This window comes from Bos indicus x Bos taurus, chromosome 1 (assembly GCF_003369695.1).
Source record: "Bos indicus x Bos taurus breed Angus x Brahman F1 hybrid chromosome 1, Bos_hybrid_MaternalHap_v2.0, whole genome shotgun sequence".
Taxonomy (NCBI): Eukaryota; Metazoa; Chordata; class Mammalia; order Artiodactyla; family Bovidae; genus Bos; species Bos indicus x Bos taurus.
In genome coordinates this window covers 62,394,659-62,538,837 of record NC_040076.1, presented here as the reverse complement: position 1 = coordinate 62,538,837, position 144,179 = coordinate 62,394,659, and positions in this window count along the sequence as shown.

Genomic DNA, 144,179 nt, shown 5'->3' with positions numbered 1-144,179 from the left:
TCTGCTTTATTGACTACGGCAAAGCCTTTGACTGTGTGGATCACAATAAACTGGAAAATTCTGAAAGAGATGTCAATAGCAGACCACCTGATCTGCCTCTTGAGAAATCTGTATGCAGGTCAAGGAGCAACAGTTAGAACTGGACATGGAACAGCAGACTGGTTCTGAATCAGGAAAGGAGTAAGTCCATGCTGTATATTATCATCCTGATTATTTAGCTTACATGCAGAGTACATCATGAGAAATGCTGGGCTGGATGAAGCACAAGCTGGAATTAAGTTTGCCTAGAGAAATATCAATAACCTCAGATATGCAGATGACAGCACACTTATGGCAAAAAGTGAAAAACTAAACAGCCTCTTGATGAAAGTGAAAGAGGGAAATGAAAAAGTTGGCCTAAAGCTCAACATTCAGAAAAAAAGATCATGGCATCCAGTCTCTTTACTTCATGGGAAATAGATGGGGAAACAGTGGAAATAGTGACAGACTTTAATTTTGGGGGCTCCGAAATCACTGTAGATGCTGACTGTAGCCATGAAATTAAGACGCTTACTCCTTGGAAGGAAAGTCATGACCAACCTACACAGCATATTAATAAGCAGACATATTACTTTGCCAACAAAGGTCCATCTAGTCAAAGCAATGGTTTTTCCAGTAGTCATGTATGGATGTGAGAGTTGGACTGTAAGGAAAGCTAAGCGCCAAAGAATTGATACTTTTGAACTGTGGTGTTGGAGAAGACTCTTGAGAGTCCCTTGGACTGCAAGGAAATCCAACCAGTCCATCCTAAAGGAAATCATTCCTGAATACTCATCGGAAGGACTGATGTTGAAGCTGAAATTCCAATACTTTGGCCACCTGATGCGAAGAACTGGCTCATTGGAAAGGACCCTGATACTGGGAAAGATTGAGGGTGGGAGGAAAAGGGGACAGCAGAGGATGAGATGGTTGGATGGCATCACCGACTCAATGGGCATGAGTTTGAGTAAACTCTGGGAGTTGGTGATGAACAGGGAGGCCTGGCATGCTGCAGTCCATGGGCTCGCAAAGAGTCGGACACTACTGAGCAACTAAACTGAACTAAACTGTGAACTAAGGTTGATCTTCCTGAAAGGAAACCCATCCTACCATTCTTCTCTGATATATTTTAATGGATTCCAGTTGCCTTAGTATTACACCTGAGTTTCTTAAGATGACTTGAAAAGTTCTTCATTTGGGGTCTAACTTTCTGGTGGGCTAATTATTTTCACTATTTCTTCACACCTTTTTCTTCCCATCGTTACTGAATAACTTGCATTTTCTTAACAAACACAATGAGTTCTACTGTACTTGGAGGCTGCCAGGCATGCTGTTCGATCTGCTGTGTGGTTCCATCCCTACTATGGTTTTTGGCCTTTCCTGTATTTAGTTCAAGATATGTCTCCAATATTAGAACATTAAGGAAAAGCTTGCCATATCTGACTGAAAAGCTCTTCCCTAGTCTTGGTGCTTACCCCACCATAGCATGAATGCCTCTTTTCCATCTCTCCCATTAGACAGAAATAGTTTTTAGGGAGGTGTCATGTAATCCAATCAGTTTTGCTCCCCATTGCCTGCAAAGTGTCTGATGTATAAATTTGTTCATATTGGTTGAGTGAAAGGCACAGTGAATTGGGGGTAATTTTATTAGAAGATTGAAGAGATAAATAACAGTATTCAATAGAATGGGGACATAGAGATTGTTCAAGAGAACTTTCACATCTGATTAATTTGGTGATATTTAAAGTGACTAAAGAAGACAATTTAGATCCTATAAATGAACTTTATTTAACTGCTCATGAAGGAGATTGTTTCCATTTGGTGAACTGCAAAATGGAATGGAAGGTGGAAAACTTTCATAGGATAAAAAATAAGACGGAGAAAAGCAGAAAATATCTGATTGGCTTGGACAACATAGTCAGCCTTGTTCAGGGTGAGAAAGAACAAAGAATTAAGTATAGAGCCCAGAGATAGCTTGACTTTTAGAATTGGATGACCGGACATACTGAGTTTCTACTTAAAAAAACTGCATTTACAGTGACATGAAAGAAAGTTTTGGTTTGTTGATATGTCACCCCAGGCAGGGGCAGCTCCATCTTGGGCCTAGAAATTTATTTCTACATGGAGAGGACCTGTATTTGACGAAATAAAAAACTCAGAACTTTTTAAAAAGATGAGTTACCCACAACAGTTTATCATGCCTCTGTTTTATGACACCTGAATCTTCTTATGAAGTTAAAACTTTATCTTCGACTTTTTATATGTTGTGATGCTTCCATAAGTGTGTGTATGTATGATTTTTCTCAAAGTAAGTGAAACTTGCATCTTTTGTTTTCTTTAATCTCCCAAAGGTCCTGACAAAGTACCATTTACACAACTGGCATTTTACAGATTTATGCTTACGGAAGTATTTTTTGAATGAAATACTCTTGGAAGATAGGTTTTGCAAAACTGTTAAAATTAAAAACCAAATGATGTCAAATCTATAACTCATTATTTTTACAGATTGGTCATAATATTTCCTTTACATATAAAAAACTGACATTATAAAGGATGAGGCTATACCCTGTATTTTCTTTATTCTGTCAGTAGAATTAAATGTTCTTCAGCAAAATCCCATACCTTTAGAATAGAATGTATCCTGTTGTGGCTATCATTACCAGTGAATTTAAATAGCCTTATCCATTTGAATATTTAATATCAGGCAGATACAGTTAACTCTTTAGATGTTTAATTTTCAATCCAAGACTGTATAGTATTTGTTTAATGTGGAGATACGATTTAAGTATCATAGAAGCTATGACAAGATTTTCTTGGAAATCCACACACAATTTAATAGAACAGTGATTTGCAAAATGTAATTCTTGAACCAGAAGCATGGGTGTTGCATAGTAACTCCTTAGAGATACAAATTCTCAGCTTCTCTAGAAAGTCAAGTCAGGTCTCTTTCCACCAAGTTGGAAAGTCTAGGATGGGCCCAGGCAATCTGTATTTGAAAAAGCCATCCAGGTAATTCTTATGTAAAATAAATTTTGAAATTTATTGGAATAAACTTTTCAGAGCACCAAGTAGTAAGATCAGAGGTGGCTATGGCACTTGAGGACCTCAGGATCTTCTAACCTTGAACTTTCCCTGGGAACTGCCAGTATATTTCCATGCTGCCTCTCCAGTGCCAAACTTTGATTTAGTCTACATTTTCCTGACAGTAGAAGACATCAAGAACTGTTTATCATGTATGGCAAAAGGTCAAAAAATACCTGACCTTGTTGATTTATCAAGTGTTAGAATAACTAAGAATAGAAAACTTGTACAGTAAGTTTTTCAAGTTAAAGATGACTGAAAATACATTGAATCTTCTTGCATGATATATGACTACATGAAAGTCGCTCATTTGTGTCTGACTCTTTGTGACCCCATGGACTGTATAATCCATGGAATTCTCCAGGCCAGAATACTGGGGTGGGTAGCCTTTCCCTTCTCCAGGGGATCTGCCCAACCCAGGGATCGAACCCAGGTCTTGCACATTGCAGGCGGATTCTTTATCAGCTGAGGTACAAGGGAAACCCATGTGACTGCATATGCAATGATAAAACCACTGGATAGTTGGCAAATTTACGTGTTTAGGCACAATATCAATGAGATAGTGAGATGAATTCTTCAGTACCTTTGAGGCAATCGATATCTGTCTCTTTTTAAATGCAAATATCAATTCAATTGTGTTCTTTTCCATTCTGTCTTCCTGATAGTGTTGTTTTTGTTTTATTGTTTTCCTGTCCTCATGTCTCTTCTGATAGTTTCCTATATAGTAAGGGGAGAAGGAAATGGCAACCCACTCCAGTATTCCTGCCTAGATATTCCTTTGAACAGAGGAGCCTGGTGGGCTGCTGGTCATAGGGTCCCACAGAGTCGGACATGACTGAAGCAACTTAGCAGCAGCAGCAACAAGGGGAGTTTAGCAGATTATTAAAGGCTATTTTAGGAAATCATATCAATGTGATATGTCCACTTATATCTTTAGAATGCTCAACAAGTTGATTGCTCATACTTTGCCTGACTTCAGTATTAGTTCTGCAGTCTTGTAACATTGCTTGCTGTTACTAATGTTCGTGTAACATTACTTGCTGACTACCCTATTTGTGTTGGTCAGTGACAAAAGTTATTTAAGAAACATCACATTAGTTGTGGATAGTTTTGTTTTGGTGGATAATTTCCTTTTTATTTAAACATCTCTGGAGGGGAATATGGCTTTTTTGAATAAAATCAAATGGAAAGTAATTTCAACTCTTCAGATCAAAGAGCTGAAGCAAAAGAAAAAATTTTATACATATGCATATTCTTATACATATCACATGTGACAGAGAGAAATGAAAAGTTATGGCTTCATTTTCTTATATCTCTAGGAAGCTATAAAAGTGCATATGTGACTCAGGTCATCTCATAAAGAAAAAATAATATGCAACATATAAAATACAGAGATGTTTAATAGGATTATAAAATCTGGACTGTCTACTTATTTTCTAGTAGCAAATTTATTCATTATTGTCACTATTAATAATAGTAATATCATTATGAATCTGTGAATATATTAAAAACCCCATTATTTGCATTATCCACAAAAGATAATTTTCCCTCTGGGATTTAATTGTGGCTTTTGAAGGAGAGAATTGAAATCATTATGAAGTTCTGCCAGATTGATACCTTTCTGCTCCTGGGTCGTCTACCCATTAATATTTATGTAAGGGTTTTACTTTCTAAGTGAGAGGAGTGGCTTAAATATAAGGCTGTGTGATGTGTTGAAAATGTGAAAAGGTGATATGCAGCTCAGTGTTCTCACACTTGGATCTGTAGCCAGTTTGGGAGGAGGACCCAGGTCTCCTTTGAATAAGAAAATATGACACCTCCATTTTTGTTTTTGCCCACCAGTGCAGTGGAGGGCTAAGGAAGGCTGTCTTTTCATGCGTCTCAGGAGGTCTCTGGTTTACTAACTGGAGAGAGAGCTGAGGCTCAGAATAATAGTGTCAGAACAGCCAGTTTAACCTCGCTCCATCATTTGTGACAATGTTTACTTACTGGTGTAGGGCATATCTTGCTTTTGTTTTGGGCTAGTGTGGCATTCTCTTCTGTTCGGTTTTTCTCAGCTGAGCACAAGCTGTTGTGGATAAAACAAGACAATCCCTCCTGAAGTGAGCCACATAAAACTTTTGGTTTCTGTGGCTGGTGCACACATCCATAGACATTGTAAAAATTTCAGAATATAAAGAAGTCACTTTTTAGCAGTTGTGAACCACTTATTAACAGATGTGGGTGAATTAAGGAGGCACAGACATTCGTTTCTCCAGAGAACACATATTTCCAATCATGATGTTTGTGTGTCTGAGTGTATATTAATAGAGAATTTCCCATTTTGTAATTTAAGAGATCTCATGTACTAATCGGATGAAAAATCCACCAGGACTAGATAAGAACAAGAGATGGTAAGGAAGAGAATTCATGATAGAGCTGTCTTTTGTATGAGTCATAAACTTAGGTCCTGATGTAGCAGCTTGGGTACTTTTCTGAGTCAGTTCTGAACCACTGCCCCATTCCAGTAATAACGTGGGGATCAAATAAAACATCCTCCAAGGAGGCATTTAGTGGTGAGCTAAGGCTGAGAGCCTTCAAGGACATTTATCTCCATAGTAGCAACGTTTGACTCTTTGTGGTTTCCACAAATCTCTGTAAAAGGCATTGATCGCCACTGTCAGTATGATTAGAGGAAGCACTGATACATAGCATGTTTATGATTAAAAATACAAAAAAAACAATTCATGCACTTAACACGTCATGACAAAGATTTCACTTTCTTAGGAAAAGATAAATTTTACTTTTTAAAGAGGTGCTTTCTATTTTTGATATTTTTCTTTCATTGCTTTGGCAGTTATCTGAGAATCATCCCAGTCTGAGGGCCAGGCAAGTGGCCCTTGGTCTGTGATCTTAACCAGTTCACTTGACTTCTCTGGCCCTCATCATCCGTGTCTTTAAAATAAGATCATTGTTTCTTTAATATGTTCTCCACCTCCAAAATTTGTGCAGTTCTATTATATAGCCATTATTCCACATAGCTCTTCCAATATGCATTAGTGTTCCTGGAATGATTATCAGATATTTTGCCCACACCCAACATTTGTTGACTACCTAGTATGTAATTGAAAATGTTAATCATGCATGAGGAAAGAAATGTAGAAAACAACATTGTATAGCATGTCATCTTTGACCTCTGGGAATTTTGCAAGGGAAAAATGTTAAATTCCATAAGGAAGTTACAAAGTGTATTATCATATACAACAGGGATTCTCAGCATCCTACTTTTGACATTTGAGACAGAGGGATGGTTCTCTGTTGTGAGAGATTTTCTGTGCATTGTAGATGTTTGGCATCATCCATAGTACAGTTAGGCACCAGTAGCTTTCCTCCAATTTCAATAGTGAAAAATGTCTCTAAAGATTTCAGAATGTTCCTGAGGATCAAAGTTGTCCTGGTTGGTAATCTTTGCACCGCTACTGCTGCTAAGTCGCTTCAGTCGTGTCCAACTCTGTGCGACCCCATAGACGGCAGCCCACTAGGCTCCCCTGTCCCTGGCATTCTCCAGGCAAGAACACTGGAATGGGTTGCCATTTCCTTCTCCAATGCATGAAAGTGAAAAGTGAAAGTGAAGTCATTCAGTCGTGTCCGACCCTCAGCGACCCCATGGACTGCAGCTTTCCAGGCTCCTCTGTCCATAGGATTTTCCAGGCAAGAGTACTGGAGTGGGGTGCCATTGCTTTCTCCGAATCGCTGCACTAGAGGAAAACAATAACATCTGTGGAATTTTCAGAGAAGGCTCATTAGAGAGGATTTATTTGACCCGGGTCTTAAAATATGAGGGCTAATTAAGGCTATAAATACATGTTGTATTCATATTGATACTCTTGCTGTTGCAGAACATGCAATGTTTTGAGGTGATGATGAGAGGGAGTTATAAATAAGGATAGTGGTTGAGCATCATCTTTGGAGTAGGATAAAACTGGATTCAAGCCCTGAATCCAAAACTTTACTAGTCATGTGGCCTTGGTCAGGTAATCTAATAGTTTCTATCTGTGATAATGATAAATGTAATATATAAAGTCTGATAATGATAAATGTAATATAGAAAGTTTTTGAAATTATATATATGTGTGTGTGTGGTATACACACACACACACATGCAAAATGTCACAGTAGATTAATTGTATATGCTAATGTGACATGACATCCTATGGGACATATATATGTCCTTAGCACTGTGTTTGTCATAAAAAGCAAGTGGTAGGATTATCATGGTGAGTCATACATCAACTACAGGGTGTTGACACCCTAAACTCAGCCCATAAGTTGTGAGTTTTGTTGCAAGTTTCTTGTTACTCATGGGGCTTCATTGGTAGCTCAATAGTAGACAATCGGCCTGCCAATGCAGGAGGCACGGCTTTGATCCCTGGGTCAGGAAGATCCTCTGGAGAAGGAAACGGCAACCCATTTCAACACATGAATAGAGGAGCCTCATGAGCTACAATCCATAGGGTCGCAGAAGAATTGGGCATGACTTGGTGTTCAGTCCTGGGTGTTCTTTGGAAGGAATGACGCTAAAGCTGAAACTCCAGTACTTTGGCCACCTCATGCGAAGAGTTGACTCATTGGAAAAGACTCTGATGCTGGGAGGGATTGGAGGCAGGAGGAAAAGGGGATGACAGAGGATGAGATGGCTGGATGGCATCACCAACTAAATGGACGTGAGTTTGAGTGAACTCAGGGAGTTGGTGATGGACAGGGAGGCCTGGCGTGCTGTGATTCATGGGGTCACAAAGAGTTGGACATGACTGAGCGACTGAACTGGTGACTAAACAACAACAAATCATGTTATTCATAGTGAAATACTAACATGTGAGTGGTTTAATTTTATATTCATGAGATTGAACAATATTTTTAATATTTCAACTCTAACTCACTGATACACTTTCTTAAGTATTAGAGAAAAAGTGGAGTTAAAGCCAACATGTGATAATTGAGTTTAATGCTGCATGTGTTGATGGAGGGGTATCAGGAGCAAATGTTAATATGCATCAGGACTGGGAACTCCTGCTTAGGCAATTGCTCAGGCTGGGATTAATAAATTTCCCTTGCCTAGCTGACCAAGTCTAAGTTTTCTATTACATAATGATCTTGAGACATGGAAGTCAGCCCTCATCAGTGAGGTCCTCATAATGCTGGAGAGAGATAATGCTTGGAATATTCAAGTGTTTGGCTCTGGGCTTGTGCTTGGGCAACAGTCTGAGGAAGGGAGTAGGACATGAAATTGAAATCTTGGATTGTTGTTGTTTTTGTTCAGTAGCTCAGTCATGTCTGATTCTTTGCAACCCCATGGACTGCAACATGCTAAACTTCCCTATTCTTCACCATCTCCCTGAGTTTGCTCAAACTCATGTCCATTGAGTTGGTAATGCCATCCAACCATCTTGTCCTCTGTTGTTCCCTTCTCCTCCTGCCTTCATCTTTCCCAGCATCAGGGTCTTTTTCAATGAGTTGGTTCTTTGCATCACATGGCAAAAGTATTGGAACATCAGCATCAACCCTTCCAATGAATATTCAGGGTTGATTTCATTTAGGTTTGACTGGTTTGATCTCCTTGCAGTCCAAAGGACTCTCAGGAGTCTTCTCCAATACCACATTTCAAAAGCATCACTCTTCGGCACTCAGCCTTCTTTATGGTCCAAGTCTCATATCCATACTGGAAAAACCATAGCTTTGACTATATGGACCTTTGTTGACAAAGTGATGTCTCTGCTTTTTACTATGCTGTCTAGGTTTATTGTAGTTTTTCTTCCAAGTGGCAAGTGTCTTTTAATTTTGTGGCTGCAGTCACTATCCATAGTGATTTTGGAGCCCCAGAAAATAAAATCTGTCACTGTTTCCATTGTTTGCCCATCTATTTGCCATGAAGTGATGGGACCAGATGCCATGATCTTAGTTTTTTGAATGCTGAGTTTTAGACTACCCTTTTCACTCTCCTTTTTCACCTTCATCAACAGGTTCTTTAGTTCCTCTGTACTTTCTGTCATAAGGAAGGGTGGTGTCATCTGCATATCTGATGTTATTGATATTTCTTAATATTTTTCACTATAGTTACCTGTTCAAGTTATTTTGTTAACATTGCCTTGACTCAGTTAATTATAGTTATTAAAAACAAATTTCCAGTTTTGAAACTTCTGCAATTTCAGTGTATTCAGTCTTGGAATAAATGGTCATAGTAGAGCTAAAGGAAGGCATATTCATATAATGCTTAAAACTAACAGCAGTCAGTTCCCCAAGGTGAGCATCTCTTCCAAACACTGCATGTTTTATTTTGATGGAGGAAGATTTTACTGTATGATCTGTTAAGCTTGAGCCTTTTTCAACGACCACTCCTTTATAAGACTGCTGCTTCAAGTAGAATGTTGCACTGGTACCAAACCCTGAAAAACACACATGTGACTATTACTAATAAGTGGCAACTCCAGCCATGGCTACTTAACCATCCCTGGGAGAGGCTTGCCTGAGGAGAAAGGTGATTAATGTCACAATAAGAGATTAATTGCATATGTTCTGTGTGACATGACATCCCATGGGACTTAAGAATATATTTGTGGCTTTATAAAGCATATTGTAAATACCAGGCTCAGCTTTGGCTGTGACCCTGCCAAACACAGGGCTGATGTCATTTGTCATATTCAGACATTGCCTTTTAAAAACATTCTTGTTCACGCGCAACCAAGGTGTGATGTGTTTGATGGCTCTGAGGAAGTTTTTGTTTTTATAATAGGTGATAGAGAAACAGAAAGACAGCTGAAGGGGGATGAGGGAGTGGGCCATGGGAGGGAGGAAAAACATGTCACTCACGGGAGTGGGGGAATGGTGGTCTTGCTGTTTGACTAATGAAAGTTACTAGACAGATGTTCTTGTATCTTCCATGGCTCTCATCAGTTGACCTATGCTTAATGGAAAATCTGTGAAAGAAGAGAATCCTTTTGAGAGAAGACAACCTCAGAACCTGCCAGTGAGGGGTTAGGCATTGCCAGTGTTTAACTAATGTATTTTGAAATTTTCATTGGCAGTGAAAATAGTGAATTGTAGGGACTGGGAATTTATTATATATATAAAGAAGAGTAACTGTACCATTTCACTGTTGTCCAGTTATTAACTTATTAGTTTCACAATCTTCTATCATTTGACTTCAGATTGGACTTAAGAGTCAGTATTTGGATCAAATATGTATCTTATGTCTATTTTCTGAGTGATCTGTTTTTTTCTAATCATCAACACTCCTTGCTGTGCAGCCTAAATGATTGGTTTGTCTTACTGAATTTCCAGCTCTGGTTAGAGCTTTGAATACCTCAGACTGAATAGAATCAGAAAATATTCTTACTTATAGCAGACAGATGTTCAAAACATAAAACCTCACCCAAAAGGGGATTGGGTATACTTCCATCCTTCTGGCCACTGCAGTGACAAACAGTGGCTGTAGTCCATTAAATAATTAATGTTATTTTGAGTAATACTCCTTCTACCTGAGTCCCTGGAGCTTAGTTTCATTAATGCCTTTGCCTATTTCTCTTTCTGTGCTTTAACACAATGTGCAGCTTCTCAATGGGCTTCCCAGGTGGCGCTAGTGGTAAACCTGTCAATGCAGAAGACATAAGAGACACGGGTTCAATCCCTGGGAAGATCCCCTGGCGAGGGAATGGCAACCACTCCAGTATTCTTGCCTAAAGAGTCGGACACAACTGAGTGATGTAGCATGCCCGTACACACACAGCTTCTCCTGGCCTAGGATATCCCTAGGATATCTAGGATAAATCCCTAGGATAATAGGGAAGGTGTGATGAGATAATGAAAGTACTTCAAGGGGAATTGAAGTTTACTCTCCCATTGCTTGAGTTATTGTGATTATGTGTATTCTGAGCTGAAGCAGAGTGTGAGGTTCCTATGTATAGGGCTGAATTATGTTATCATTATGAGAGGCTGACCCCTCAGCTCTAGAAGGTGATAATTGATAAGGATGGGACTTGCAGCATTCTCTCTGCCTCTCTCTCCTCTGCTCTGTTTAACTTGCCTTTGTCCCAACTCCTGTATTTCTTCCTGTACTTCATTTCTAGCCTCAGTTTCTTCTTTGCTATGTTTTGTTTTCAAATTTATTTTCAAGTTTTGAAGGTGAGAATTGTGCTATCAATAGGAAGGACAAATATGCTTCGACATGTCAGTCTTGCTATGAGTGAAACTGTTTACTTCTCTGTGATTGTCTTTATCTTCATTAAAAATTAGTCCTTCTTTCCGTTAATTTACTCATTTATTTATTCTCAACAATTCTTTATTGCACATTTACTGAGTATTAGATATCGAACTAAGATGAGAAAGAACAGCCCTTAGGCACTTACAAATAATTGCAAGGAAATGTGATTAGTATTATGAAGGGAATATTCGCCAAGTGCTAAGAAAATCCAGTAGAAGGAATTGCTAACAAGTGGATAGGGGAAATTTTAGAGAAAGTGCCACAGAGCAGTGATGTTTGAGATAAGATCTGATGGAATAGTAGGTGGGTAGACCCATTATAGTCAGTGACATGTTCAGGAGCATAGTAACATACAGGAGCCTTTTGGTATGGCATTGAATGAGGAAAACCATTTAATTTGATCTGACTTGAACGGAAGATCAACATGGAGTGACTAGAGATAGGGTTAGATAGCCATGTCAGCTGGGACTGTCTATTAATTTTCCTTTTGAAGATTAACATTGGTAGAAATATGTCATTTGGATTCAAAAGAGAAAGAAATTCAAGGAATGGAGATCTATAAAGAGGAATTAGCAATAATTCCAGCATAAATAGAAGATTACTTCTAGTCAAGGCTATGATTTTTCCAGTAGTCATGTGTGGATTTGAGAGTTGGACTGTGAAGAAAGCTGAGCACTGAAGAATTGATGCTTTTAAATTGTGGTGTTGGAGAAGACTCTTGAGAGTCCCTTGGACTGCAAGGAGATCAAACCAGACCATTCTAAAGGAGATCAGCCTTGGGTTTTCTTTGGAAGGAATGATGCTAAAGCTGAAACTCCAGTACTTTGACCACCTCATGCAAAGAGTTGACTCATTGGAAAAGACTCTGATGGTGGGAGGGATTGGGGGCAGGAGAAAAAGAGGACAACAGAGGATGAGATGGCTGGATGGCATCACTGACTCGATGGACGTGAGTCTGGGTAAACTCCGAGAGTTGGTGATAGACAGGGAGGCCTGGCGTGCTGTGGTTCATGGGCTCACAAAGAGTCGGACATGACTAACTGAGCGACTGAACTGACTGAGTGACTGAAATAGAAAATTAAAATCTGTGGAAGAAATATATGTAGACAGTAATATAAAGGCAGGTGAACTTTAGTCTTGTTTTGGAAGGTTAGAAAATTTTATTTTGGATGTTTATATGTTGAGCTAAGATGTAAAGAGTTGTAAGTTTCACATAGATTAAGAAAGGGACATGAAAATTTCTTAAAAAAGGTAGGACAGAGGTGAAATCTAGTTATTCTTATACGTACATTAGGAGAAGGGGGAGAGTACAATTTGATTAGTGTTGCTGAAATATAACATGCTGCTGCTGCTTCTGCTAAGTTGCTTCAGTTGTGTTGAGATGTAGGAAAAACGATGCTAAAATATAGAACCAGATTGTGATGGATCTTAACATTCCATGATCAGAAGCTTGAGCTTTGCCTTGCAGGTGGTGAGAAACTCTGAAAGATTTCAGTTAAGGAGTTGACAGGTAGATCTGCTTTTTAAAGAGCTTACTGTTTGATTTGTGTAGAGGATGGATTTGAGGTAGGCAAAATTTAGAAACAAAGACTTGAACGCGGGCTTTTGAAAAGTCTTAGGCAAGAAAGTGTAAACCAGTGTGGAATAACTTGGATAGAGTTTAGATATAGTCACCAACTCAAATCAAGGGTTTGAATATGTTTTTAAATAAGTGTTAGTGTGTTGGTTTGGTGTTAGTGTGTTGGTTTGGATTTTTTCAGAAGTGGACCATAAGATGAGAATGGAAGCAAAAATAGTGAAGTTTGGAGAGGGAGAAGATGCCAGCAGGGAAATGGGGAGGTAAAACAGGGAAGGAAATTTGGCCAATAAAGGGCACGTTTTCAAGCAAATTACCACTATGAGTAACTGGTACAGAATCCTACTGAGGGACTTTGGAAAGCAGCATAGAACATATGCTTTAACATTATCCTACCCCAGGGAGACTCTGGACCCAGATGATCATGTAGAAGGCTCCTGAATTCCCCTCCTCCCATGGAGACTCTGACTATACAGCTGCAAATGGAGCATTTCCCTCCCTCTAAGAGAAATATAGATATTAATTGTGTTACCCCAATATATCAGGCAATGGAGAAACTGTCTGCATCAAGATAGGTAGCAAAAGTTGAGATTCATTTTCACCACAAACCCCACCTTTGGCATTGCAGCATTCATCAGGAGGAAGCCACCAGCTACTCCATGAGTAGTGAAGGGTTTGGGCCGCATGTCTAGCACTCCAGCTTTTAAGGCTACCATCTGAGGAATGAGCCCCCAAAGAATCTAGTTTTGAAAGTCAGTAAGCCTTGCATTCACAAATCTAACAGTATTATAGCAAACAAAACAGGTTTTAAATGTTACAGAGGCACTCTTCATGCCTATACATCCAGACTCAGTCCAGGGGGAGTAGATAAAAACACTGTATCCCAGCTTTTTCCTGGAAAGAGTCTGACTGCCTAACTTCCTGCTGCTGCCAGAGGGTCCAGCTTCTAATCAGCTTGCATCTAGATGCTGATTGTAGTTCTCCCAGTATCCTGAAAGAGTTGGTAGGAACTTTGCCCTTTTTCTCTCTCCGGCTCACTCCAACAGTAAGACCAAGTTGCCAGCTTCCCCTCGGAAGGAGCTTGTTATCATATATGGCATCCTAACTCTTATGGCTACCACCCAGGGCATATGCTCCCATATCACCTAGCTTTGGGGGCTGATGGGGATTGGCACACAATCCCCAGGACCACACTAAACAGAGTGGTTGTTCTGTTTGGGCACATAAGCTCTCTCAAGTGGCTATTCCCTTTGACTTAGCACAGAGGAAGTAAGCAAAAATATCCAGCTCATGGTTTCTCCCTATTAGGGGCTAGATTGCATATCTAAAATCCTGATTTTTCCAGCTGCTGCCTTAAGGTTGGGCTTCATATTAGTAAGTATTGGGAAACTGAAGGGGCAGGCAATTAACAATCCTCATAAAGACTGGACAGGTGTATGGGCATTTTCCATTCTTTGGGACACTGATGGGTCTTGGCACATCCCCAACAACTGGAAACCATTAGTAACAAAGACAGTGGATTAGACAATCAAAGGTTTAAAAGGCAACCAGGACTTGGGCCAGGCTGATTGACATGGTTCATCTCCTACATGTAATCAGTGGGAGAGGATTGGGAGAGGTGACTGTTTTATCTAATGCATAGAAAACAATACATGAAATCAATGAAAATGAAGAAACAGGATAATATGCTCTAATGGAAGAGCAAGGTAAATATTCAGAAACCAATATTAATTAATAAGAAATAAGTTACTTGCCTACTGAGGAGTTCAAAACAATGGTCATAAGTTCATGGAGATCAGATCAATGAAAAAATAAAGTGAGAATTTCAACAGAGTAATAAAAACTATTTTTAAAGTATCAAGCAGAAATTATAGAGCTAAAGAATAATATCTGAACTGAAGATTTCAGTAGAAGGATTCAATAGCACACTAGATCATGTGGAATAAAGGGTTAGTGAACTTGAAGATAGGGCAGTAGAACTCATCTTAATCAGAGGAGGGAGAAGAAAAAAAAAGAGTAAAGATAATTTAAGCAACTAATGGGGCATAATTAGATGGACCAATATACACATAGAGGGCTTAGAGGAGGAGGAGAGAGAGAGAGACAGAAAGCATAATCAAGAATAATGGCTGAAAACTTTCCTAACTTGGCTCTCAGATCTAGGAAGCCCACAATGTACCAAAAAAAGATCAATCAAAAGACACCCATACCTAGACAGTTAAATTGTTAAAAGTTAAAGAGTCCATCTTAAAGCAACTAGAGAAAAGCAATTTGTTACATACAAAGGAGCCTTTATTAGACTATCAGTAGATTTTCAGCAGACACCTTGCCAGGTCAGAAGGAAGTAGGATGGATATAGTTCAAGTGCTGAAAGGAAAAAAAAAAAAGCTGCCAGGCAAGAATGTTCTACCCAGCAAAGTTGTCCATCAGAATTGAAGGAGAGATTTGCAGTAGCATATCAGGCTAGCATGCACTGAAAGTTAAGACCCTAAGAAGTAAAAACAGGGTAATGTATACCTTGGCAAACAAGGTAAAAACTGGAATCACTCTTGGATTTTGTCTTGGGTCAATGGATAGATGGTAATTCCATTAAATTAGAGAATATGAGAAGAAAAATGGGTTTAGGAAGAAAAAATGTTTTGGACATAAGTTTTGAACATACTGTCTTTGAGGTCTCTAGAGAATATTGGGTGATCATGGATTTCAGTCTCAAGGAAAAGGTTTGGAATGAGAGATTTAGGTTTAGAAGTCATCAGCATCCTGGAAATGTTGAAATCACGTGGACAGATGAAATCATTGATGGAGATTTTGCAGAGTGACAACACTGGGCCAAGAAGGGAACTCTAGAGATCATCAACAGCATTCTTCATAATATAATCAGTCTGATAGAAAAAGAGAGAGAATGGACAATGGCACATGGAGAACAATGATAATGTAGAGTCAGACACCAAGAGACCAGAGAATTTCAATAAGTAATTTATCAGTTTTAACTGCAACAAAAAATGAGAGATTTAATTATGTACATATAATTGGCAATCATTTGGTCTTTCATTATTCCAGTAAGAATCATTTTCAGTAGAATGGTAGGTGTATGATTATAGTGGGTTTAGGAGCAAGCCTGTGTCTCTTCTATGAATGAAATGGAGATTAGATGAAAACTAGAGGGAGGTTTAATTTCAAGCATGTCTATGGCAGATTCATAGGCCAAAGAGGGAAGGAATCAGTTAAGAGTAACAAACCGAATGTGATGGGAAGAGAAAGACTGTGTAGTGGGGTAAGGTCCCAGAGACAGTGCTTAGTGGTTTAGGTGAAGGGAATGCTTACTCAGAAATAAGGACACCTCATTCTAGAACACTGCAAGAAAGAAGATAGGGATGAGTATGGGTGGATTTAAGCAGGTCGAAGAGGGCAAGTGGAAATGTACAGAAGAATGTATCTTACAGTCTTAGTGCTCTTGTTGACTCAGGAGACCATTTGCTCTTCTGAGACTGCATAGGGATCTATAGCAAAATGATTAAAATTTAGAAGAGTTGTTGTGGAAATGGGGGAGGGAACTATCTGAGTTCAGATAAAAGTGTTGTTGAGATCCCACTGATTTTGGAGATTGAGGAGTTATAGTGATGTGAGTACTTATTTTACCTAGTAGTGCTCAGCCACCTGAATGTAGACACAGAAAATATTGGATTGCAGAGTTGATCTCTGTTTGAGGTTTTATAGAGCAGGTAAGGTCCACAAGATCTTATACAAGGGGTATAAAGAATGCTTAATTTTCCTTGCACTTATGCTGCATGTCCAATATGAACTAGAGATTGGAGCACTCTTCACATTATAATCAATCCAGAACCCAGGCTGATGGAGGATGCATATCATGATTTTAATAATCTCCATAGTCACTATAGCAGGATGAAAGAATTTTGACAAGCCCTATATGCAAAAGTAGGAAGTCAAGAAACACCTGGAGTAACAGGCAACTTTGGCCTTGGAATACGGAATGAAGCAGGGCAAAGACTAATAGAGTTTTGCCAAGAAAACACACTGGTCATAGCAAACACCCTCTTCCAACAGCACAAGAGAGGACTCTACACACGGACATCACCAGATGGTCAACACCGAAATCCAATTGATTATATTCTTTGCAGCCAAAGATGGAGAAGCTCTATACAGTCAACAAAAACAAGACCAGGAGCTGACTGTGGCTCAGATCATAAACTCCTTATTGCCAAATTCAGGCTTAAATTGAATAAAGTAGGGAAAACCACTAGACCATTCAGGTATGACCTAAATCAAATCCCTTATGATTATACAGTGGAAGTGAGAAATAGGTTTAAGGGACTAGATCTGATAGATAGAGTGCCTGATGAACTATGGATGAAGATTCATGACATTGTACAGGAGACAGGGATCAAGACCATCCCCGTGGAAAAGAAATGCAAAAAAGCAAAATTGCTGTCTGGGGAGGCCTTACAAATAGCTGTGAAAAGAAGAGAAGTGAAAAGCAAAGGAGAAAAAGAAAGATATAAACATCTGAATGCAGAGTTCCAAAGAATAGCAAGAAGAGATAAGAAAGCCTTCCTCAGTGATCAATGCAAAGAAATAGAGGAAAACAACAGAATAGGAAAGACTAGAGATATCTTCAAGAAAATTAGAGATACCAAGGGAACATTTCATGCAAAGATGGGCTCGATAAAGGACAGAAATGGTATGGACCTAAGAGAACCAGTAGATATTAAGAAGAGGTGGCAGGAATACACAGAAGAACTGTACAAAAAAGATCTTCACGACCCAGATAATCACGATGGTGTGATCACTGACCTAGAGCCAGACATCCTGGAATGTGAAGTCAAGTGGGCCTTAGGAAGCATCACTATGAACAAAGCTAGTGGAGGTGATGGAATTCCAGTTGAGCTATTTATATCAACCTAAAAGATGATGTTGTGAAAGTGGTACACTCAATATGCCAGCAAATTTGGAAAACTCAGCAGTGGCCACAGGACTAGAAAAGGTCAGTTTTCACTCAAATCCCAAAGAAAGGCAATGCCAAAGAGTGCTCAAACTACCGCACAGTTGCACTCATCTCACATGTTAGTAAAGTAATGCTCAAAATTCTCCAAGCCAGGCTTCAGCAGTATGTGAACCATGAACTTCCTGATGTTCAAGCTGGTTTTAGAAAAGGCAGAGGAACCAGAGATCAAATTGCCAACATCCGCTGGATCATGGAAAAAGCAAGAGAGTTCCAGAAAAACATCTCTTTCTGTTTTATTGACTATGCCAAAGCCTTTGACTGTGTGGATCACAATAAACTGTGGAAAATTCTGAAAGAGATGGGAATACCAGACCACCTGACCTGCCTCTTGAGAAACCTGTATGCAGGTCAGGAAGCAACAGTTAGAATTGGACATGGAACAACAGACTGGTTCCAAATAGGAAAAGGAGTACGTCAAGGCTGCATATTGTCACCCTGCTTATTTAACTTATATGCAGAGTACATCATGAGAAGCGCTGGGCTGGAAGAAGCACAAGCTGGAATCATGATTGCTGGGAGAAATATCCATAACCTCACATATGCAGATGATACCACCCTTATGGTAGAAAGTGAAGAGGAACTAAAAAGCCTCTTGATGAAAGTGAAAGAGGAGAGTGGAAAAGTTGGCTAAAGCTCAACATTCAGAAAACGAAGATCATGGCATCTGGTCCCATCACTTCATGGGAAATAGATGGGGAAGCAGTGGAAACAGTGTCAGACTTTATTTTTTGGGGCTCCAAAATCACTGCAGATGGTGATTGCAGCCATGAAATTAAAAGACACTTACTCCTTGGAAAGAAAGTTATGACCAACCTAGATAGCATATTGAAAAGCAGAGACATTACTTTGCCAACAAAGGTCCATCTAGTCAAAGCAATGGTTTTTCTAGTGGTCATGTATGGATGTGAGAGTTGGACTGTGAAGAAAGCTGAGTGCCAAAGAATTGATGCTTTTGAAGTGTGGTGTTGGAGAAGACTCTTGAGAGTCCCTTGGACTGCAAGGAGATCCAACCAGTCCATTCTGAAGGAGATCTGCCCTGGGATTTCTTTGGAAGGAATGATGCTAAAGCTGAAACTCCAGTACTTTGGCCACCTGATGTGAAGAGTTGACTCATTGGAAAAGACTCTGATGCTGCAAGGGATTGGGGGCAGGAGAAGGGGGTACAACAGAGGATGAGATGCCTGGATGGCATCACTGACTCCATGGTCGTGAGTCTGAGTGAACTCCGGGAGTTGGTGATGGACAGGGAGGCCTGGCGTGCTGCGATTCATGGGGTCGCAAAGAGTTGGACACGACTGAGTGACTGAACTGAACTGAACTGATACTGCTTATTGGGCTTCCCAGTGATGCTAGTAGTAAATAACCTACCTGCCAATGCAGGAGACATAAAGAGACTTGAGTTTGATCCTTGGGCTGGGCAGGTGCCTGATGAGGGCATGGCAACTCACTCCAGTATTCTTGCCTGGAGAATCCCATGGACAGAGGAGCCTGACAAGATAGTCTGTAGGGTCATAAGGACTCAGACATAACTGAAAGGACTTAGCATGCAAGTGCATACTGTTTCTAGCCAGAAGTGACACACTTTAAACCTGTTCACATTCTATTGAACAAGTCAAATTACTTGATCATTCCTAAATTTAAGTGGTCAGGAAAACAATACTGTCCCATGCTTAAAAGGAGAGATAGAATATTTGTGTACAGTTCCAGTGACTGCTTTTACTTGGGCTTCTATGATAATGTACTTTTCCATTCAGGTTCTCTTACTGTCTTTCTGCTTCCTCTAGTTCTAGCCTGCTTTACCTACTAGATGTCTTCATATTCCAAGTTTGGTTCTCAGCCACTTGTTCTTTAGTTGTTTCCCTAAGTACCTGTCCTTTCTTCTCTTTTCTTCAGGTAATTTCCAGATTCCAGATACATATCTTGACATCACTACTTTCTGTAGTCCCAACTCTTAATGTGTCCCAAATATTCCCACTGTTTCTGTTGCTTTCACCTCAGTTGGAGAGAATTCAAAACAATAGTCATGAATTAATGTCCACTTGCATTTCTTTACTTCTGTTTTTTTCCCTGGTAGATTCTGTCTCAAAAACTCAGGAAAAGCTTCTACTAAGAACTGAGAAAGAAGAATTACAAATCCTCAAATATTTTCTCCTAGATATAATGAAAAATAATATCTATATAGGGGAACTAAAAGGCAGGGGACAACAGAATGAATATTTGCAAATTTGTGACTATGAGGAAGTGGGAAAGAAAAGAAAAGTAGCCCAAAGTTGAATAAAAATATAAAGGGGGATAGTGGTAGAACTGTGGATCACAGAGCTTTAAGTGAGGTGGGATGGAGAAAATGGGAAAGGAAAAATGTGAAGGACGTTGGATTTATGAGTCACGCACTATGAACAGAGCAAGTTCCTGTCTTTAGGGGAGTAATGATGGATAATTGGTGCAGAAGTGATACTGCTTATATGTTAATTCTCCTTAAAACTGTCAGGAGGAGCCCTTCTGGTTGTTGGGGATCATTTCAAAAGCCCCAAGGCCACTGTAGGAAGGAGAATGAGAAAGAAGCTTTATACAGTAGGAGTGAGGATTCTGGGTGGAGAATAACTTGGGGGAGGGTGCTGTAAATAGAGTCTCGTTAGCACAGTCAGGCTTGGTGCCTGATTAATTATGGAGCACTTGATAAATAACGCCCTGAAGTGATGGAAATTAGGAGAAAAAGTACAGATAATTGGATGGAATTGAAGAACTGGCAGTATTGAGAGCATCATTAACATATTTTTGCTGTCCCTGTTGTTCTTGGAGTCTGCCCTTGTCACAGTTGACTCTGGGCCTCGGCAGCTGCACATTTTGGTGGAAGAGAGGAAGCAGAGACAGGGAAGGATGGTAGAAAGTAGAAGCTGTTGTCCTTTATAGAAACCCACAGGTCCACTGGGGTTTGCAGCCAGTCTTGTCCTCTGGAGCAGCAGGTGCTTTTCTCTCTTTCCATCATGCAGAATTAACTTTTTCCTTGTTTCTTGTAGAAGTCAGGAAAGCAGTTCTCAGCATGGGTCATTTTTTATTACTTTTGGAAAACCAATGCACATCACAGATCTCCTCTGAAGATAACCCTGTTGGTGGTCATTTGCCTTCTACCGTGAATCAGACAAGTCAAGTTCTGTTGTAGACAATGGAATAAAACATCATCCACACATGAGGTCTGAATAGGTATCACTTTGCTTGGCACTGTGCACAGGGCTTTGAAGCAGATTTTTTTTTTTTTTTTTTTTTAGTTGTCAAACTTTTCTGTTCTCCCTATAGATACCTGGGCTTATTAGGAATCTCTGTGGTTTTTTTTATGAATTTACTGGAAATACAATTAAAAGAAAAATTGCAATCCAGGTATACTCTGGTTGAAAGTGAAAGTTGCTCAGTCGTGTCCAGCTCTTTGCAACCCCATGGCCTATATGGTCCATGGAATTCTCTATGACAGAATACTGGAATGCATAACCTTTCCCTTCTCCAGGGTATCTTCCCAACCCAGGGATCGAACCTAGGTCTCCCACATCACAGGCGAATTTTTTTTACCAGCTGAGCCACAAGGGAAGTCCTGGGGCAAATTTGATGAAACAAATTGAGAAATGGTAGTCATTTCTCACCTCTCCCTGAAGGAGGAAAGTGGATCTCTATCCAGGGAACATGTTGCACTTGTGCATGAAGATGGAGCTGCCTTCTGAGACCCACATATGTTCCAGGTCACTGGGATGTTGCCTGACATGCTCATTTCTTTCTATGGCCTGCAGCAGGGTGGTCTGGAGGTGGGAGGTTGCATAGAAAATGCTGGGGTCTTAGGAGGAGCAGCTGCCTTTGGCTGGCTTTTAGTGCTGACAATAAAATAGCTTGGAAAGTGTCACGTGAGACAGAACTATTCTATAGAAAATACTGCCCCTTGGGATACTGCCAAGCTTTATCTATCCCAAGTGTTTTTCTACTCAGTTAAATTTTTTCTCGCCTCTCTCTTTCATTTTTGCTAAAGAAATAGAAGAACCAGTCCAGATAGAATAAAAATTGACCTGAATGCTCATTAGAACACATGCTTACTCAGTCTCTCTTAAGATTTATTTTATTTACACAGAGAGTGCAATAAAACTTTCCTTCTACGATAGCCTCAGGATATGAATAAACCTAGTGGCTGGACTCTGGAGAGTGTTCCTAGGCAAATGGATAGAGGGAGGCCCATGAGCAGCCGTTAGTAGCAGTGTTCTCTATAGAGGTCATTTCCTAAACGTCTTAAGCTTCATCTGCTTTGCTTCAGCTCAAGAACTTTTGTTTTCCCATCTTAGTAGAAAGTCTATTCAAAGGTTACTTTTTAAAAAGCATGTTCATATTTCCCTTGGTGTTAGAAAATGTTGTCTCATGAAGTTTTCCCAGGTGAATCATACACTTCTTCTTTAGTATAACTAGACCAGTTCTAGAATTGCTTGTGTATTAAAACTTGTCGATCAAATCATGTCAAACATCTACAAGGAACTGGGCAACATGTCTATCCTAAATCTAATGTGACTAGATCTTGACAAGATGAGTGTGTAAAACCTCACAAGTACCCAATAACCTAGAAGACTGTAGACTAGCCATATAATTAATCTGGAACATCCAGGAAGAGGTCTTATAATTCATCCTAAATTTTTTAACTACTAAGGCAACTTCCCTGTTAGGTTTTTTTATCTGAATCTGAAATTAAGGTTTATACAACAGCAATGGCTACTCCTATTTTTATTGGGAGTTGTTCTTGTTTTGGTTTTTGTTGTTGCTGTTCTTGTATCTGTTCATTTCTGGCATTTCATGGTTTATGTTCAGGCACAGCTCAACAAGAGTCTATGAAAATAAACTTCTAGCTTAGCCCAAATTTTTCTTTGTTGAACATCATGCTTACTCCACTAATCTGTTGTAGAGTCCCCATGGAAATTCCTGGGATGATGTAAACTCACCTTTCAACCTCCTTGGACCACTGGTGAGGGGGCTGCATGAAAAGTATACTTTAAGTAAAAGAGTTCTTATTTTTTCTTATTTTTCATGGATTCACTTTTCAGAAATTAGATATGACACTGAAATTAATAACTTGGAATTGCAATAAATTACATGCTGAAGAGAATGAGAATGAGAATGAGAAGTTCTTATTTTAGTGTTCCCCAAATTTTGTCAAGAATTGTAATGAAAAACATCATTACAATCTGGACAGTGACTGTTTGAGACTACACTTTCCCCTTAGTAGCCTTTTCTTTGTTGAAATTGTTACTTATTTAAAGAACGTGTTCTCTTAGGAACATAGCTATCTATCATGATTTATCTAATCATGATTGTTTAGTATTAAGCCTATATCTCAGCGTGCCCCTCTTACATCTTGATCTTAACTCATAGATTGACATACTTACTTATAACTTGATGTGAGGGAGACCACAATGAGACACTGCCATAAATGAAATGGAACAGATAGATACTGAAGGGAGTCAAATGATTTCTTATCATTTTCTACTTATTGCCCCTCACAGTATCATTTTCATTTGTAAATAATATCCTATTGTGTATGTTAGCTCCAACTGTGGTTACTTGTATATTTTAAAAATCCTCTTTGACTTTAAATAACTAATTTAATAAAATTTCCTTTTAAATTCTTGTGTTTAAATCTCTCCTATTCCAGGGGAGAAAGCAGTTTAGTAGCATAGGAAATTTAATGAGCATACTTTGTAGTTTAAGAATGTAAATGAAATTGTTGCTAGAATTGACATCTCTGAGCCACAACTCATGGCTCTGTTTTATTAAAGTAAACATCCAGAAGAGAAGGGGAACAGACAATTAGATATACAGATATTTTGTCAACATGCTGTGAAGTGTCCAGATGTTTTAGAAACATCTGGTGTTTGACAATTTTGTTTATTCCCATGACTGTTTAGTGTTGTATAGCCACCGAGATGTCCCCTTAATTTGAAGACCCTAATAATCTCTTAGAGCAGTGTATTTCATATTGCAAAGCAGAACCTATGTTTTATGGCATGGCCCACTACAGTCACACCTACATCCACACCCCCTATAAATGTATAAGTGAAGGAACCACTTCACAGTGATGCCTAGCCTTACTACACATGATGCCTTTTTATGTTTTCTACTCCATTCCATTATATTGAAAAATGAGTAGCTCTGCAACTAATTCCATTGCCTGTGGAATTAATTGGTTGTAATTCTTATTTCAGTAACTTGTTAGAGTGCACCTCCAAACTGGGGTGCCCCCCTTATCGGATAGTGAGGGCATAGTTCAGTTCAGTTGCTCAGTCATGTCCAACTCATTGTGACTCCATGGATTGCAGCATGCCAGGTTTGCCTGTCCATCACCAACTCCCGGAGCTTGCTCAAACTCATGTCCATCAAATCAGTGATGCCATCCAACCATTTCATCCTGTGTCATTCTCTTCTCCTCCTGCTTTCAATCTTTTCCAGCATCAGTTTTTTCCAGTGAGTCAGTTCTTCACATCAACACCTGTCCTTCCAATGAAAATTCAGGACTGATTTCCTTTAGGATTGACTGGTTTGATCTCCTTGCAGTCCAAGGGACTCTCAAGAGTCTTCTCCAGTACCACAGTTCAAGAGCATCAGTTCTTCAGCACTCAGCTTTCTTTATGGTCCAACTCTCACATCCATACAGGACTACTGGAAAAACCATAGCTTTGACTAGACAGACCTTTGGTGGCAAAGTAATATGTCTCCTTTATAATATGCTGATTGGCCATAGCTTTTCTTCCAAGGATCAAATGTCCTTTAATTTCATGGTTGCAGTCATCATCTGCAGTGATTTTGGAGCCCAAGAACATAAAGTCTGTCCCTGTTTCCATAGTTTCCCCACTTGTTTGCTGTGAAATGATGGGACCGATGCCATGATCCTAGTTTTTTGAATACTGAATTTTAAGCCAACTTTTTAACTCTCCTCTTTCACTTTCATCAAAAGGCTCTTTAGTTCTTCTTCACTATCTGAGGTTATTGATATTTCTCCCTGCAGTCTTGATTCCAGCTTGTGTTTCATCCAACCCAACATTTCACATGATGTACTCTGCATGTAAGTTAAATAAGCAAGGTGACAATATACAGGTGTGAGCATAAGGTAATCGAATATATCATTGCAATAACATTCAGAAAACTAGTGCAGTTCAAGCTTTAATCTTTACAAGTACACTCCATGTGTTCACAGTGGACTTCTTGAGTAAGATAAGTATCTTTTTAACCCCTGTAGGGGTCCCACCAAGGAAAGAAAGGAAGATTGTAATTAGGAGACAGGGTCTCCCATGTTGGATTGCTTTCCAACAGTTTTAATTGCCAGTCTTAGTGAAGATTCCCTGGAGAAAAAAAATTATCTGTCAGTAGCAGCAGGCAAGATGCCAGTTCACTCAGAAGCTGTGAACACCATGGAGCCAACATTTCCCAGTGCCATCCTTTATTTAATTAAGGTGGAGGGGCCTCAGTGTACCATGTTTGACTCTGCGGGTGGGGAATGGCTTGCCATGCCATTGTCAGAAGGCTCTTTAATCTTGTCTTTTTTACACACTTAGCACTTACAAATCACCTGTTTGTGCTTATCACATCACCTGATTCATGTCTTGGAGGCCTAAAGGTGAAAATTTCATAGGACATCTTGTTTACTTAGCAGCCTCCTGTCCAAAAGTATTTAGACTTCTCATTCAGCTTTTGACCATTCCTTTCAACATATTATTTCTCTAGACCTAAAGCAAAGAGATTTAGAAACACTGAAATCTTTAATCAGTTATCCTTTTCCATCCCAGGGAAGCAACCATCTTTCCTACCTTTAATGGTATCTGTGGAAGGATAAATCTTAGGTTTTCATAATATATACTGATTTTTTTTAGGGAAATATTACAATGCTCTTAAATCATTTCTGCTTAAATTTGGATATATTTTCTCATGTTCTCTCTTTATAATAATGTAAAACAACTGCTCATCACCATTCTTATAAAAAAAAATTAAAACTCCACATATATTTATATTCAATTGGAGGATGAATAATCCCAATCTCACATTTTTCCTCAAATATTTCCAGTAAATGTTATCCTCATATCTCTGTTTTCCTAACTTATATTTTGTCTTTTAGTGTGTAGGACAAATCTGGCCCATATGCTAGTCTGGCTATGGCAGGACTGTGAGTGTCAGGTTTCTTAAACCTTAGCCCTCCAGTCATGCATCACAGCTTTTTCTACATCAAATGTTTATATTCAGTAGATGTCAGGTATATAATTCTTTAATGAGTATGTTTGACTGCATTGCTATTTGGCTAATAATTTTGACTTCTGTATTTGCATGTTTTGTCTTTCCATTATTTCTTTAGTTTATTTTCATTTATAAACAGTGTTGTTGCTATTCAGTTGCTAAGTCACATCTGACTTTTTGTGACCCCATGGACTGCAGCACGCCATGCTTCCCTGTCCTTCACTATCTACCAGAGTCTGCTCAAACTCTTGTCCATCGAGTCTGTAATGCCATCCAATCATCTCGTCCTCTGTCACCCTCTTCTCCTCCTGCACTCAATCTTTCCCAGCATCAGGGTCTTTTCTAATGAGTGTGCGCTTCACATCAGGTAGTCAAAATTTTGGAACTTCAGCTTCAGCATCAGTTCTTCCAATGAATATTCAGGGTTTATTTTGTTTAGGATTGACTGGTTTGATCTCCTTGCTCTCCAAGGGCCTCTCAAAAGTCTTCTCCAGCACCACCATTCAAAAACATCAACTAATTGTTCAGCACTCAGCCTTCTTTATGGTCCAACTTTCACTTCCATACCTGACTAACTGAAGAAAACCATAGCTTTGACTATATGGACCTTTGTCAGCAAAGTGATGTCTCTGCTTTTTAATAAGCTGTCTAGGTTGTCATGGACTTCCCTGGTGGCTCAGTATTAAAGAATCCGCTGGCAGTGCAGGAGACATGTGTTCAATTCCTGGGTCAGAAAGAGCCCTTGGAGAAGGAAATGACAGCCCACTCCAGTATTCTTGCCTGGGAAATCCCATGGACAGAGGAGCCTGGTGAGCTACAGTCCATGGGATTGCAAAAGAGTCAAACATGACTGTAGCTTTCCTTCCAAGAGCAAGTGTCTTTTAATTTCATGGCTGCAGTCACTATCTGCAGTGATTCTGGATCCCAGGAAAATAAAATCTGTCACTGTTTCCACTTTTTCCCCTTCTATTTGCCATGAAGTGATAGAGCAGATCCCATAATGTTAGTTTTTTGAGTGTTGAGTTTTAAGCTAGTTTTTTCACTCTCCTTTTCCCCCTCATCAAGAGGCTCTTTAGTTTCTCTTTGTTTTGCCATTAGAGTCATATCTACTGAATATTTGAGATTGTTGAATGGAATGCAAAAGTAGGAAGTCAGTAGATACCCGTAGTAACAGACAAGTTTGGCCTTGGAGTACAAAATGAAGCAGCATGGAGGCTAACAGTGTTTTGTCAAGAGGACACACTGGTCATTAGCAAACACCCTCTTCCAACAACACAAGGAAGGACTCTACACATGGATATCACCAGATGGTCAATACTAAAATCAGGTTGACTGTATTCTTTGTAGCTGAATATAGAAAATCTCTATAGAGTCAATAAAAAACAAGACCTGGAGTTGATTGTGGCTCAGATCATGAGCTCCTTATTGCAAAATTCAGGCTTAAATTAAAGAAAATAGGGAAAACCACTAGGCCATTCAGGTATGACCTAAATGGTGTTACTCATTTTTATTCCTAGAACTTGCTATTTATGCCTGGCTACTTCTCCAATTTCTCAAAGTAACTTTGAGTTCCAGTCTATGTTTTGTTTTTTTTTTTTTAATTTAATTTCTACTAAGTTTCATGTAATCTAAAGAATTAATAATCAACTTTCTAATCCCTTTACCCAGAGAACCAGTGAAATTGTCTTATTTCCACATAGATGACTGATTCATCCTGAACATTAATTATTAAGTGTAGTCAAGACAATAGTATCAACTGATGAATCCTTGATATATTCCTAATGTCATGTGTGTCTTTATAATACAGAAACTGATGGTTCTTTGATCCTGATATTAATATTTCTCAGAGTATAGAATTCCCACGACAGCTGCATATCTACCAAACTTCACTGAAATATGTTAAGAATTACACAAAAAAAGGGCCATATGGAAAATGCATAGACTGCCAGTTTGTTTTCAGATGGTCTACTGTAGTCAAAATTGAATTTAAGTTGTTTCTTGTTCCTTTTATAGAGTATCACATTTGGTCAGATTTAATTTATTTAAATGTTATAGTGAAATGATCTCACACACTCCAGGTATTAACTGTACATAGTAACTGAACTCTTGGATAGAAATGCTGGTTGGGAGGAATAATTGATTATGTTCCATGATTTTTTTGGGAGTCCAGGTGATGGAGACATCTGCTAATGAAAGAAGAAAATATTCTCCAGGTTTGAGAATGTTATTTCAGACATACACCTGCTTTCAATATGAAACGTATAAGATCCAAATGAAAAGATGACTAGGAAATCAAATATAATGTTCGGCTGTAGAGGACTAATGGAGATCATTAATGTGCCTGTGCTTGGGTTCACAGTGAGGAGAGAGGTATTGTGAGAAAACATTGCTTCCTGAATTCAAAATATTGGAGGAATAGTGACCTCAGTAATGACACAGTGTCAATAATTTCCACATGTATGATGGAGAATTTCACTACTTATATGTCAACCATTTCTCCATGTTTCTCGATAATAGTTTTGGCTATTTATAGTTTTATTGATGTATATGGAGGAGGAAATGGCAACCCACTCCAGTGTTCTTGCCTGGAGAATCCCAGGGACGGGGGAGCCTGGTGGGCTGCCGTCTATGGGGTCGCACAGAGTCGGACACGACTGAAGTGACTTAGCATAGCATAGCATAGCATTATGTTTCAACATACAGCCTGCACATAGGTATTTTTTTTTCCTTCTCTAAGAGTGAAGGCAATGGCACCCTACTCCAGTACTCTTGCCTGGAAAATCTCATGGAGGGAGGAGCCTGGTGGACTGCAGTCCATGGGGTCGCTAAGAGTTGGACATGATTGAGCAACTTCACTTTCATGCATTGGAGAAGGAAACGGCAACCCACTCCAGTGTTCTTGCCTGGAGAATTGCAGAGATGGGGGAGCCTGGCGGGCTGCCGTCTATGGGGTCGCACAGAGTTGGAAATGACTGAAGCGACCTAGCAGCAGCAGCAGCAGCAAGGGTGATCTACTTTCAAATATATTATTAGCAGAAATGCATAGATTCAATGACAAGAGTGAGATAATGTAGTGAAGTTAAAGGCGCTCAGTCGTGTCTGACTCTTTGTGACCCCATGGACTATACAATCTGTGAAATTTTCCAGACTAGAATACCGGAGTGTGTAGCCTTTCCCTTCTCCAGGGGATCTTCCCAACCCAGGGATCGAACCCAGGTCTCCTGCATGTCAGGAAGATTCTTTACCAGCTTAGCCACAAGGGAAGCCCGAGATAATGTAGGGATTCATCTAAATGAAAACAGATGGAGCCATATTTAGAGTTTTGTTCATTCTGTTCATCCAATTTGTCCTATCACTCACTAGATATATGTTGACTTCATACTCTTTATAGCTGGGAAAGGAGAAGAATAAAAAAGTAGTGTGAATTACAGAGCCTGCTTTCCAGAAGTTCATAGATTATATAAGAGTACAAGTGATAATCTTTTAAAACAGTGCATAATGATAAGAGGTGGTATGAACTTAAAGCTAAAATTAGAATTAAAGAGAGCCATATGGACTCTTGTGGGCTTGAAGAGATTAGATTACGAAGAAATACTCAACATTACCCACCTCAAAATGTCAGCTTACCCTAAACCAGACTTTGGGACAGTTCTCACTCCAGGGAGGAGAAATTTATGAAGCTTCACTTTATTCACCTAGGTGATTCAGAATCACGTTACTCTGGCTGCCAGTTCTGCTTTGTCCTGTGCCCCAGTTCTAGGGCTTGGGCCCCTATGTTGTACATGGCACAAAGCCATGGTCATATATCCTACTGCCAACTATTTAATCTTACACTCCTATGCTTTTTTGCCTTTAATATTCAAATGAATGATGTATAATAGAACCGCCAAGCCAAAAAATGAACTGTAATATATATTGCATCAGAATGTTTTTGCATACTCTTCCTACAACACTTGGGATGTTATAGATCTACGAGAATAACTCAGGGTGTATTAGCTGATGGGTATGTTGCAGAGTCCAGGGCCTTCGTTTGTGGGTATTGTTGACTTCTAAAATGTTCAATCATAGATATAATTCAGTCAGCTAAGGCAGAATCATACCAATGGACTGATAGAATAATGAGGGTTATTAGACTAGAGGGTATGATGAGGATGAAATGTGCATTCCGTGGGAAGGGGAAAGAAGGAAGGATGGAACCGGACCTGGTAGGGAAAGACTATGATGTATTTTTCATTGTGTCTTCAGTTCTTAGCAAAGTATCTGGAACCTAAATGATATAAAAGAAAATCTACTGTGTGACTGAGGGAGAGAGAATATCAGATTTGAGATTCTGGTTTCAAATGATGATAAAAGATAAGGAATGATGCCACTGGTAGATTCCAGAGTTGAAGAAATATGATGCCAGAGCGTCTCTTGGACATTGAGGAACTGTGAGCCAGTGTATTGTCCGGAGGCAAACGATTACCAACAAGAGAAGAAAGGGAATCTCAAAGATGGTGAAAATAGAAAGTGGATTTGAAGCCCATTTGAGAGTACAGAATAAGGAGATCCCTCATCTCAGCCTTGAATAGGGGGTAGAGGTGGTGAGACCAGGAGAAGAACAAATGGCAATCTTAGAAAAGATGGTCACATGGTAATTTTGGTTAAGCCATACATATTAAGAATAAGAAATGGTCTTAATGAAAAATGTAAAAGAAGTTGTTCGACCAGAACGGAGATTCTCAACTGGCACATGTGAACAGCTTTGGAAGAGGAAAAGATGAGCATAATGAGCTGATGTGAACAGAATTAAGAATACAGGGATAAAATGTGAAAATAAGCATAGAAATTAAAGTAAATAGTGCAAAAGGGACTGAAAACATGAATTTTAAAGTCTTAAACATATTTATTTTTCTACAATTTTGGGATATCCAAGTGGAAATATCCTGTGAGAAGATGAACATGTTTGACTGAAGCTATTTATGTCTTTTGTTTTAATTGGTTTCATTTCAGAATTTAATATTTTGCAAAAGGGAAAACCACTAGGCCATTCAGGTATGACCTATATCAAATCTCTTATGATTGTACACTGGAGGTGATGAATAGGCTTAAGGCATTAGATCTGGTAGACAGAGTGCCTGAAGAACTATGGACAGAGGTTGGTAACATTATACAAGGAGGCAGTGACCAAAGCCATCAGAAAGAAAAAGAAATACAAGAAGGCACAGTGGTTATCTGAAGAGGCTTTGCAAAGCTGAGGAGAAAAGAGAAGCAAAAAGCAAGGGAGAAAGGTAAAAATATATCCAAGTGAATATAGAATTCCAGAGAAGAGCAAGGAAAGGTAAGAGGTAAGAAGACCTTCTTCAATGAACAATGCAAAGAAATAGAGGAAAATGATAGAATGGGAAGGACTAGAGATCTCTTCAAGAAAATTAAAGATACCAAGGGAACATTTCATGCAAGGATGGAAATGGTAAAGGACAGAAAAGGTAAGGACCTAAGCAGAAGCAGAAGAGATTAAGAGGTGGCAAGAATACACAGAACTATAGAAGAAAAAGTCTTAATGACTCAGATAACTACAATGGTGTGGTTACTCAGCTAGAGCCAGACATGCTGGAGTGTGAAGTCAGGTGGTCCTTAGGAAGCATTCCTATGAACAAAGTTAGTTGAGGTGATGAAATTTCAGCTGAGCTATTTAAAATCCTAAAACATGATGCTGTGAAAGTGCTGTACTCAATATGCCAGCAAATTTGGATAACTCAGCAGTGGCCACAGGACTGGAAAAGGTCAGTTTTCATTCCAATCCCAAAGAAAGGCAATGCCAAAGAATGTTCAAACTACCTTACAGTTGAGCTCATTTAACATTCTAGTAAGGTTATGCTCAAAATACTTAAAGCTAGGCTTCAGCAGTACATGAACTGAGAAGTTCCAGATGTACAAGCTGGATTTAGGAAGAGCAGAAGAACCAGAAATCAAATTGCTGACACTTGTTGGATCATGCAGAAAGCAAGAGAATTCTAGAAAAACATGTGCTTCATTGAATATGCTGAAGCCTTTGACTGTGTGGATCACAACAAACTGTGGGAAATTCTTAAAGAGATGAGAATACCAGACTACCTCACGTGTCTCCTGAAAAATCTGTATGTGGGTCAAGAAGTAACAGAACCAGACATGGAACAACAGACTGATTCAAAATTGGACAAGGAGTAAGTACATCAAGGCTGTATATTGTCACCCTGCTTATTTAACATCTATGCAGTGTACATCATGTAAAATATTGGGCTGGATGAATCACAAGCTGGAATCAAGTTTTCTGGGAAAAATATTAACAATCTCAGGTATGCAGATGATACCACTCTAATGTCAGAAAGGGAATAGGAACTAAAGAGCCTCTTGATGAGGGGAAAGAGGAGAGTAATAGAGCTGGCTCGAAACTCAACTTTAAAAAAACTAAGATCATGGCATCCAGTCCCATCACTTCCTGGCAAAATGGGGAAATTTTTCATGGGGAAAATGTGGTAACAGTGACAGACTATTTTCTTGGGCTCCAAAATCACTGTGGACAGTGACTTTAGCCACAAAATTAAAAGACACTTGCTCCTTGGAAGAAAAGTTATGACAAACCTAGACAGCTTATTGAAAAACAGAGACATCATTTTGCCCACAAATGTCCATATAGTCAAAGTTATGGTTTTTTCAGTAGTCATGTATGGATGTAAGAGTTTGACTGTAATGAAGGCTGAGCACCAAAGATTTGATGCTTTAAAATTGTGGTTTTGGAGAAGACTCTTGAGAGTTCCTTGGACAAAAAGAAGATCAAATCGGTCAATCCTAAAGGAAATCAACCCTGAATTTTCTTTACAAGGATTGATGCTAAAGCTCAATTATTTGGCCACCTGATGCAAAGAGTTGACTCACTGGAAAACACCCTGATGCTGGGAAAGATTGAGGGCAAAAGGAGAAGGAGGTAGCAGAGGAACTTAGCATCATGCCTCATTGGAAATGAATTTGAGCCAAGTCCAGCCGATAGTGGAGGACAGAGGACCCCTGAAAGCTGAAGTCCATGGGTTTTCAAAGAGTTGGACACAACTTAGCAGCTGAAATACAACAACAACAAAAGTAAATGGGCACTGTTACAAAGCATGGATAATCAGTGCTGGCAAACAATTTAAGATTGCTTAAGGTCATAAAGTTAGCATGTAGTGAGCCCTTAACTATCTATCAGGCACATTTTGGAGAGCTTTCAAGACTCAATTCATATAATCTCCAAAAAGGCCCTGTAGGGTACAGTATTGTCCCAAAGACATGGGGTATTACCCCCCAAAAAGGTAAATAAATTATCAATAGAAAACATAAAATTATAAACATAAAAAGGTAAGTGAATAAATAAGAATTCAATATTTGAGCTGGGATGGGATTCCAACTAAATTCTTCAAGCAGAACCCTCATTTACTTCCCACTATCAACATGGTTTTTAACATTAAGTCTCTTTGGCAACCATCAACCTTTCTCCATTATTGTGCTACCTTCCTCTTGGCAGAGACTTTTCATTTTTCTGCATTTAGCAAAAACAGGTAGAATGGGTTAAACAATTGAGGGACTAAACATTGACAGAATATTATGAGCCAACGTGCAAGCATTACAAAGAGATGAAGGATGACACATCATAATTCAATGGGGCAATAAAATGTGATGGATTTCCTAACCACCCAATCTTTCACTGGAAGCCTTGTCTTATTCTTTCTGAAACAGCGTGGTTATTCTGGCCTGCAAGATACTGAATGACCCTAGTGTCAGAAGTTACTGTAATACACTGTTGATTACTCACAGGTGAGATGAGCTAGGTTACAGATAATCCCTAAACTTTTCCTAAAATTGCCTGAGTTGATTGTCAATGCTATCCCAGATTCACTGAATATCTACAAAATCCCCTTGAATATAGGTCCAGGACATGAGAAGTATATCCTGTGAGGATGGGAGATGTGCACTACATAAATTCTAAGATAGTTGAGAGCTGTTGGGAACAGTGATTAGATAGATCATTTCTTCTAGCGCCATGCCTAACAGACTCTCCATAAGTGTTTATTGAATTGAATTAAATTTAATTAACATAGAGCCAATAAAATAGTTTATGTGATGTGTTTAAAATTACAGACTATTTCTAGCATAAATTTAAAATGCTGATTTAGATCTATAGTTATTGACCTGGAATGATGTTCATAATGTAATGAGCTGTTGGGTAAAAGAAGAAAGGTTCCAATATATAATGTAGGCTAGGTTAGTAGAACTTTACATATGGATAGCTCTTTTTAAATGATGTCTTGAGGCCATATAGTATAATTGTTGAGTATGTGGTCTTTTGAAAAACAATATTTATTATACATGATTTACAGTGATGTATTAGTTTCAGTTTTATAGCAAAATGAATCAGTTATACATATATTCACTTTTTTTAGATTTGTTTCCCATATAGGTCATTACAGAGTATTAATTAGCATTCTCTGTGCTATACAGTAGGCTCTTATTACTAGAAAACAAACTTACGGTTACCAGTGGGGGAAAGGGGCATACATTGGGAGATTGTGATTGAGTGTGTGGTCTTTGGAGTCAGACTGCCAAAATTGTAATTCTGGATTTCCCTCATATAAGTTGTGCAAATTTGATTAAATTACATAGTTTTTCTGTTCTTCAGTTTTCTGATTTATAAAATGAGGAAACCATGAATGTTAAAAGAGAGGTCATAGGTATAAATTTTTAAATATAATACCTGGTTTATAGTAAGTATGCAAATAATGTAACTATTACCCATATTATGACAGAAATATGGAATAAGCTTTACTAAAATGTTAACAAGTTTTTTGTCCTTTTTTATATTATTAAGTAGGAATGGTTTTTAAGTTATTTTACAATTTTAAGGAGTAAAATAACATAGACTCTGTATTGGAAAAGAACACATATGGTATTTATCCCAATTTTCCAATACATATCTTAGTTAATACGTAACTAGACTATTTGATCTCTGAAGGCTGCATCTATCTTCCAGTCTTTTTGAGTGCCCCAAAGAGTGGCTGCTGCTGCTAAGTCACTTCAGTCGTGTCCGACTCTGTGCGACCCCTGAGACGGCAGCCCACCAGGCTCCCCTGTCCCTGGGATTCTCCAGGCAAGAACACGGGAGTGGGTTGCCATTTCCTTCTCCAATGCATGAAAGTGAAAAGTGAAAGTGAAGTCGCTCAGTCGTGTCCAACTCTTCGCGACCCCACAGACTGCAGCCTACCAGGCTCCTCCATCCCTGGGTTTTTCCAGGCGAGAGTACTGGAGTGGGGTGCCATTGTGGGGCACTGCATAAATACTGCTTTCATGAGGTGTGTGTGTTAGTCGCTCAGCTCTGTCTGACTCTTTGAGACCCCATGTATTGTAGTCCCCCAGGCTCCTTTGTCCATGGGATTTTCCAGGTAAGAATACTGGAGTGGATTGCCATTTTCTTCTCCATGGGATCTTCCTGACTCAGAAATCGAACCTGGGTCTCCCATATTCCAGGCAGATTCTTTGCCACCTGAGCCACCAGGGAAGCCCTTAATGTGGTATGCTTAGAGAAATCAAGAGTGTCATTTCTCTTCCTGAGTATAGCCGCTCTATCATGGGATATGTATACTTGAATTCTTAATACATTTCTTATTCTCCCTTTGCACCTGAGAGATCAGCTTCAGTAACATGGCCTCCTGGGGGCCGAAGGAGAAACACCATTCTTTGTTATCCTCCTGGATCTTTTTCATAAGAGCTTATACACAGAAGAATTTAATTTCCCAGCATCATTAGCCCTAGCAACTGTCTCAAACAGCATCCTGAGTCCTTACAAGCAAGTTAGGAAGATTCCAACACCAAGAGTACAGCATGTAGGGTGTCCACGAGGGAATATCTGATGAAGTCAGATACTTGGAAACCTCACACCAGTTGCCTGTGCACCCTACATCATGCAGTAGTTCCCAGAATCATCCAGGGACCCAGGGGGTGAGAGGAAAGGAAAAGAAAAGAAATCTGTACTTGAGAATGTATTCTAGGTTATTTTTTACACCTGGGGTTTTAACCTGGGATTAATAGTCTATTGAACCACAACTCCCCATTTTTGCCTGGATTCCAATTACCTGTGGCCTTGGGCATACCCAATGCTCTTTTAGGTGTGAAGTTTTAAGCAAAAAGGTACTCTGTCCTTTGGTAAAACTAGTGGAAGCACTGAAAAGGGGGCACTAAAATATGTGTGGAAAGAATAGCATTAAATTAGAGGCTGCATACCATACAACTGTCAAAGGAGCCACATACAGGACTTAGAATGTTGTTGTTGTTCACTCTCCCAGTCCTTGTGCCCCATGAACTGCAGCACGCCAGGCTTCTCTGTCGCTCACCATCTCCTAAAGTTTGCCCAAGTTTATGTCCGTTGCATCGGTGATGCCATCCAACCATCTCATCCACTGACACCCTCTTCTCCTTAGCATATACATACAGTGTAAAAGATGTTACACACCTCTTCCATCCTGGCAGGCATTAAAGAAATTGGTTTGCTTTTGCTTCCTCATAGGTTTTATTCACTTGGCCCTTGTGAAGTAAACCCTGATTTTAATCAGCACACATTATACAAAGCCACTCACATAGAGTAAGAGGTTAAGAGCAAACCATCTCACCTCAGGCAACTACTTTGTTCATGAAGACCATACGCATTAACCTTTCCTGACCCTTCTTTCCTTTTGGTGACCTCCAGATTTCTTGGCTCTTCTTGTCTACTTGGACATAAGGCAAGCCTAAGCTCCTTCCTTGCATTAACCTCTCTCAGCTTGCCTGTTAAAAAAGGCACTACTGTACTGCTCTGCTGGGAAAGTAAGTTAAAAAAAAAAAAGAAAAAAAGCAATGTTGAGGAATGTATCAAAAGCCCAAGGTGATGGTATTAAAATACATTGCTGACATTCTGGAAATCTCTTCTTGTCAGAGAGATGAGAGATGTTTTTTGGACTCTGGGACATATTCCTTTGCAATGTTTGAGATTCTCAAAAGAAGACATACACTTTATTGTGGCTTTCTTGACATAGCCAACACAACATTATGACCCAATTATTAACACATATCTGCTTGTAGCATTAATCCTTGTGTAACTGAGTTGGCCTAAATGTTTCTTCAAGTTTTTCCATGTTATGGAAAAACCCAACAAATGCTTAGGCCAACCCAATATAATCAAAGGCTGCCATTAGTGATCAATAACTGCTGAGATCCACCCAGCTGCTTGCTGGATTCATACCTCAGTTTCCTCACCTATAAAATGAGGATTATAATTGCTCTTGGCTCTTAGTGAGAAGTAGATGAGTGAATCCTCCAGCAGGTTCATCTACTTCTATTATTTTCCTTCCTCTGCCACCCAGCTTTTTGTGTTCCTCAGTCATTTCCTTCCCTCCCACTCCTAATAAACATATTTTCTAGCTTTCATTTTTTATAAAGCCTTAGGTTTCATCCCCATCAGCACTTTACCAGTTGTTCAGAACTTAGTTGACCCCTTTTCCTTATTTCATATTATTCACTAATTATAAAAATATCTAAATCAGGAAAAAATATTTTCATTTAAGGGATAAATAGATCTCTTGTTCTCATCAGTAGGTTTAGCATTCTTTGAACACTATTTTTCTCTTTAGAAAAATATGTGCAGAGTGCCATCTCCAGTTCCTTTATAAAAAACATGCATTTTAATGACAATTGTAAAAATTTTACCTTTAATATGAGTAACTATAAAAAGTATTAACATAAAAATGTGTTTTCACAAATGATCCTATAAGCGTTTCCTCTGTTGTTGATTAATTTGAAATCGTGAGTCTTCCCTGGTGTCTCAGATGCTAAATAGTCTGCCTGCAATGCAGGAGACCCAGGTTTGATCCCTGGGTTGGGACGATCCCCTGGAGAAGGGAATGGCAACCCACTCCAGTATTCTTGCCTGGAGAAGTCCATGGACAAAGGAGCCTAGTGGGCTACATTCTATGAGGTCACAGAAAGTAGTACAGGATTGAATGAATATTACTTCATTATTAAAATTTTATCATGGACAGTTTTAGTAGTAAGTTTGATTGAGACCTCTGTTGACAGAGATATCCTTAAAACATGACTGAACTCCTAGGGGTCAATGATTTAATATTGCTCTAGCTGGCAGTAATGTGTTTCTTGGTAGAACATGAATGATCAAGCATGAATATGTGGAACAATTTTAAAGTGTAATTGTCTGTAAAGACTCAAGGCTACCCAGTTATTTTATACTCACTATTTTCTCTTCTTAGCAATTCTCTACAGCATAAGAAAACTGAACTAAAATACTGTGTGTATTTTATTCTTACCAGGCTACCTCCATGGTGTGAACCTAGGGGAATGAGCATGTAGGGCTATCTTTTGCGGTCATAGTAAATTAGCTGAAAATAGGTATTTACTCTACTTATTCTTATGTAGATTGATCTGAATGAAACATTTTTGTTGAATTAAGATGATGTCTATACTTGGTAAGTAAATGTTCCATTATATTTTATTCTTTTATATCTATTGGATTACTAAGTGTCTCTTTTGAAATGAAATGAACTGGTTAACATTCATTTATTTATTCAGGTGATAATTGAGTGCCCAATGTATGACAAGACCTCTCCTATACCTTGAAGCTACAAAGATGAAAATGACATAGTCTACATTTTAATATAGTGAAAGGCAGACATATAAGCTAACAAATGTTTAAAACATTTTTAAGTACACTGATGTATACAGAACACAGTTTTAAGGAAGAAGTTGTCAATTAAATATACAGCAGTATTGTTTAAAGGAGTGATTCTTCAATTTAGTTGTCAAAGTCATGATTACCTGAACAACGAGAGGAAAGGAGAAGCAAGTCATTTTAGAAGGAGGAAAAAAAAATCTTCTAAAAGCATGAAATAGTATGGAACTTGAAATTAGGTTTTGTAGGACATGGGAAGAGATAAGGTTACAAGCAAGTGGTCTTACACCACATGGAGCACCATTTAAGGGCCTGATTTTGGAGAGTATTATCTAGTGGTTGTATTTAAAGATGAAGAGTGAATTAGAGACGTTATAGAAATAATTGCTGTCTCAATGTAACCTAGGAGAAACTGTAGAAGACAGGAGTGATCAGAGTTATTGATAGAGGGGTAGATTCAAGAGATTTATAGCAGAGGTTACAAAAAACCTGGAACTTAGTTGGAGATGAGGAATAATGGGTAGGAGGAGGATGAATTGGTGGCATCATAGGCTGTGTGGTTTGGATAATGTAATGGACACTGTTGTCAATAATTGAAAAAAGGAATACATAAGTGGGGAATGATGAGTTCTCTTTGTTGCATAACAAATTATCTTCAGTTTTAGCATCTTAAAATAACAAGTTTATATTGTCTCACCTTTTCTTTGAGTCAGGAATTTGGAAGCAGCTTAGATGAGTGGTTATAACTCAGGATCTTTCATGATTGCTTCACAATGTTGGATAAGAATTGCAGTCATCTGAAGGCCTGACTGAAGTTAGAGCATCTGTTTCTAAGATGATTCACCCTCGTGGCTTTTGGCAGGTGGCTGGCGTGATTCTCCATAGGGCTCTTTAAGTGTCCTCACAACATGGCAGTTGGTTCTTCTCAGAGCACATGATCCAAGGGACATCACGGAAGAAGACATGTCTTTCATGATTCAGCCTATAAGCCACATATGCCATTTTGGCACAGTCCTAGTGGTTACACAGGTCAGCACAATTTGATCTGGGAGAGAATGTCGAGACAGTGTGAATAGTAGGAGGACGACACAGGCATGGGTCATAGGACTGCCTTGGAGGCTGGCTACCAGAAGCCATATTGAGTTTAAGTGTTAGGAAGTAGTAAGCTCCGTAAGTAGTAAGCAATCAGGTAGTGGGTCAGAAATGCAGGAGAGAGTTCAGTCTAATAAAAATAATGTTTAGAGGTATGACAGGGACAAAAACATAACATTCTGCAGTGTCTACATTCAAACGTTTGTCATGGGCAATCATTGTATTAAGTTTTAGATGGAGGGGTCAGGGAGTGAGGAGCATAGCCAGAGAAGAATTGCCCTGAAATTAAAAGTGGTTGAGTTTCACATGGTGGAAATAAAGATTAGATAGCAAGAATACATCACATTTGGTAATTATGACATTGTTCATGACCTTTACCAGTGAATTAGAGAACTAGAAAACTAATGAGGGAATATGAAAAGAAAGTGAAGTGGAATCAGTAAGTAGCAATTATATTTTCAAAGTCTTGGCTGAGAAAGGAGGAGAAGAGGGAGCTATGGCAGAAAGATGAACTGCAAAGAGATCATATATGTGATGAGAACAAGCTGAGGATGTAGGGAGAGGAAGACTGAACATTTAGGAAATACAAAAGGTAACTGAAAGAGCAGGATCCCAGAAGAGAGAGACTTTCACAGCAAGAATCCAGGTAGAAGGCTTACTTCAAATTTGCATTAAAGTTTCCTTTTCTGAGGAGGTCAATGTGTCTGCAGAAATATGAAACAGTTGTGATTGTTCATGGTGGAGATAGAAATTTTCTCTGGTAAGTATGAGTTCTTATCCGTGTGAGGTTGAGAGCAGAAATGGAGTGGAGGACCTAAGAAAATCAGTAGTTTCAATTAATCTTGTGGAGAGGGAAAATGGGTGACCACACCAGGATGGCAAAGCCCTCCCAGGTCTCCACTGAGTTTGAAGATCATAAATATATGATGGCACCAATGGGTACCTTTGAACTTTAAAATATGGAGTTTATACAACTAGGTAAAAGAGAAGCCATGCTGTTTTGTGATTAAAATAAACTGTGGAACTGATTGTCTTAATTTAAATTCAGTTCTGCTACTTAAAGTTTTGCATGTGTGTGTATGCTCCATCGTGTCAGATTCTTTGTGATCCTTATGGACTGTAGCCCTGCCAGGCTCCTCTGTCCATGAAATTCTCCGGGCAAGAGTACTGTATTGGGTTGTCATTTCCTTCTCTGAAGATCTTCCCAACCCAGGGATCAAACCTGGGTCTCCTGGTCTCCTTGCATTGACAGGCAGATTCTTTTTTTTTTTTTTTTTTTTTTGTGGATTTTCTTTTTTTAAAATTTTATTTTATTTTTTAAACTTTACATAATTGTATTAGACCACTGAGCCACCTGGGAAGCCCTAGAGCTTACCTCTGTAAGACTGTGTTGTTTACCTTATAAAATTTTTGTGAGGATCAAGTAAATTAATATTTGTAAAGCATTAAGAAAATCAAACAGTACCTAGTCAACACTCAATACAAAGTAATTATTTTTATGAATGTTATTGTATCTTGCCTCTCTTAAAAATTTGCTTCCAAATATTTGTTTCTCTTATTTTAATAAAAGTACAGTTTGGCTTCAAGCATTTTTAGATACAAGTGTGAATTGTCTTGGAAGATGAGTAACCTGATTGTATAGATCAAGATGTTTCATGTTAAGTACTGAAACGCAGTGACTAGTCACTAAATCAGCAGCCAAACCCACCACGTGATACAAGATAGTATAGATAACCAATAAACAAACACCTTCTATGCTTCTTAACTTGCCCCTGCTTTTTGCAATGATTTGTCCAGATAAAGGGTCCAGACTCCAAATCATTATGGCTATTAATCTATACCTTATTTTTCCCCAAATCTGTTAAAATTCTCTTTACTTTTTTTAAAATTGGAGTATAATTACTTTACAGTGTTGTGTTAGTTTCTGCTGTACAACAAAATGAATCAGCAACATGTATACATATATCCCCTTCCTCTTGAGTCTCCCTCCCACGACCCCCCATGCTACCCCTCTAGGTCTTCACAGAGCACCTAGCTGAGTTTCCTGTGCTATATATCAGCTTCCCAGCTGTTTGCACATATTTTTTTTTTAATATTTTCTTTATGGAGATCCTTCTATTAATACCAGGGGCTTTTTCATCCTTAAATTAAGTGTTAATATGTACATCACTGTAATGCTCAGAAAAAAATTCTTTTGCAGTTGTCTTTCAATCCACCAGAAAGTTCAGGAAAAGCCGGATGACACGTAGAATTGAATTGCAAGTCTTTAGCGTCTCATGCCAATGTTTTTCTTCATGATTGTGGTCAAAATAAAATTTGTTTACCTTTTTTATTCTGATGGAAAAGAGATTTTTCTGAATTGATGTACTTTCAGTTCTGCTGCTGTGAAATGCAGCAGTTGGTATAAATGCAGTTTAGAACATTCTAGAAAGATTAGTACATTTCCAGAATGGAGCATGGCATGATTGGTGTAGGAGATAGTGCAGCCCAATATTTCCAAGAACATGATGTCTTCTGTGTGAAATGGACTACAACCCTGTACTTCATTTTGGACTTATCTGGACATTAGATTTTGCCTTGGTGATGAATTTTCTTATCAACTTCTTAGGCAAAGAAAATGAGAAAATTAACAACAGATTTCAGGGAGTGATTTTTGAAGTTCTACTAAACTTCAACTTTGGATTGCAACTTTTGCAAAATAAATCAGAAGTGTTGAAAAGAATTACTAGCATGTGAATTCAGCTTTTATATGGGAAACTACTGGATTGTGTAGTTAATTTTACATGTGTATCAGTGGAAACTGTAGAGGACTTTAGAGATCAGCTAAACCTTAAAAATGAAATCGTAACTCCAGAGTGGAAAAATGCTTACAAAAGATCACAGGTAATTGTTTCCGTAATCTAGGTTTATTATCATGGAATACACATTTGTGTCAAATGATATGCAGTCATTGAAATATTTTGTTGTTCAGTCACTAAGTCATGTTTGACTCTCTGAGGCCCATTAGGCTGCAGCATGCCAGACTTCCCTGTCCTTCACTATCTCCCTCAGTTTGCTCAAACTTAGGTCCATTGAGTTGATGATACTTTCCAACCATCTCATCCTCTGTTGTTCCCTTCACCTCCTGTCCTCAATCTTTCCCAGCATCAGGGTCTTTTCCAGTGACTCAGCTCTTTGCATCAGGTGACCAATTCAGTCCTTCCAATGAATATTCAGGGTTGATTTCCTTTCGGACTGACTGGTTTTATCTCCTTGCTGTCCAAGGGACTTTCAAGAGTCTTCTCCAGCACCACAGTTTGAAATCATCAATTCTTCAGCACTCAACCTTCTTTATGGTCCAGTTCTCACATCCTTACCTGACTACTGGGAAAACTATAGCTTTGACTGTATGGACCTTTGTGGACAAAATGTCTTTGCATTTTAATACACTGTCTAGATGTGTCATAGCTTTTCTCCAAAGGAGCAAATGTCTTTTAATTTCATAGTTTCAGTCACGGTCCAAAGCAATAGTATTTTAGTCAGTCATTAAAAAACAAACAAACAAACAAAAAAACGTGAGATGTGACCGCTCAGCTTGTCAGAGTGATCCTCAGGCTGGGTAAGCCTATTGGTGCACATTTGTATTTTGGAGTGAGCACTGTGGATTTATCTGCTTGCCCACAGTGTGCTATACTTGGTACAGCACTGCGCTTCTGATGGCTTACATTGATCTCTTGATTCTGTGGTTAATTACGATATACTTTGCAGCACATCCCCAAAGTTACAAGGCTCAGAGGATTAGTCTGTAGTTTTCTGCAGCATTAGCAGGACCACCTGTCTTGAAGACATAATCTGTTTTTTCTAGTGTGTGAATTTTCTTATATTTTAGGAGATTTGATGTACAGCCATAGCAGTCAGAGATGGAGAGAGGCAGCTACGATAAGGCAGAATCATAAAAGGAAAAAGAGTTCTAATTCCAGATCAACTTGAGCAAAATATTTCTGTCTGAACCTGTGTCTTCATCTTCATTTATTAAAAGAAGACAATATCTCTTGTTGCCAACATCATAGTATTGTGTTACACATGAACTTTGGAATAGGCATGAATCGAAATGAATCAAAATATTACTTTAAAAGACTTACAGGAAGAGAATGAGGTACAAGTTGAGAAGGAAAAGAAAGAAGTGAGATGTTAGCAATTAAAGTCAAAGACTTGGGAGGGAGATGAGGCATGGGAGTGAGAGAGAAGCTTTGGTTTTCCAGAAAAATAAAAGAAGACTGCATGAAGGGGAATAGAAATAAATAGAGTCGTGAAAGGATGAAGTGAAACACGGGGGCAGTGTTGAACTTCAACAAGTCCAATCCATAAATTTCAGCTGTTTCTGTACAAAGTAACTACTAATGTCTGTACTTGATAATGCAGGTTCACAAAGATGATGTTGATCACTTGACAAAATGAGTACCCTCTCAGTGTTCCAAAAGCTCTTGTTGACTTGAATACAATGGACTCACAGACGTTATCTCAGTGGGCTGAACAGATCTCTTGACCATAACTGTCTTGCATCAATAGAAGCTCAAATAATCATTTTATTACCATAAACCTACAAATACTCTGGCAAAGTGTGCTCATCATTACAACATTGTTCTACTACTGTATTTATATGTCCCTGGAAAGGGGCATCTCATCTCTGGGGTCACCAGTAGCTGAACTGTTGCATACAGATTAAAGATAGAGGGCACTATAGTTTGAATAATTGACCGAAGAATTATTGGTTATTCAAGAGATGGTCTCTGCAAGGAAAGAGAAATATGTTTTTTCAGTACGTAGGCATAACAGAAAGGAAAGAATTATTGATTTGCTTTACTACCCTCATTTGAGAGAATAGATTTCAGAGAGGTAAGGGAAATTCACATGTAACTAGCTGTGTAGGTGAAACCCACAGCTAGAAGGGTGGATATGTAGAAGGGTGGATTTTCTATCCTCTTTGACTAGTATATATAACATTTGCGACTTTTGGAGCTAAAGCTCTTATCAGGGAAAGTGGGGGTAAAGCTGGGGTATAGGTTCAGATAACTGTTGAGTACCTTTTGCCACAGTTTCCTAAAATTTCGCAATGGTTGAATGTCAGGCTATTTATTTTTTAAATGGATATGGTCCATATTTGGGAAGCATGTTTTTCTTTTTTTGTCTTTAGCCCTCAAGTTAATGACTAAATCAATTGACTTTATTTTTATTTATTTTTTTTTCAATTTTAATTTAAAAAAATTATACATGTGTTCCCCATCCTGAACCCTCCTCCCTCCTCCCTCCCCATACCATCCCTCTGGGTCGTCCCAGTGCACCAGCCCCAAGCATCCAGCATCGTGCATTGAACCTGGACTGGCATCTCATTTCATACACGACATTTCACGTGTTTCAATGCCATTCTCCCAAATCTTCCCACCCTCTCCCTCTCCCACAGAGTCCATAAGCCTGTTCTATACATCAGTGTCTCTTTTGCTGTCTCGTATACAGGGTTATCGTTACCATCTTTCTAAATTCCATATATATGCGTTAGTATACTGTATTGGTGTTTGTCCTTCTGGCTTACTTCACTCTGTATAATAGGCTCCAGTTTCATCCACCTCATTAGAACTGATTCAAATGTATTCTTTTTAATGGCTGAGTAATACTCCATTGTGTATATGTACCACAGCTTTCTTATCCATTCATCTGCTGATGGACATCTAGGTTGTTTCCATGTCCTGGCTATTATAAACAGTGCTGCGATGAACATTGAGGTACAGTGTGGAGATTCCTTAAAAAACTGGAAATAGAACTGCCTTGTGATCCAGCAATCCCACTGCTGGGCATACACACTGAGGAAACCAGAAGGGAAAGAGACACATGTACATCAATTGACTTTATAAATAATAATTTCTTTAGTATGATTTCACACCCATGGTAGATACTGAAGGAATGTATATTTATGGTAACATTATGATTTACTTATGGGTATAACATGTTTTACTGCTGGGATTACCATATTTGCTGATACAATGGAAGTTAACTCTTCAGGGTCATATGTGGACAATCCCAAATGTCTGTCAACAAAATGGCTATTGGGTGGTTTACCCCACTGTTAAGGATTCATTTATTCCTTACCTCAAGTTATTTTTCAGAACATTAAGTCTTTGTTGCCTAAATTCCAGCAGAATACCATTTAGGGATAGCATTCTAAATAGAGAGATCAGTTAGTTCAGTCGCTCAGGCATGTCTGACTCTTTGCGACCCCATGGACTACAGCACGCCAAGCCCCCCTGTCTATCACCAACTCCTGGAGTTTACTCAAACTCATGTCCAGTGAGTCAGTGATGCCATCCAACCATCTCATCCTCCTGCCTTTAATCTTTCCCAGCATCAGGGTCTTTTCAAATGAGTCAGTTCTTCGCATCAGGTGGCCAAAGTATTGGAGTTTCAGCTTCAACATCAGTCCTTCCAATGAATATTCAGGACTGATGTCCTTTAGGATTGACTGGTTCAATCTCCTTGCAGTCCAAGGGACTCTCAAGAGTCTTCTCCAACACCATAGTTCAAAAGAGATAGAGGAAACTAATTTATATTACTGCATATATATTCTGAAGTGCAGTAGGTACTTAGAATTCCAGAATTTAACAGCTCCAGTTTTAAAGATTTGTGAATAACCCTAAGGCCTATTTCAAGGAATCATTTATAGATTTACCAAGGATAGGATTTGAAGCACATGCTAGGAGCCAGGTTCATGGAAGCAAATCACCAGCCCATCACCCAGGACCATGCTCCCACATGAATTCATGGTTCCCCATTACTCTGGACTCTGGACTTCTCACTAAGAGTCCGAAAAGGTCAATATACACTTTATGGAGAAAATAACATAATATTCCAGAGTTTGGAAATTAGAGAAAGTCTCAGAGGTAACTAATGAGAATAGCAGGGGTGAATTTTCTTTTTTTAAGGCACACTGATTTCATTATCCTATGTCAACTTCTCTATAACTTTGAGGGCTTTCTGCATAGGATTTAAGCTAGAGTATCAAATGAATATCTAATGATAACTTTTTTAGTATGGACAAGCTGTGATTTGTATCCATGTCTGACCTCCAAACCCAGATGTCTTATTACACTGTGTGACTCAGTTTTGCCACACCGTGTTCTGCATATCACATTCAGGAGTTTGGTTCTCTCCCAAGCTCAAGTTCTAAAACCCTGCTTACCCTTCTACATCCAGAGATCCGGAGGTCTTAGTGAAAGAGTACTTAGCTACTCTAAGAATCAACTCTTCTTTCTCCCTGAAAACATGGTGCCCCTTGGGATGAGACTTCTTAGTGAAACCTGGTAAAAGGTAAAGAAAATCTGGGTGTCTGGGATGTTAATATTTTATTTCTCAAAGATTAGACAGCTTTCTTTAAAAAAAAATATTATTTGCACCCCTCTTAGTTGCGGCACATGAGAGCATGTGGGATTTTTAGTTGCACCATGTGAGACTTCGTTCACTTGACAGAGATCGAACCCAGGTTCCTTGCATGGAGAATGAGGAGTTTTTGTCATTGAACTATCAGGGAAATCCTGATTAGACAGTTTTCTAAACCTAAGACTCTGGCTCTTGGAGAGTCCAAGTGGGCTCTCTGGTTTATTCTGAATGTTGCTTTTGTGGAAGCCCCAGGTCACTATTAAAAACACACTTCCTGGAGAACAGCTGGGTATCTCCCAAATCCCACAGGCTTCTCTACACTTAGGCTGAGAAAGAAGCTGCTAATGGAGTTTAAAAGGTTACCTTCATTAACTAAAAATAAATTTCAAGTGAATGGCCTTCCTTCAAAGCAGGAGCATTCAGAATAGGCATATGTTAAAATGAAAGACAGATAATGAGTCCTTATGATGTTTTCCTAGTGTGTTTTCCCCTTTTCTGTTCACAAATGTCTGCCACCTCTGAATCCTCTCTAGAATCTGATTAGACTTCAGAGCCTTCATAATGTCTGAAGGTGAGCTCAGAGCAATTTCCTGCAACTTTTCTGCCACGGTAAATCATTTATTGGGACGAATGTTTTACAAAGCCTGGCAAGAGAGAACTCATGAAAAATAAATATGGTAAAATACACGATGCTGTCCTGCAGCAATCTTCAAGGCTTCATCGCATTTAAAGTCTGCATGGCGTTGAAGCAGTTAGAACATTTTCCCTCGTTTGGTATCACTGTGGCCAGTTGAACTCAATTAATATGTGGTGCCACTGAAGCGAAAAGCCTGCAACTTGTTTCTTTACATATCATTCACTGTTTTGTGGCCACAGATTTCTTGGTCTGATTTAGGGGCAGAAAGTTGGTCATCACAATAGGGAGTAAGCCTGGCCAGGTGGGTAGATCCATTTTCACTCCTTTCTTCTGAAAATAAAACAAGCAAGGAAGGAAAGCAAGTGAAGAACCTTACCTTGGAGGTCATTAAGCATTATTTTTAAGAAATATAGGTAGAATAAAATGCACATTATGCAAATTCAAATTTAAAAGTTCTTTAAAAATCATTTATTTTTTTCCAGTAGGCAAAGTTACATGAATATAGTCTTTTCAATGAAACTTTTTTTGCAACTAAGTATTCCAACTTTTTCCCCTGTACTGATAAAGTGGCACAATAACTATTACAGATAAAGACAAACAAAAAACAACAATACTAGGAACCAGGACAACTTTGGTCCCCAATTGTATCAACTCTACCTGTATTTTCTCTTGGCTTTGTTAGAAACTCTTTGTTAGATACATTCTGGTATCAGAAGGTGAAATGAAGGGTGAAGGAAATAATAATAATACAGCCTCTAGTATGTTTCAGATACATCCCATTACCTTGTGTAGTTTAGTCTGTATAACCAGATGTCAGAATTGGTAGTATTATTTCCATTTTACTTATAAAGAAACTGAGACTAAATAATGTACTTGAGATCTTTTAATTAGCAAAGAGTGAAACAAGTTTCAAATCACCTGTGTCTGATTTCTGAAAACTAATTGAGATGAAATCTTAGAGGCATTCCAAGTCTAGACAACTGAAAGTAAAAAAAATGGAAAAGTGTCTCAAGTCCAGAGAAGCAAGTTCTTCATGTTGGGAGACAAACAGGGGGGCAGAAACAATGGAAGTAAGATTCAAAATGGAGAAGACCTCTGGTCCTCGGCTATTATACCCAAAGAAGCTAAATTAGAGGAAGAACCTAAATCTTTCTTATGGATGACATGCTTTCAACACCATCTTGATGTGCATGATTAAATCTCTCCAGTGCTCTCCTTTGGGAATTTGTGCAGATTCTCAGATGATGCTTTGTGTCAAGAGGAGGAATTCAGAATGTTTATGATTATCCTTTCATTTGCAGAAGCATTTAGTAGATTGAATTAATAACTCTTTTCTATACCTCTACTTGCCAAAGAATGCTCAAACTACTGCACGCTAGTAAAGTAATGCTTAAAATTCTCCAAACCAGGCTTCAGCAACACGTGAACCGTGAACTTCCAGATATTCAAGCTGGTTTTAGAAAAGGCAGAGGAACCAGAGATCAAATTACCAACATCCGCTGGATCATCAAAAAAGCAAGAGAGTTCCAGAAAAATATCTATTACTGCTTTATTGACTATGCCAAAGCCTTTGACTGTGTGGATCACAATAAACTGTGGAAAATTCTGAAAGAGATGGGAATACCAGACCACCTGACCTGCCTCTTGAGAAACCTATATGCAGGTCAGGAAGCAACAGTTAGAACTGGACATGGAACAACAGACTGGTCCCAAATAGAAAAAGGAGTATGTCAAGGCTGTATATTGTCACCCTGCTTATTTAATTTCTATGCAGAGTACATCATGAGAAATGCCGGGCTGGAGGAAGCACAAGTTGGAATCAAGATTGCTGGGAGAAATATCAGTAACCTCAGATATGCAAATGACACCACCCTTATGGCAGAGCCTCTTGATGAAACTGAAAGAGGAGGGTGAAAACGTTGGCTTAAAGCTCAACATTCAGAAAACTAAGATTATGGCATCCGGTCCCATCACTTCATGGCAAATAGATGGGGAAACAGTGGAAACAGTGTCAGACTTTATTTTTTTTGGCCTCCAAAATCACTGCAGATGGTGATTGCAGCCATGAAATTTAAAAATGCTTACTCCTTGGAAGGAAAGTTATGACCAACCTAGACAGCATATTCAAAAGCAGAGACATTACTTTGCCAACAAAGGTCCATCTAGTCAAGGCTATGGTTTTTCTAGTGGTCATGTATGGGTGTGAGAGTTGGACTGTGAAGAAAGCTGAGCACCGAAGAATTGATGCTTTTGAACTGTGGTGTTGGAGAAGACTTTTGAGAGTCCCTTGGGCTGCAAGGAGATCCAACCAGTCCATCCTAAAGGAGATCAGTCCTGGGTGTGCATTGGAAGGACTGATGTTGAAGCTGAAACTCCAGTACTTTGTCCACCTCATGTGAAGAGTTGACTCATTAGAAAAGACCCTGATGCTGGGAAAGATTGAGGGCAGAAGGAGAAGGGGACGATAGAGGATGAGATGGTTGGATGGCATCACTGACTCAATGGACATGGTTTTAAGTGGACTTTGGGAGTTGGTGATGGACAGGGAGGCTTGGCATGCTGCGATTCATGGGGTCACAAAGAGTCGGACATGACTGAGCAACTGAACTGATATCTCTTCTCCCTCACTCCACCTAGTCCATCTACTGCACTGCTGTATGTTAATCCAAGGGGATCTTCATATCCAGTAAATCACTATTTGATTCAAGAATATCTGTGATTCATCTGGGTTTTCAAGGCTTTCTAAGATATATCCATGCTTTAGCTCTCCAGTTACATTTCTGACTTCTCCCCAGCATGTATGTATACTCTTTGGCCCAGCCACATTCTCATCACTTACATCTGGCACAACATCTGCTTAAGAGTTTCTGTTGTTTTTAAATTTGTTTCCAACTGTGCATATTTGAGTGAAGTTATTTAAAAATATATATTAATATTTAGAAAATGTAGGGAATTAGGAAGAATAGTAATGATCCCCATTCAAAAAGATAACTACAAGCCTTTTTCTGTATTTTTATTAATTATGCATGTATATTCTTAAAAATATGGGCCATATTATATAAACTTGTCTTTTCATTGATGTGGCAGAAATTTTTCCATATCATTATTTTTTAAAAACTTTACTGTTTGAAGAGTGTTGCATCAAATGTAATTTGTAAAAATATCAACTTGTTATTTGATAGTTTTATCACAGTTGAATTTACCTATGTTAACAATACAGTAATAAATATATTTTTGTATAAATATTACTCTGTATCTTTGATTATATTCTTAAGACAAAATGGTTCTTTGGTTTGAAAATACTGTCTCTATTAGTATGAACATTTTCAGGACCATTACTATAATGTTATTGACAAGTTTCTTTCCAACAATTTGATTTCAATTTATATTTACATCAATAACAATGTTACTGAAACTAATCCTAAAACTAGATATCAGTTTTTGAATGCTTGTCAATTTGATAAACTTATCTCATTATTATTTTAATTTTCATTTATTTGATATTGAGTAGAGTTACACTTGGAGAAGGCAATGGCAACCCACTGCAGTACTCTTGCCTGGAAAATCCCATGGACGGAGGAGCCTGGTAGGCTGCAGTCCATAGGGTCGCTAAGAGTCGGACACGACTGAGAGACTTGACTTTGACTTTTCACTTTCAAGCATTGGAGAAGGAAATGGCAACCCACTCCAGTGTTCTTGCCTGGAGAATCCTAGGGACAGAGGAGCCTAGCGGGCTGCCGTCTATGGGGTCGCACAGAGTCAGACACGACTGAAGCGACTTAGCAGCAGCAGCAGAGTTACACTTTAAAAGCATTTATCAGTTATATTAATATTTCTTCACTGATTTAATTTTATGCCTCTGACTATTCTTTTTTAAAAGAATATACATATTAATATATATTTTAAAATAGTAAAGATAAAATAAAATTTACCAAATTTTTATTTTTCCAAAGTAGTCAAAAATCTTTTTTTAACTCAAAAAAGCTGTTAAACCTAAAATCACAGTTTTAATCAGGCAGAACTCTCTTTTAAAGGGAGAAAGGAGAAGGTGGTTCTTCCTGTGCTATATGTAAGGAAACGCTTGCCTAGTTTTCTATTTGTCAAAGAGCTTAGATCTCTAAGCCAGGAAGTAGGAAATAAGGTAGTAATAAAGTCATTTTTCCTTCTTCTTTTCCTTTCCAGTGGGAAGATAGATTTGATGCAGAACATGGGTAGACTTCGGTCTCTTTGTCTTAATATTATTCCAGATTCTGGGGGAAAAGGTTTTCTTCTAATTTTAGATGGCCCTAAGAATGTGAGTCTTTTATTTTTCACTGGAAGTTAGTCAAGTACTAGTTTCTTATTTAAGTCATTCCTGACAGAAGAGAGATTGTTTGTTCTTCATTTTAATATTCAGGTACACCCAACTCAACAATAGCTGTTTCTGTGTGTGTTTAATTTGTTTCCCCCCTGCCCCCGACAAGTAATAAAATTATAAGTTCCTTAATGGTTTATAGCTTAAGAGACTCTTGGATTTTGGTCGGTCACATGTTTTTGTCTGAGGAAATACCAATTCAGCTAGTCCTTGGCTATTGGAATTGGAGAGGATTATGTTTCAACCTTTCAGAGGCTCTGTTTTCTCAAGTGTAATCCTTCATTATAGGATGACATCATGGTATTCAACTCCAAACTTTAGTTTCCTTCAAATCAGTCTTTTGTAGGAAAGACTACTATACTTGAACTCTCATGTCTCTCTCTTGTGGTTTGCAAAGTTTCTGCAGAAAAATCAGTTGATAACCTTACGGGGATCCCCTTGTATATGATTTCTTTGTTTCTCTCTAGCTGCCTTTAGAATTCTCTTTATTTTTCAGTTTTTCCATTTTAGTTATGATATATCTTGGTGTGGGTCTGTTTGAATTCATCTTGTTTGGAACCCTCTGTGCTTCCTGTACCTGGATATTTCTTTTCTTCAGGATTGCTCAGTTTTCAGCTATAATTTCTTGAAATACATTTTCAACCCTCTTCTCTTTCTCTCTTTTTTTTCTGGGACCCCTATAATGAGAATGTTGATATACTTCATGTTATTTCAGAGATCTCTTAGATAGTTCTCATATTTTTAATTTGCTTTTCTTTTTGCTGCTCTGTGTGATTACCATTTCCATTCTTCTGTTTTGCAGAGCACTTACATGTTTTTCTGTAGCATTTAGTCTGCTATTCATTCCTTCAAGTATGTTCTTTTATCTCAGCTATTGAATTCTTCTTTTATGAATGGGAATTTTAAATATTTTTAGTTCCTTATTAAAATCATCACTATGTAGTCTGTTCTTTTCCCTAATTCAGTTAACATTTTTATAACCAATGCATTGAATTCTTTATCTGGTAAATGGTTTATTTTTGTTTCATTAGTTTTTCAGGAGTTTTCTCTTGCTCTTTCAACTGGGAACAGTTCCTCTGCCTTTTCATTTTGCTTAACTTTCTCTGCCTCTGTGAATTTAAGTCTGTTGTTGTCTGGCAGGCTTGTTCTTATATGGGAGTGTCCCTGTACAGTCTGTATGTGCCTAATCTTTCTGGTGGGAGATCTGGGTTTGAAATGGATGCAAGTCATGTCTTTCCTTCTTTCCTTGGGGTACGCTGGTAGGTATCACCTGGTAGGTGGTGGAACTGAAGATAGAGGGGCTAGAGTTGGAGCTGGGTGTGAGGCTGAACTTTCCCTCTGCTCTAATGGGGGTGGGGTCTGGTAAAGCCCTGGTGGTCAGGTTTGAGCTGGTTCTGTTCTGCTTGCTTCCCACTCTTTCAGAACTGGGACTCTTGCCCCAGAAGGAGGGATGCTGAAGAACGTGGTGTTTGTGTGGGTTCTTGTCTAAGGTCCTCTGAAGACAGAAGTTTGAGCTGTCTCTGATGTGCTGCTGCCTTTGCAGGCGCTCAGAGTTGTTTCCTTCTCTCTACTCAGATGCAGTCTTGAGTATGAGTCTCCTTTGTCCCTCAGAATCAATCAGTGCACCTGGCCTCTGTTGTCTCTGCCCCATTGTGAAGCCATACCACAAGACTGGGAGGCCCACATGGACTCACGTCATGTGTTGAGAAGTGAACTATATGGAGCAGCCCTCATTAGATAGCCGGGATGCTCTGGATGTGCTGCTTGATTAAGTGTCAACAGTGGCTGCCTCCACCAACACAGGTTCCACACAGGGACTGGCTCATTTCTGTGTCCACTTTCAGGTCTTCTATCTGGTTGTGGCCACCCCAGATCCAGTGCTTCACTCTGATGTGGAGCGAGGTGGGGGGAGTGCAGAGCATTTAGGCTCAGGCTGGGGTCCATGGTGAGGTGGTTGTGGACACCTGGCTAGCTAGCATGTGCACTTCTCATGAGTAGAATCTAGCTTTCCCACTTCCTCTTGTTATTCCTACCAGCCCTCCAGCCAGCCCAGAGGGCTTCTCTCCCTTGCATAGGACCCCAGAACTGGAACACCCATTCTGTGACTCTCCCCACTCACTCCCTAGTGTGGGTCTCTACCTGTGAAATCTCCCTATTCCTCTGAGTCCCTTCCCAGTGGCCCAGGTCCCAAACCAACTGCTTTCTTCCCTTCCTAACCTGATGAAATGTGCATCTTTCTTACAGTCTTGGTTGTACTAGAGTCGTTCTGTCATTTTCCAGGTAGTTTTTGGTGAGAATTATTCCACGTGTAGATGTATCTTTAATGTGTTCTTGGGGCTAAGTTCAGCTTCTTCCTACTCTGCCATTTTGATCTGTCTCCTATAATTTAATTTCTCCACAGTAACTGAGATCTCTTGTGTGTGTATACAGCTAGGGCATATTGCTTGTGTGAGATTTTTGCTCTACCCCTGCACTCTCATCTTGGTTGCTTTTAATCTTTGGAATCATAGCTTGCTGTACAGATGTATAACTCTAGTAGGCCATTTAGTGATCATTCACACAATGAATTAGCTGCTCTATACTGTATCACTTTCATATTAGATATAAAGCTTACTCACTCCCAAAATGGTTTCTTATGTTGTGTCAATGTTTTCATAGCTTTATAATTAGAAATTCTGAAGAGATGGTATCTTTCCAGTCAATTACCATAGGATTTGCACAAAATTTTCTGATGCCCCTGGCAGGTTCTCAGAGTTGGTTTGTTCAAGTAAATTAATTTACAACTGATACTTGTGAGGTTTCGCAAACACTAAGTTCCTTTTACTTTGCTGTACTTTAAATACTGAAAGAGTGTTGAGAGCATTGACTTGGGTATAGAAGTTGAAAACTTGATTGATGATACCAACTAATTATCCTCCCTTGCTCTATTCCTATTAATGAGATGTTTACAGCAAATTTCTAAGCGTTTGTCTCAGAAAGGAAAACAAAAATCTATTAATGAGGGTTTTAATCAAATGTTTTCCTTATCAATTGTTAGTAAATCATAGCAACTAAAAGCACAGGCTTGCTCATCAGATTTTGAAACGTCAATATGCACAATGGTGCCTGAAGGACTCTGAGAATCACTTTTGGCCATAACTTTCCGTTAAACTAATTAGCTGCATTGTTTTACATGGTAGAATCATTAAAAAAAAATCCTACATCTTGGCTTCCATTTGTCGCATTCTGTATGAACAATGTGCCCTGATACATATTATCCCAAATAAGAGGTTCCTATAAATTATTGTGACTACTTAGTAGGCTATACTATTATTAACCTTTAATAATGATGCCTTAGAAAAGCAAATATTCTCATATAAATATATTTCTTTCTCTACTGATGTTCAGTTCAGTTCAGTTCAGTCACTCAGTCGTGTCCAACTCTTAACGACCCCATGAATCACAGCACGCCAGGCCTCCCTGTCCATCACCAACTCCCGGAGTTCACTCAGACTCATATCCATCGAGTCAGTGATGCCATCCAGCCATCTCATCCTCTGTCGTCCCCTTCTCCTCCTGCCCCCTATCCCTCCCAGCATCAGTCTTTTCCAGTGAGTCAACTCTTTGCATGAGGTGGCCAAAGTACTGGAGTTTCAGCTTCAGCATCATTCCTTCCAAAGAAATCCCAGGGCTGATCTCCTTCAGAATGGACTGGTTGGATCTCCTTGCAGTCCAAGGGACTCTCAAGAGTCTTCTCCAACACCACAGTTCAAAAGCATCAATTTTCAGTGCTCAGCTTTCTTCACAATCCAACTCTCACATCCATACATGACCATAGGAAAAACCATAGCCTTGACTAGATGGACCTTTGTTGGCAAAGTAATGTCTCTGCTTTTCAATATGCTATCTAGGTTGGTCATAACTTTCCTTCCAAGGAGTAAGCATCTTTTAATTTCATGGCTGCAGTCATCATCTGTAGTGATTTTGGAGCCCCAAATAAAGTCTGACACTGTTTCCACTGTTTCCCCATCTATTTCCCACGAGGTGATGGGACCAGATGCCATGATCTTCGTTTTCTGAATGTTGAACTTTAAGCCAACTTTTTCACTCTCCACTTTCACTTTCATCAAGAGGCTTTTTAGTTCTTCTTCACTTTCTGCCGTAAGGGTGGTGTCATCTGCATATCTGAGGTTATTGATATTTCTCCTGGCAATCTTGATTCCAGCTTGTGCTTCTTCCAGCCCAGCATTTCTCATGATGTACTCTGCATATAAGTTAAATAAGCAGGGTGACAATATACAGCCTTGACGTACTCCTTTTCCCTTTTGGAACCAGTCTGTTGTTTCATGTCCAATTCTAACTGTTGCTTCCTGACCTGCATACAGATTTCCCAAGAGGCAGGTTGGGTGTTCTGGTATTCCCATCTCTTTCAGAATTTTCCACAGTTTATTGTGATCCACACAGTCAAAGGCTTTGGCATAGTCAATAAAGCAGAAATAGATGTTTTTCTGGAACTCTCTTGGTTTTTCGATGATCCAGTGGATGTTGGCAATTTGATCTCTGGTTCCTCTGCCTTTTCTAAAACCAGCTTGAACATCTGGAAGTTCATGGTTCACATATTGCTGAAGCCTGAATTGGAGAATTTTGAGCATTACTTTACTAGCCTGTGAGATGAATGCAATTGTGTGGTAGTTTGAGCATTCTTTGGGATTGCCTTTCTTTGGGATTGGAATGAAAACTGACCTTTTCCAGTCCTGTGGCCACTGCTGAGTTTTCCAAATTTGCTGGCATATTGAGTGCAGCACTTTCACAGGATCATCTTTCAGGATTTGAAATAGCTCAGCTGGAATTCAATCACCTCCACTAGCTTTGATGTTACCCCCAAGAATTTCCTATTTAGGTTCAAGAAAAAGTTAAAGTTTAAGCCTGTTTTTTAATTGAATTTATAGAAAACTTAATGATTGTATTAAAAGTGATTTTTTATCAAACATATGAGTGGGATAGCTAAAATATTTAAATTATATATTAACTCTTATCAAAATAAATTTTCTCCTCAGAATGCTTTTCAAACCTTAACAATGATTAAATTTGGATAGATGTTAGTATTGTCGTTATAAGATGAGAAAACCAAGGCAAAGGTAAATTGATGTGTGTAATAATAATTCTTAACATTTTCTGGGTGATACTTTTTTTTAAGTTTTAATTTATATTGAAATATACTTGATAAACAATGTTGTGTTAATCTCAGATGTACAGCAAATTGGTAAGTATTTAATTATAGCAGTGGCACCTCTCCTACAGGAAATGTATATAAGTATATATAAATTTTTAGTATTTTTATAGATTTTCAGGTTATTAACCTATAAGCTAGGTAGTGTAGGCTGTTAGAGTCAGGACTAAAAACCAGTTATCCTGAATTTCAAATCCATATTCTTTTGTTATTGTTCTATCAACTAGAGCAGAGATATGGCTTTTTTCTTTTCTCTCTTTCTTAATGCTGTGTTAAGATTAAGTATATCCTGTCTGAAAAAAAAAAAAAAAGCTACTGCATATTTCCCTCTTATACAATATGCTGCTGAGCTATATAAAGCTTCTGTATATTAATTCTGCTCATTTCCTCTTCTACACAATTTCTACTGAGGTTTCTTTCTTCATGTTACTTTCCTAGTCCTCATGGGATGTGGAGACAACATATGCTGATGTTATGGTTTCAGACTGTACAACTTGTGCTTCACACATCAAAGAACAGGAACTTGGGAAGCTGTGCCTTATTTTTCTGTTCTGCCCCCAAAAAAGCAATAAACTAATTAGGTTTCTAAATATTGTTCTTATAATACAGGCAATGTTAAGTTGTGGAACAGAGTGTATAGAAATTATGGGATTTCCTGTTGTGTTCCCCTTAGTTGTTTTTAAATTTTATATAAAAGTGGTAGGGATAAAGTATATGTCATACATAACACTTTATAAAATGAAAACCTTACACAAAAACATCTGCCCTTTGTTATTTATATGTTTTCTTTCTTGTTTTTGTACATCAAAATTTTTCGGTTTGCAGGAAGTAATCTCAGACATAGAATAGTGACTTTTACTATGTCCTTTTTTACTCTAAAATAATACTTCATTAAAAAATTAATTAAGGGTTTTTATTTTTGATAGGTTACTCTTTATCATTTTTATCACTAGACTTAAATGAAGGAGATTCTATGAATTAGAAAAGATACAGGTCCTTTTATATTTAGTATATAAACAGAATCATTATAATTAATTTTAATACAGAGTTTGAGTTTTCCATCTTTCCTCTTAGCACTGTTAGTTGAGAGATACATAATGTTGTAGATTTGAGTGTATTTTTATTTTATTGGATGGATAGTTTTCTGTTACATCTTTCTTTTGAGGAAGGAAGGCTAAGGGATATAGAAGCCCTCTGCTCCTACAATCTGTACTGAAGACCCTGTTTCCTCACAGCTTAAGCCAGGTGAGCAATTTTACATATTGCCCATCCAGTAGCCAGATTTGAAATGTGCTAAATCCCATGGTCCTTGAATAACCCTCTCGGTTAGGATGATATGGCTTGCCTTTCTTTGATACAGTTAGCTTTTTTCTTGTCAAACTTACTGTATCATAGCTTCTTCCTATTGCATCCTGAGGGATTAACAGTCAATACAAGTAATTTGGAGTTATGCTTGAGCATGGGGAGGAGGAAACTGGAAGGGATGAGAGAAGTGAAGGAACATGGTAGGAACTGCCCATCAGAAATGGTAGGTGAGAAGAAAGGATTAGCCTAGTAATAGAGTCAAGGGCAATCACCTTAACTAGTCTTTTGCACAGTGCCTCCAGGTTGGAGTTTAATAATTTATTTTTAGAATCCTGCTTTTCATTTTTGTTTCTCTTTAACTTTTCATTTTGTTTTCCTGTCTGATTGTCTCTCTTTTGCTTAACCCACTTCCTCTTTGTCTTAGAATTTCCATATTTTCCCCCTACTTCCTGTCTACTGATACTTACATTTAAATAGATCACCCATAATAAGTGATTTCATATAGTCTGTGGAACTTTTTTCTTATTAGTAGTTCTTATTGCCTTCAAAAGAAAGCCCAGCGGAACATAGCAAATGATCTTGTGTAGCAATGACTAGTTCAATCTGCAAGAATTAACTGTTTTAGTAAAAATGTATAATTGTCTGTTAGTTGCTCAATAATGTCATAGTGAGTAAATATTTCTGCCATTCTTCTGGACTTCTCATAATGAGTATTGCCTGATAGTCCCAAGATGACTGCCTCAGCTCTAGGCATGATGTTCACATTCAAGATAGAAAGGAGTAGGGAAGAGCAGAAGGAATTATGTCATCCCTCTGTCCCTTTCATTAGGAAAGCCAAAAGCTTTCACAGAAGCCTTCAGGTGACTTCTGCTTATATCACACTAGTCATGCCACTGGTCAGTTCTGTATCTCACTCATATCCTTCTGACTGCAGAAGATGATAAAATATGACTGTTTTGCTCTCCCATTTTCCTAATGTACAGGTGACATGGGAGGGAGTTTGAGACCATGATTGAGTTAACTGGTTAACCATGTCTGCCACATTCTTTTACTGGAAAATAAAGACAAAGCCCTTGAACATGAATATACCTACTGAGACAAGATAGTGATATAAAATAAGCAAGTAGGTAACCCAGACAAAGAAATTATAGTGGTTTCTTACTCATCTCAGTATTGTGCTCTTGGTAACAATTGCCCTATACATTATCTCTCTTCTAAAGTGTGCTTAGGAATCCTTTACTTCCCAGCTTCTGAATTTGATGATAAGTGAAAGCTTAACGGTAGAGAAGAGCTGATAATGTGAGGAGATCAAGGTTCCCAACCTAAACTATTGTAAATTATACTTGAAATCTTAACTCTTCTCTGATTTCCCTGGACAGTCTACTAAAGATCTCCTTAAAACAAGTCTAATTGTCTTGTTCAGTTCAGTCGCTCAGTCGTGTCCGACTATTTGCAACCCCATGAATTGCAGCACACCAGGCCTCCCTGTCTATCACCAACTCCCTGAGTTTACCTAAACTCCTGTCCATTGTGTCGGTGATGCCATCCAGCCATCTCATCCTCTGTCGTCCCCTTCTCCTCCTGCCCCCAATCCCTCCCATCATCAGGGTCTTTTCCAACGAGTCAACTCTTCGCATGAGGTGGCCAAAGTATTGGAGTTTCAGCTTCAGCATCAGTCCTTCCAATGAACCTCTAGACTTTGTCTTTCTACCACCGAAGGCCACATTCTGATTTTCTTAAAAGTAGAGAGAGTGAAGGATGGGTTCTTATCCATCTGCTGCCTTTCTGATTCTTCTAAGAGCTTGTGTTATATTCTGACATACTCTAGAACTGTGGTGAGGCAGTGACTGATATTTGGTATGAAAGACTCTCTCATGTGATACCTTTAACAGGAAATCTGGATAGGTGTGAGGCAATTCCATGGACCTCTGATTCACTTATTAATATTGAGCTTGGGAAGACAGGGAGTGTGTCTTGTTGAGAGTAACTGTTAGATGTTGGGGAAGCATCTAAGAGTTTACTGTGTCCTTATGCCCTCAATTACTTTAGTTTGTGCCTTTCAGATTCTGTAAGGAACAAATTGATGAATTATAGGTCTGCAATGAAGGGTAATCATTTGTTAGCTTAAGTAAGGTGTCTTGCCTTGATTGCATTGAATACATTCACTGCACCTCAGATTTAGTTGTTGAAATGTAAATTATGTGAAATGTTTGCGAATATATAAAAGTCAAGCGTAGTATTGAAAGTCATGGATGGGTTGGGAAGTGAAGGCAGTGGGTTTTAGCTTTAAGTGAATAATTTATTAGACTTGACGGTAGCAGTGAACAGAGCAGTTTTCTATGCCTGCTATGAGCCAAAGTGGCCAAACCTGACGTGAAGAGCTGACTCCTTAATAAAGACCTTGATGCTGGGAAAGATTGAAGGCAGGAGGAGACGGGGATAACAGGAGATGAGATGGTTGGATGGCATCACCGCCTTCAATGGACTTGAGTTTGAGCAAGCTCTGGGAGCTGGTAATGGACAGGGAAGCCCGGCACACTGCAGTCCATGGGATCACAAAGAGGTGGACACAACTGAGGAACTGAACTGAACTATGAGCCAAGCAAAATAATCTTGTAGTTATTTTCCATCTTCATTTTAAGAGACGAAGCAAATAAAGTTTGCTAAGTCACTTCAGTCATGTCCGACTCTGTGCAACCCCATAGACGGCAGCCCACCAGGCTCCCCCGTCCCTGGGATTCTCCAGGCAAGAACACTGGAGTGGGTTGCCATTTCCTTCTCCAATGCATGAAAGTGAAAAGTGAAAGTGAAGTTGCTTAGTCGTGTCCGACTCTTAGTGACCCCATGGATTGCAGCCTAACAGGCTCCTCCGTCCATGGGATTTTCCAAGCAAGAGTACTGGAGTGGGGTGCCATTGCCTTCTCCAAGTTTAGAGGGACCAAAAAATGATACAAATGAATTTATATACAAAATAGAAATAGACTCACAGACATAGGAAACAAATTTAAGATTACCAAAGGGGAAAGGGTTAAAGAAGGGATACATTAAGGTTTTGGGATGAACAGATATACACTACCATATGTAAAATAGATAAACAATAAGGACCTACAGTATAGCACATGAAAACTGTAGTCAATATTTTATAATAAGCTATAAGGGAAAAGACTCTGAAGAAAGATATATACATGTATATATAACTGAATCACTTTCCTGTACACCTGAAACTAACACAACATTGTAAATCAACCCTATATTAATTTTTAAAGAAGTTCAGAGGGACCAAGTAATTTGCCTAAATTACTTTGTTATATCTCACAATTTAAATGTATTTCAAATTGTTCTTTTAGCCATACCTAGATAATATAAATTTACAAAAGGAAACATCATGGAAATTTTATATGTCTACAGCAGAAGTCCCTAGATATACACCAGGGTAGTACTTTCTTTCTTTTAGGACCTGCTGAGATACTCATTTTTCCTCCTAGAACAATTGTATACCTAACACTACTTCCCCTGAAGCCATCCCCCAACCCGAGATGACACTTAAGTGAAAAGCTGTGCAAGATTCCCCTTGACTTCCTAACATACAGTCTATAAACACACTTATCCTTCACTGATTATGATTTAACTGGTGCTGCAGCTTTGCTGTCACAGCTGATGAGAACCTAAAATTAGTGCTGCCAGGTGTGTTGTGGTAGGTACAGAGGGTGGGTACCTTCTGGGAACCCTTTGCATTTCCTGGCTGCACCATCTTGAGGTGAGAAAATCGAAACCAGTGGATGACGCCGGTCAAGTCCCATGCAGGCTCGATAGACGAAGGCCAGTCTACAAGCTGTGCACATGCTGTCCTTGGTTCAGAGGATTCAGGTCTAGTGTTTCATCAAGCCAGTCTTTCTGGGAATCCATTGTCCCCTGGCTAGGGCCGGCATTAGACTCATTCTGGACAGTGTATTGATAGATTTCATGGGACCAACTGTGAGACCCTGAACGTGGAGGAAACACACTCTGACTTAGGAAGTTTCTCAAATGTGTGCAATACGAGATCCATTTTTACACAGTACATCATGTTGATAAGCTTAGTGTAGGAGTCACTGGGTAACAAGCCTTTCTTTATTCAGAGTTATCCACATATCTCAGTGAAATGAAAGTGTTTGTCTTGTTTGCCTCATTGGTCTCAGCCTTTACATAGATGATTCAGTGGATTTCCCAAGATCTGGAAAACAAGCAGAAGGAAATGCTGTTAAAAAAGAGATTGGAAAAAAAAAAAAGAGACTGGATATGGTGCTTGTCTTTACTGACAGTGACGTTCTCGCTTTGTTGGAGGAATAGGATTATTCTGGAATGTGTTTGTGTCTATTTTTCTGTTCCTTGGAATGCCGAGGAAGATAAGTAAATATGTATTTACTCAAATTATATAAATTGCTATTATTTCATCAACAGTTTTTCCTCTTGACATTTGTAGAGTGGCTGTTAGTAGTTGTTATTAGATGCAGTGCTTGTGAATCCCTAGTAAATAAGAGGGGAATTGTATATCCTCTTCACAGGTAAGATCTTTGAAGTACAGGATGATTAAATATGCATAGGTAGGATAATGAGACACCTGGCTAATATCCATGTGAAGCAATTTAAAAGATTGAATTATTGTTTCCTCCAACATACATTTATTAAGTGTCCAAGATATGCCAGATAGTGTTCAGGTGTGCTGGAAAAAAAAAAAAAATAAGATAATAAGATACCCTGCTCTTGTGGACCTCAAAAGAAGCAAGAATATGTAAACAAGAATTGTAAACAATTCTTAATAGCAAGAATTATGTAAACAATTAACAGTAAAGTGATCCAAGTATTTTAACAAATGCCTAATTTGGGTGATGACTCACTATCATGAATGTGCTTAGGAGTTAAGCTGTGAACTCCATTCTTTACAAAACTTTGCAAGTGCATGTGTGTGAATGTGTACACACCTTTTTCCTTATAAAAAAAAAAAAGTCTAATTTAAATTATATTTTAAAGAAATATGACACACATCAAGTTAAGAACCATTGTTAGGGATTGTGGTGATGTAAGAAGAGGTCTTGCCCTGGAGGCTCTGATGATAAGAAATTCTCCTGTAGTGCAGGAGCCCCAGGTTTGATCCCTGGGTTGAGAAGGTCCCCTGGAGAAGGAAATAGCTACCCACTCCAGTATTCTTACCTAGAGAACTCCATGGACAGAGGAACCTAGAGGCCTATAGTCCATGGGGTCGCAAAGAGTCAGACACAACTGAATGACTAACACTTTCACTTTCAAGAAGATCTTATAGATCAAATTCAAAAATGCTTCCTTGTCCTAGTTGCTTCTCTTGCCTGAAGTTGCCAAGAGAGCTGTACGTGCAAAGGACAAAAGTAAATTGTAGGCCCTAGTGTCTTATGCAAATCTTTCTATTAAAGCTGCCCAGACACTTGACTTAGGACCAGATTCAGGCCAGGATCTTTCCTCCTTGAGGCCCAGTCTTAGCAGCAGCCATCCGATGAGTAAATTTGACCAAACAATGAGCTGTTCTGTTTTGTTTTGTTTTGTTTTAAATATGAGTAGCCACTCCTATTCCCTTTTTTGTTGGAGACATTTACTGGGGCAGTATGAGGGATAGCAGCCCCTTTAATTTTGGTGATAGAATGTAGGTAAGAGGTGGTGCTCAGGAAACTTGAACAAGCTAAGATTTAAACCATAAATTAATTTTCACTGAAGAAACAGTAGCAAAGGATGGTTTTGGGAAAAGGCTGGTGGTAAAAGTTTTTCTGCCTCAAAAGTAACTCTGATTCAAGTAGTTTCTAAAAATTTATCTCTATTTACCTTGGCATACAGAATGCAGTTTTAATGCCAGAACATGATGAGATTGATATATGGCTTCTTTTCCAGACTGTTGGTTCTTTATTTTGAATCTGGCCATTATGTTAGGAAGCCAATCATGAAACTGGTTTCTGAGGTAATGTGATGTAGAAAAGATAGATTTAGGTGTGGGGAGGGGACCAGCATCAGTACTGGTGAGTCAGTGAATGACACTGAAGAATGGTTTGGAGGTCATCGATGAGTCAGTCAGTGCTTTAAGTGCAAATGGAAGAAAACTCTGGCTAATTTAAGCAGAATTAGGAGACAGCCAACCCAGCTAGGAATGAAGGGAGCTTGTGCAGCAGAGAGCCCAGTTATCAGGCCACAAGTCTGCCTAGAATGCTATCTCTAACGCCTCATCACTGAAAAGGCATCACTAAAGTGTATAGCCATCTGCCCCTTTCCTATGTTGTGTCTACCACCAGCACTATGAATTCTTGCTTTCTGAGAATCCCATGTCCTTATGTTCTGATGTTCAGATTCAGAGGCCTGGGTAGGGACCGCTAGTTGATAGACTAACCTGGCTGCTGGAGGAAATGAGGAGGGGATGTTTGAACCTTTATAGCTTTTGTAGCATGAAGGAGAGTCCTGTCCTGACCAAAATGTGTGCATTCTAGGCACATCCTGGAGAAAGAAAGAGAATTCAGGTACTGGTGAGTCAGAAAAACATCGTAGATATCTAGTACTGTTGGGAAGCTTTTGGTTCTTCTGAAATCTCAGCTGTGTTCCTCTCTTGCATGTTGAACAAACTCAGGAGCAGCAGAGGAATCTTTTCAACAGAGCCATGGAATCTTGAGGAATCTTTAACAGGCTTGAAATATGGGAACAAGTGCTATTGATAGCAAGTGAAACTGTTTGATTTGATTAGAGTGAGTAGCTGAGTCTGCCTCTGATGGTGCCATGACCTCAGAAAATTCACTTCATTTAAATTGGCCTCAGAATCTTCATCAATAAAATGAAGTGGGGGATTTTTAACTGCCTTTTAGATATCCTCGTGTAAGGATTGATTTATTAAGTATTTATTATGTACCTTCTTCATGGTAGTTAATATTCTAGTCTTTAGGTAACAGTAGTAAACAAGGTTTTAGACTCTGCTTTCCTAGAACTTGCATTGGACTACATAGAGAGAGTGAGTATCAATAATTTGATTTTGGATATACTGAATTTGAAATGATTATTAAGCAGTCACATAGAAATGCTTGGATTTCAGAGGGAAAGAAAGAATCAAAATACAATTTGGGGCTTTATAATCATGTAGTGAGGATTCAAAAGTCATAAAATATAATGATGTTTTGCAAATTGTAAGAACAAATTAAGAAGGGAAGAGAACTGAGGACTTAATCCCTATTGGCAGAAAGTGACGAGTAACTAAAGAGTCTCTTGATGAAGATGAAAGAGGAGAGTTTTTTTAAGCCAGAAAAAGCTGGCTTAAAACTCAGCACTCAGAAAACTAAGATCATGGCATCTGGTCCCATCACTTCATGACAAATAGATGGGGAAACAATTGATACAGTAATAGACTGTATTTTCATGGGCTCCAAAATCACTGTGGACAGTGACTGCAGCCATGAAATTTAAAGACACTGGTTCCTTGGAAGAAAAGCTATGACAAACCTGTGCTGTGCTGTGATTAGTGGCTCAGTCAGGTCCAACTCTTTGCAACCCTGTGGACTGTAGCCCACCAGGCTCCTTTGTCTATGGGGATTCTCCAGGCAAAAATACTGGAGTAGGTTGACATGCCATCCTCCATGGGATCTTCCCAACCCAAGGACTGAACCCTGATCTCCCAAATTGCAGGCAGATTCTTTACTGTTTGAGCCACTAGGGAAGCCCATGACAAACCTAGACAGTGTATTGAGAAGCAGAGATATCACTTTGCCAGCAAAGGTCCTTATAGTCAAAGCTATGATTTTTCCAGTAGTCAGGTATGGATGTGAGAGTTGGACCAGAATGAAGGCTGAGTACTGAAAAATTGATGCTTTCAATTTCTGGTGTTGGAGAAGATTCTTGAGAGTTCCTGGGACAGTAAGGAGATCAAATCAGTCAATCCTAAATGAAATCAACTCTGAATATTCATTGGAAGGACTGATGTTGAAGCTGAAGCTCTAGTACTTTGTCCACCTGTTGCAAAGAGTAAACTCATTAGAAAAGACCCTGATGCTGGGAAAGACTGAAGGCAGGAGGAGAAGGGGATGACAGAGGATGAGATAGTTGGACAGCATCTCTCATTCAATGGACTGAGTTTGAGCAAACTTCCAGAGATGGTGAAGGACAGGGAATCCTGGTATGCTGTAGTCCATAGGATCACAAAGAGTGGGACATGACTGAGCAACTGAACAACAAGTACTCTAAGAGAGCTCTCATAAGAGAAACCATTGAAATAAGCAAAGAATGAGACTCCAGTGATATAGGAGAAAATCTGGGAATTTATGAAGAAGGTGATTCATGAATTAAGGAGCAGCCAACCTTGGCAAATCTGGCTGATCTATCGAGTAAACCATTGTCTTCAGCAAGATGTAAGCCACAGGGGATTCGATAGTGCTCTTGCAGTCCAGTCAAGCGATAATGATGAGAACGCAATTGAAGAGGATTGAGAAGAAAATGGAAGCTGAGAATGTGGAGACATAAAATACTCTTCCAGGAAATATTATTAAAACACTGATGCTAGATGGTGTTGCCCCTGTCTCAGATCTTGTCATTATCTTTGCATTACACAATCTAGATTTAAAGTACTGAGAGAAAAATAACATGTTAGTTGAAACTAAGTTCCATGTTTTTGCACTGAAGTAGGCACAGGAAGCGAAGAAGGCAGTGGCACCCCACTCCAGTACTCTTGCCTGGAAAATCCCATGGACGGAGGAGCCTGGTAGGCTCCAGTCCATGGGGTCACAAGTCGGACACGACTGAGCAACTTCACTTTAATTTTTCACTTTCATGCATTGGAGAAGGAAACGGCAACCCACTCCAGTGTTCTTGCCTGGAGAATCCCAGGGATGGGGGAGCCTGGTGGGCTGCCTTCTATGGGGTTGCACAGAGTCGGACACAACTGAAGCAACTTAGCAGCAGCAGCAGCAGCAGGCACAGGAAGGATGAAATTCTAAAGTGGGAGATGGAGTCCTAGTCCCAACAATACTCAAACAGTGGGGGATTCTCCACATTAGAAGAGGTTATTCAGATGTGAATTACAAAGAGTTAACAGATGTCCTCTGTCCTTTATGCCCGTTCTTCACATAAGCAACTTAAGAATGTTATGTTCCTTCATAGGTGAGTTCCTTCATAGGTTCCTTCATAGGGTCTGGTTATCTCCAGTGAACTAAACAAAGGCACTGAAATGTTCAGACAGAGCAGGGGCAGGGTTCCCTGAGGCAGGCCATTATGTATGCTGTAATAACAAAAGTAGCATAAAAGTGAAAGTGAAGTCACTCAGTTGTGCCTGACTCTGTGACCCCATGGACTGTAGCCTATCAGGCTCCTCCGTCCATGGGATTTTCCAGGCAAGAGTGCTGGAGTGGATTGCCATTTCCTTTTCCAGGGCATCTTCCTGACAAAAGTAGCACAAAGCAAGGATTAAAGTCACAGAAGCAGATCCAGTATGGAGTCAAAATCAACCCTTCTGGGTTACACTTGTCAGATTAATTTTTATCTACAACTCTGATCAGATCACCACCTTCTGGAAAAAAATTCACTTTCTCTTTCTTGTCTATAGAATAAAATCCAAGCTCTATAGTCTAGAATCTAAGGATCTTAATTGAAGATTATGTCACAACCATTTCTTTCTAGTCTTTTCTGATCTCTTTTTAAGGATTGCTTGATCCAACAATTACTGTTTAATGTGTGTTTTGGTCTTGCATACTGCTCTTCATTGTCCTTCTTGAGATGGTCTCCATATCAGTACATTCTACTTAGCCCTCTAGAATTCTACTCCAGGTGAAAATAATTCACTATTTTTCATAATGTATTTAAAATATTATCTAGCAATTTGTTACATTAGTACACATGTGTGTGGTATGGAAGAGGCATTGCTTTCTAAGTTGTATCTCAGTTTTTGTATTGCACAATTAAGTAACATATTACATACATTAGTAAGGAATTAAAAAAGGTCTTTTGGCTTGAACTTTCTGTGTCTAATAGTTTTAAAACTAAAACCCTTCTCAAACTCCCTACAATTTCTGTGAATATCCAGGGATCTTATGCTTCTTAGTCATTTCTGCCCCTGGACTCTTGAAAACTGCCTTTTCTGAACAACATTTAGTCAAATATGAAACTTAGACCATAAGATCTTATTTCCCATAAGATCAGTCATTTAATTCCTCAAACATTCAAAGTAAAAGTGAACTTTGAATGAACTTTGAAAACTTTGAAAACAAAACCAACCACCTGCCACATACACATGTGAAAAGTCAAAAGGGGGCTTCTGACTTTCCCAGCACACAGACTCAGTTTAAGTTTTTATATTAGACTTTTCTATCCTAAAATATTCTTTTAGCTGTCCTACAGCTAAAGATTCTCAACCCATCGTACTTAGCAACTACCTTTCTACTGCCTTCTGAATGAGCTCCTTTCTTTCATTATTTTACTTTTGGAAGGCATTTTATCTCTATATTCAGTTACCAAGTATTTTTAAGCACTTATGATTTGGGGCTCATCCTCTATACTAAATGGCTTATCCACGCACATTTTCAAAACAAGTTCTTTTCCCAAAAGTACCTATTAAGCGTTAGCTATTAACATTTTCTTTTTCACCTTGTTATGTTTTTGTAACACCCTTGTCCCTTTTACTAGGCAGCAAATTCTTAAGCACATAAAGACAGAATCTTATGTATGCGTTCCCTATGGTCAAGCACAGTGCCTGACACAGCAGGCATTAAATATGTGTTGAGTGAGCAAATGGTTGATACGGAGTGTTTCTTCCACATCTAAAATTCTATTTCCTATTTCTCAAAATAGTTTATTCTAAACTCATAAAAATACTTTTGACTATGCCTATTAATTATTAATAATTACGGACATAGAAAAACTGGTTGGATAAATATTCATTAAAAGGAATGCATAAAGTCACCAGATCCTAGTGGATAGGACATCAGATTTTGTTGAAGTCAGAGTTAGGGACCTTGATGTTTGGCACCAGTATGGTGGTTGATCTTTACATTAATTTATATTTGCCTTTACAATTGCACGTAAGTGAAAGACCATCAGAAATCTTCAGGCTTTAGAGTAAATAGGTTTATGGGCCACTGATACCCCATAGCACTTATGCAGAAGCTGCTTTGACCGTCTCTCTTTCCCCAGGGTATAGCAAGTCTCCCCCATAGAAGAGTATTACCTCCTTTGGGTAGGCACTGTCCTTTGTTCCATATATAGCTCCACAGCACTTAAATGTTCAATAGATTCTTGTTAAAGTGAATTGATTAGGATTGGGAAGCTTCTCTGAACCTCTTGGTATTGACTCTTATCTTTATTCCATTCTAGAATTAGCTAAATCTTTTATGTTCTCCAGAGACCAAAGCATATACCCAGTGTTTCAAAACAAAGACTTGTTTTTCTACCTTCAACACTGAAAAAAATAGAAAGAAAAATAAATGAAAATGAGCCAAATCTATAAAGATAAAATAGTGAAATATCCCTTTTTAGATGAATCAACAAAAACAGTACTCTAAAGACCAAGACATTTAATCAAATAAATAAATCAAACACTAAGTTAAATTGAAAGCCATCAAGGGGAAGCAGTTTTTCAGATCTTTAATAGGAATGAAAAATTGAACCATGTGTCAAAAATAAGAATGTTTTATCTTTGTATAACATAGCAGTGTTTCTCAAAATGTGATCTGCACAAGGAGGAGTCCAGGAAAGGAGAACTATTAGGCATGAAACAAAGGAGCTATTTAGGCAGAGCAGTGTCTATGATGGAGAGGCAGATACTCAAAACTGAATACAAATGCATTGTTTTGAAACGTGCTAAATAAGATCCATGAAAATAGAAAACTAGGAGATTTCTATAACAGATTTTACTTTGGTTACTCTAAAAGTAACAGAGATGTTTTGGAAATGTTTTAATTGCCCAAAGAAATAAATGTGCTTAGAACTGTTATGTTGCCTGGAATGTTGAAAAATGTTCTTAGAATTTGTTGTCAGTCATGTGTATTTGAATCTGGATTTACTGCTTTCTCTGGAGTAGGAAATGGCAACAGACTCCAGTATTCTTGACTGGAGAATCCCACAGACAGAGGAGCTTGGTGGGCTATAGTCCATAGGGTTGCAAGGAGCCAGACATGACTGTTAGCATGTATGCATATGTTTTTGCGTATTACCTGAGTGATTATCTTCCCTGGTAGCTCAGCTGGTAAACAATCTGCCTGCAATGTAGGAGACCACCGTTTGATACCTGGGTTGGGAAGATCCCCTGGAGAAGGAAATAGCTACCCACTCCAATATTCTTGCCTAGAGAATTCCATGGACAGAGGAGCCTGGCAGGCTATAGTCCATGGGGTGGCAAAGAGTCAAACACGACCTGAGTAACACAGGGCAAATGGCTCCTGCTAGCTTGAAATTTAGCTTCCTAATTTATGAAATGAGAACTGTACAGTCTTCATAGATTTGTTTTAGGTATTATATGACATAACATGAAGATGATCTAGGACAGGAGTCAGTGAACTTTTTCTCTAAAGGGCCAGGTAGTAAATATTTTAGCCTTTGTTACTAGACAGTCTCTTTTGCAGTTGCTCAACTTTGCCTTTGCAGTGTAAAAGCAGTCATGTTTGCGTGCACGCCAAGTCACTCCAGTCCTGTCTGACTCTTGTGTGACTCTATTGACTATAGCTCGACAGGCTCCTCTGCTCATGGGATTCTCCAGGCAAGAATACTAGAGTGGGTTACCATGCCCTTGTCCAGATCTTCCTGACCCAGGGACTGAACCTGTGTCTCTTGTGGCTCCTGCATTGCCAGTTGATTCTTTTACAACTCAGCCACCAGGGAAGGCCTGCCAAAGCAGCAGTATGTAAACAAATCCTGTGGATAAGTTTCAATAAAGCTTTATTTGTAAAAACAGGCAATGGCCCAGGTTTGCCTTGTAGATCACACTTAGTCAATCATGACATCAGACGATGATGGCTGGTATATTGGCAATCCTCATAAATAATCTAAGTATAAAAAGTGACCCAGCACAGTGACTGCCACATATGAATAGAATATGTTGAATAAATCTACTGAGTCAGTCAATGAAGAAATCAGGGAATGAATATGGCCTGCTGCTAAGTCGCTTCAGTCGTGTCCAACTCTGTGCGACCCTATAGACGGCAGCCCACCAGGCTCCCCCGTCCCTGGGATTCTCCAGGCAAGAACACTGGAGTAGGTTGCCATTTCCTTCTCCAATGCATGAAAGTGAAAAGTGAAAGTGAAGTAGCTCAGTCGCGTCCAACTCTTTGCGACCCCATGGACTGCAGCCTACCAGGCTCCTCTGCCCATTGGATTTTCCAGGCAAGAGTAAGTGTAATTACCATCCTCAACCTCACCATTTAATATTTTATTACTTCACAAATTGTTATTTTTTGTCTTTATGAGATCATTTGATGGCTTCTACTAGTATCCTAGATATAAAAAGGCAACAGTCCTTTAGTTAGAAATTTTCTTAAAATGACTTTTCTAAACATTCTTAAAATAATTGGCTTAAGATACAGTGTTTCAAAAGCTCAGTGCTTAAAATAGGAGGAAATTTCATATAGCATTTTTTTCTTAAAACAGTGTTCCCAGGATGACTATGTAGTTGGAAAAATTAATAGCATTCTATAGTGAAATATTTTTGAGAAATACTATGTTAAACAAAATTAAACAGATTTATTTATTACAGAAATTCTCATAGGCTTTGATATTAAAGGGGGTGGAGAAATACATTCTGCACAGCTTTCCAGATATTATTTAACTCCAAAACTTTTTGCACATACCTATTACCATCTTCCAGAATACAGTCTTCAGAGAATAGTCTTTGGGAAGTACTGCTTTACAACATGAATTATATCTTAGTACATTTGAAATAAATTATATGAATAGATGCCTGAGACCAGAAACTTATCAAACCAAAGGGGAAAATATCTTAACAGTAAACTTAAAATTTCTTCATTTTTTCATTCAATCATTTTTTTAGTAATCATTTAGTGTTTATTCAGTTTAATACAGAATTTTTTCTTATTCCTATTCAAAAGTTAGAGGTAGCTTTATGAATAGAAAAGTTTAGATATTCTGAAATAAATAGCTGAAATCTCAAACTCTTTGTTTCACATCTATAAAATCTTTCTGAGTTTCATGGGAAGATAAACTTTTATTTCCAAAAGGAGCTTCAAAGTTATATGAAGATAAAAGAAGAGCTCCAGTGAGTGAACTGGAGTGATATTTGGTAATAATCTGCCGGAGAGCTCATCTGAATTAGAAAGAACTGTGGTAATAGATCTCATATAGTTTAGATCCATAGAGGCTTGAAATAAGGTTGAAGCAGCCTAGATGAAACTAATACTCTTGCATTAGAATCATTTACAAAAATTGATAATGAATTTTATTTATTTATTTATTTTTTGAACATTTGTATTTTATTTTATTTTTTTAAATTTTATTTTATTTTTAAACTTTACATAATTGTATTAGTTTTGCCAAATATCAAAATGAATCCATCGCAGGTATACATGTGCTCCCCATCCTGAACCCTCCTCCCTCCTCCCTTAAAAAATGAAGAAAATGATCATTTTCAGGCAACTCTTTGTATCTAAGGACACTATGGTTGTATTGTTTTTTTTTTGTTTGTTTTTTTGACTGGTCTCAGAAATACTAGAAAACCCAAAAGTATTCCAACTAAACAGCTGCTATAAATTCAGCATCACTAATCACCAGTAACTCTATCATAGGGTTTTCCTGTGATTTTGGTAGCACAAAAGAACACAAATTGTTTTATAGGTACTGTGAGGCAGAAAATAAGTACATTCTACTTCCTTCTCACCCCCAATACACACACATACAGTTAATGTCTCAGGATTTTCTCTACAACACATTTATTTATTCTTATGTAAGATAATCCTGAAACAGTATTTTCTATAGAGCAGTGGGATAAGAATTTGGATCTGTAAAATCTGGTAAATCATATATATTTAGTGATTACGTTAAATCATTACATATAGTGTGTTTTTAGTAATCTTTACTTCTAAAGTTCTTGGTACTAACTGTATTCAAGGCATTCAATTAATATCTACTTTTTGTATAAACAGTTATTGACTAAGATGACTCAATCCAAACTTAACAGTGTTGAACCATTCTTTGAAAATGTGAATTACAGAAAAGCAATATGGAATAAAATGTACCTGCTCCAAAATACTTATGGGTGGTCTGAGTTAATTAGATGGTTATAAGTCAGGCATGGTTAATATATATAATTGCCTAATGTTGCCTAACGTAAGTTCCAGAGACTTGGGGAAAATATATTGACCTCTCTTAATTTCAAATCTTAGATAAAAAACTCAAAATCTTTCTAGGAATACAATTGAACAGAGCTGGATGGAGAGTGAGACTTGACATCCACATTTAAGATCTGTGACCTGGCCTTTGTGGGGTATGGAAAGGACCTTCCTATCCAGCTTAGTGGTTATCATAAAGTGATTTAAATGGAGGCAAGAGAAGGGTTATGTCAGAGAATAACTGGACTAATCTATATAGGGACTACTTTTGCTCTTTGTGAATTTGGTAAATAATTAGTGCCATTCTAGAATTTATCATTATCAATATTAGATATCAAATGCAAATGGTCCAAGTCAGATCACACATTTCTCATTATTTTTTCAGTCCATAACACTTGAAAACTAGATAGCTGTTTTGGTCACATGCTTTCTTTATGGGGTATGGAGAAAAGGAGAGGGCAAAACATTGAGAAAGATCTATGAAAGAACCTGAAATGAATTGATGGAATTTATGACAGAAACATGAAATGAATGGTGAAAAAGAACAGTAACTTAATTTTAAAAATACCCAGCAGAGCCAGAAGAATTAAATAGCAACTATGGTATCATTTAATTATTATTCCAAATAGCACCATCATTATATATGACCAAGACATCATTTTTCTGTATTTATTTGGCAAAGCGGCAAAAAATGAATTGAAACTTACATTATCAATTGCAAAAATGGCATTACGCTGGATTGGAAGTAATTTGAAATTGCACCTAATAGAACAAAGCACGCTCCAAATTAATGTATAGTGCTACTAAGAAATAAATGGATTCTTTACTCTTAAGTCTTTTGTTTTCAAGAGAACCTTTAGCAATGAAAGCCGCATAATTGTCCTTAAGACCATGAAATGAATCAAAGCAGCCATAAATGGCATTTGTGATTACAAGAAAAAGATTTTCTTCTGAGTCTCTCTCCTTTTATGCAGTGCGGGCAGAGTCCGATTGTATGACATAGAGCCTCTTAGGTGGTTTTCTTGCCATAACTTTGACATAACTATTCTCCTTTGTCTGGTTTCATCTTTCACACTACACTCCTTCCTCTTTACAACCCACCTCCTAAGGCTGCTCCTTGCATGGCTGCTTCCCACTGTTCATAAGTGTGTGTAGGCTTTGAGTTATAAACAAGGAACTGCTATTAAGCCAATTCATTAATTAGGGTTCTGTCTGGAGTTCTCCTGTGAAGGATAATAATTTGTTAGCTTAACTAAGATCTTCTTCCTTCCTGAGAAATGTCATTCTGAGAAAATATTGATTGAGAGTGGACCCCTGCTAGTTAATGTATATACAATTTATACATACTTGAGGATATTCAAATGCATTATCTCTTTTTTGATAGCTAGTAATGATTTTAATAAACTAAACCCACTTCATTTTAAATAGACAAATGTTTTCAGCTGACAGTAAAGGCATAATTCACAAATATGCTAATAATTATTTCTGAGTTAGGAGATTTTAATCCTAACTTAAATGGGAACCTACATATTTACTTTATATTGTTTTATTTAACTGATCCAAAGCAAGTGCCTTTTTTCATGCAGTCTCCTCAGTATGAAACGCTATCCTGTTTCTTCAAATTGAAATAATGATTCAAAACAGTCATAAGTTCTGTCCTCTCATGTCCTCTCTGAAAGTTCTTACAGCTATGTATCTTGACCACCTTTAGTCATGAATTAGTAAGTAGAAAACCTGTCATATTATCCCTGCCATATCTGATTTTGCTGTTGCTTTTCTTTTTTTAATATATAATTTTATGTATTTATTTTTGGCTGTGCTGGATCTTCATTGCTATGTAGGCTTTTCTCTAGTTTCGGTGAGTAGGGGGATACTCTCTAGTTGAGTGTGGGCTTCTCAGTGTGGTGTCTTCTCTTGTTGCAGAGCACAGGCTCTAGGGTGCTCGGGTTTCAGTAGCTGCAGCATATGGGCTCAGTAGTTGTGGCTCCTGAGCTCTAGAGCACAGGCTCAGTAACTGTGGTGCGCTGGGCTTAGTTTTTCTGAAACATGTGGTATCTTCCTGAATCAGGGATTAGACCTGTGTCTACTGTGTTGGCAGGTGGATTCTTTACCACTTGAGCAACTAAGGAAGCCCTATCGTTGCTTTGTAATGGATGGCCGAACATGGCTTAGTGTTTGGAACCTTAAGGTAGGACCATTAAGCAATCTTCCAGGCTGCCTCAACCCTTCAGCCTTGAGTGGGTATTATACTATTTTTTTTAATTTATGTATTTTAATTGGAGGCTAATTACTTTACAATATTGTAGTGGTTTTTGCCATACATTGACATGAATCAGCCATGGGTATACATGTGTTCCCCATCCTGAACCCCCTCCCACCTTCCTCCCCATCCCATCCCTCAGGGTCATCCCAGTGCACCAGCCCTGAGCATTCTGTCTCATGCATTGAACCTGGACTGGCAATCTGTTTCACATATGGTAATATACAAGTTTCAATGCTATTCTCTCAAACCATCCCAGCCTCACCTTCTGCCACAGAGTCCAAAAGTCTGTTCTTTATATTTGTGTCTCTTTTGCTGTCTTGCATTTAGGGTCATCGTTACCATGTTTCTAAATTCCATATATATGTGTTTATTGTAATGGTGTTTTTCTTTCTGACTTACTTCACTCTATGATAGGCTCTAGTTTCATCCACCTCATTAGAACTGATTCAAATGCATTCTTCTTAGTAGCTGAGTAATATGCCATTGTGTATATGTACCACAGCATTCTTATCCATTTGTCTGCCGAGGGACATGTAGGTTGCTTCCATGTCCTAGCTATTGTAAACAGTGCTGTGATGAACATTGGAGTACATATGTCTCTTTCAATTCTGGTTTCCTCGGTGTGTATGCCCAGCATTGGGATTGCTGGGTCATATGGCAGTTCTATTTCCAGTTTTTTAAGGAAGGAATGATGCTAAAGCTGAAACTCCAGTACTTTGGCCACCTCATGTGAAGAATTGACTCATTGGAAAAGACTCTGATGCTGGGGGGGACTGGGGGCAGGAAGAAAAGGGGACGACAGAGGATGAGATGGCTGGATGGCATCACTGACTCGATGGACTTGGGTTTGGGTGAACTCCAGGAGTTGGTGATGGACAGGGAGGCCTGGCGTGCTGCAATTCATGGGGTCGCAAAGAGTCAGACATGACTGAGCGACTGAACTGAATTGAACTGAACTGAAGGAATCTCCACACTGTTCTCCATAGTGGCTGTACTAGTTTGCATTCCCACCAACAGTGTAAGAGGATTCCCTTTTCTCCACACCCTCTCCAGCATTTATTGTTTGTAGACTTTTTGATAGCAGTCTTCTGACCAGCATAAATTGGTACCTCATAGGGGTTTTGATTTGCATTTCTCTGATAATGAGTGAAGTTGAGCATCTTTTCATGTGTTTGTTAGCCATCTGTATGTCTTTTTTGGAGAAATGTCTGTTTAGTTCTTTGGTCTATTTTTTGACTGGGTCGTTTATTTTTCTGGAATTGAGCTGCAGGAGCTGCTTGTATATTTTTGAGATTAATTCTTTGTCAGTTGCTTCGTTTGCTATTATTTTCTCCCATTCTGAAAGCTGTCATTTCACCTTGCTTATAGTTTCTTTCACTGTGCAAAAAATTTTAAGTTTAATTAGGTCTCAATTGTTTGTTTCTGCTTTTATTTCCATTACTCTGGGAGGTGGGTCATAGAGAATCCTGCTGTGATTTATGTCAGAGAGTGTTTTGCTTATGTTTTCCTCTAGAAGTTTTATAGTTTCTGATCTTACATTTAGATCTTTAATCCATTTTGAGTTTATTTTTGTGTATGATGTTAGAGAGTATTCTAGTTTAATTCTTTTACAAGTGGTTGACCAGTTTTCCCAGCACCACTTGTTAAAGAGATTGTCTTTTCTCCATTGTATATTCTTGCCTTCTTTGTTACAGATAAGGTGTGCATAGGTGCGTGGATTTATCTCTGGGCTTTGTATTCTGTTCCATTGATCTATGTTTCTGTCTTTGTGCCAGTACCATACTGTCTCGATGACTGTAGCCTTGTAGTATAGTCTGAAGTCAGGCAGGTTGATTCCCCCAGTTCCATTCTTCTTTCTCAAGATTGCTCTGGCTATTTGAGGCTTTTTTTTTTTTTTTTTTCCATTTTAGTTGATCTATCCATAGGTGTGAGTGTGGTATAAAGTCTCCCACTATTATTGTGTTACTGTTAATTTTCCCTTTCATACTTGTTAGCATTTGCCTTACATATTGCAGTGCTCCTATGTTGGGTACATATATATTTATATTTGTTATATCTTCTTCTTGAATTGATCCTTTGATCATTATGTAGTGTCCTTCTTTGTCTCTTTTCACAGCCTTTATTTCAAAGTATATTTTATCTGATATGAGTATTGCTACTCTTGTTTTCTTTTGGTCTCCGTTTGCATGAAATATCTTTTTCCAGCCCTTCACTTTCAGTCTGTATGTGTCCCTTGTGTTGAGGTGGTCTCTTGTAGACAACATATATAGGATTCTTATTTTTGTATCCATTCAGCCAGTCTCTGTCTTTTGGTTGGGGCATTCAACCCATTTACATTTAAGGTAATTATTGATAAGTATGATCCCATTGCCGTTAACTTTTGGGTTCAAGTTTATAAACCTTTTCTGTTTCCTAACTAGAGAAGATCCTTTAGCATTTGTTGAAGAGCTGGTTTGGTGGTGCTGAATTCTCTCAGCTTTTGTCTGTAAAGCTTTTGATTTCTCCTTCATATTTGAATGAAATCCTTGCTGGGTATAGTAATCTGGGTTGTAGGTTTTTCTCTTTCATCACGTAAAGAATGTCCTGCCATTCCCTCATGGCCTGAAGAGTTTCTATTGAAAGATCAGCTGTTATTCCCCTTGTGTGTTACTTGTTGCTTTTCCTTTGGTGCTTTTAATATTTGCTCTTTGTGTTTGATCTTTGTTAATTTGATTAATATGTGCCTTGGGGTGTTTTGCCTCGGGTTTATCCTGTTTGGGACTCTAGGTTTCTTGGACTTGGATGGCTATTTCCTTTCCCATTTTAGGGAAGTTTTCACTATTATCTCCTCAAGTATTTTCTCATGGCCTTTCTTTTTGTCTTCTTCTGGGACTTCTATGATTTGAAGTTGGGGTATTTAACATTGTCCCAGAGGTCTCTGAGGTTGTCCTCATTTCTTTTCATTCTTTTTTCCTCTCTGCTTCTTTTATTTCCATCGTTCTATCTTCCACCTCATGTATCCTATCTTCTGCCTCAGTTATTCTACTGTTGGTTCCCTCCAAAGTGCTTTTGATCTCAGTTATTGCATTATTCATTATTGATTGACTCTTTTTTTATTTCTTCTACGTCCGTGTTAAACGTTTTATGTGTCTTCTCAATCCTTGTCTCCTGTCTATTTATCTGTAACTCCATTTTGTTTTCAAGATTTTGGATCATCTTTATTATCATTATTCTGAATTCTTTTCCAGGTAGACTCCCTATTTCCTCCTCTTTGGTTTGGTGGACATTTATCATGTTACTTTACTTGCTGAATATTTCTCTGCCTTTTCATTTTGTTTAGATTGCTGTGTTTGGGGTGGCCTTTCTGTAGGCTGCAAGTTTGTGGTTCCTCTATATTGTGGAGGTTGCTCCCTGTGGGTGGGGCTGGACTAGTAGCTTGTCAAAGTTTCCTGGTTAGGGAAGCTTGCATTGTTGTTCTGGTGAGTGGAGCTGGATCTCTTCTCTCTGCAGTGCAACAAAGTGTCCAGTAGTGAGTTTTGAGGCATCTATGGGTGTGTTGTGACTTTTAGCAGCCTGTTTTTTAATGCTCCAAGTTATGTTCTTGCATTGCTGGAGAGTTAGAGTGGTATGTCTTGCTCTGAAACTCATTGGCTTTTGGGTGGAGCTTGGTTTCAGTGTAGGTATGGAGGCTTTTGGATGAGCTTTTGTCAATTATTGTTTCCTGGTTTCAGGAGTTTTCCGGTGTTCTCAAGTTTGGGATTTAAGCCTCCGGCCTCTGGCTTTTAGTCTTATTCTTACAGTAACTTCAAGACTTCTCCATCCATACAGCACAGATGATAAAACATCTAGGTTAATTGTGAAAAGATTCTCTACAGTGAGGGACACCCAGAGAGGTTCACAGAGTTATGTGGAGAAGAGAAGAGGGAGGGAGGAGGGAGATAGAGGTGACCAGGAAATAGGGGGAGTCAAGATGGCAGAGACCAATCTAGCCAGTAATCAGTTCCTTAAGTGTTCTCCACAGCCCAGAACACCCTGAGAGATTCACAGAGTTAAGTACAGCAGAGAAATGGAGGGAGGAGATAGAGGTTACCTGGTAGAGAAGAAGGAGAGTCAAAAGGGGAGAGAGCAGTCAAGCCAGTAATCACACTCCTAAGTAAAAACGGGTACTGAAGATTAGATTCTTACAGGTACAAAATTGATAACAAATACCAAAAAGCAAAGATTAAAAATCTAGAGTAGAGGTCAGACTCTCAAATATACAATATTAAATATACAAAATCAATCACAAAAATTATAAAAAAATATATATGTATGAAGTTTGCTTTAAAAATAGAGTCTTTTTTTGCAAGGTAATAGGTTATAAAAATGAAAATTAAAGGAGTAATAAACAACTTAAAAATTAAAAATGATAATAATAAAATATATCTAGGAATTTTTCTGGAGCTGTTGTGGGCAGTGTGGGGTCAGTTCTGTTTCAGATAGTTCCTTGTTCCAGCTTGTACTACTTCTCAAGGTCTGTAGGTCCTGTCCAATGCTTAGTCAATGCTAACTACAGGGTTTTAATCTGTTCCACCTGTTACTTCCAGAACGGTTCCCTCTTCTTTGTTTATTTTGGCGTCCTCTGTTTGCAAGTCTCTTCAGTGTCTGATTTCTGCCCTGACACAGAGGGTTAAGGTGGTCACTTATTTAGGCTCACTTGTTCAGATGTGCTATGGGGAGGGAGGAACACTGCAAACAAATATCACTGGCGTGTGTGGGGAGTGCTTGCAGTGTATGGACCACACTGGGTTTACCCCAGCTCATGGCGCATGTGCTTTCCTGGTCCACACTGCTCAGGCTTCAGGTTGCTTTGCAGGAGAACTTTCCAAAGCAGAGCCTGGGCTCGTGTACTTCCCAGGTCTAAGCTGCTCAGGTTAAGGTTCTCAAGTACTCCACAAGGGCACAGACTCAGTTGGGCATGTGTTTTGTGCCTTTCCCAGGTCCGAGCAGTTCAGACGACCAAGTGCTTGGTGAGTGCAGGGTCCTAGGTGGGCTGTGCATCTTAATCACCATCCTGGTCCCAGCCATTCGGTTTCCTGGGTGCACAGCAAGAGCACCATCTCAGGTGTGCTGTGTCTCTCCTCTGGGGAGCTGATCTCAGGCTGCAACCCTCCTGGCAGATGTCAGCTGTTTAGGATCCCAGGAAGACTTGGTTAGCAACTGGGAGCCTGCTCACAGTTTGGTGGAGGATGCTGTCTCTGGGGCCAAGATTGCCCCTTGCCTTCTGGCTCTGGCTGTCACTCACCTGCCTCTCTGCCTCTGGTGGGGGGATGGGCCAGTCCACAGCTGGCTAGCTCTCCTTTGGCATTCACTCAATCCTTTGTTCTGTGATGGAGCCAGGCTGTGACTTAGGTTAGAGCTTTTTGTGGGACAGTTCTCTCTCTCTCTCTCTCTTTTTTTTTTTCTCTCTCTGGCTATCCCACAGTTTGGGTTGCTGTCTCATGTTAACGCCCTCAGATTGTCCTCAGGGCATTCAGGCCTGGTTCTTACCCTAAGCATGCAACCTGAGTCTCCCTGTTCAGCGCCCACTCACTGGTGGCAGAAGCAAGTGTCTGGGCTACTTCTCTGCTGGAAGTTGCGGTTAGGCATATTCTGTGTTTTTTTTTTTTTTTTTCTCCCAGTTATGTTGCACTCTGAGATTCCAAAACTCCCCACAGACCCACTGGTGAGAGGGTTTCCTGGTGTTTGGAAACTTCTCCTCCTTCATGACTCCTTCTTTGGGATGGGTCTCTATCCCTAACTCTTTTGTCTGTCTGTATTTTATATTTTGTCCTACCTCATTTCAGAGAGAATGGGCTGCCTTTCTGGATGCCGGGTGTCCTCCACCAGCGTTCAGAAGTTGTTTTGTGGAAGTTGCCTGGCATTCAAATGATCTTTTGATGAATTTCTTGGGGACAAAGTGGTCTCCCTTTCCTATTCCTCTGCCATTTTAGAACCTCCCCCTCTATACTATCCTTAAATATGTTATGTACTTGACTTCTAAGTCTGAAGCTTTGTTTATCCTCATCTTTTTGCCTATTCTCTGCTTTTGTTTTTGCTGTTTTTCAATTTAGACCTTGATTATTATGTTGCTTTCCAGCTGACTTTTTGTTTCTTTAATCTAGGATTATAACCTGACCGTGATGAACTCCACTACACTTCTTGGGAGACAGGGGCCAGACCTTTCTTCCTGGTCCACTCTGTGTGGTCAGGCAAAAGACAATGTAATTCAAAGTTAGAAAATATAGCTTGGAGGGTCAGTTTCTATTCATACCATGTGTGCAATCTTGGGCAAGGGATAACTGAGTCTCTATAGTTTTTCAGACCTGTGATGTACCTCAATATTCTATGCATGTGGTGGGTCCTGTATAAGTATCATTTGTTAAAAATAATGATGTGTTTTGAATCATTGTGACATTGAGATGCTGGATGTCACAAGTGCAGCTACTATACAAGAATGAAGAATCTGAGACAATATGGTAGGAAGGGAGGCCTGAATAGAATACAGGAATGTTTCCAAGGTGAGGGTTAGGGTGGATAGTCACTTTATTATGTAGAACAAACAAACAAACAAGAATAATGATCTCAAGTCAGATTTTAACCAGTGTACATGCCTTTGAGCCAGCATTTATTGATGATAGGAGAGTAGAGTGTATGTAAGGGCAAGAGAAGATGTCAGAGTTATGTGGTTCAACTGGGATCCAGCCACATCTTTAGTTCCCTAGAAAGCCAAAGCAGAAGCCCAGTTGTATGGATTAGGCCAAATTGAGAGATGGTCTAACATTTGACCAAATAAGCTTACTTACCTCATCTGCATTTCTAAGCTAGAGCTTCTGGATCTGAAGCAAATATTAACTCCCAGTGAAACTATTAAGTGGCTTCTGAGTAAGCTAGTTTGTCCTCTGTGCTCTCTTAACACCATGTTAAAATATCTAAAATTGAGTTTAACATAATAGTCTTTCCATTTTTTATAAGTCTATTTTTCCCTTTATATCATGGGCTGCTTAAAGTCAGGCATAAAATTGCTTTCAGCTTTATGTCTTAATGCTTAGGACAGTGCCTGGCATAGGTACATAAGAAATTCTTATTGAAAAAATGGTTGGTTGAATGAACTAGCAAAGCTCTATTCCTAGGCCCTAAAATATACCTCTGAATACTGTGTAGCCATACTAAAAATGTGTACTTTTGTCACATAACTAATCAAAGTAGGGATGATTCCATGTCTGTGACAGATGATGGGGTAAGAATGAGGGAGAAGTTGAGGATGTTTCTCCACCTTCCTTAGCTTTCTTCTAAAATATTTGAACCAAAGTCTCTATCCCAAATAAAGGCACAGTGCCCCACACTGGGATGCCTCTGGTTCCTTCTAGTGCACTACAAGGAAAGCAATTTCAACTATTTATCCTACCAACTGAGAAATGGACTATTTGCTGCCATATCAGTAAACAAAGGATGCCACAGTCATCAGCAATTGTAGCCACCACAGATGGTAAGCAGGTGAGCCCAGAGGGAACTCAGGAAGGAAAGAATACCTGCCATCTAGGAGCCATCAACTTGCAGCCACTCCCTATGGTGAGCCCTGAGGAAACTTAGGATGTGATGAAAACACAAGATACTGACCCCAGATAGGTGATGTGCATATCAAAGGAATGATTTCAGGGAGCCAAGACTCTTGCATCTTCCCATTCATAAAAGTGCTGAATTCTTTAACTTGATATATCTGGTTTTAATTAACAATAATCTTTTGATTTTCAGACTACCTGCCCTTTCTTTTAAAACTCCCATATGATCTGGCTTCTCCCCTTGCCTCCTGGGAGCAGTTCTCTTTGCGTTACTGGAGATGCTGCCCTATGGGCTTGAAGTCCTAATAATTCCCACCAAATAAACTGTAACTGTCAACTTTTAGGTTGGGAGTGTTCTTTAAGGCCATGCAGTTAAGGGCACATCTTGCTCTTAAAGTTGATTCATAATTAATTATGTGAATATCACATTGTAAGACTCAATAAAATAGACCAGGAAGAAAAGAAAGTACTTGAAATATTTTCTTAGCATCATGTTTTCCATTGAGAACATTAATGAAGAAATTGTCTAAAATTACTTTGCTGCACAGTGATTCTATCAGTTTTCTTAGAAAGCACTTTGCTTGGGAAAATGTTATGTCTGCATTACTTTGGAGGCATTTTGGATTAATCAGACGGTTGATGATCCAGAAGTGTTCAGCAGGCCCAGATTTCACTGCCAGTAAACACAGAGAAATACTTTCCCCCAAACTCAACTTGTAACAAAGAATAAGATTTATCAGACTTTTTTCTAAAATCCAAAGTTAGGGACTTTGCTCAAGTAGGACATTTTTGCTTAATCTTCACACCCTCCTATTTCAGAGTGCTGAATAACCAAGTAAGCCAAGAGAAGATTATACTAAAAATGGTGCTCTCAGAATTGTGAACTTATTCAGTGGAGATTTTACAGGAACCTCAGGGGATTTTATTCAAAATTGAACTTGAATAGTTTTCAATAATACTTTCTGGTTTTGGAAAACTGCCTCTCAAAGTTTCTTTCTTCTTTTTCAATGTGAATAAAGAAAAGTAACTTATATATTAGAAAAAATGTAGAATTAAAAGAATCTTGGGGATTTAAACCCTTAAGCTGTTTGAGTTGATGACAAGATTTTTGATAATGGTTGTTTTGGGAAAAGTATATTCAAATATAGGATTCTGCAAAATCCATTCATGTGACAAAACTGTGTTTGACAGAAGTGTATGGAGTGCCTGGTCTGTACCAGGCTTTTTCAGTTTCCAGGCACCCTTGGTAATAATTTGCAGTAGGACCAATCAGTTCATCCTTTGTGGTTTCTCTTAGGTAGAACTTAGAAGCCCGGATGTAGAGAAAGAAACCTGTGGCATTACCCAAGATGTGTAGAAGAATGAGATAGTAATGGATTCAAAATGGAGAGTGTGCATGGTGGAAGTGGTTAGTCTCATTTTGACATAAATACTTCTGCATATTTAGCAGATAAATAATTCCAAAAATTTAGCATTTAGCAGATATTTAGTGGATCCATTTACCTGCCCATCAGTGATTCAAGCATAAGAAATATAAAGATGAACCATCTGATCAAAAGACTGCCATCAAAAAGCTTTACTTACATTTTGGTGGTGAAAGATATGTGAAAACATAATTAAAAATTTATTGCTAAGTGGTAATGGAGAAAAATCACGTCCTGGGATGCTCTTCATCCACACATCTGCATGGTGCCTCCATCATCCATCCTCCCAGAGAGTCTGTCTCAGAAACCCAGTCTAAAACAGTGCCACCCCCATATTTTGTCCCCCTGTGCAACTTCTTAATCACCACTTAGCAATATATTTGTAGTCATGTTTCCCTTTATCTTTTACCACTAAAATGTAAGCAAAGCTACTTGAGGGCAGAGTCTCGATCAGTTTGTTCATCTTTATATTTCTTGTGTTGGATCACTGATGTGGCAGGTAATAGGAGCCACTAAATATTTGGTGAATGGAACTATGTGTTGCAAAACAAGAGTTAAATAGTCCCAGAATGCTGGCCTTACTACTGTGGAAGAGTTGAAATCTGATTAGAGGTAACAGTGAGAAAAGGACAAATAACATAGAAGGGTATGGAGAGGTGAAAAGCAGACATACATTTAGAATTAAAGAGGTGAGGATTATGGATTTAGAGAGCTGAGAGAGAGAATATGCATGCTAAAATAAGGCTGCTTGAAGTAGCAGATCATTGGAATTTATGAAGTTCAGAGACTGTGAGACAAAGATGACTGGGGAGAAATCAACACATGGCTAATAAATAACTTAGGATTACTATGGTGGATGGTGGGAGGGGAAAACTCTTGAAGAAGGCAAGAGTAAATCCATACAAGGGACTGAAAAAGTGGAATAAACATCTGCTCAGTTCCTCTTTTGTTGTTGTTGTTGTTTCACTCAGTTGTATCTGACTCTTTTTGCAAGCTCATGGACGATAGCCTGCCAGGCTCCTCTGTCCATGGGATTCTCCAGGCAAGAATACTGGAGTGGGTAGTCATTCCCTTCTCCAGGTGATCTTCCCAACCCAGAGATCTAACCTGTGTCTCTTGCATTGGCAGGTGGATACTTTATCACTGAGTCACCCTCCCTATGCAAAGAGCTGACTCATTTGAAAAGACCCAGATGCTGGGAAAGATTGAGGGCAGGAAGAGAAGGGGACTACAGAGGATAAGATGGTTGGATGGCATCACCGACTCAATGAACATGGGTTTGGGTAAACTCCAAACTTGGGAGTTGGTGGTAGACAGGGAGGCCTGGCGTGCTGTGGTTCATAGGGTGGAAAGAGTCGGATATGACTGAGCGACTGAACTGAACACCCTCCCATTTTATTGCTCCAATTATTAATTCCTCTAATTATTATTCAGTTTTTTCAGAGGAGAAGTTATTATTCAGTTTTTCAGAGAAGTCTGCCACTCACAGGGCCAAATGCCTAGAGTTCCATAATTAATAGTCAGCACAGCCAGGACTAAAATGCCCCCTGTATGAGAAACGCTGGGCTGGAAGAAGCACAAGATGTAATCAAGATTGCCGGGAGAAATATCAATAACCTCAGATATGCAGATGACACCACCCTTATGCCAGAAAGTGAAGAGGAACTAAAAAGCCTCTTGATGAAGGTGAAAGAGGAGAGTGAAAAAGTTGTCTTAAAGCTCAACATTCAGAAAACGAAGATCATGGCATCCAGTCCCACCACTTTATGGGAAATAGATGGGAAACAGTGGAAACAGTGTCAGACTTTATTTTCCTGGGCTCCAAAATCACTACAGATGGTGACTGCAGCCATGAAATTAAAAGACTCTTACTCCTTGGAAGGAAAGTTATGACTAACCTAGATAGCATATTCAAAAACAGAGACATTACTTTGCCAACAAAGGTCCGTCTAGTCAAGGCTATGGTTTTTCCCGTGGTCATGTATGGATGTGAGAGTTGGACTGTGAAGAAAGCTGAGCACTGAAGAATTGATGCTTTTGAACTGTGGTGTTGGAGAAGACTCTTGAGAGTCCCTTGGACTGCAAGGAGATCAGCCCTGGGATTTCTTTGGAAGGAATGATGCTAAAGCTGAAACTCCTGTACTTTGGCCACCTCATGCGAAGAGTTGACTCATTGGAAAAGACTCTGATGCTGGGAGGGATTGGGGGCAGGAGGAGAAGGGGACGACAGAGGATGAGATGGCTGGATGGCATCACTGACTCGATGGACATGAGTCTGGGTGAACTCTGGGAGTTGGTGATGGACAGGGAGGCCTGGGGTGCTGCGATTCATGGGGTCGCAAAGAGTCGGACATGACTGAACGACTGAACTGAACTGAAAGCTTTAAGTGCCAGGCTTACTTTAAAAGATCATGTCCCCTTCCCACTTCTTTCCTCTTGGTGCTACTTCCTCCACTTTTTTTTCATATTTTCTTTCTGCTGTTTAACTTATTCCCATTGTCCTAAACATGAGATAACTTAAATTTTTTAAAAAGCCATTCCAAGCATTTTTCTCCCTTTTCCTCTAGTGTGGAGGGAAGAGTTAAGAAATCTAAAAGGAACATAAGGTAAACTCCTTAGCAAGATCAGCAGGATATTTAGCTAGTATTTTCTGTGCATAAAGGAGAAAAAAGCATCTGAGAACAAATCATAATAATAAAGAGAAAATGGTGTCAACATTTGTTTTTAAAAATAAGTGCACTATAACTTGAATTTCTAGAATTTAGCCTAGGAAAATTACATCTCCATTAAACTTAAAATACCCTGGTTCCTAAAGATTTAGCTACTGCCTGCAAAATGCCCCATGTGACATATTTAGGAGTTATGAGGATAATAGTTGTTAAGAAAATCTCTAGGAGGTTCCAAAAGGATTGAAGTGATTTAGGCATAAAATAAAATGTTAGCCAAGTATGTGGCAACAGTGTAATATGTACTTTTAAGTATTTTTTTTTTTTTTTGGACTGGCTAAAGGACAAAATAAAAGAATTCAAGGGATACAGAGCCTATTTTTTAAAGGGAAAAATGAAGCAGAGTATTCTATTATGCTGATGATCAGAGGTTTGAAATAATAGTCACAAGCTGACATCTGGCCATTCATCAAACTTTACTATAGTGTGATTTTTGCATAGATATGCTTAAAGATGGCTATTTGTTAGATCTATAGTTGAGATTATGTATAACGGAGACATCGTTATGAGTTTTTAATTACCTTTATAATGCCTGTTGGTTTCATTTACTTTTATAAAGTTGTGTTTCCACTGTTCATTTCTGGGCTTAGTTCTATAATAACACAATGGCGGCTTTCAATTAAAGCTTTCAAGTTATTAAATCAGGTCTCCACAGAAAAGTGAAGTGGGCTATGAACAACTAGCTGAGAAAAAAAACTACCTACTCAAAAACATTGTCTAATCAGCTTATCTGTATGCGGTACTATGCTCTGAGGTACGAAATTAAAAATGGTGGGCATGTCCTTGCCCTCGTGGTGGTGGTGGGCAGTGCAGACCATAAGCACACATATACACATGTTTGCCCCCGTGGCTCAGCAGTAAAGAATCTGCCTGCAATGCAGGAGTAGTCACAGGAGTTCGATCCCCAAGTCAGGAAGATCCCCTGGAGGGCAGCATGGCAAATCACTCCAGTATTCTTGCCTGGAGAATCCCATGCACAGAGGAGCCTGGAGGGCTACCATCTACTGCATTGCAAAGAAACGGTCATGACTGAAGCGCACTATCTGTATCTGTATACTATGCTATTGAAATTAGGGCTATGAAGAAACTAAAATAGGCTAAGAGATGAGAAGGTAACGGGAATGAAGATTCAGAATGATGCTAATTTACGTAGGTTAGTCAGAACTGTTTCTCTACAAAGGTAATGGAATTGAATTGATTTAGTCAGTTAATTGGAGGTGAGAGGAAAGGAATAAGTTGTTAGGCACTTATTAGACACCAGGCATTTTGCAAAGCATTGTTCTTCTTTGGATATTTCAAGCAGTACATATAACAAAGCAATATAAAGATTGAAAAGTTAGTCGCACAGTCATGTCTGATTCTTCTCTCTCCCATGGACTGTAGCCCTCTAGGCTCCTCTGTCCTTGAAATTCTCCAGGCAAGAGTACTGGAGTGGGTTGCCATTTCCTTCTCCAGGGAGTATAAGGATCACTGCACTCATTTTTAAAAATAATTTATTGTAGTAGAGTTGCTTTACTATGTTGTGTTAGTTTCTGCTGTACAGCAAAGTGACTCAGCTAAACATAAACAAATATCCCCTCTTATTTGGGTTCCCTTCCCAATTTTTCACCACAAAGCATTTGAATAGAGTTCCCTGTGCTATGTGGTAGGTTTTCATTAGTTATCTATTTTAGAGGTAATATCAGTAGTGTATATGTGTCAGTCCCAGTCTCCCAAGGGTGGAGAGTAGTTACTAGTAGAGGGGTTCCTTGTGTGAGTCTTGGAAGAGTTACCCAGAATCTGACAGTTCCTGGGAGTAATGGGTTACTGAAGTCTACTGTAACAAATTAGCCACAAACTGGGTGTCTTAAAACAAATGGAAATATGCTCTCTCAAAGTTCTGGAGGCTAGAAGTCTGAAGTCAGTGTCATTGGAAATCAAGGTGTCTGTGGAGCCTCTGGAGGCTCTAGAGGAGAATCTGTTTCCTTGACTCTTCCAGTCTCTGGGGGCTGCTGACACTCTTTGACTTGTGGCTGCTTTGTTGCAGTCTGTACCTCCCTGTTCAAGTGTGTGTGTGTGTGTGTGTGTGTGTGTTTTCCTCTGCCTCTCCAAGGACATATGTGATTACACTTAGGGCCTACCTGGAGAAACCAGAATAATCTCGTCATCTCAATATTCTTGATTTATATCTGTGAAGGCTTTTTTCCCCCCACATATCAGTTCAGTTCAATCACTCAGTCATGTCCGACTCTGCAACCCCCATGAACTGCGGTGCATATAAGGTAACACAGGTTCTATGGATTAGGATGTGGTTATTTGTCAGAGGGTCATTTTTCAGCCTGCAATAAAGGTTAAAATCTATAATATAGAAGATGGGACAAAGCAGATGTTTGGAGGCCTTAATCATCAGGGTTTGGATTCAGATTGAGAAAGTCAAAGAGTCCGAAGGAAGTCATTGAATAAATAGTATTGGCTTTGCATTGCTTTTTGACAATATTACTGCTCATCCATCCATTCATTGTTCATTATGTATTTTGTTAATCTCTGTGCTAGAAACTGGCAGAATGTAATGGTGGGATGATAGCTGTGATTTCTGACCTTGTGAAGCTTGAAATCTACTGGTGCATGTGTGCATGCTAAGTTGCTTCAGTGTCTGACTCTTTGCGATGCTATAGACTGGTAGCCCACAAGGATCCTTTGTCCATGGGATTCTCCAGGCAAGAATACTGGAGTGAGTTGCTGTGCCTTCCTTTAGGGGATCTTCCTGACCAAGGGATCAAACCCACTGTCACTGTCTGTCTCCTGCAGATTCTTTACCATCAGTGCCACTTTGGAAGTCTAATCTACAGGTGGAGTCCTGCTTAATAAAATAAAAATAAATCACACAGATCAACTAAGTGAATTGATACTGTAATAATGCTCTGAAGATATATACAGATGCCCATAGAACTGACAAATGTACATGAAGTGTTCTAACACTGCTAAATTTCTGTACATAATCTGTAAAATAACTAGGCTGTCCTTTCTGTAATATTGCAAAGGTGGTGGTGGTACTGGTGATTTTAATTTTCACTGACACAAAAATCTATTCTCTATGCCTTGAGTGGGCATAGACAATAGAATGAGAAAGACTAGAGATCTCAAGAAAATTAGAGATACCAAGGGAACATTTCATGCAAAGATGGGCTCAGTAAAGGACAGAAATGGTATGGACCTAACAGAAGAGGAATATATTAAGAAGAGGTGGCAAGAATACACAGAAGAACTGTACAAAAAAGATCTTCATGAGCCAGCTAATCACAATGGTGTGATTACTCACCTAGAGCCAGACATCCTGGAACATAAAGTCAAGTGGGCATTAGAAAGCATCACTATGGACAAAGCTAGTGGAGGTAACGGAATTCCAGCTGAGCTATTTCAAATCCTAAAAGATAATGTGAAAGTGCTGCACTCAATATGCCAGCAAATTTGGAAAACTCAGCAGTGGCCACAGGACTGGAAAAGGTCAGTTTTCATTCCAGTCCCAAAGAAAGGCAACACCAAAGAATGCTCAAACTACCGCACAATTGCACTCATCTCACATGCTAGTAAAGTAATGCTCAAAATTCTCCAAGCCAGGCTTCAGCAACACGTGAACCGTGAACTTCCTGCTGTTCAAGCTGGTTTTAGAAAAAGCAGAGGAACCAGAGGTCAAATTGCCAACATCTGGTGGATCATTGAGAAAGCAAGAGAGTTCCAGAAAAACATCTATTTCTGCTTTACTGATTATGCCAAAGCCTTTGACTGTGTGGATCACAATCAACTGTGGAAAATTCTGAAAGAGATGAGAATACCAGACCACCTGACCTGCCTCTTGAGAAACCTGTATGCAGGTCAGGAAGCAACAGTTAGAACTGGACATGGACCAGCAGACTGGTTCCAAATAGGAAAAGGAGTACATCAAGGCTGTATATTGTCACCATGCTTATTTAACTTATATACACAGTACATCATGAGAAATGCTGGGCTGGAGGAAGCACAAGCTGGAATCAAGATTGCTGGGAGAAATATCAATAACCTCAGATATGCAGATGACACCACCCTTATGATAAGCAGAAAGTGAAGAAGAACTAAAGAGCCTCTTGATGAAAGTGAAAGAGGAGAGAGAGAAAGTTGGCTTAAAGCTCAACATTCAGAAAACAAAGATCATGGCATCTGGCCCCATCACTTCATGGCAAATAGATGGGGAAACAGTGGCTGACTTTATTTTTGGGGGCTTCAAAATCCCTGCACATAGTGACTTCAGCCATGAAATTAAAAGACACTTACTCCTTGGAAGGAAAGTTATGACCAACCTAGATAGCATGTTGAAAAGCAGAGACATTTGCCAACAGAGGTCCATCTAGTCAAGGCTATGGTTTTGCCAGTGGTCATGTATGGATATGAGAGTTGGACTATAAAGAAAGCTGAGCGCTGACGAATTGATGCTTTTGAGCTGTGGCATTGGAGGAGACTCTTGAGGGTCCCTTGGACTGCAGTGAGATACAGCCAGTCATCCTAAGGGAGGTCAATCCTGAGTTTTCTTTGGAAGGACTGATGTTGAAGCTAAAACTCCAGTACTTTGGCCACCTGATGCAAGCAGCTGACTCATTTGAAAACATCCTTATGCTGGGAAAAATTGAAGGTGGGAGGAGAAGGGGACGCCAGAGGATGAGATGGTTGGATGACATCACTGACTCAATGGACATGAGTTTGAGTAAACTCTGGGAGTTGGTGATGGGCCGGGAGGCCTGGCGTATTGCAGTCCATGGGGTTGCAAAGAGTTGGACATGACTGAGTGACTGAACTAAACTTTGAGAATGTGATATTGAACTGAGATCTCATGGATATATAGTAGTTAACTTGCCAAAAGATGGAAGGAAGCAGAGAAGAACATTGCGGAGAGACATGAAATTCTAGGGTGAAAAGAACAGTGCTTTGAGGGGATGTAAGAAGGACGAATGCAGCTAGTTTGGAGAGAGCTCAAGGGAGACAAGGAGGAGATGGACCTGGAGATGTGGGCAGAGGATGCTGAGGGCTCTCCAGACCGCACTAAGATGTTGCTTCTTATTATAAAGGCATTGAAAAGTAAAGGAAGAGTCTTTGGGGGGTGGCTTGTGTGCATTTTGTAGTTTCTGCTTTTTAAACTTTACCTAAAGTAAAATTCCTTGTTTCTGTTATACATTTTGGAAAATGCATACAGTAATGAAAATTATACCCACGGTCAAAAACACAGATCGGTTCCAACAGCCCCTCCACCCCAGTTCCTCCTCATACTGTGCCTTTTTAGTCAACCCCTTCCCTTTCCCTGGCCCCTGACAAGTACTGGTTAAACAAAGAAGTGTTATTCAAGTAGAAATATGATAGCCTAACACTGTGGTAGCATAAAAATTGGAGAAGACATATATTCAAGAGATATTTGGGAGCCAGAATCAAGAGAATATAGTGACATTAAGTATTTTAATTTTGGAAGGAAAGGGTGAGAAGTGTTCAGAAGGTTCTTAAGTCTCTGGCTTGGATAACTAGAAGACTGGGGGGCCCTTTAAGAAGTGGAAGGACAACTACTGTATTAACAATTAAGAGTAAAGAGAGGTTAAGTTCAGTTTATGGGGCCATTGAAGTATCCAAGACCGACGGGTAGTTGGGAGGATTTGGGATCTCAAGCTCATTAGAGTTATTTGAAAAGATTTATTTTTGAGGGAGGGAAGATTTTGAAAGGAATCTTAGCCCTTTTTTTAAAAAAATAGCATAATAACATTTTTTGTGCAGATAAAATTCACTGGGTGCAAACTCTGTATTAGGCATTGTTTCAGGTATACACATATAATCCTGTAAGCAACCTAAAGTGTAAAACACTTTTATTTTACCAATGAGAAACTAAGACATAGAGCAATTAAGATACATGACCAAGCTTTCACAACTCGTTAGACTCAGAGTTGGTAATGAAAGAGCTGTATCTTAAACTCAGTTACTAAAGACTCATTCACATGCATTTTATTTGATGGTTAAGGCACTGGTACATGCTGTAGGTACATGCTGTACTGGTACATGTAATCATAATTATCTCTGAAACTTTTAACAATGTAAACATAATGTGTATTCATTGCTCCTTCCACCTTGCCTGCTTTCAAAGCAGGGGAGCAGGGCCTGGAGACTTTTTTAGATATTTCTAGCTAATTTTGATATGTCTCTCCTTTCCTCCTTCAACATCACACACCACCACTTTGAAACACATGAAAATTGACATCTCGCAGGTTGATGATTGGTGCTGAGATTATTTATTTATTGTAGATATTAATGGTGATATCATAGGAGTAAGCTGCCAACACAAGTTGATGAACAGCTATTTTGAGCTAGAGTAGGTATCTGGGCACTGATGCCCATTAGAAGATGGCATTTTTACATCAGGCTGCATTATATAGATCAAGTGTTGGCCAGTAATGTTATATACATTGAATTTATAGGGATACATTTTGAATGAAGAGGTAAAATTAGGGTTAATAACAGCATAGGCACTGGGTCATATGGATAGAATTCTACAAATCTATCCTGACAATAGCAGATTACATAGACTGCGTGTGTAGCCTGCTTTTTTCTTACATATTCTTGAAATTCACACTATATATTATGTTTATATTTTTCTCTGGAGAATATATTTAAAGAAATATTTTCTTAAAAAAAGATTTTCACAAAAACAGTAGCATTTCTAAGTCATCTGCTTTGTAAATCTCCATGTTCATATAATGCCTTTGGATATAGTGTTATGCTGTCTTCCATTCATGTTGATAGGGATGGACTTTCAAATCTTAGTTCACAGAAAACTCTGATAATTTTTATTCTCCCATAATTTGAATGTTTAAGGGTCTCTCTCATATATCCTCAAGAGGCAAGCGTGAATCCTAAATACTTATTTGCATTGATTTTTTTTTTCTTTTGTCACCATCAAAAAAGAAAACTGAAAATAAAACCCGCATCAAACAATGATGACAACAAAGCATGTCAACAACGTTGGTTTCTGTTGCAAGACCGATAGTAAATTTAAGATAAATCTGTAATTTTAACCTGTGAAATATGCTTCTTTTTCAGTATTAAAAATCACCCTTTTCAGTGTGTCAGAGGCAACAGACTTCTTCATATTGTACTGTGCCTATTTGTTTGTTCAGTATTCACTTGTGATGAGAAACATAGATTGAATTAGTAAATAGATCATTGGAGGTGACTTTTGCAATACAGCACTAATATAAAAATGGATTCATAATCCACTCTTATTGCAAAGATTGAATAATGATTGAGCCATAACATTTTGACCCACTGTTTACATTCCAGGGGATTTTGGCCCAGATATCCCAAGTGATTTCAGTAGCATGGATAATGTACCACCTCCCTAGAGGGAGCTCACTGCAATAGATCAGCTGCATGACCTTAGAAAGGTTCAGTTTATGATACTCTTCCTTTTTGGCTCATTACCTTTTTAGTCTTTAGAAGAGGAAGGTAAAGGAAAATGGGCAGTTAGTCCAAAGTGACCTCCTACACAGGAGCCATAGTTTGTGAGATTGTGGTCCAGCTCCTAGTGCCTTTGTAATGTTGGTTCTGCCCTTTCCAGTAATTTGCAATGTGGTAACTGATGCTTTATCAGGGATGGGGTGGGTGAGAGTGCAGCAGAGACTGAGTAAAAAGAGAGAAGCAACTTATGTTGGGGAGTGGGGAAGCAACTTGGCTATGATTTCAGACTGTGAAATCCTATAGAAAAATAACATGGGAAATGCTTTCAATGTAACATAAAACAAGATTCAAATGTGTGCACGTATTATCATCTTAACTGTTTTTCAGAACTCCCAAATTATAGGCAGAGGGAGGAAAAAAAAAGCTGGAAGGAAATAGATAAAAATGTTAACAGTTGTCATATTTTGGCAGATATTTTTTCATGTTTGTCTAAATGCTGCATTTTTTAAAATTTAAGTGAGTTTGGCCAAATTTTACATTATAAAAAGATACAATTCAGGGACAATCTCTGTGATCTGGTTGGTAATCCAGGAGTCCCATCACGTTTCAGGGTAGAAAATAAAGAGAACAACAAGTTCAGCACTATCTTTGGAGTACTTTGTATTCTTACCATCACTTGCTGAATTTCCATCTCCACCGCTCCCAGTTGTCCGCTCACCCAATAGTCTGTCCTAAAACCTCCAAGACCTCCTTCTTCAAAAACCTTCCTAACATTTCCAACCTTATGAATGTTGAGGTCCTTTTGAAATTTCTGCTCAGGATCAACACTTACCATCTCCACGGAGCAGGGTATTCACGGCTGGTAAATAAGCTACTAGTAGATGCTGTTGTGTGCCCTTTCGTCCTGGTGGGGATTTAGGGCACTATGTGATATATGTGCGAATTGGTTTTTTTTTTTTTTTTTTTTTTTTATAAATGGAGAACTTAGACCTAAACTTGAATCCATAGAGATCTGGATTTAAATCCTACTTCTATCACTTTGTGCTTCTATAACCTTGAACAAGTTGCTTAACATATCTTCTCTAAGATTCAATGTCCTCATAATCACAATGGAAAAATACTACTTGTTTATTGTGAGAATTAGTAGATGTAATTCATATGAACTAAATGAATATGTTGGCTATGCTTGTTATTTCATACAACAAACTGATAAGTCAGGTATTATGATAATGATGGTAGGAAATACTGTATCATTATGAGTTTGAGTGAACTCCGGGAGTTGGTGAACTGAACTGATTACCCAGCCTCTATCTCATGAATCAGACCCATTGGCCTACGCTCTTCTCCAATTCAAGTTAAATGTAAGTGAATTTAACATAGAATAGTTACTATATACTAGGTCATACTCATATATGTTTACTTTATAAAAAGTAGATTATCTGTTGCCTGGTGACCAGCCAATATCTGGTAGTCAGTGTTTGTTCTAAAATTCAATCTGCAAAGGTACAGAGTGATGGCAAGGCCATGGCAGGCTTCCAAAAAAACTTTTAGATTATTGAGATTACCACTTTTGTGACTTTTTGTCCCCTCCTGAAGTGGGTATCACTGGCTTTGTGGCAAAGATGTTACAAAACCAGAATTTCATTCCCTATTAGCAATCATGGAAAAGGTTAAGTTTTTAGAAACAAGGAGAAATAAAAAAAAATAAATTATTGTGAATCTTCACTGGCCTCTATATGTACTCCCAGAGCTCTCTACAACTTAGAGATTACACAGAGATGAGAGGGGAGAGCAGATAAGTATTAGTTTTCATTTTCAAATGTGTTTCTCTGAGCATCAGAGGATTTCTTATTATATCTATTTCATTTTCCAAATGGCATTGCTGAGTTCCCCGTAAAGGTTACTCATGAATCTGAGGATTTGCCTTCCTGACTCAGAGTTTACTGGCATTTGCTAAATGTTTGGCTTTGTATTCATATTTGTCTCTGACTATGATGAAAGTAAGTCATTGTTTCATTTATGAGAGAGCTCTTGCTGTGCTGGATTAAGGTTGAATCATTTGACACTGGCCCGCACAGTGACTTGAGACTTCTGAAATATTTTGCAGCCACAACCCATTTCCATTAGATTTTATTTCTGTCTGTCCTCTCTCAAGCATCAGGTTGGCTAAGGCCATGCATTATAGTGAGTAACCTTTGCTTCTCTCCAGACCAACCCTTTGTAGGTAGCCTGCGGCATTCCCTCAACAAGACCGTTCCTGAAACATTGATTGCCTCCTGCGTCCCTCCTCCTTGGCTCTGTTTCTCTAATTACAACATTGGGAAACACAGAGTGTAAGTGGAGCTTACCCCCAGTTACGAGCACTAAAATATTTCCTTCTAGGTCCTGGTGGAAAAGGTCAAGAAATTAATTTTAGATGAATATCTTCACCTTCTTAGCCAGTTCTAGTGTTAATGATCTCATGACAGATTGCTCCTTAAACTGGCCCTAGCACAGGTCACAGTGGAGTGAGAATATGCTCTATTTAATGAGTCAAAAATCAAAGCCCCTAATATTTTATCAGCGACACATAGATGGAAGAGATATCAAGGAGTAGAGAATGTGAAAGAAGCCTCATACCATATGCAGGGCTCTATGTTCTGTTGAGAAGATGAAAAGTCTCTGTGAATCTAACCATGTTTCTTTGTGCTTCAGGCTTTTTAAATCTGCCTTAAGCTAACATTATATTGATTCCTTTTTACTTTTTATTTTTAATTTTCCCAAAAACAGAATAGTTTAGAGAATTGAATAATGATCACCTGTGTACTCACCACTGAAATTTAGAAGTTGTTAATATTTGGACATAATTACCACTAATGTTGCTTTTCTAAATAGATGGATATCACTAAATGCTTACTAGACATCTCTCAATAATGGTAGATTCATATATATCCACAGTAATTACTGCATCTCGGAAAAGAAATAGAAATTCTTTATAACATATATGGTGTATATTTATTCCTTCAATTTTGTTGCCAATATTTTTATAACTTTTTTGATTAATATCCAAACAACTTTCTTATATTTAATTTCTTTTGTTTAATTTGTAAAAATGCTCCAACTTTGTTTTTATTTTCTTTCCTGACTTTTTAATTTTATTTTTAGGAAACTAGATGAATTTTGTTGTGACAGGTACCACATTCTTCATTTGTTTGTTTTCTGGTGGTGATTTTTAACTTGTCGTTTTATCCTCTGTACTTCTTATAAACTGTATGTTTAATGTCAAAGCATAACTGAACTCAAGGTCCCTGATAGCTCATTTGGTAAAGAATCTGCCTGCAATGCAGGAGACCCTGGTTCGATTACTGGGTTAGGAAGATCCCTGGAGAAGAGATAGGCTACCCACTCCAGTATTCTTGGGCTTCCCTTGTGGCTCAGCTGGTAAAGAATCCACCTGCAATGCAGGAGACTTGGGTTTGATCCCTGTGTTGGGATGATCCCCTGGAGAAGGGAAAGGCTGCCCACTCCAGTGTTCTGGCCTGGAGAATTCCATGGACTGTATAGTCCATGGGGTCGCAAAGAGTTGGACACAACTGAGTCCCTTTCACTTTCAAAACATTTTTGGCAAGAGTATTTTATAAATAATGCTGAGTACTTCATATTACATATACATGTAAGAAATACATAATGTCAGGTTGTCCTAATTTTAGTGACACTGAATTTGTTCAGTTGATTGAGATAATGACTAGGAAATCTCTTATTATACATTTCCCCATTGAATATTCCAAGGAAGCTTTGAGGTAATACTTTAGCATTATCAAGTTTCGACATAATGTTTTTTATAGTCATTGATCATTCTGACTTTCTGAATCAGTTATTTCATTCATGGTTGCTGAATGGTGATTTTCTCATTTTAGAATTTCTTCTACATTGATCTCTGGCATTTATCTCTCATAATGTTTTTCCCTCAACATGATAAGGATGAACTCTGATCCTTACTATTACAAAAGCAGGATAGCTTTCCATTCAAATATCAATTTTCAGAGCATGAAGTTGATGTAAAAGTCACCTCTAAGTAGAGCATATATTTTATGTGTGTTAATTTTATGTTATCCCTTTATCTCTAGGATTAAAATGGAAACTTTCTAATTAGTATCATATAATCAGTTATGGTCATTATTCTTTTGATGACCAAATTGAACAGTTGTGTGTGTATAAATATACTTTTAAATTGTGAATTCATATTTAATACTTCAAATATCTGCCAAAAGGTTTTTGATATTTGTTTTTGTGTTAGTTTTTTGTTTTGTTTTGTTTTGCCAAGGAAAAACATTGCCATTTATTAAGATTCAGCAAAGCATTGTGCTTTTGAAAGCAACTTTTGGTGTATTTTCTTCAATAATCACATTCTATGAAGAAAAATACTAAAAGTCATGCACTTGTCTTTTAATCTCAGAATTACAGACATCTTTAATTAGAGATGAAAGGTCAAAACCCCCACAAAAACCCACCCCAACAGAAAAGAAAGAGATTCTTTGTTTCCATCCCCAATTTAAAAATATCAGGAGTTTCCTACCATTCCCAACAAGAACTTATATAGAACACAGAATAGGTACATACAAGGGTGGCGGCAGGGAGGAGCAACCCCACGACCGAGGCCAGGGGCGTGGCCTGCAGGACCAACCTCACGTCCAAGGAGCCGTGGCTGCGCGGGCACAGGAGGGTCTAGAGGAGCTATCCCACATTGAAGGTCAGGAAAGGCGGCGGTGAGGTGATACCCTTCATCCATGGTAAGGAGCAATGGCTGTGCTTTGCTGGAGCAGCCATGAAGAGATACCCGACGCCCAAGGTAAGAGAAACCCAAGTAAGACGGTAGGTGTTGCAAGAAGGCATCAGAGGGCAAACACACTGAAATCATACTCACAGAAAACTAGTCAGTCTAATCACACTAGGACCACAGCCTTGTCTAACTCAATGAAACTAAGCCATGCCTGTGGGGCAACCCAAGACGGGCGGGTCATGGTGGAGAGATCTGACAGAATGTGGTCCACTGGAGAAGGGAATGGCAAACTACTTCCGTATTCTTGCCTTGAGAACCCCATGAACAGTATGAAAAGGCAAAATGATAGGATACTGAAAGAGAAACTCCCCAGGTCAGTAGGTGCCCAATATGCTACTGGAGATCAGTGGATAAATAACTCCAGAAAGAATGAAGGGATGGAGCCAAAGCAAAAACAATACCAGCTGTGGATGTGACTGGTGATAGAAGCAAGGTCCGATGCTGTAAAGAGCAATATTGTATAGGAACCTGGAATGTCAAGTCCATGAATCAAGGCAAATTGGAAGTGGTCAAACAAGAGATGGCAAGAGTGAATGTCGACATTCTAGGAATCAGCGAACTGAAATGGACTGGAATGGGTGAATTTAACTCAGATGACCATTATATCTACTACTGAAGGCAGGAATCCCTCAGAAGACATGGAGTGGCCATCACGGTCAACAAAAGAGTCCGAAATGCAGTACTTGGATGCAATCTCATAAATGACAGAATGATCTCTGTTTGTTTCCAAGGCAAACCATTCAATATCACAGTAATCCAAGTCTATGCCCCAACCAGTAATGCTGAAGAAGCTGAAGTTGAACGATTCTATGAAGACCTACAAGACCTTTTAGAACTAACACCCAAAAAAGATGTCCTTTTCATTATAGGGGACTGGAATGCAAAAGTAGGAAGTCAAGAAACACCTGGAGTAACAGGTAAATTTGGCCTTGGAATACGGAATGAAGCAGGGCAAAGACTAATAGAGCTTTGCCAAGAAAATGCACTGGTCATAACAAACACCCTCTTCCAACAACACAAGTGAAGACGCTATACATGGACATCACCAGATGGTCAACACCGAAATCAGACTGATTATATTCTTTGAAGCCAAAGATGGAGATGCTCTATACAGTCAGCAAAAACAAGACCAGGAGCTGACTGTGGCTCAGACCATTAACTCCTTATTGCCAAATTCAGACTTAAATTGAAGAAAGTAGGGAAAACCACTAGACCATTCAAGTATGACCTAAATTAAATCCCTTATGATTATACAGTGGAAGTGAGAAATAGATTTAAGGGCCTAGATCTGATAGATAGAGTGCCTGATGAACTATGGGATGAGGTTTGTGACATTGTACAGGAGAGGGATCAAGACCATCCCCATAGAAAAGAAATGCAAAAAAGCAATATGGCTGTCTGGGGAGGCCTTACAAATAGCTGTGAAAAGAAGAGAAATGAAAAGCAAAGGAGAAAAGGAAAGATATAAACATCTGAATGCAGAGTTCCAAAGAATAGCAAGAAGAGATAAGAAAGCCTTCTTCAGTGATCATTGAAAAGAAATAGAGGAAAACAACAGAATGGGAAAGACTAGGGATCTCTTCAAGAAAATCAGAGATACCAAAGGAACATTTCATGCAAAGATGAGCTCGATAATAGACAGAAATGGTATGGACCTAACAGAAGCAGAAGATATTAAGAAGAGATGGCAAGAATACACAGAAGAACTGTATAAAAAAGATCTTCATGACCCAGATAATCATGATGATGTGATCACTGACCTAGAGCCAGACATCCTGGAATGTGAAGTCAAGTGGGCCTTAGAAAGCATCACTACGAACAAAGCTAGTGGAGGTGGTGGATTTCCAGTTGAGCTATTCCAAATCCTGAAAGATGATGCTGTGAAAGTGCTGCACTCAATATGCCAGCAAATTTGGAAAACTCAGCAGTGGCCACAGGACTGGAAAAGGTCAGTTTTCATTCCAATCCCAAAGAAAGGCAATGCCAAAGAATGCTCAAACTACTGCACAATTGTACTCATCTCACACGTTAGTAAAGTGATGCTCAAAATTCTCCAAGCCAGGCTTCAGCAATATGTGAACCGTGAACTTCCATATGTTCAAGCTGGTTTTAGAAAAGGCAGAGGACCCAGAGATCAAATTGCCAACATCCGCTGGATCATGGAAAAAGCAAGAGAGTTCCAGAAAAACATCTATTTCTGCTTGATTGACTATGCCAAAGCCTTTGACTGTGTGGATCACAATAACCTGTGGAAAATTCTTCAGGAGATGGGAATACCAGACCACCTGATCTGCCTCTTGAGAAATTTGTATGCAGGTCAGGAAGCAACAGTTAGAACTGGACATGGAACAACAGACTGGTTCCAAATAGGAAAAGGAGTTCGTCAAGGCTGTATACTGTTACCCTGTTTATTTAACTTATATGCAGAGTACATCATGAGAAACGCTGGACTGGAAGAAACACAAGCTGGAATCAAGATTGCTGGAAGAAATATCAATAACCTCAGATATGCAGATGACACCACCCTTATGACAGAAAGTGAAGAGGAACTCAAAAGCCTCTTGATGAAAGTAAAAGTGGAGAGTGAGAAAGTTGACTTAAAGCTCAACATTCAGAAAACATAGATCATGGCATCTGGTCCCACCACTTCATGGGAAATAGATGGGGAAACAGTGGAAACAGTGTCAGACTTTATTTTTCTGGGCTCCACAATCACTGCAGATGGTGACTGCAACCATGAAATTAAAAGACGCTTACTCCTTGGAAGGAAAGTTATGACCAACCTAGATAGCATATTCAAAAGCAGAGACATTACTTTGCCAACAAACGTTCATCTAGTCAAGGCTATGGTTTTTCCTGTGGTCATGTATGGATGTGAGAGTTGGACTGTGAAGAAGGCTGAGCGCCGAAGAATTGATGCTTTTGAACTGTGGTGTTGGAGAAGACTCTTGAGAGTCCCTTGAACTGCAAGGAGATCCAACCCGTCCATTCTGAAGGAGATCAGCCCTGGGATTTCTTTGGAAGGAATGATGCTAAAGCTGAAACTCCAGTACTTTGGCCACCTCATGCGAAGAGTTGACTCATTGGAAAAGCCTCTGATGCTGGGAGGGATTGGGGGCAGGAGGAGAAGGGGACGCCAGAGGATGAGATGGCTGGATGGCATCACTGACTCAATGGACGTGAGTCTGGGTGAACTCCAGGAGTTGGGGTTGGACAGGGAGGCCTGGCGTGCTGCAATTCATGGGGTCACAAAGAGTCGGACACGACTGAGCGACTGATCTGATCTGATCTGAACACTTGTTACATGTAAAGTTTTTCTGTCTTCTCTTAAGAGGCAAAAAACTAATACTCATTTCTTCCTTGTAAGTTTCTAATTTGTAAATCTACTTCACAGCACACATTAATTTGGAAGGCAGTTTGGAGCATGGAATACATCTTCCCATCAGAATAATATTCCACATTCAGTTTCCAGTCTGGTTCACAAAATCATGTTTATTAAAATATGAATCTGAAGCACAGTACCAACAGTAATATCTTAATATTTCAACAGTTTTGCTCTACTTAATCACCATGTCTAAGATTCTGTCTGATAAAATTGGTAGGCTGAGGAGCCCAAATTACTTACTCCATATACATGGAAGAGAGCACTGTTTTCCAGTTTGAGTGGAGATACTTCAGCTTTCTACTTTCCCTTCTATTGCCTTTATAGGAAATACTGATTTTTATGGCATTTGAAGGTAATCCATCTAGGGCAGTAATGAAAGCCTGGAGTATTCATTCATTTCTGGGTCTTCAAATAAGTTGAGAAGAAGGCCATCCTCATATATAAGCCACCTGATGCGAAGAGCTGACTCATTGAAAAAATCCCTGATTCTGGACAAATTGAGGGCAGGAGGAAAAGGGGCTTCAGGGGATGAGACATTGGATGGCATCACCAACTCAATGGACATGAGTATGAGCAAACTCAGAGATAGTGAAGAACAGGGAAGCCTGGCATGCTGCAGTCTGTGGGGTCACAAGGAGTCAGATACAACTTAGCGACTGAACAACAGCAACAACATATAAGCAGTCTCATAAGTCAGGACCAAAAAGTGGATTCTTTTCATCTGTATTGTGCAATAAATGATGCTATGTCAATAGCAAACAATTATAGGTGTATTTCTTCTTTCAGAGTGATATATTACAAAAGTAGTGGATGAATTAAGCAAAGCTTTTGGTAGCATATAGGGCTTCCCTGGGCTTCCCTTGTGGCTCAGCTGGTAAAGAATCCACCTGCATGCAATGCAGGAGACCTGGGTTTGATCCCTGGGTTGGGAAGATCTCCTGGAGAAGGGGAAGGCTACCCACTCCAGTTTTCTGGCCTGGAGAATTCCATGGACTGTATAGTCCATGGGGTTGCAAAGAGTCGGACATGACTGAACGACTTTCACTTTCACTTTCAGGGCTTCCCTGATAGCTCAGTTGGTAAAGAATCCTCCTGCAATGCAGGAGACCCTGGTTCAGTCCCTGGGTTGGAAAGATATCCTGGAGAAGGGAAAGGCTACCCACTGCAGTACTCTGGCCTGGAGAATGGGGTCACAAAGAGTCTGACATGACTGAGAGACTTTCACTTTCACTTTTGGTAGCCTATAGTTGGCTGCGTTTGAATATACCCATTCAGTAAAAGAACATATGTAAAAATGAAAAAAATATAGTAACACTGTATGAAGAGAGAATGCATAATAAATTCTACACAGGTAAAATTCAATTTTCACAAATGTCATTTTAACATCTGGTTCTAAATAACAAGACTATTTCCAAAACTTCCTGACAGCCCTTATACAGTTTATTTTGCTGATATGGATAAAAGCGATCTTTTGGAAAGAAAACTACTGTAAAACAGATGTATTCAGAAGCTCCTGAATACACAAATAGTAAACCTTTGTATGACAAACAAGTTTGGGAAGGACAGCAGTAGGCCTAGAGAAAAGAGAAGTGTTAGAAGAGAGTGCTAGAAAATGAAAGAGCTAGAAAAGTCCTGGGAGGAGGAGAAAGTGGTCAGAGAGGAAGCAGGTGGGAAACCCAGGGTCCTCTAGGAGATGGGTCCTGGCTGGAGCTCTTTGTTCTGCAGAGCAGTCAAAACTCTGCCTCCTGCTGCACCCCAAGCATTTGACATTTACTTCAGTTAGCTATGGACTTCCCTGGTGGCTCATATGGTAAAGCATCTGTCTACAGTGCAGGAGACCCGGGTTTGATCCCTGGGTTGGGAAGATCCCATGGAGAAGAAAATGGCAATCCACTCCAGGACTGTTGCCTGGAAAATCCCATGGACAGAGGAGCCTGGTAGGCTATAGTCCATGGGGTCGCAAAGAGTCGGACACGACTGAGCGACTTCACTCACACACTCCAGTTAGCTATAGCCTCAGAATTGGTCCATATCCTTACCTGTCAAGATATTTTTGAATTAAGTCTTCAAATCAGTCTTTCTCTAAGGGTAATCAGAATACTTTAACTTTTTATCTTGCTTTCATTTGGTTTTTATCAGACTTGGCAATGTAAATTTAGGCAACTTGTTTTGTCCATTTTAGTATACAAAACCTACTGAAGGCCCTTAATCTAATTGGCTCTATCTAGATGCCAAGAATGGTCAGCGTCTACAAAGGATTCCTGTGCTTGGCCACTATGTTCCCTGCATCCTCTTTCCTTTCTGCAGCTTGTTTTTCTGCCCTAGATATTTACCTGAATCTTTTTATGACTGATTCATTCTTGTCATTTTGGTTTCAACTCAAATATCATCTTCCCAGAGGCCTTTTAAAACCAACTAATCAAAATAACTCCAGCACTTTTTATCCTATCATTCTTGTTTAGTGTCTTCATAGAATTTATTGCCATCTGACATTACTTTTGTTATCTGACTCCTCCCATGGATCCTTGCCAGTCTTATTCAGTGGTGAATCCCCATCATCTAGAAAAATGCCAAGCAAAGAAAAGATACTCAACAACTAATACATAAATTAAAGAATGCCCACTTTTCTGCATCCTTTCTGCCATTATCCTCTACCAGCTACCTGAGAAGGTATCTTCTTATCTTCCCTAAATGTTTTTCCCTTCCTAGCCTGGAACCTACTTTATTCCATAAAGCACTCCATCTTTTCTTTTTTCGAGGGGGGGGTGGGGGTGGGTGTGGAACTGGGGGTCTCTTTTTTCCCAATCATTGACAATTAGTAAGTTTATATATGGCTCAAAATATCAAAAAGGTCATTCACTTGGAGTACATAAAATTGAGAGAATTTCTACTCTCAGAGAGTTTACAAAAAAGGTGATAGTCGGTCCCCAAGGATGGAATGTAGAAATGGACTCAGATATCATGAGAAACGCTGGACTGGAAGAAACACAAGCTGGAATCAAGATTGCTGGGAGAAATATCAATAACGTCAGATATGCAGATGACACCACCCTTATGGCAGAAAGTGAAGAGGAACTCAAAAGCCTCTTGATGAAAGTGAAAGTGGAGAGTGAGAAAGTTGGCTTAAAGCTCAGCATTCAGAAAATGAAGATCATGGCATCCGGTCCCACCACTTCATGGGAAATAGATGGGGAAACAGTAGAAACAGTGACAGACTTTATTTTTCTGGGCTCCAAACTCACTGAAGATGGTGACTGCAGCCATGAAATTAAAAGACGCTTACTCCTTGGAAGGAAAGTTATAAACAACTTAGATAGCATATTCAAAATTACAGAGACATTACTTTGCCAACAAACGTTCATCTAGTCAAGGCTATGGTTTTTCCTGTGGTCATGTATGGATGTGAGAGTTGGACTGTGAAGAAAGCTGAGCGCCAAAGAATTGATGCTTTTGAACTGTGGTGTTGGAGAAGACTCTTGAGAGTCCCTTGGACTGCAAGGAGATCCAACCAGTCCATTCTGAAGGAGATCAGCCCTGGGATTTCTTTGGAAGGAATGATGCTAAAGCTGAAACTCCAGTACTTTGGCCACCTCACGCGAAGGGTTGACTCACTGGAAAAGACTCTGATTCTGGGAGGGATTGGGGGCAGGAGGAGAAGGGGACGCCAGAGGATGAGATGGCTGGATGGCATCACTGACTCGATGGACGTGAGTCTGGGTGAACTCCGGGAGTTGGTGATGGACAGGGAGGCCTGGCTTGCTGCGATTCATGGGGTGGCAAAGAGTCAGACACGACTGAGTGACTGATCTGATCTGATCTGATCTGATGCTTTGTGAGGAACAGTGGTAATGACAGGTATTTTATGCCTGGTATTATGGTCAGCATGTGTAACTTCTTGGGATCAATGAGTGATTTGACTGGGATTCCCCCCCCCTTTTTTTTTTTACCTTTAGAAGAATTTCAGGACAATATAAGCTCACCTGAATATTTAGGAATAAAAATATACCTTGGTTTACTTTATCTTTTATCCTCAGTTGTGAATAGGAATGAATAGAAATTTATAACAAGGAATAGAAAATGCTTCTCCCCGGCTTTTGGCATCAGTCTTAAAAGTACTTCCTTTCTTTCCCTAACTTTGTCTGTATTAAATCAAAGCAGTAGAAAATAGAATAAGCTGAAGATTGAATGTCTTTCTTTATCTTTGAATGTTATTTTAATTGGCACAGAAGTAACCAAATGTGGGTGTACTTGGAGAGTAATAACCAATAACCTTTATCAAGAACATTATTTATGTACATAAATACCTTTCAAAGCCAGTGTTACATGTCACATAACTGTGAGCTTCACCCTCAGTTAACTCATAGACCATAACTGGTACTTTACTGGACAGTAGTAAGATAAATTATTTGTATTGGATACTTTTTTGAAAGCATATTTTTCTAGGAATAGAGTATTAGGTTCCAAACAGGATAGGATAAGAACAAAATGCCTGTTTTTAGTTACTTTAGAGTTTGTTAGTGCCAAGTCTTCTCTGTGAACCCTTCTCTGTCTTTTATTTTGCCCTGGTTGTTTGGGAGTATGAGGAAGAACAGACAGGTGAAAATATCTAACATGAGATGAAAGAGTGTAGTAACCAGGGAAGAAAATAGGAAGGGACTCCATGGTTGTAAGAAGTGGTTTGAGATGTATGAGGCACTTCCTCAAAATAACTCCCGTTTTTATGCAGGAGAGAACAAGAGGGTGGGGGAAAGCATCCAGTGACTACACATAACAACTAAATTTTTCTGTTATTCACAGGTTGACTACTGCAGAATTTTACTACTTTTAGTCACAATTGATTTAATGAAAAATTAATATTAGAATTGTTTTAGAAGTTTGGCAGTTGAGAGACAAGTATAAAAAAGAACATACCTGAGAAGATAAAACAATATCTGTTAAACGTTTTGAGTTCTGTAAAGAAAGTAGTAGATAAAACCAAATCATTATCATGGTTTCCTCTGCTCATGCAAAGTAAAATGAAAAATCCATATGCATTTTAGTCTTACCAAAAAGTAACATTTACAGAGTCTGGCCTCAGTCCTCATGATGGTTCAGACATATGTTTTTGCTGTAGTATGTCTAGATTCTGTCTCATTCCTTCTCTTCATTTTACATGCGTATACTCAGCCAACATGCATTTCGTGTGAACTCACCTTTCCCTTAAACATGCACTGAGCACTTGGGCTCAGAATTAAACTTTTAGTATTTTTGTAGGCCAACCTTAATTCAGTGATGGAGCAAAAAAGAGAACAGAGGGTCCATTGTATGTTTCTCTCTGGGGGAACACACACACAAAAAATAATGGCTTGAGAATCTATGGTAACTAAAGCTGCTCGAAGAGAAATCTGACAGTCGCAGAGTGTTCTTGAAGCATTGGGCTAGAAGAACAGATTTCTGATTTATGCTTCAGAGTCTGGAGGTTGTGAAAATCCATTTGAGAAAGTTTAATGTGAGGAATCCATATTGTGAAAAATTAAGTTTATAGAAATCACACTGCATATAACACAGTCATTTACAAATGAATTGTGTTTAACTACTTAATTGATTAGAAAACATAGATTTATATCTGTTTATATAGTCTATAAACAAACACCCAGTTTATTAAAATGCCACATAAGTGGTACAATCACATTACTTTTTCTCTGTGGACTAGGTAAGCTTCTTTGCCGTCCGTGGAACACTTACATCTTCATGTAAAAGAGAAATAAAACATCAATTGTATAGCTCTGTGGATGGGTCAAAATGTTGCCCACCCCACCTTCTCTTCCTGCTAAAGGGAGAAACATCCCCGAACCATCTCAGCGATACTGATTGCTGGGGGATATATGCCCTTCTGCCTGTTTCTCCTTTCCAGTTTTAACAATAACAATTGCAGAAAGAAAATACTGCTTTCTGAGAATTTTTCCAAAAAAGAGACTAAACAACATACTCAGTGGACATATATAGAGCACACGATCTGTAAACAGAATAGGAAAAGATAAGAAAAGAAGAGGAAACAATGGCTGCCAAAATAATTGAAAAGAGGATCAATGTAATGGTGGAGAAGATACTTTTTCATCTAGAAAAAAATTAACCTATATTACAAATTATAAGTAGGAAATTGACCAGTAGCTTATATAAAAAGAAAAACTTCAAAAATAACTGTACAAATAGAAGTATTTAATTCAGTATATGATACTGATGTTTAAAAATTAGTTTAATACATGACTGTTTTCTCTAAAGGGCATAAAATAGCTGGATATTTCTGGATATTAAGATACTTCAGAATATCTACATGCTTAGAGTTGAATAGGTAATATGCTCACATATTTAAATTATCAGTTGTTCTTCATTCAAATATCTGAGAATTGTACAGACACAGTGTAAAAGAATACCTAAAAAGAATATTGCTGCTGCTGCTGCTAAGTCGCTCCAGTCGTGTCCGACTCTGTGCGACCCCATGGACTGCAGCCCACCAGGCTTCTCCATCCATGGGATTCTCCAGGCAAGAACACTGGAGTGGGGTGCCATTTCCTTCTCCAATGCATGAAAGTGGAAAGTGAAAGTGAAGTCACTCAGTCGTGTCCGAATCTTAGTGACCCCATGGACTGCAGCCTGCCAGGCTCCTCCATCCATGGGATTTTCCAGGCAACAGTACTGGAGTGGGGTGCCATTGCCTTTTCCAAAAAGAATATTAGGAATATATAAATAAGATAAAAGTAAAACATGTGAATAGAAGCTTTTTATTTTTAAGACTTAAATTTGTGTATTACCAGTATTTTTTTAAAAGTATTTGAATGTGACATTACTACTTTGTGATCCCAGCTCCACCCTCATTTTATGCTGGGGTTACTGACAGATTTGCTCATTTACTTACCTTTCCTAGCAAAACAAGCTGTGAAACATCACTGGGTAAATTACATGTGCTATTACCTTATTTCTTCAAACATTTGTAGTTGTACCATGGGAGAAAGCCAGAGAATTACAGTATATTCAGTCCTTAATATTTGACAAGTCTACTAATAATATTTTCTTTTGTATTGATTCTGTTTCTATTCTAAGCTCAATTTAAAGATAAATGAGAGTATATTAAATATTTCTAAACACCTTTATGCCATTTTGGCAAATTATTTTGCCAGTGTAATTTTCTGTGTTTCTTCCTAAGAGAATCTATTCTTGATTTTTCTGAAATAAGAACTTACTGTGACCTTGTGTATCTCAGGGTGGGGCGGTGTGAAGGGGGCTCTTAGCAAGCTTTGTGACATTGAATGAGTCTCGAGAAACCACTTTGTTGATTAAAGAAATTTACTGGACAGGAGGATTTGTTTCCCCTTTCTGACTTAAATTCAATTTTCCCCTTCATTTGCTAAAAGGTTGGCTGTCTTATAGCTGGGAATGGATCTTTGTCCTTCACCATGCTTGGACAAAACAGGCTTTGTAGGTCCATGCTTGACTCCGTGCTGTCCACAGAGGCACCATAAAGGCACATAAAGAGGCACCACAGAGGCACCATAAACCTTTAAGACATAGCTAACTTGAAGCTTCCCTGTAATAACACATGCTTCTCAATTCCAAAAATGTAAATATACCTTAATACGTTTGGGATTGCTATGCTATTCTGTTCAAAGGTCCAGAAGACTACAGAGAAATAGAAAGGTGCTTTCCATGGGGAAAATTAGAAGAAAAGATAAAGGCAACAATTTATATAATCAGTACTCTACTAAATATTTTACATATATATGATTCTGTTTATACCAAAGAGCATCTTCTAGCATGCAAGGTATTCATGAAGAGGTTCAAAGTTAGGGTGGTAAAATAACTCTTAAATTACCCAGATAGTAAGTAAAATAAGTGTGATCTAAACTAGTGAAGGGAACAGATACAAGAGTAAGAAAAAAGATACATGACAATAATGTTCAGAATAATCCTGATTTCCAAAATTCTGTCCCACTGTCAGAATGTATATTCAGTTATATTTTTAGAATATGTTCCATGTAAAAATTTACAGATATAGTCTGGATATAATATCTCTTAAACCTTTTAATATAGTCTGGACATAATCTCTCTTAAACATTTTACCCAGCTTTGTTAAGGTATAGTTGACAATTAAAAAAATGTATGTGTTTAATGAGTGCAACTTAATGCTTTTATATATATATATATATATATATATATACACACATATATACAGACACACATAGTGAAATAATCACCATAATCAAGCTACTTTACATATGTACCACCTCACATACTTACCTTTCTCTTTTAGCAAATTTCTCATATACAATACAGCATTAACTAGTCACAATGTTGTACTTTTGATCTCCGGAACACCTTCATCTGGGGAGATGTTGGTGGAGGAGAAATGGAGAGACATTGGACTTTTTAATTTGTGATAGGGAGAATCTGATTAACAAAACGCTATAAAAATTGGGACAAAATATGCTGTTTTGAATTATGTTCTGATTTTAATATGGTCACATCATCTGATTGAGCATACAGGCAGCCTGATTATAGCATCTGTTACCACACTCATCACCCGAGTCAATTTAGCCATTCTGGCTGCTGGCACCATCTGACAATAGTCTGTGACACTTAACCTTCAGGCTGAGATTCCAAGTAGATGGTGACATTTTCATGGATTAACTGAACCTTTTACCCTTCATCTCAGTGCTTTTATACTCTCTGACAGAGCCTTGATTGCTCTGCATTTTGGAGATTTTTACTGTTTCTTCTACAGTTGGGGCTTGCTAGATACCACAGCAACCCAGTGTTACCTTAAAAGCAAGCCATATCAGAATGATGGTAAGTGAACTGGAGATGAAGTTGCATAATCAATAAGTCAGATGATCGTTTAAGATCTAGTCAGCATTGATCCTTGCTCTTTGATTTAAATAATACTAACTCAGAAATCAACAAATTCTTACTGAAATGGGAAATCACAGCTTTGGCATCAGTGTCGTGATAGGAAATATTAAGTCAGAAGACTTGATTTCAAGTTCCAGCTCTGCAATTAGCTGGTCCCATGCCTTCCAGCCTGTTATATAGCCATTTTGGAGCTTGGTCATTTTACTTGCAACGTGATATGAAGAGGGGTTAGACCTGATCATGTCTAAGATGCATCTTTTCCACCTTGAAGTTCTGTGAACACTTTAAGAGAATTTAAGTTTTGCCAGCTCTGTTTACATATCTATTCAAACGTCTTAGGCAGTATGTTCTTTATGTAAGAAGTATGTTCTTCCTGTTGCCTAACATTTTGCTATACTTAATTATATTAGCTATCTTTAGTAATATAATGAATCACCACAGATGTAGAAGCTTAGAACAACACGTTATTTATGATCTTATGGTTTCTGTGGGTCAGAAAATTGGGCATTTTGGTTAGGATCCCTGTTCTTCATCTCACAAGACTACAGTCACTTTGCCACATGAATTGTGCTCTCTCTGGAGGCTCAACTCTGAAAGAATCTACCACATTTCAGCTTTTTTAGGTTCTTGGCAGAATTCATTTCTTTACAACCTGTGTAGTTGAGAACCCCAACTTTTTGCTGACTAACGACTAGAGGCTGCCCTCATTTCCTGAAGGCTGCCTGCAGTTCCTTTCTATGTGGGCATTCCCGGCATGACTGCTTACTTCATCACACTCCAGAGGAGTCTCTGGCATCAGTGTCAGCAAATGAGGTCTTCGATAATGTGACATAATCATGGAGGTGACGTTTCTCATCACCTTTGCTACGTAATAGAACCTAATCACAGGAGGGACATCGCATATTTTTACCATGTTTTGTCTATGAAAAGCAAGTCACAGGTCCTGCCCAAACTCAAGAAAAGAGGCTTTACACAGAGGTGTGAGCACCAGCAGGCAGGCTCACTGGGGCCACCTTTGGGTCTATTCACCACAATGGTATTAATAATGGATAATATTTATGAACCTTCACTTTAATATTTAAAAGTGATAGCACTATTTAATATTGATAAATGTGTGCTACTGCTACTGCTAAGTCACTTCAGTCGTGTCCGACTCTGTGCGACCCCATAGATGGCAGCCCACCAGGCTCCCCCGTCCCTGGGATTCTCCAGGCAAGAATACTGGAGTGGGTTGCCATTTCCTTCTCCAATGCATGAAAGTGAAAAGTGAAAGTGAAGTCACTCAGTCGTATCCGACTCTTAGCGACCCCATGGACTGTAGCCTACCTGGCTCCTCCGTCCATGGGATTTTCCAGGCAAGAGTACTGGAGTGGGGTGCCATTGCCTTGTCCATGATAAATGTGTATAATACTGTTAACATATTTATTTTGTCAATGCAAAACTGAGTCAAAAAGAGAATTGGTTAAGTTGTCCAAGATTACACAAAATGAGAATATATTTTTATCTATGTTTGGCTTTCCAAAACTTGCTTTGTGGAACCTGTTTATGTTTTTCTATTTCATATACAGGTAGGGAAACCTTGACTAAGTAGCTGAGTGTACTTTATGATTCCATTGTCCAAATAGCTCAAATCTCCTAGATATATGAACTAGACCAGAAAGTAGCATATATCTTTTTAAAATAATCAAACTGTTTTTATACATACAGACATGAGTGGCTGGGTGACATTGGGGACCCCAGGGGGAGTGTTCTGCTCAAGTGTTGATCTGTGTAGGTGTTTCAATGGCAAATTCCAGAGCAGTGACAGCAGAGTATAAGGTGAAAATGTGTGAACTTAGGATATTGTGTTTTGGCTATTTCCCACGACTGCAGTGTGAGCAGTTAGACACTTGGCTTTTGACAATCCTGGGTGCCATTTTAGATACTGCTTTGAGTGCTCAAGGATTCATTCTCCATGTGTTCTTGTGGAACTCTACTTGTGAGACCCAGTATAAGAGAGATTCTTAAGGGTGAAGCCCGTTGACAGATCGCTTGTCTTTCCTCTAGACTTTTTTTGGGCACAGTCTTTTCAGCTCCCTGCATTCATGGAGAAAAGTGCCTTCGACACAAATGTGATTGTCAGAAAGTGTTGCCTTTCACTCAGCAGCTTGATGGACACAAAGAATTAAAAGAAGGAAGTAACAGGATTTTTTGGCTCTCCTTACCAAGGCAATATGGGAATCTGGAATCAGGTTCATTAATACCAGTGAGAAATATTGCATTTAGTCTATTTTTCAATTCACTTCGCTTTCTTTTAAAAAAATTGAGAGGTTTGTCTTTGTCACATGGTGTGTCATGATTAATCAGATATATTGGATGGGCAAATGGTTTAATAGTTATTGTAATTTGTCATATCAGACATGGCTTATTATGCATTATTAATACCTAAATGTAAAATTAGTTAAACTGGGTCTGACTTCTGTGCAAGGCAGTTGCTTGTTAGCAGCAGCAAGTTTGAAAGAACCCCCACAGGGATGGCTTAACTAATATTTCCTTATCCTTTTTATTTCAGTATCAGGGCATCCTCCTATGATAATTACGTTGAAGGAATCTTTATTTAGCAGGGAGGCAGTCATTTCACTGAGAGGAGTAGTCTCCAGGTTTCATTAACACAGAGACTCAGGAGGTCACATAATCTTAAAAAGTGCCTTTTTCCCCCCTCCAAAGCAAGATGGAAGTTCAGAAATGCATTTTTTTTTTTTTTTTGCAAATCCTATAATGCATTTATTTTGGTACTTGTGTTCTTAGGCTAAATTTGGTGAATATACAGTTGTATATTTTAGCCATGAATAATAAACCCTGGAGACTTTATCAGAAGTGGGTATTTTTTTACAAAAGAAATAGTCCCATTAGTGTCTACACAGGAGTAATGGTTCACTTGGAGAAATGTAAGGGGATCAGATCTTTTCACTTTCTACTTTAGTCAAGAAAGGGCCTCTGTCTTGTGTTTCCCTTATTATATTCACTCTGTTTCTCTCTCAGGTATTATACAAAGAAAGGGGATTGTCTCCATATAGTGCAAACTGTATCTGAGGCAATGCTTGCTGCTTCATGGTTGTAAGTCTTCTTTGATTTTAGTTGCTCTTATCAATCCATTCTAAAGAGGACCATCTCTAGTTAGGAAAGGTTCCAGTGACCTTTTAGTCCAAAGATGGTGTAGCGTGCCAGCTCTCAAACTGCTGCCCTTTCCAAGCAAGCCAGTTGTAAACTTTGAACATCTCTTGAAAATTGAATTGCTCCATATCTTACCATAAACAGACATATTATTTTCTAATAGTTTGACAACATCAGTTTCCTAAAGTACTCATTGTTTCATGTTCAATGACCATTTGTTTTCATTCAGTTCATATTGAAAACCTGCTATATAATTAGAGTCCTACTAAACACAGTGAGACATTTCAAAGATTGTAAAATGTGAGCCCAGATGGCAGGGAGATCACAGTATACTTGGGAAGAGAAGATTAAAATATTCTGAGAGGTGGGATAGTTACAGTTATAGTTAGTTTGGGAAATATAAACTCTGTGTCCTGTGAAAATTCCGAGGCGATCAGGTTAAGGTGGTTGTCAGTTAAGCCGTCGTGGAAGAGTGAATTTGAGCTTGAGCTATAGGATGGCTGGTATTTCACTGGGTGAAAGGACAAGTAAGAGAATGATAAGCAAGAGGAACAATATGAGAAAAGACTTTGCACTGCTAGGTGTGAGCCACAGAAGATGAGAACAGGAGCTTGATTTGTTTAGAAGGTAGATAGGATAAGGTCAGATGATAGAAATTTATGAAAAGGTTGGGCAGAGCAGTTCAATTTCTTGTGCCAGTTTAACAGAAGCTGTTGAACATTCTACTTGCTTTCAGAGAACTGGCATGTAAAAAGTTAGGGATTCACCCAGAAGCAGTGTAAACTGTCGTGGTTGAGATATGAACTCATGTTCACGCTTGTTTGAACATGCGTTCTAGGTTTAAGAACCCAAAGTGCCTTCTCTTCTATACAGAGGCCAAATCAACACAGTGCCTTCTGTTCTGTGAAGGGAGATAGAGTCAAGATAGGCCAGTACAATAAGCACTGGACATTTGTAAATCCATCAGGAGTCTTAGAGGCTTCTTGTTCATTCCAGGGGAAATACCAAAGGAAGAGGATAATTTTTTTTTTTTTTTACCTAAGCCTTTTGAAAACTGTCTTTGAAATTCTTGTCTTTGAGAAGGTGATGTAACCATATCATCTCATTAATGAAGCCTAGAAACACTTTGGCTGTGATGCTTTGGAAATGATCACTATTGATTGTACTTGCCTCAATACAGTTCAGTTTCTCAGTCATGTCCAACTCTTTGCGACCCCCTGAATCACAGCATGCCAGGCCTCCCTGTCCATCACCAACTCCCTGAGATCAAACTCATGTCCATCGAGTCGGTGATGCCATCCAGCCATCTCATCCTCGGTTGTCCCCTTCTCCTCCTGCCCCCAATCCCTCCCAGAATCAGAGTCTTTTCCAATGAGTCAACTCTTCGCATGAGGTGGCCAAAGTATTGGAGTTCCAGCTTTAGCATCAGTCCTTCCAATGAACACCCAGGACTGATCTCCTTTAGAATGGACTGGTTGGATCTCCTTGTAGTCCAAGGGACTCTCAAGAGTCTTCTCCAACACCACAGTTCAAAAGCATCAATTCTTCAGTGCTCAGCTTTCTTTACAGTCCAACTCTTACACCCATACATGACCACTGGAAAAACTATAGCCTTGACTAGACGGACCTTTGTTGGCAAAGTAATGTCTCTGCTTTTGAATATGCTATCTAAGTTGGTCATAACTTTCCTTCCAAGGAATAAGCGTCTTTTAATTTCATGGCTGAAATCATGTGACATCTTCAGTGATTTTGGAGCCCCCCAAAATAAAGTCTGACACTGTTTCCACTGTTGCCCATCTATTTGCCATGAAGTGGTGGGACCAGATGCCATGATCTTCGTTTTCTGAATGTTGAGCTTTAAGCCAACATTTTCACTCTCCTCTCTCACTTTCATCAAGAGGCTTTTTAGTTCCTCTTCACTTTCTGCCATAAGGGTGGTGTCATCTGCATATCTGAAGTTATTGATATTTCTCCGGGCAGTCTTGATGCCAGCTTGTGCTTCTTCCATTCCAGCATTTCTCATGATGTACTCTGCACATAAGTTAAAGAAGCCGGGTGACAATATACAGCCTTGAGACACTCCTTTTCCTATTTGGAACCAGTCTGTTGTTCCATGTCCAGTTCTAACTGTTGCTTCCTAACCTGCATATAGGTTTATCAAGAAGCAGGTTAGGTGGTCTGGTATTCCCATCTCTTGAAGAATTTTCCAAAGTTTATTGTGATTCACACAGTCAAAGGCTTTGGCATAGTCAATAAAGCAGAAATGGATGTTTTTCTGGAACTCTCTTGCTTTTTCAAAGATCCAGCGGATGTTGGCAATTTGTTCTCTGGTTCCTCTGCCTTTTATAAAACCAGCTTGAACATCTGGCCTGGTGTATTCTCTCTGAATTTGCCTGAACAAATTTTCTGGAAGTCACATGATCAAAATACATTTGCTGTTTAACATTGTAGGTTTTCTATTTAATATGGTCAGTTACAAAGCAGGTGAAATCTCTTTTCCATAATGGGTTCTCAAAGTACTTCACTTTGTTTATAAGTATGATATAGAAAATATCGGCAGCATATATGCACACTTCTATTTCCAAGTACTCTGTCTGAGCCTCCATATATGCAGTCAACCCCTCTTTTAAAATTTGTGTTAAATATTTAAATATATATTCAATTTTCTTTATATGAAATCATCTTGGCTAGAATATTTCTAATTAATGATGACACTGTTCTCAGTAAGATTTTGTTTTCTATAGAAAAAGATTCTTTGCCGTAAGAAGTATTTTTTTTAAGCCAGTAAATAATTAGCTAACAATTTTGGATTGAACTCCCATGGAAAAAGAATCTAGTAAGCCTTGCCCAATATAAGTGAGTTATTTTAATTGCATTGAACTTTTTAAGGATATTGTTTGCCATGAGTTTTATATAATTCTGTTAGAGTACATAAATGTCTTCAGGTTAGATGTGAAGATATATCCCCTGTCACCTTTCATCTAGCTGCTTCCCACTTGATGTTACCTACTGTGAAGGCATTTGTATTTGTGTCTTTGTAGAGATTCTCCTCTTTTAAAAAGTGATTAAAAATATTAGGCTCAGAGGGTGTGAAAGATCTTCTCCAAACTAATTTCTGAAACCTAAAAATCTGGAGTCTCTTCTTGGCTCCAAATGAATCTAGGATAATGATATAACATGCTCTTCACCACACTGTGATTTACTTGATATTTTTCATGTGCATAATTCATTGCCATCCATTGCCAATTTATACATAAGTGAAACTTCTGAAAGTTGCATCTTATTAACATTTCACCTGCCGTCTGAATTGAAGCAAGATCTGGAAGGTGCTGCTAAATATTTGAATAAATCGTTTTCTTTTGTTATTTTTTAAATGTTTCCATTTATAAGAAATTAATTCTACCTGGAATTAGAAAAAGAAAGTGAACGATTCTCTTTACCTCTGATCATACATGGATGTCCTGGATGGAATGCTTTGAGGACTCCTGAGGTACCTAACGTTTGGTTGACTTGTGTGATTGGACTTAATTCCATTAGGAGGTGAAGCTTCTGTACTTGGGACTCTCTGAAAGGGTCAAAGCTTTCAGAGTGTGCCAAGGACTTTTTGTTCTCCTCTGAGTTGCCCCCCACCTTTTTTTTTTTTTTTAAAGAAACTCGAACGCCTTTTCAAAGAGAAACTTTGAATGATGATTTTTTGTGGCTAGTTCACACTGAAAGCATGGCACAGGCTGGCAGAGAGAAGCAGAGACTATTTAAAGGTGTAAAGAACAGGTGGTTTATGAACTGCATAAGCATGCGGGAGGTAACCAGCTTTGAATCCTACTCATGTGATTCTTTGGAAATGTGGTCACAGAACTCCCAGGTTCTGCCTCCCACTGCTCCAGTACTTTCACCATGCAACCCAGCCCTCTCTTCCTTCCCATAGTAATAGATCATCTGAATTCAAAAGCAGAAATATGCTCCTCAGTGCTAAGAAAAGTGAGATGACAAGAAGACAGTGAGGCATTGGGAAAGACATTGGTTCCAGAAATTGGATTCTAGGCATGTAGTGCCAGGGTGGAAGACTTTTATTTAATTTTCTAGAAAAATGTTCATGTTATTTTACACCGAGATGTGAAATCTCATTTGCAGCTAAGCCCCGGAGGGAGTGAAAGGAACTAGGAGAGCTCATAAAGACAAGTGTAATAGGATTAATAAGAAAAAGGCCGAAGACATAAGCCTTTATTGTAAGAACTCAGTGCTAAATTCTAGCATTGATGAAGGGTGAAATGTCAATACTTATCCAAACATTTGTGCCTTCAGGGTACAACAGCTGAGGGGTGGTGACTTCATAGTTTGGTGCTGCTTTGGCAGGTTGTCTGCTCTTCCCAGGAGAGAAGCCCACTCTGATAGAACAAGGAAAGAATATCAGTGCGTGGCAGCAAGTCCTGAAACCTCATTCGTAGAAATAACTCTCAGAATGTATTCTATATAATTAAAGCAACATTTAGAATTGAATAATAATCCATTGAATTAAGAATTGGAAAATCATTTGAAAATCAAGGGCCTGAATATTAAAGTATCTGTTTTATATATTTATGGCTTGAATAAAAAAAAATAGAATTCTCAGTCTAAAGAGTCAATTTATATGAGAGTTCCAGGTCATTCACGAACATGGATTATAGTCTAAGGTGGTAATCAAATTGTCAGCTTCATAGCTGGTTCTTTTTCTTCTTTTATAAAGGTCGATTGCTACAAAATAATTTGGGCTGAAAATGTGGCTGCCGAAGCAATTTAAATAACTGTACCGAAGGGAACATTATCTAGTTATTCCAACTGCATAGTTGCACCTATTTTCAGGGTAATGTTTGCAGCACCTATTTTATATCTGGGTAAAGAAGATGATGTTGACTCTAGGCTAAGGGATAGTCAGGTGCTGATGATTTCAATCCCCAAAGGGCCTCATTCATTCTTCTAATTTATGGCACTGAATTGATTTTTTCCGGTATTACTTTCCTAATAAGATCAGTGTATTTTTTAAAAAGTATTATTTTAAAGCAATATTAATGCTGCCAAGTTGAAAATTGAAGTGAACAGAAGTCTTATAGTTATCAGGGGAACCCGTTTGAGCATTTTATATACTATAGATAACAGTGCAATTGAAGTTTAGAAATAGTGCTAGGCATGAGCAGACACCACACATCTACTGCTGGCATCTTTGCATATTTAACCGTCAGGATTCATATTGTAATAAAAGACATATATTATGATTACAGAAATATAATCTATAAAAAGATGTATTATGTAATTTCCATATTTCAGAATTTATCTTTTAACTTTGTGCAAAGTAAGAACATATACAATGTTTTTCTTGATTTTAGTTTTTTCAGGCAAAAACATTTAAAATCTTGGTCTTCCTGATAATCTGATAATACTACCAGTACATTCAGATGCAGCAGGAACATCTCTGTATGGCTTTTATGAGATGATATTAAAATGATGGTGCCAATTAGGATGAACAGATCATTTTTGCATGTTTCATTCAACAGTGTTAATGGAAGACCACCTTCTCTCAGTGTGGGAAGGCCACTGTCCAGGAGTGAGGACGAGTCCTGAAGTGTTTATTGGTAAGGTAGTTTTGTAAAGAGATCACAGGTTTAATTTAGTTACCAGGAGGTACTATTTTCTAAGGTTTGGAGGTATAAACTAGAGTTCTTTTTAGGAAAGGTGGCCACTACATTTTTAAAATATAATTTAATATATTTTTAATTGAAGAGTAATTACTTTACAATATTGTGTTTGTTCCTGCCAAACATCAACATGAATCAGTCATAGGTATGCCTATATCCCCTCCCTCCTGAAACTCTCTCCCACCTCCCTCCCCATTCTACCCCTCTAGGCTGTTACAGAGCCTTCTTTTGAGTTGCCTGGGTCACACAGCAAATTCCCATTGGCTATCTATTTTACATATGGTAATGTATATGCTTCCATGTTACTCTGTCCATACATTCCACCCTCCCTTTCCTGCCCCCTTCCCGTGTCCATAAGTCTGCTCTCTATGTCTGTATCTCCATTGCTGCCTTGCAAATTTGGAAGAATTCACTGAGGAAGAGGATATCCTGATACACATTGTTTTTTGAGTCCGTCTGCTCTGCATCGTCATTGTCATTTTTAACATGGTGATCTTTTTGCCATCTCTGTTATAATTTTCAGCAACATTGCCATCCTCAGACCTTAGATCTCTTGATTAAAAATGATCCCCATGTGCACAGCCATATCTATTAGGACCAAAATAGCCAGTCTAGCTGTTTCTTGTGAGGCTGTTTTGGCATCACATGCAGATGCAGAGTCCAATGTTTTGAGTATCCACCATGTGGCTTAGTTCTAAAGATGAATCTCAGCCAATGTGAGGCACTGAATGTTCTGGCCCCACCATATTTATACAGACTCAGCCATAGTCCTAATTTCAGCTTGACTCACTGGCTCATACTTGTTGAAGATGGTAAATAAAAATGAGACATGTCCAGCAATTTGTCCATTTCTATTTAAGTGGGTCATCAGTACAGCCATGCAAATAGCAGGGTCATGTAAACACCAGGCACTCTTGTGACTCGGCTGCCTTAATGAGTCAGTTGGAATGACTGCATCCAATTCAAATGGGGACACAGGGTTGAAGTCTAGACTCTTGCCAAATTGTGCAACTCTCTGTCCTCTAATTTTGCTGCATTTTTGTTTGAACTTCCTTTTCAACAGTCAACCCTAATTACTCAGTGCACTCCTCCTGGAAATGCTTTTTCTCTGTCCCTTCATGAGCCAAACAAGGAAACCCTTTGATCCTGCCTTCCTTTCTTACCTTTTTTTCAACATACCAGGAATCTTGCATCAACAGTCAGTTTTAGGCTAAGGCCCTGCTTCTTTCCTATTTGAATAAAGGATACATTAAGAAATGGATGAGAAACCTGTGACAAAGGAGAGAAAATGCAATTGGGTGCCTGAGGGAAGAAGTGAACCTCTACCCTCATCTATCACTACTGATTAGCTGCAGAATGAGAGAGGCAGAGACAGAGACCGAGAGAGACCGGAAATAACAAATGGATGCAGGAGAAAGGCTGGGCTTCTCTGCCTGGTTTTTCCGGCTCATCCATCATCTCCGTTGTGGCTGATGGGTGGCTCTGTCACTCCTACCTCCATCCCGCTCACCAGAGGATCAGTAACTGTGACAGGCAGTCCTTGGTCCACAGTCTTTTTCAGAAGCAATGTATATTCAGTCCCTGCACAAGATGTCTGAGAGCTGGTTGGTGCCTTACTGTCTGATGTTTCTATTGCACTTACCTTAAGAAAAGCGTGTTTCCATGATGCCAATCATTCTCTCAGGTCTGGCCTTGCTAGTCCCTCCTCCTTCTCAGGGCAAGCTTTGGCAGCGTGCCCATCGTGTTCATTGCACCCACGCAGCTGATAGGCCGACATTACATAAAACACTTACAGGAGGTGAGGTGGGGGGTGGGAGGGTCCATAAAAATGTTGAAGCCATCCAAGTGTGAAATGGAAAGATGAAGAAAGTGCTTTTCCAGAAACATTTATATCTGTCATCTGTTCTGGGTCTCACTCTTAATGTGTCTCCTGTTCAGCCTCTTCCTCCCTCCTCGCTCCTCAGGCTGGATCCTCCTCTGAGAAGACATGCCTGGAGAGAGTAGTTGTGAGAAGAGAAGCATCTCTGTATATAATGTGAATATATAACGTGAACCTTTGTAGTCAAGTGTTCTGTGGACATTGTTCCTTTTCCAAGGGACTCAGCAGAGGGTTTAGGCACACATGTAGAGCAGTCACCAGATCACAAAGTCTCATGTTTGAAATGTATGAGGGAGAGCATGTATGCTTCCATTCAATCATGGTCATTTCGGTTTTGAAGGAACATCCTACCACTGTACCACTTGCATGTGAGTGTACTCAGTCATGTCCAACTCTTTGCAACCCTATGGACTGTAGCACACCAGTCTCCTCTTTCCATGGGATTTCCCAGGCAAGAATACTGGAGTGGGTTCCCATTTCCTCCTCCACAGGATTTTCCTGACTCAGGGTTTGAACCCATGTCTCCCGCAGTGGCAGGCAGTTCACTTGAGCCACCTGGAAAGCCCTTGCACCACTTAAAATGAAATGATGAAGCCACTCTGGCAGGACACCATCCCTTCCACTCCTCTCTAATTTAGAGATTATAAATGGACTAGTGTCACAGATTGGTAGGAATTCTCAATCTGAGGAGGGTGACTCTTCAGTGTGTAGATTAGGTCTTTGTGTATTTTGCATTTGTCTTTACTCTCAGGGGATTTTTCCTTGTGAACAAGACATGGGTGAGCTTCAGTGAGAAGGGAGGAGAAGTAATCATGCTGAATGCTTTCTATCAATCAGACAATGGCTGATAGTATTTTCTTTTCATCTTTGCAATATCTGTGTGAATTGGGCATTATTAGTTTTACCTTACACACATTGGAAAGTGACACCTAGTCATGGTCTACAAATATAGCAATGGCTTCTTCCAATCCTGGCTCACCTACTGACTCAGCTGTTATGCAATAATGCCTTTGCTGCCTGACACCCTTTCAGCTTTTCAAGCATGGTGTATCTTCTCTGTAGTAATTTTGTAGTGATTATTAATACTGTAGTCATCATTATGAAATGCACTCAAAGGCCAATGTATTTTGTATTCACTTTCAGGAGTTATAGATTTAAATCTCAGGCTCTTCCCAAGACTATAAAATAGTGACATTAAGGCTTAAATAAGTAAATTAAAACATAAATGTAGAAATGACTGTTGTAGATTTTCAGGTCACTATTCTAGACATGCTAATATTGCTTATACTATGGAAATTCCTTTTGGGGAGCATAATTATATTAAGGGTCACACAGAATATCAATCTGATCATTTTAAAATCACCCTTTATTTTTGAACCAAATAATGTTACCCAGATTGAGCAAACAGTTTATTTACAGCTTGATTCAAGATTACTTTTTTCTGATAATAAGAACATTCCAGATAATGGAGATCAGAGAGTTTTGACAACCACTTACCAGTTCTGTATCCTTAAGTCAGTTGGTTAATTGGTTATTATCTTTGATTCCCAGTTTTTTCATCTGTGGAATGGGAATAATGTTATCTATGTTTTAGGTTGCTCAAGGATTAAATGATGTGATGTATCTTACAAACTTAGTGTAGTGCTTAATATACAGTAGGATTTAATACCAGATTCCTTACTTGAAAAAAAATGACATCTTTAATCACTAAACATTCTGAAGAATGTATAATAAATTCTTTAAATCAGTATTAGAAGAGAAATGTGAAATTATCAAGTTGTTTTTTTTTAATGTGTATACAACATGCATAATATAAAGGGTTCTGATTTGATTAGAGAATATCTACTTGGTTAAAAACTCAGTTCTATTGTTTAGAGCTAATTAGACTCACAAAGCATATACTGGGTGGGAAATAAAGAAAAATAGTTCACTAATTTTATGATAGGTAAGTTTAGAGTAGGATAGGCTAGAAAATTTGTGAACACACATGCACAGAACATGAACATGAAAAGATAATCATTCATACTTACTTTTTATTATTTTGTACGTTTTAATGTTTTTATCATCAATGTGTCTGTTTTTAATCAAAAATGCATAAAGACAAGGGCCATCTCTTTCCGTGCATGGTACACAGTGTGAAACCCACTGAGGTATGTTTGAGTAAACTTTCTATTCTGTCCATTTGTCTGAAACTATGCTTTCTATAGTCAAGTTAAAGACTAGTTATTTGCATCATTTCAACAACTTTATTGGATTAATGAATAAGTAATTAATTACTTTATATTCTGCTTGCCTACAGTCAATTAAAGATATTGGGATAAATCCATCTTTTGCCTACATATGCCTTAGAGGATTGACCCCACCTTAAGAAGATCCAGTATGTAACGCTTGACATTTAAAAGTATATCGGGGGTCAGTGTTTATATTTTATAAGACACATCACAGTGTGTATCCATATGGTATTTAAAGTAAACATGTCTAGGAATACAGTTGCAGTGTTGAAATGAGAAATACTTGTTATTAATAAGCTGCATCATAGCAGCCATTGTCGCACAGTTTTGTGGCACTCACTCTTAAGCCTCACACTGTATTTTTTAATCAGTGTAGTTGGTGTATGTATGTATTTTTCACTGCTTGTATCCTGGTTTCTCACAGGAATTGTATTTCTCTGAGGGGAAGGTTCAAACAAAGGTGTAATAAACTGGCAGAGAAATACCTTCACATGTTTAGGCTGCTAAAGAGGAAGTCTGTGCCTTTGAGCATTGTTGCTCTGCTTGTGCAGAGAAGGCAATGGCACCCCACTCCAGTACTCTTGCCTGGAAAATCCCATGGGCAGAGGAGCCTGGTAGGCTGCAGTCCATGGGGTCGCAAAGAGTCGGACACGACTGAGCGACTTCACTTTCACTTTTCACTTTCATGCACTGGAGAAGGAAATGGCAACCCACTCCAGTGTTCTTGCCTGGAGAATCTCAGGGACGGGGGAACCTGGTGGGCTGCCGTCTATGGGGTCGCACAGAGTCGGACACGACTGAAGTGACTTAGTAGCAGCAGCAGCAGCAGCTCTGCTTGTGACCATGCTGGGGTTGGAGCTGTGTGTGTGTATCTACAGAAAATGCGGAGCAGCTCTGAGAACTCATTCCCTACTCCATCATGCCTACTTACTTAGGGCTGTCATTGGGTTTCCCTGAGGTATCATACCCAGAGAAACAGGAAAATAAAATTCTCAAAACTGACCCAACCCAGGAAGCAAGAGGAGGCAACAGTTGACTGAGGTTGTGATGGCTGTGTGTACCAGGACCTGTTCATTTCTGCTGTTTTAAATTATGGCCTCTAGAAAATTTTAAATAACATATATAGCTCACACCTTGCCTACATTATATTTCCTTGGTAGGGTGTTCTTCTAGGGTCAGACTAGGTTAGATTTAAATACTACTTTTGCCCTTTTCTAGTGAATTTAGTCAAAACTTCTTAATTACCCAGAGCTTCAGTTGCCTATATACACCAAAAAGACTGCTAAAATCGTATTAGACATTGTGAGAATTGAGATAAAATATGAACTCAACAGATGTCTTCAAAAGAGCCAGCATTTCATAAATTTTAGTTTGTCACATTTATCCCCTAAACACATAAAGCATACATAGAAATAGATGTGTGTGTGTCTGTATCTATAAAATTAGTTTGTGCATGTGTGTGTGTCTTGGCCTTCAGGGACAACAATACTGTTTTTTAAAAAATTCTGTTCTTTGTTCTTTTCAAGCCCTCCTTTCAAACATAGCTCTTTCATTCAAAGACTGTGTAATTTGGGGTAATTTATATATATAAACTATTAAAGAGTGAATAACATACCTACCTCCCAGATATGTTGTATGAATTAGAAATGATCTTTATAAAATACCAAACACATAGCTGAACACAACATTCATGTTGAGTAAGTGCATATATTGTCATCATCATAAACCATCACCATCACTCAACAGAGCAGTTGGAAATCTCTGACAGTCTATATAGCCCACTGTTCCTTGTTGCAGCCTCCCTTACAAGGAAGCTAGTTTAATTTTGCCACAACCCTAATTTGTCTATACATAAGCTGACTGGTACCTGTAAGAGGTGAAAAGAAGTGTGGGCACTGAGTAACAGTCACTTCGTGGGCGTTTTAGTCCAAGTTGTTTCCTAGGACTCTGTGTATTTTTTCCTCTATCATTTGTAACAAAACTGATGTTCAGTCCTTCTATGCTGGTGTGTTATTTCTCCAAGTGATTCTTTTCTCCCTTTTCTCTTCTTTTCTTCTCTTTGGTTTCCTTTGCTGAATTCTCAAAATTCCCATTTTTCTTACCTGTCACCTTTTCTCTTACTCTTTCGAGTTTTCTACTCTGCACATAGAACAAACAAATTTGCTCTAGTCCACTCATTAGTCAATTGTGATATGTTTCAAGGCTGTGTGTGTGTGTGTTTTCCATACGATTCGCTATTATTTTTCCTGATTCTAACTTGGCAATTGTATTTATTTGAAAGAAAAAGTGGTATAATTTGCTTTTCTAATTTTGAGAGAGTTTTCTCAGTTGCATGGGGGTCAAATTTTCAAATGATTGTGTCAGTGAGCTGAGATTATGTGTGCACATTCACACAAAACACACACACACACACACACAGACACACACACACCCCTCCTGCTAGGCAAGGAAATACTTCATTAGAGTTGTATTCCACAAAGACACTTTTGCTTCTTAACGCCTGTGATTTTAATTAAAACCTGGAAAGTAAAGAATCCTCTGGTTGTATTAATGCTTCCATTTCCATTAGGACGGTAGAGTTTATAAACACTATCCGGGTTTATAAATTAGTCCTCATGTGAATAATAAGTGTACAATGTCGCACAGAAAGCAGAACTCTGCTGGCCCATCTGTTCCTCTCCTGCTCTTTTCTCACATGGTGGTTTTCCTTTTTGGAAACTCTTAGAGGAGTGATCCTCGATGTCTTTTACCTGTCTCTTTCACCCATGTCTTTTAATAGTGTCTCACTGGAATAAGTATGCTAAAGCCAGATTTTATGCTGGATTGATAGAAAGTGACATTAGTGGTTCATACAGATGCAAATCTAAAATAAAATTGAGATTTCAACCATTACATGCACACAGGAGACCTGAGCTTCTGCTTCTATGAATTTAAATGTCTTAGAATATTCAAATTTTCATAATAAAAATTATGTATGTGCACAGACAAATATGGTGGTGCTAGTGGTAAAGAATCTGCCTGCCAGTACATGAGACCTAAAAGCTGCAAGTTCAGTCCCTGGAATGGGAAGACCCGATGGAGAACAGCATGGCAAGCCACTCGAGTATTCTTGCCTGGAGAATCCCATGGACAGAGGAGCCTGGCAGGCTACAGTCCATATGGTTACAAAGAGTCGGGCATGACTGAATTGCATATCTACCTTTCCAAAGAAGCAAGGTTACCAGACACATGTACTTGTTTATAAACAATGTTTGATTAATGTCTCATTATTTTCCTTCATGTGCATCAATAGATGTAACCAGATAAATACATAATTATTAATCTATTAATAGCGGAAAATGTGACAAAAATATATAGCCTTAGTATTATAAGAAATGGATATGCATGCAAAACAAAATAAGCAGTAGTATCATTCTCAGTGAAAACTTTCAATTAGGGAAAATGATATGGGGATTGAAATGAGTTAGCAACTGGACAGAAGTCAGTTCTATAGACATTGGTCTCTCAAATCCATTTTGAATGTAGGGCAGTATAAATTATAAATGTAGACATATTTAAAGAAGCAAGTATTCTTTGGGGAGGAATTACCCCCTGGAACTGCCTTGTATTGATTAGAGTCTTACGGGCTTCCATTCCATGAGCTCTTCAGGAATATTGCTGCCTCTAGAGCACAGAGGACTTGATTATAAAATTGTGGATACTTTTTGCATGAACTTGCATAGAATTCCGCCCAGGATGGGCCATATAATGTTCTGGTTGAGAGAGTTCTCAATTGCTGTATGTGTCTGCCTCCATTTGAAAAAAGTGAGCAACACAAAGAGGTGACCTTTTTATTGAAGTGTAGTTGATTTGCAGTGTTGTGCTGATTTCTGCTTACAACAAAGTGATTCAGTTTTGCATGCATATATATGTTCTTTTTCATATTCTTTTACATTATTATTTATCACGGGATATTGAATTTAGTCCCATGTGCTATACAGTAGGACTGTGTTGTTTGTTCATCCTATCTAGAATAGTTGGCATCTGCTAATCCCAAAGTCCCACTCCATCCCTTCTGCACCTGCCCTGTAGTGCTATTGCAGGTATCAGGACATAGGAATGTCTGCAGGGAGTAGCTGCGCCATATGTGGTACAGGACTCTTCTCTCTGAATAGGTTGTTGTATGCCCCCCTCTTTTCTCACAGGTAGTTAAGGTCCAGGCTAGTTATGTCTGTGTCTCACAAACGTAGGAGGGCCATTGGCGCTCTCTGCATATACCTGGCACCAACAGACAGAAAAAAATACTGCTAATAGGCACGCACTGCCATAAAATATGCCAAAAAATGAGCTTTTCCTCATAACAAAATATGAACAGCATGATAAACGTATGTATGGCTGAGTGATTTAAAAACACTACACATTACCATAATTATCAACTACCAAATTATCATAATATATAAACTTTATTATCAGAAAAACTATGTGGGCCTTTTATTCACTGGAGAAGGAATGTCTTGTTGTTTAGTAGCTAAGTTGCATCTAACTAGAACGTTTATGATCTTGATTCAACTTTTTGCATTTTTTCTATTCATTTTCTTCCACTGATCTCTGAATCTCTTATGAAGGTAGGCATCATTTGAAATAAACAAGGTAATAATATTGATATTCCATATTGTTTTTTAATAGCACTTTACTATTTTGAATGTTTTTTCACACATATTATCTCTTTATTAACGATATTTCTTGGCTAGTGGGCAAGTGAGCGTGTGTGTGTGTGTGTGTGTGTGTGTGTGTGTGTAAATGAGAGATGAGAGTTTTTTCACTGGCACTAATACCAAGTTAATGTAAAGGTCCTGGAAAAACTGCGTGTGTTGTGTGCTTCTGTCCCTCATTATTCTGTTTGCTTGTTTGAAAAGCACTGCTGTGCGTTGCCTTCTTTTCAGCGTTTGTTACACGCTGACCCAGGGGTTGTTTTCCTACTCTTCTCCCACCTTACTGCTTATTAAGGTTTACAAGTTATCATTTTCCTCCCAATAGTCCAAAATCCATCTGCAGAGGATACTAAAGCCATTTTATTCACATGACAACCAGGCTTTTGGCACTTTAATTATTTATGTTTTCAAGGAAGTCTGTCAGTAGGATCTCTCTTCTCCAGGGTTCAGTGCAAGGTAAAAAGAAAATGAAGGGAAAACAGATGCTGTTATTTCACCTTAGTGCCAAATAATGTTGAAGTTAGTGGTCATGACCATGGACATGTTAGTCACTTGGTTTATTGAGTCCCTGACATAGAGGATATACCCCCGCTGAGCATGGCAGGACTGGGCCCAGGAGGCCGACCCCATGGAGGGTAGATCAACAGAAGAGGGGGTAAGAAGGCTTTGATCTTGGTGGGTAGGACCCTTCCCAAAAGGAGAAGAGTGAAGCTGAGCCAACTGTGTGCTATTCTTCCAAAATTTAACCATCCTGAGAGCCACACCTCCTATCCAGAGTTAAGAAGTGAATGGATGGGGAGAACCAAGGGTTGTTCCTAGGGAGAATCCCTCATGAGGAACGGAGAAAAGGCATTCTTCTCCAACTGTGTATTTACCCAACTATTCATATAATCATAAAGTCGTCTGTAAGCTTTGGGCCAAGGATATATGGCATGGCCTCATTTAAAACAAATCTTAGTAAATATTAAACAAGGTCTGTTTCACAGAGGGTATGTAGTGTTTGGATTTTCCAAATCCAAAAGATTGGTTTGAATTGGAAATGAAGACAGTCCATAGATTTATTTTTTGGAGCAAATGTAGAATTTTTGGTTGATTATCAAACCTTATTGTGGTGGATGGATTTGAACTAATTATTTAAAATGCATACTCAGATAGTGCTCCACAGCTGTCTGTCCTGTTTGTTAACCTGATAAGTACCTGAAGACAGGCTCTTCTGTTGAAGGTCCTCAGCCCTTTTAGACTCTGTAAGATCAACCAGGGTTGAAGTTTGGGTGCAGAGGAGCGGGCAGATGGAGTCTCATTTTCTATCTAATGGAGCTCAGCAAAGGATGTTATTGAGATATCCTTCCAAGTAGTTTAAATAGAAGTGTCTGGTGGCAAAATGAAAACAAATGGAGAAGCCAGCGAGACCCACACAGGGGGCTCAGTTTCCTGGTGCCTGCAGCCCCTGTGGGAGAGGCAAGCTGGCGCTTCCATCCTGAGGACAGCATCTCCATCAGGGCAGTAGTTGTCAGAATTAGCAGGGAGGAGGAGGTGGTGTTCCCTGATCATTTTCGAAGCTCCACAGGATTTTCTGACATTGCTGAATCTGTGAGAGGCTGATCTTCAGGCAGCTTGAGGAGATGGACTTTTTGACTCCAAAGGTGTCCAAACTCATCCATTAGTCTAACCGGGATTTCTCTCTTCAAAGCACCATTGCAGCCTCCACAGATACAATTGATCTCTCCTAATTGCTTTCTTGGACCATCCACATCCAAGGTGAAGCTGAAGAGAACACACTGCCGGCTGGTTCCTTGTAGGAGCTGTTCAGCGGTGCTTCCTCTCTTGTTCCTCTTGTAGTTCTCAGCATGACTGTCTCTCTGACACTTTTCTCCTCCTCCTTTTCTGCCCCTTTCTCCACCTCTCTCATAGAAAGCAATACCGAAAGTTGTCTGAGTAGCACCTTCTTAACATTTGAGGATTTTGAGAAGAATGCTGGCCCAGAACTTGACTTCTGCACTGATCTCTTGTCTGCTGACTGCTGGTGCCTAAAACTAGGGTTAGTTTCTTGGTCCAAATGTTGTTTCAGCAGGGTTCTATCTATACCCCCTGCAGGAGATGTGGAGATCAAGGAAGCCTGGGTCGTTATCAAGGGTGCAAAACAGGAAGCCATGGTAGAAAATATTCTGGTGAGAATGTGGGTGTGTGAGAAAATTACTGGCAGCCTCTGTTTCACAGAAGGAACAGAAAATGAGCTTTTTAATCAAGTCAGACTCAATGAGCAGAGCAGGAAAAAGATCGTTTTGACCATGCGCACTAAACAGTACACATTTGGATGACAGGATTGTGGTTAAAATGCTGGAAAACTGAGGAAGAACATTAATAAAAGCAGAAAGACTCTTATTTCCTGTAGTTTTACCTTCCTCGGTTGCTAGTAAATTGCATGCTATTAAACTGATTAGAAAAGTTAGGAGACTAAAACTCTGGTTTTAAAGAGCGGAGTGCCGAGCATGTCATAGTGACCTGACACATATATCCACATTTCCCTCTTCTCTGTCCTCAAACAATAAGGCTAAAGAGGGTCTGTGGGACAATGGGTTTGATAAAGACAAATTGTTACTTTTTCAGGGCACTTTTGAAGGCTAAGTGGAGTTTTCTACCATAAGCATGTGAAACTGGTAGAAAACCTAGGAAAAAAAATAAGTAATTTAAAACTATATTGAGGTAATTCCCTGGTAGCACAATGGATAGGGATCCACCTGCCATGCAGGGGGCACAGGTTTGATCCCTGGTCTGGGAACCAAAATCCCACATGCTGCACGGTGACTAAACCCATGAACCACAGCTACTGAGCCTGGGAGCCACACCTACTGAAGCTGGTGGGCTCTAGGGCCCATAAGCCACAACTACTGAAGCCCATGTGCCCTGGAGCCATACACTGCAATTACTGAGCCTATGTGCTTCAGCCACTGAAGCCCACGTGCCTGGAGCCTGTGCTCTGCAACAAGAGACGCTACCACAATGAGAAACCCACGTACTGCAAGGAAAAATGTCTTCCGCTTGCCACAACTAGAGAAAGCCGCACACAACAGAGACCCGGTGCAACCAAATATAAGTAAATAAAACTATGAGGGATAGTTTATTTATAGCTTAATCCCTCTATGCACTTGTTTCCATATTTGTAAAATGAGGATAGTAACATTCATTTCATAGTCTCATGAGAATGAAATGAGATCATTTCATTCATTTGCCTCGTATGTTCTGCTTTGGGTCATCAACAAACGGACACCACGATGCGAGGAGAAACACAGGTAAAGGATAAAGAGGGAGGGATGCTAGCAGGAGGTGGCAGACTGCAATGCAGGCTTGAAACCTGTGAACAGAGGAATGAATAGGAAGGGATGGTTTGGAAGAGCTTCAGACTGCAGTGCTATTCTGAGACTCAATCCAGGTCACAAGTTGCCTCAAGAGTAGTCTGGCTCTGGGTAGAGATAGCCACACAGTGGTACCCATATAAAGTCATTGTCTATGAACAGCATGGCCCTAGTACAAGTACTCATGGACCCCAAAATATGGCAACTGGAACCTTCCAGTGAACTTGACCTACCTGCAGCGTCTTCTTGTGAATGTAGACCTTCCTAGAGTGTTACCCCTCCAGAACCCTCTTAGCACAGGTGCCTGGAATATATCTTAGTGCTTGAAATCCCTTAGCTATTCTTGCTTCCATTTTATAGGTAAAGAAACTATGCTCCCAATGACAATGTGTGATTTGGCTAGCATCACTTGTAACAGAGTCGGGACTGAAACTGGCAATTCTTTTTGCTTCTAGATCTTATGCTCTGTCAAGCACATCATACAGCTGCTCTCTAACAGCCTGTGCTTACTACATTTCCTTTTGTGATAAAGTAGATACTAATTCCATTGGGAAAAATAAAGCTCTGCCCTAAGCCCTTTGGGTGGTGGAGGCCTGCTGCCTCTGAGAAAGCCTTGGTTTATTCCTGTGGTGTCTCAGCCACAGCATCATGCCCTTCATGTGCAGAGAGCCCAGGTCCTGGGATCTGATCCAAGGCAAAGTCTAGGGCTGCCTCCCAGCTCCCAGGAAGGCCATGCCACTCTCAGCTTCAGTGTTCAGAAGGACATCAGGCAGAGCTCCTTATTGCATGCATGGAGAGGGGTGTGGGTCTCTTCTTGTGCCATACTGTGTTGGGATTTCATTGCATATAATTTTCACTTAACTCTCCGAATGGTATGCCAAGTCCTTTTAAGCAGCTAAATAAAATCACCTTCTATGGCCTCTAATCTGTTTTTCCCAGAACAGATTTTAATTTTTTCCATTTTATCTAAAAATATCTTTTAAGAGATATGTGTTAACAAGTCCTTTTCAATGTCTGAAAAGAGTTTCACTAGATGCCGTTATTTAGTTAATTTCTGAGAGATAAGAATGTAGCACAGCCGGTCTCCAGTACGTTGTGCTTAAATGACAGCAGGCTAGCTTCTCATTGTCCTAGCACAGTGGTCCCCAACCTTTTTGGCACCAGGGACCAGTTTTAAAGAAGACAATTCTTCCATGGATGCGGGGAGGGGGGCGGGGGTCGAGGGGGTGGTTTTCTGATGTCTCAAGCCTATTACATTTATTATGCTTATTATCTAACGGGAGGCAGAGCTTAGGTGGTAATGCAAGTGCTGGGAAGCGGCTATAAACACAGATGAAGCTTCGCTTACTTGCCCACTGCTCACCTCCTGCTGTGCAGCCTGGTTCCTAACAGGCCACAGGCCAGTACTGGTCCATGGTTTGGGGTTTGGGGACCCCTGACCTACAAGACATCCTACTCCGTGACTGGTTCTTGAGCCAAGAGCACAAAAGAGTAGAACTTCTGTGTGTTGTCATGTTTAAATAATTATCAGCTCTTTTAAAAATAGAGTGCAATATCCCTGAATTGAAGGATGAGAAGTTAAATGTGCCCACACATATACATGGAGACACACGCATATACTTGACACTTTGGGTCAACTAGAAATTGAGGACAAGCTTGAGAGGCATCTGGTGCCAGTGTAAGTGAGCTTTTGGGTAGAGAACCACAGCACCCCTCTGTGTTGGAATGGAGCTTTCCAGGATTATATTAGTAAAGACTGAAGGGCATGCCCTCCTTCTTGTGGAAAGTCTAACATAAAAGCTTTAGTCCCACTATGACAGGTGTTCTCACAGGCCCCCAAAACTGTTTGGAAACTTTCAGTAATAATTCTTACCAGAATCACTGCAACACACAGGATATTTTCCATTGAACTTATTGAATCTACAGTTGGGGTAGGCTTTCGGAGATAGGAGAATTGGCTTACTTGCTTGTTCCTTACCTGTTAGGAAAAGGGTTTGACATGGCCAGGAGAAAGAGGTTATACTGTTAACTTGGAAAGATGTGTCCAACCATCAAATCACTGAAATGTGGCTAGGGTGATAAGTGCATGGCCCCAGAAGATAACCCAGAAGAACAAACTAAGCCAGCTGGAGATTGGACACTACTTGATGGTCCAATAAATGTGTATTCTGAAATCTTTTTCTCCAAGCTACTCAAAAGGCCTTAGGATGGAGACTGGGAATACTGGCTATTTTTAGGCATTCTTGGATGAAGTATAAGCATCACTGGCAGACCTGTAAACAAAGAACAGTGGAAAGACAACTGAGGATGACCCAGCAGAAATGGCAGCTGTTGGGAGTGGGGTTGTCTCAAGGGATCTAGTGGTAGTGTATGGGACGGCTGTGCTGGTGAGTTTTTCCTTGCATAGCTGTGGCCTGTCTTCATTCAGTGGACTGTGTCTTGTTTCACCTCTGCCCTGTGGCTCCAACCTGCTCCAGGCGACACTCCGAATAGTCTGAGGGATTTCTTTCCTTAACCTCTTGCTTTTTCCCTGGCATAGTTCCCTTACCACCTTCCATACAAAATGATATTTGAAACATTTGAACTGAAACCACAGGAAAATTCCAATGGCAACCAATCCCAGTACAACAAAAAATCCATCTGTATTCCATCCATGTGTCCAAATTTAAACAGCAATGTTTAGTAATGATTAAGTAGATAGGGTAGTTCCTTGGAGTTCATTTATAAGGATTTAAACTATGTAATTTATTTATATGACTTGTGCTTACTAAATGATGTTTTGAATCACTGAATTCTGATTACCTAGTCTCTTTTCCCTACCATGTCCCTATAGTCATCTAGCTTGAGAATCACCAATACTTAACAACAATGTGGATGGACTTAAAGTACTTTATGCTGAGTGAAATAGTCAGAGAAAGACAAATACTGTATGACATCACTTACATGTAGAATGTAAAAAAACAGAACAAACTAGTGAATATAACAACAACAACAAAAAACAGACTCAGATTTAGAGAACAAACCAGTGGTTATCAGTAGGGAGAAAGGAAGGAGGAGAGGCAAGACAGGGATAGGAGATTAAGAGGTACAAGCTATTATGTATTAAGTAAGCTACAGGGATATATTGTACAACACAAGGAATGTAGCCAATATTTTAAAATAACTATAAATGAGGTATAACCTTTAAAAATTGTGAATAACTTGTTAACTGCTAACTTATATAATATTGTACATCAATTGTACTGCAATTTTAAAGAGAAAAAAGAGTAAACTGTATGAGGCTGTCTCCCTACTCAGAAACCTTCAGCAGATTTCCCTCTATAGAGTAAAATCCAAATCCTTGCCATGACCTCATTTAATGATCATTGTGACCTCATCGAGTCCCACCCTCCTCTGCCCTTAACAAACTCAAACCACAGGGGCCTCCTCTCTGTTCCTTGAGCACATCAAGTTCATCTCAACTTTACAGCCCTTGCTACTTGCTATTCCCTCTGCCTGAAACCATCTGCTGTGGGTTTTCTCCATTGTTTGCTCCTGCTTGTCATTCAGGTCTCAGTTCAAATGTTGTACACCTTTAGAAGTTCGTTTGTCAAATCAAGTCTCTTTATGGTACACATTATCAGAAAATATTTCTTTATTTTCTTTGCTTGCTTGCATGTCCATTTTATATCCCCTCAATAAACATACCCTCAAGTAACAAACTCCACAAGTATTGACATTTTGTCTCTCTTGTGCTTTGTGAAGACCCTAGGACAGTGCCTAAGAATTTGATATATTGTAGATGCTTCATTTTAAAAACTAACTTAAAAACTCATATTCTGCACAAGTTCATAAAATCTTCATATTTGCACAAAAAGGTAAATATTAATTTATATAATAAAGCTTCATAATATAATGCTAAATAACTATACAGAATTATAGTACAATTGTAAATGCATACAAAAACTGTGACGAAACAGACCCAGTCCTAACAAAATAACAGTGTCGTCTTTTTGTGTATTGCCGTATATTTTCTCAATTTTCTATCAGTGATATAATCATGAAAAATTACTTTTAAAGCAAAAAAAAAAATTTAAAGGAGAGAAGCTATTTCTCAGTACCAAAAGAACTGTTTTCTAAATAGACTCAGCTTTTCAGTGAATGCCAATGTTAATCTTCACCTGTTCCTCAGGTCACATGGCCTCATTTTTCCAGTCTCTTCTGTGATGGTTCTGAGTTTTCTCTCTTCAGAATGCATTTTGGTTTATTTATATCTCTATAGGACTCAGCATTGTGTATAATTCTCTAGGAATGATGTAAATATTTCAGAGTAAAATGGAATTATCTTCTACTTTCTAGATAATTCCTAGATGTTTGTTGCTGCCTAAGTTTGCATCAGATATTTTTGGAAGCTCCAAGGAATTATAAACCTAGGCCATTTCCCTTAAGAGCATAGCTATTATTCCTGCACTCTTTCCCTTTATATTTACATGTTTATTTTGTTTGTAATTCACAAATAAGACTTGGCATTGTATTTAAAATATTTCATTGATTTAAATTTGTCTCATTCTTTGACTTGTTGTTTTAAATGCCTGATTGTATCACCCAGGTGATTTCTTCTTCCTGTCCCCCTATATTCATCTTACTTCTAAGTGTGATCTTCACTGAACTGATTTTTTTTTTTCAGATGTTGAATAGATTAGGGTCCAGAACAGAGCTCATTGTCAACCATTTAGATTCTGCTTAGTTAATACCAATCCATTCAACAGATATACCCTAATGTTGTCACTGCTCAGTAAGTTACAAATCTGGCTATTATTATAATCCAATTCTATCTTGAACTTTAAAAGTAAGGATATTGTGAGGATGTGGAGAAGCACTGTACTAAAATTCAGGTAAATCATACCTACTGCTTTTCTCATGTGTCTAAATTCTTAATAATTGTGTAGAGAGAAAAAAAAAACGAGTTTTGAAAACTCTGAACTGGTGTTTTCTAGTGAATGCATAATATTTCATAATATGAATTGCATTATTTTCTCAGAATCAATATCAAAATTATTCAGTTCAAACAATTTGCATTTTCTCTTTGGAAAGCAACTACTTTGCCTATCTTTGGTCTTCATCACCATGTACTTCTGAATTGTTTCTTTAAAAACCCTCAAAGTAATTAATTTACTTCAATTGTGGGGTTTATCAGTACCCCAAGGTTGCAATTTGTCTCAGCAGGAAGACTCCACATCATTTAAAGTAATTGGATTTTTTTTTCCCAATTTCTTCACCCATCTTGAGCTACATTTCTCTAAGCCTTACTGAATTTGACTATTTGTCTCTTGACTACTGTTTGACTGTTTTGTGCTCAACTACATCATTCTCTTTAACAGTCAGTTAGTTCAGACACTCAGTCATGTCCAACTCTTTGTGATCCCATGAACTGCCAGGACACCAGGCCTCCCTGTCCATTACCAACTCCCAGAGTCCACCCAACTTGTGTCCATTGAGTTGGTGATGCCATCAAACAATCTCATCCTCTGTTGTCCCCTTCTCCTCCTGCCCTCAATCCTTCCCAGCATCAGGGTCTTTTCCAATGAGTCAGGTCTTTGCCTCAGGTGGCCAAAGTACTGGAGTTTCAGCTTCATCATCAGTCCTTCCAATGAACACCTAGGACTGATCTCCTTTAGATGGACTGGTTGGATCTCCTTGCAGTCCAAGGGACTCTCAAGAGTCTTCTCCAGTACCACCGTTCAAAAGCATCAATTCTTCTATGCTCAGCTTTCTTTATATATAGTCCAACTCTCACATCCATACATGACTACTGGAAAAACCATAGCCTTGACTAGATGGACCATTGTTGGCAAAGTAATATCTCTGCTTTTTAGTATGCTCTAGGTTGGTCAAAACTTTTCTTCCAAGGAGTAAGCATCTTTTAATTTCATGGCTGCAATCACCATCTTTAGTGATTTTGGAGCCCCCCAAAAATAAAGTCAGCCACTGTTTCCCCATCTGTTTGCCATGAATTGATGGGACCAGATGCCATGATCTTAGTTTTCTGAATGTTGAGCTTTAAGCCAACTTTTTCACTTTCCTCTTTCACTTTCATCAAGAGGCTCTTTAGTTCTTCACTTTCTGCCATAAGGGTGGTGTCATCTGCATATCTGAGGTTATGGATATTTCTCCTGGCAATCTTGATTGCAGTTTATGCTTCATCCAGCCCAGCGTTTCTCATGATGTACTCTGCATGTAAGTTAAATAAGCAGGGTGACAAAGAGTGCCTTGAGGCTCTCCTTTTCCTATTTGGAACCAGTCTGTTTTTTCATGTCCAGTTGCTTCCTGACCTGCATACAGGTTTCTCAAGAGGCAGTTCAGGTGGTCTAGTATTCCCATCTCTTTCAGAATTTTCCTGTGATCCACACAGTCAAAGGCTTTGGCATAGTCAATAAAGCAGAAATAGATGTTTTACTGGAACTCTCTTGCTTTCTCGATGATCCAGCGGATGTTGGCAATTTGATCTCTGGTTCCTCTGCCTTTTCTAAAACCAGCTTGAACATATGGAAGTTCAAGGTTCACATACTGCTGAAGCCTGGCTTGGAGAATTTTGAGCATTACTTTACCAGCATGTGAGATGAGTACAATTGTGTGGTAGTTTGAGCATTCTTTGGCATTGCCTTTCTTTGGGATTGGAGTGAGAACTGAACATTTTCCGTTCCTGTGGCCACTGCTGGGTTTTCCAAATTTCCTGGCATATTGAATGCATCACTTTAGCAGAATCATCTTTTAGGATTTGAAATAGCTCAACTGGGATTCCATCACCTCCACTAGCTTTGTTCATAGTGATGCTTCCTAAGGCCCACTTGACTTCACATTCAAGGATGTCTGGCTCTAGGTGAGTGATCACACCATTGTGATTATCTGGGTCGTGAAGCTCTTTTTTGTACAGTTCTTCTGTGTATTCTTGTCACCTCTTCTTAATATCTTCTGCTTCTGTCAGGTCCGTATCATTTCTGTCCTTTATTGAGCCCATCTTTGCATGAAATGTTCCCTTGGTATCTCTAATTTTCTTGAAGAGCTCTCTAGTCTTTTCCATTCTATTGTTTTTCTCTATTTCTTTGCATTGATCGCTGAGGAAGGATTTCTTCTCTCTTCTTGCTGTTCTTTGGAACTCTTCATTCAAATGGATATATCTTTCTTTTTCTCCTTTGCTTTTAACTTCTTTTCACAGCTATTTGTAAGGCCTCCTCAGACAGGCATTTTGCTTTTTAGCATTTCTTTTTCTTGGGGATGGTCTTGATCCCAGTCTCCTGTACAGTGTCACGAACCTCTGTCCATAGTTCATCAGGCACTCTGTCTATCAGATCTAGTCCCTTAAATCTATTTCTCATTTCTATTATATAATCATGAGGGATTTTATTTAGGTCATACCTGAATGGTTTAGTGGTTTCCCCCACTTTATTTAATTTAAGTCTGAATTTGGCAATAAGTAGTTCATGATCTGAGCCGCAGTCCACTCCCGGTCTTGTTTTTGCTGACTGTATAGAGCTTCTCCATCTTTGACTGCAAAGAATATAATCAATTTGATTTTGGTGTTGGCCGTCTGGTGATGTCCATGTGTAGAGTCTTCTCTAGAAGCCATTAAAATCAAATTTTAATTTTTCCCTTTGTTCTTGTCATTTTTTCAACATTATAATCACTGTACTCTGTGGTAGGAATCTCCTTCCCTTATCCTACTTTTCCTAACAAAGACCTTAACTTTTCTTGCTCTGATATCATTTTAGACTTCATCTTACCCTCTCTTCCTCCCTTTGATTCAGTAGCTTAGCTGTGTATTGCTACATTTAATTCTATCATTAACAAATCAATATACTTATTGGAGGTTTGAATTTAACCAATATATGTTTTTTTGGATGCTGTGGGGAATATAGAGTAATAGAAGGTGGTCCTGGCTTTTAAGGAACTTACAAGATTTTCAAACTGGTGTAGATGCAGTCTTGCTTTCTATCCTAGATGGTTTTACTAAAGAGGCAATTAATTGTTCTTCATCAATGATGCAGCACCAGATGTGATGGCCATTGTAATAGTTGAAACCACTGTGCATGTTATAAAGTGAATTTGTATGCATTCTCATTTTTGAATCCCTTTTGCCATGGAGTCACAAGGAGACCTCTGTGTGTGGCCACTGTAATTAGATTTATTAATCTTTTGGCTGTGTGTTTTCATGATAATTTTTGGCAAATCTTGCAAAGGTTTCCCATTCCTGCTCTTTTTATGCATACATTGTTTTGGAAATGGTTGAAGAGGGATGAGAAGCAAGAGTCATGGCAAGCTTCACATTTAAAAACTTATATGAGGCTTTTAATTTCTCAGCCATTTGGCAGTATCTGAGAGGCTTGGGACTCAATGCTGAGAGCACCACCCTGGCCCACTGCTAATAACCTGTCATGAATTGCACCAGATGCCAAATAATGTATTCAAATATGTTAATAGTGTTGGGGGGAGTTTGTGATTTCCTCAGTTCTGTCTTGCTGTAGCAAAAATTTGAAGTGATGAATGGATCAGTGTTACAGCTCAGTTTTATTTGGCAAGCAAAGGAAAATACATCCTTGAGGCATGAGGGTGGGCCAACCCAAAAGAAATGAAGAGAAGAGAAGCCAGAGCTCAATTTTGGCTCCTCTTTTTATATATATATTTTTTTTCCTCCCCTGAGCCTGCCCTATGTAAATTCGGCTAGGCAGGAGGGCTATTTGCTTCATGTGAGGTTCTCACTCTGATTCTCGGACCTTCCTTTGTTCTATTTTTTTGGGCTTTTCCCTTTGTCTTTTAGCCACCTCCATTCTGGACTCCTTTTTCCTATTCTCACTACTTAACAATAGTAAGCTGAGTAAACCCTGTGGGTGCTGATAAAATTTGAACATTCCCTCTGGTTTCTAAGGTTGCCAAGATTTTCTTATCTTCTGAATTTTCCTGCTAGACAGAGTTGGATTTTCCAGCTACCAGTATATAATTTGACTGAATGTACACAGGCATTGGCATGGGAAAAATGAAGACAGGCAGTTTGCCTCTCTGGATACCCAGGGACATTTACTCTAGGCAACATAGCATTACACGGTCATGAAACATATTAGAGAAATAACCATTGAATGGAAGACAACATATTTTTCAAACTCTAGGCAAGCCCAGATGCTTCCTTGGGAAAGGATTCTAAAGTTAAGACAATTGCAAATGCTTCTTCTTTTTTTTTTTTTTTTAGACTATCATCTTCCTGACATTAAAAAATATAAATACAGACTAGCTGCTACTGCTAAGTCACTTCAGTCGTGTCTGACTGTGCAGCCCCATAGACGGCAGCCCACCAGGCTCCCCCGTCCCTGGGATTCTCCAGGCAAGAATACTGGAGTGGGTTACCATTTCCTTCTCCAATGCATGCAGGTGAAAAATGAAAGTGAAGTCTCTCAGTCGTGTCCGACTCTGAGTGACCCCACAGACTGCAGCCTACTGGGCTCCTCTGTCCATGGGATTTTCCAGGCAAGAGTACTGGAGTGGGGTGCCATCACCTTCTCCGAATACAGACTAGCGGTTTCCTCAAATTGCAGTTGGGTGGTATAAATCAGATATTTGGTGATTGGCAGTATGTTATATGGAATATTTTTACCCGTTAGGAATGACCCATTTTTGTATTTTCCAGGGTTTTGTTTCTTCCTTCCACTTAGAAAAATATTTTATTACTCTCCTCCATGTAATTTATTTTCTCTTCATTCATATACTATATACAAAGGTTTGATTTATGCCAGTTTACTCCCCTCATTCTGTATTCACCACAATCTGACTCTAGTCTCTAAAGAACTTATTATAGTAGTAAACATTAAGTTGTTAATCCTCAGTGTTTTCCCCTAAGGTGCCATTATTCCAATTTCACAGATGATGAAACTGAGGTAGAGAAAATGAAATATTTATACCTTCAGAGTAGAAAATGGTTATACCCTAGGAAAATATGCATCTTGTATAATACCACAGCATTCTTCTAGTTACATAGTGCTAGCCTCATTTCAAACTCAAATTTAATCCTTTGATGTCTTTTTTTTTTTAAATCAGAGGCTGTGCTTGCATGTGAATAGTATTGCTTTTTAGACATGGATTTCTTTTCAGCTTTCTTAACTATCCATTCCCTCAACATTGTTGAACCCGATATATAGTCAAGGTATTGTTTATGAGACAGTTCAGGTTTATAATCCTTTGGTCGACCATGTTTATTCCTAGATTGATGTCTGCTTTGGTGACATCAGAAATCCAGAGCAGAAAATGACACTGTGGGCATTTTAAACATTATTCAAACATGAATTCAACATCAAGCCCATCCATTTCTTTATATGTTTGCTGCTGTCGTTTTTGGCCGCCTTATCAGCTCACATATCTCATGCTCCAGCAGTAAGTAATTTTCAAAGCTGAATTGCAATCCATGTGCAGCATGGTATTCCGCAGGGACTTCGGTTACCTGAGGCCAGGGTCCAGAGGGAGCATAGTGGCTGCTAACAGGCACCTGGTGACTCTTTCCC